The sequence below is a fragment of the Miniopterus natalensis genome, chromosome 15 (assembly GCF_054644295.1).
Source record: "Miniopterus natalensis isolate mMinNat1 chromosome 15, mMinNat1.hap1, whole genome shotgun sequence".
NCBI lineage: Eukaryota > Metazoa > Chordata > Mammalia > Chiroptera > Miniopteridae > Miniopterus > Miniopterus natalensis.
Genome location: NC_142095.1, coordinates 29,054,273 through 29,180,687, shown reverse-complemented (window position 1 = coordinate 29,180,687; position 126,415 = coordinate 29,054,273). Strand labels below are relative to the sequence as shown.

The window sequence follows — 126,415 nt, the reverse complement described above, 5'->3', positions numbered from 1 at the left end:
CTGGTGTCGACATGAAAGAGGTTAGGCTGGAGCACAGCCTCTGTGCCTGGGGAGGCTAAGGTGTGGTGACAGGTGCGTGGCTGGGAGTCTTCACTGAGTCAGCAACTGAGGGCCCCCGAAGGCAGGTGGGAGGCACATAAACCGAACGGATCTCATAGATGTGTGGCCATTGGGGTGTTAGTATGTGGCTTTTGAGCTTCAGTCCAAGTTGACTCACCATCATCTCTGGGAAAGGGAAGGTCCAGGCCCTATAGTCAGAACGGGCAAACTTTTTCTGTAAAAAGCCAGATAGTAAATATTTTAGGTTTGCTGGCCATGTGGTCTCTGTTGGAACTACTCACCTCTGCTGTTGTAGAGGGAAAGCAGCAGCCACAGGTAGTGTATAAATGAACAGACGTGGATGTGTTCCCAGGAAATTTACTCAGGGACACGGAAATACCAGTGTCATATAATTTTCATGTCATGAAATGTTATTTTTCTTTTGATTTAAAAAAATCATTTAAAAATGTATAGGAAAGCTACTATCAACAGAAACACAAAGTGTTGGCAAAGATGTGGAGAAAAGGGAATCCTCCTACACTAGTAGTAGGAATGTAAGTTAGTGCAGCCACTATGGAAAACAGTATGGAAGGTCCTCAAAAATTAAAAATAAAATTATTATGTGATCTAGCAATTCTACTTCTGGGTATTTATCTGAGAAAAAAACCCCCACAAACCCACAAAATACAAAAAACCCACAAAAATACTAACTTGAAAAAAATATATGCACTGCCATGTTCACTGCAGCATTATTTACTGTGGCCAAAATATGGAAACAACCTAAGTGTCCATCAATGGATGAATGGATAAAAAATATATTTAATACAATGGTATATTTTTCAGCCATAAAAAGGAATGAAATCTTGCCATTTGGAACAACATGGATGGACCTTGAGGGCATATGCTAAGTGAAGTAAGTTAGAGAAAGACACATACCGTAGGATCTCACTTATATGTGGAATTTAAAAAATCAAACCAAACATTTTTTAAAAACCCGAGCTTATAGATACAGAAAACAGATTGGTGGTTGCCAGAGGCCAAGGGTGAGGGGGTGGTGAGAGGTGAACAAAATGGGTGAGGGATGTCAAAAGATACAAACGTCCAGTTATAAAATAAGTAAGTCACAGGATTATAATGTACAACATGGTGACCATAGTTGATAATACTGTATTTCATATCTGGAAGTTGCTAAGAGAGAAAGTCTTGAAAATTTTCATCACAAGAAAAAATCATTTGTAACTATGTGAGGTTACCAGTGTAACTAGACTGATTGTGATGATCATTTCTCAGTGTATACAAACTCTGAGTTATGTTGTACACCTGAAACTAATATTCAAATAAAAATAAACAAATATAATAAAGTGGGGCAGCCACTATGGAAAACGGTATGGTGGTTCCCCAAAACTGAAAAAGAGAACTACTACATGATCCAGAAATTGTACTTTTGGGTATATAGTCAAGAGGATTGGAAACAGGATCTCGAAGAGGTATTTGTACACCCATGTTCACAACAGCACTATTCAGAATAGCCAGGAGGTGGAAACCACCCAAGTGTCCATCAACAGAGGAATGGATAAAGTAAATGTGGCCTGTGCAATGCAATATTATTCAGCTTTAAAAAGAGACCTATTTCTTCATTCCTTGCTCCTAAACTTACAATCTCATGCATTGTTTGCCCTGGAATATCCTTTATCTCTTTCTGGGTGTCAACAGTTTGCCACAAACATCTGTACACATCCAGCTCAGCCAGGAAAAGCAGAGGCTCTGGCAGAAATGTGAGCAGTTTCTGCAAAAAACAGAATTGCCAACCAATTTTAAAAATAGATTTAATCTTTATTGTTGGAAGTATTACAGATGTCCCCCGTTTTTCCCCCCATGGGCTTCCTCCACCCCGCTCCTGCCCCCCCCCCAAGCCTTGCCCACACTCGTTTGCTGTGGGTTATGCGTATATGCATATAAGTTCTGTGATTAATCTCTTCCTGCCCTCCCCCTTCCCTCTGAAATACGTCACTCTGTTGCATGTTTCAGTGTCTCTGGATCTATTTTGCTCATCAGTTTATTTTGTTCATCAGATTCCACATATAAGTGAGATCATGTGATGTGTGTCTCTCTCTGACTGGCTTATTTCACTCAGCATAAGACTCGCCAGTCCATCCATGCTGCCCCAAAGGGCAAGAGATAGTGTAAATGGACCACAGCATTTTTATCCGCTCATCTGCTGGTGGGCATTTGGGCTGTTTCCAGATCTTAGCTATTGTCAGTTGCGCTGCTATGACCATAGGGGTGAATATGTTCTTTCTGATGGGTGTTTCGGGTTTCTTAGGATATATTCCAAGAAGTGGAATCGCTGGGTCAAATGGCAGTTCCATTTTAAATTTTTTCCCAGCCCATATTTTTAAAAACATCACTGACATATTATTGATATCACAATAATAAATTGCACATCTTTAAGTGTATAATTTGATAAGTTTTGATCTATGTAGCCACTCATGAAACCATCGCCACAATTAAGAGAGTGAGTGTAGCCAGAACCCCCAACATTTCCTTGTGCCCTGTAGCCCCTCCCCACAGGCAGCCTCTGGCCTGCTTTCTGTCGCTGTAGATTAGTTCACACTTTCTAGAATTATATCCAAATGATTCACACAGCGGGCACTCTTTCTTGGCCCACCCCTTCCCTCAGAATAGTGACTCTGAGCCCGGCTCCGGTGCTGGGCCTGCTCAGCCGTGAGCGGCCCATTGTTGGGTGATGATCCTTTCACCTGTCAGCAGACATTCAGGTTGTTTCCATTTTTTGACTATTACAAGTAAAGCTGCTATAACCTTTCAGTACAAGTCTTTGTGTGGAGATATGTTTTTGTTTCTCCCAGTCCAGTCTTAAAAACCAGCATCCTCTCCAAATACTGGTCATGTCCAGCCTTTTTTTCAAAAACGTAGACTCAGGGGATGCACCTTACCTTTGGGTCAGACTCTTGTCATTTTGGTTGTGAACAGGGCTGTTCTCTGTACTCTGTCATCATAGGACAGAAAGTGCCCTTTGCTCTCTCTCATTAAGTCACTTCAGTCAGTAGGATTTAAAAATATATATATATATATATATTTTATTGATTCCTGGAGAGAGAGAAAGGGAGAGGGAAAGGGAGTGAGAGAAACATCACTTGATTGGCTGCCTCCTGCAAGCCTCCTACTGGGGATCCAGCCTGCAATCCGGGCATGTGCTCTGACCAGGAATTGAACCGGCAACCAACTGAGCCGCACTGGCCAGGGTAGGTCAGTAGGATTTTGAGGCAGGAGGTTTCCAGCAGCCACTGAAGGCATCTGCAGGTAAAAATTCCTCCCAAGGGTGTGGCTTCAGAGGAGATCAGAGGCCTGAGTCTGCAGCTGCTCCCAGCTTCTCAGCTTCCCCACAAGGCAGAGAAATGAGGGGAAACTGAGGCACAGGAAAAGCTGTATCATTTAAGATTGTTGAACCAGACACCCTCTGCCAGGACTGCCATTCCTTTCCCACTGGCCTGACCTTGCCTTTTATTGAGAAGTGCGATGCCTAGAGTGACATCACCTAAAACGAGGATTGACACATGGGGGTCTTCTCCACCGGAGGGGAAAGTCTACATCATTTACCAATTATCTCCTCGCTTCTCCTCAGGGGCAGTGCTTTCGCCCCAGGGTTCTATAATCACGTACGAAATATTTCCACTATCATGATGCTCACCCCAAAATAAATAAACATCAGCACCCCCACAGATGTTTCCTTATTTGCCAAAGGAAAAAGAAAGTAAACACAGTTATTGTGACTCACAATATTTGTGTAAAAGGCACCACGCTAGAGCCTTCCTAAGTACTCCCAACAATAATATTTTGGGAACTTTAATTTTTTTTTCAATCTTGGATAGCTCCATGCCACTTTGATTCAGCTTTAGGCTTTTCCCCCCAATATTAACATCGAGGGTAAGTCAGAGAGTTTTGGGGGATGACCTGGGGTTTCCAGAAATTACCTTCTTGCCCCAGAACCTGGTGGCTGGTTTCTGCTCTTCAGCAGTGTTGGGGGGACACCCAGAATCTGCAGCACCCAGAGACCTTTGCAGACCTGCTCACCATGAGCTAAAACAGGGGCTCTCCAACCTGAGTGACTAACTGGCAGAAGCCCCGGGGCACATGGATCAGCAGGCTGGGCGCTGACTCAGGAGGTGGGCTGGGCCTGAGCATCTGCATTTCCATCAAGTCCCAGGTGATGCCAAGGCTGCTGGTCCTGGAACGGCACTTTGAGGACCACTAACTCAGTGCTTCTCTTTCTTTCCAAAGCTGCCTAAATGTTAGCTCGCAGCTAGGGGACTGCCTTGCAGAGGCCCGAGGAGACTCTCCTACCTGGGGGGGTTGCACTGAAATCTGGGGTTAATTAAGGGGTAAGAAAGACCACTTTGCTGGTTCCCAGGCTTGGATTAAGTCTCAACGGTTCAGGAGTATGCCTGGTGCCTGGCAATTTTCTGGAAGGTACCTAGGTTTGTTCTCTCCCTGAGGACAACTCTGCTGAGAGAGATATGTCCTGATTCTCGGAGGCTGTCTGAAGTTCAGGGTGCCTGAGCCCAGTACTTGGGACAGAGCCAGAGAGAGGGATGGCACCTGGAGGAATGGTGACAAGTGTGCTTGTCAGGGGTCACCCTGAGGGGCCCAGCAGACAGTGTGTGGTGAAATGAAGGTGGAGAGGGCTTGAGGGCAGGGGTTACCCAGGCCCTGTCCTCACAGTGCCCTGGGCCCAGCAAATGAGGCACTGTGCAGCTCTTGGGACACTTGTGGGCTTCACCTACGGGCTCCAGGCCCTGGTGCTGCCACCTTGGCCCTCCTGTCTCCCTGGCTTCTGGCCTGGGCTCCTGGCTGTGACATCTGATGCTCTTTTCGGTGGTTATTTTCCAAACACACCCATCTCCTCGGGGCCCATTCAGGCCCCATTTGAACACATTCCTGATTGTTCGGTGTCAGGCCTCCCAGGGGCCTGTCCACACTGCTTCCTATTATCCCGCCCGGCTTCCCCCTTCCTGGTCCTTGATGTCCCCTCTGCCCCTCCCATCTGGAGGCTGGTCAGTGAGCTGGCTGCATCCTGTGGCTCTGCCCACTGCTTCTCTGGTGAGAGCTGGAACTCACAGGCTCTAAGGCCCCCGCCAGCCTACTTTCAAGTCCTTTCAAGCTGCACTCCTTTGCTTTCACCCACGGGCCTGACAAGCGGGACAGGTCAGGGGCTACACTCTCTCCTCCTTGGGAAGGTCACTTAGCATCTGTGGGCAGCAGATTCTCCCCTTAGTGTCAGGACTGTTGTGAAGATCATGTTTAAGAGAATGCTCTTAAAATGCATATTGAATTGCCCCTTCAGCTCCCTCCCCCTCTTCCAGAACTGTGGTCCACTCTGACCCCAGTGTCTAGCACCAGAACCTTGTCCTCCAGCTGGAGATCTGTAGCTTAGGCTGAATGCAGGGAGGAAAGTGCATTGAGGCAGAGCCAGGTGAGGCCAGAAGGGTGGTCTGTGCTCCCCCCACCCCCTGGAGCCTCAGCAAATCTGGTACATTACGCCCTCCCATTCCTTACCCATTATATTTCAGATGGGGAAGAGCAGACAGCAAGAGTGGGTGGTTCCTTACACAAACTTAGATTTAGGGACCCAGGGGATAGTAACCACACCTAACACAGGTGCCATTTTTCTTGTTGACCACACACTGCTGACCCCACAACCAAGTCGGACTGGCTTAAAGAGGCAGGAAGGGCTTGCATGAGACAGTGTTTGGTTCAGCACATTAAGAAATTTCCTCCTGGCCTGGGGCCGCCGTCACAGCATGCCTCCCCCTCTGTGTAGTTCTGTCCACCAGCACTTCCCCCAGAGTCAGATCCCTCTTCCTCGGGGAGCCCTTTGGCATTCTGCTCCCTGGCCCAGGGCTGCCCGCAGTTCTTTCTGAGTGTGGTGTTGAGGTCTCAGCCCTCCTGCTGGGGGACCAGCACAGCTCCTGGTATTTCAGGTAAGGCGAGTTCACCCAGCAGAGTCCCAGAAAGTCACATTTGCTTTGCTGAGGAAGTGAGGCAGGATAGTAAGAAGCTAGGAAAATTCCTGGGCAAGAGGAATGGGGAAACTGAGACAGATAGCTGAACAAACTGGCCAAGCAGTTTATAGCCAGAATCAGAAGGTCACCAGGGCGGAAAGCCCCAGGTGTCTAGCAACAGGCAAAACTGGTTCGGGACCTCGCACCCACCAGATGGCCTTTCCTCCCCTGGCTTATCGCTGGTTTAGAGTCCCTCACCTTTTCGCCCTAAAGATAACACCTAGGCCTCAGTTGTATTTCAGCTCCAGGCCCAGAAAAGCAGCAAAACCAGACGGGACCAGGTGCAATGACTAATGACCTTGCACCCTGGCACTGACCAATCGGTGGAGACCACAATCCTGAAAGGGCACCCTGGAGGAGCTGATGAATATTTTATTGAGGTCTCCCCTAAGACCTCTCCTAAACTCCCAGCCTTTAAAAACCCTCAAAAGGAAGGGCCGAGGGCAAGCTCTCTCTCCCACTCTCCCTCCCAGGAGCACCCCTGCGCCTTTCCCTTGCCCCTCCTCTTCCCCCACAGGTGTGCATCTCCTAAACTCAGGGTCCCCAGGAGATTTGCAACCAGGGAGCAATGGGCAGTTAAAGCTAACCCCTGAACCTGTCCCCAAGGCCCCCTTTCTCTGACTTCTCAGTGAACCAAAGCAGCCCAGCCTAGTCTCTCTCCTGTTGCTGCTTCTGTCCTAAGCCCTTCCTTGTTTCACTCTCCCCAGCTTTAATAAACATACACTCAAATCACCTGGACTCGTATTGTGAAATCTTTCCTGCACGAGGTCAAGAACCCACACACTATGGGTTGGCCCGAGGCAGACCCGCTTCGGGCCTGGTTCCTTTCTGGTGACAGAAGCAGCTCTGAGGGAAGGAGGGTTTCTCTGTGGCTTTTGGACAATGCGGACGTGGTTCTGCTCCACACAGTGGAGATTTCTAGAAGCACGTACTTCTCACCCCTAATAGTCTCCTTCTCACGTCCTTGCATGACTATTCTTACCATTGACCAAAGGTACTAGAGAGGAGAGGTCACAGCCAGAGCCAAGGCGAGGCCCCGGGGTCCTGAGGTCCTGACCTTTTAAAAGGAGGTCTCTATAGCTCAGGCAGAGCAAAGCGGTGTTCCCTTTGGAGAGAATCCCCCAGGTGTAGTGTCGAGGGGCTGAAGGAGGTGCCACCAGTGTTTTGGGCTCCTCTCTTGAGACTGTGGCTTGGTCTCATAGTAACAGTGATAATGTAGAGACACAGAACAAGCCACCCCAAGATGCGCCTCAGCGGGTAGGCAGATTATTTTGAGCTTAAGGCAACTAAGACGCTGAGGGCTCAAGAGAAACTTCTGCTCCCTGCCCCCTCCCCAACTATCTAGAAGAATTTAAATTGAGAGCCCAGCCCATGATAAGAGTTATCTCCAGTAAAGACTTTGTAATTATCTATATGGTGGGGCAAACTAATAATTACTGAACACGTGCTCCCTCTGCTTGACCTTTTGGAGCCCCAAGGTGCCTAACCTCATCCCTAGAGCTCAGAATGTCCTATATACCTCAGTTTCCCTCCCCACCTCTGGACCTCTCCATGTGGGGTCTCTGACTCGCATGTATACAGGGTTCCCATCCATATGTATGTAATTAAATTTGGTCGTTCTTGCTAATCTGTCTCATGGCTATTTGATTAGACCAGCTAAAAGAACCTTGAGGATAGAGATGTTTCTGCCTCCCCCACAGTAACATTTATTTAGAATTTATTGGGGGCACTGGTTTAACAAGGGCACAATAGTGCAGACTGCACGACCCTACCTGTGTGGCCCTCTGAGGGGCTCAGCCCCAGAGGAGAGCAGGGTCTGAGGCTGGCATAGGCCGGCCCTTCATGGGCCTGTTGGCTGACGCCCCTCCTCCAAGTCCATTTTGTCATCTTGAGATGACAAATGAAGGGTTCCAGTGGAGAAGCTGCTAAAGGAAACGCTCTTCCTCCTACCCCCCACCAGTGGGGCTGGTTGAACTGGAATTGCAGGAAACTTCAGGGAAACTGGGTCTGGGTTTGAGAAAACACCCTTGAACTGTAACTGGACACTTGAACGCCGCGGCGCTCCCCACCCCCCTCCGCAGGGTGGCTGGAAAGGTTAACTGAGTCTTGGCACTTTTACAGACACTGCTGTATAGCATTTAAGCTATGCAGGTTCTATGACTCACTTCCCTGCTACCTTTTCGTGGTCTGTTTGTGAAGGTTTTCACATATTTCTCAAGATGTGGATAAAATAGTTTCAGAGAGATTAGGTTTAAGCATTTCAAGCTCTTAACTGAACAAGTCTCTATTTCCTTAAGCATTTAAGTAAAATGAAAGGTGTCAAAAATTCCAAGATACAAGTAAATAGGGCACTGGGCTGTGAAAGTTAGAGACAGGGAGTGATTTGCTTCACTTTCTTGCTACAAGTGTTTTTGAAATTTAGCATTTTTAGTTGTTTTAAACTACACACACACACACACACACACACACACCCCTGCCAACTGAGTCCCAAAATGATCTTATTGGTTACAGGTTTTAATTCCCCCCCATGTTCCCCATAAATATTGGGGGCTTTCCTATGAGAAATAAAGCCAGCCAGAGGAAGGGACAACGCCTGGATCTGTGCCTCGTCGTCTTTGATCACTGAAAGGGCCAATTATCACCCCAAATATCCTCTGTGACACTAGAATGTAGTCCCTTCAGCTCCTTTAGAGAGTCCAGATAAAAATCACCTTCACGAGTCGGTGCCAGCTTTGCTGTTTTAAGGCAGCTTGTCGTCTATGAACTGTTAAAAGATAAACTGAGGCATATTAAAAAATTTCAGAGTTGATGTGAGCAAAAATCAGCTGGGATCGGGCAATGTCAAACCAAAAGTGAACAGGAGGTCTTCACCCTAACAAGCCAGGGGAAAGACATGCAGAGGTGCAGGAGCGAAGAAAGGAAATTGGCTGGTATAGCTTAAAGCCTAGTTGGCTGTTTGTGATCCGTGGCCCTTAACGTTTGATTTCATAACCTTGAGACGTTTACGGGCTTAGCCTTTTTTTTTTTTTTTTGCAGACCATCACGGCACGAGTCACCTCAGTCTGATGGTCTCCTTGCCCAATTAATTTACCACCACCTTGGCAGAATGGGTGCTGGGCTCCTTTCCTAGACCAAGCTGTTGCATTGTCAGTTATTTCTTTAATGACTAGGACTCTATTCTTTCTCTAAGGATTATAGGAGGAAGAGAATACAATTCACGGGGTCTAACAAGGTCAATGCTTCTAATTGGTCCCAGCTGTGGAGCTTTGGAGGAGAGCTGGGCGCATTCTGTCAGGAAGGGTCCACTGAAGGAAATGAATTATCTACACAGAGCTGGGGTGGAGGGTGTGGGAGGGACCCTGGGGTTGACTGGGTACTGAAGTTGTAGAAGAATCCTCAGGCCACTCTGGTCCAGTCTCTAGCTGGACCGTGAGCAACTTGAGGGTAGCGTTGTAGGGCTCCTGGCTTTAGCAGAGTCAAGGGTCCGATATCTTGTTCTTGAGGATAGAAACTTTACATTTTTACATGTGTAGGGAAACCAAAACCCAAAGGGGTTATCTGACCAAGATCATAAAGGTAATTTCTAGTGAAGTCATGACTTTTTTTAAAAAAAAATTCTTTATTGATTTCAGAGGGAGAAAGGGAGAGGGAGAGAGAAACATCAGTGATGAGAGTCATTGATCGGCTGCCTCCTGCACGCCCCCTGCTGGGGATCGAGCCCCAACCTGGGCACGTGCCCTGACCGGGAATCGAACCGTGATCTCCTGGACCCTAGGTCGATGCTCAGCCGGCCCGGCTGGGCGTGAAGTCATGACTTTCACCCAAGGCCCTGGCTGCTCTGCTAGTAGTCGTAGAATGTGATTAATTTGTGGAATAGTATTGTCCTCCTCACCCAAGGCCAGGGGCTCTGGGCGTAATGAAGTCCTGCTCTGACCTTGGAATCATTTACAATCCAGTAGGGAAGATGGGATAAAGGCATGAAACTAGAGGAAGTCTGTGCTGGGACTTCCTAAGGGATTGAGATGGACCTGGTTCCAGGAGTCACTAACATGGACACACGTCTTCTATAGCCTCTCCCCCCAGTGCACGTGCCCTTTCTTCCAGTGGCTTAGGCCACTGCATCTTCCTAGATGCCTTTTCTTCTCTCACATCCCATCTGTCAACAAGTCCTGCTGGCTCAACCATCAGTCTAACCAGCCTCATGCCCCGCCGTGCCATCACCTGGGACCCAGCCACCACTCTCACAGGGCTAGGACGCCAGCCCACCGGGTCCCACGCTCCCTCCTGCGCCCCGAGACTTTCCTGACAGGGCAGGCAGAGCAACCCAGAAGGACGCTGATCACGTCACCCCACTGCTCAAACCTTCCCCCAGCCCGTCTCGCCCCTTCACTCATTTTGCTCTGACCACACAGACCTTGCTGTTTTGAGCATACCATGCATTTTATTTCGTCCTCCTGAAAGGATTTTCCCTACACACCCTTATGACCCCCTCCCCTCACTTCTTCAGATCTTCGTTCAAATCTCTCCTTCCTGGGGAGGCCTTCGCCGCCCCCCAGTCCCGTACGTGGCACTTCGGCGTCCTTTCCTGCTTACCTGGCGCCACTGTACCGATTACCACCTGACACAATTTAGCGGCTCATTCAGTTTTCCTTCTCCCGCAGAATGTAAGCTCCAAGGAGGCAGTGATTTGGGCTGTATCCTTACTATTGACACAACATTGTGTGCAGAGTTTAGGACTGAGACTTGAGGCCAAGATTTGGAATTTACTTTAGCCCATATTCCAGTATTTCCCAAACTTTAAAAACAAATGTCTGACAGAAACACAGATACGTCAGGCTCCTTATTGGGAAAGGCCTCCAGGTAAGAATCATGGTCTCACCTATGCATTTGCATCAGTCAAGATTGTGTTGAGCTTTTTTTATTGTTTAAATTACAAAATTAGGTGTTGGTTTGAGTTTTTAAGTGTACAATTGTAATATTGACTAAAACTTAAAACCGTACACCTTTCCACCCCTGAGCACGCTATCTCCTCTGGGAGATTCTGATATGCCTCTCCAGGGTCACCTACCCATCCTGCACGGAGAATCTGTCTAAAGCGATGGGTGTTTCTCTCTTTCCTTCTCTCCCCCCCCCCCCCCCTTTTTTTAAACAGTGCAGGCAGTATGGCCTTCTCAGCTCTGGGAGGAGTTGAGAACTACGTTAAATTTGGAGAAGGTTCGATGTTGTTCACTCTAGACGAAAGAATTCTTCCTTGATGAGAAAAACTTTGTGTCTAAGACTGAACTCCAGGCCAAAAGCAGATCAATACAAAGAAAATACAAAGGTTTTAATAGAATGAAACAGAGGATGTGAAATACAAGGCAGAAAACTAAAAAAATCTTAATAGAAATTTAGTGTAATTAAACAGATTACAGCCTCTCTGTTAATATAAAACACAGACATAAGCTTAAACTATGGTAGCAAATGGTGTCACCAAACTAAGTCAAGTGGCAAAATGACAAGCCAAAGAATGAACCTTCTGGCAAGAAAAGACTCATCCTCAGGTGAGGATGTGTATGAAAAATCAAGACTCTCTGAACACGTCAGTTTATTTGGAAGAATGTCATGTCTACCCAAGCCAGGCTATTCCCCGAAGGGTCAGCACTGGCCATTTACCTGGAGTAGAAGAGAAACTGCAGAGACCAGGACCCAGCAGTGCCAAGCTCCACCTTAGTTTTTATTCTTGTGGACACATAAGTGGACTCTGCTTAGCCTCAAGCATCTCTCATTTTGGAATCGTGCGATTTGGAAAGGGAAACCCAACTAACTAAAGTATGGCCCCCTTTCTCTTCAAAGAACTAGCTTGTTTACACCATGGAAGAGGATCCTAATTCTTTACTGTTTCCAGAAAGTTCTATTCTAATACACGGGCCAGTGTGAGGAGATCTGGTATTTCAATAAAAATAAGATCCTTAGAGATTCAGAACAGTAGTCCTTCCTCCTCATTAACCTCAACCTCTTGTGGAGTCGCAGGGCCCGTTCATAAGGTTTGTTTAGAGACGCGAAGAGGGCTGTTGAGGTTACTGGAAGGATCCCTGCTTCTCTCATTGAGGGCACAAGTTACTAACCAGCTTTTGGTGCTGTCTCTTCATATTCTCTATAAACAACTCAGCAAAATGGCGCGACATGATAAAATTCTAGCATCCAGGAGGCACTGAAAGTTGACCTAGGGGTAGGCTCCCCTGCGGGAGCTAGTGCAGGACCTGAGTGACCAGAGGCTATCGTGTTGGCCTTTTTGAGAAGACTAGAACGTGGGATTCTTCAAACTCTGAGGCTGAAAACTCAGCTCCAAACTATTTACCCAGACGGGAGTAATACCTACTCTGAACGCCGGCCGTGCGTGGCTCTAGGAACGACAGGGCCCTGCATGGCACACTGTAGGTCCTCAAAACAAGTCTGCTGAACGAGTAAACAAACGACCACAGTCCATCGGAGACCAGCCGAGTGAATGCAAAAATTCGAGCCCTTGGCAGACCGCTTCACTCTTCTCTGTAATCGAGGACTTCTCACTTCTGCCGGTCCCTTACTAACAGGCAAGGGACAATAATTTTAAATAAGAATTCCCAAGTCAGTAAGAAAGGAGGGTCTCATGGAGAATGGACAAGCTTCTTGTAATTTATTTGAGTTACTTCCAAGCGACAGTTACAAAAGTTTTTAATTTTTATAATACTCTTGATAAGAAAATAAAATTTAAATAAAAATACATTCTCAATAATACAACATGGTTACACAAATTCACTACATTAAGTTTTGATAACTTACACTTTAAAACTGGACACTGTAAAAACCAATATTTACTAGCAACATATTAATCTCCAAGTTATAAAAAGGAAGCAAATCATATCAATCAAGGCTGGTAACTTAACTCTAGAATGAGTCCTGTATTTCTCATATAGCATAATGACACCTAAAAAGCTCTGCTGCATTCTGTCTTTATAGGATGTACCGTTAGAACAAATTAAAGGTGCTTTTCACTTTAAGAAAAATCTGTTTTCTAAAACTTGGCATGAATGAGACTTTCTGATAAATGAATGAAATTAGGCTTCAAAATCAGAAACAAAAGCCACAGCATTCATCACTTTTTTGTATTATAAGAAAAGCCTAGTTTGACACTTAATCATTACCCATGATATTATAAACATATCTCTTTGGCAAATAAAATTATTCAATTTGATAAATTATATTCCTGGGAGTAAAAAACTTTGCTACTGCCCATCATCTTATTAAATGAATATTAAAACAATAAAGCTAAACAAAAACCAAAACAAACAACAACAATAAAACAAGTAACAGATCACCCCAATTTCAACTGATGGAAATGGCTAAGCTAAGAAGCAGAACTGGCATTTATGGCAAGAGTTTCTCTGTGTCGTGGTTTTCTTTTCTTCTTGGGGCTTCCAGGTTTTTAGGATGAAGTGAGCTGCCATGTATTTTTTCAAATGTGGAAAAGGCAGAGAAAGCAGATCAGGTAGTAAAAATCAAAGTACTCATAAGTAATAGCAGGGGAACGAGGCCCTTGGAAGCAAGTACCTTGGCTATCTAGGGTCCTACTGACATGGTCTCTTATTTCAAAAGACTTGCAAAGGAAATTAATTTAATTTCACATTACTTCTTTTTAGGCTTTGCCACGCTGGTTAATTCCAGTCAACTGGCTGTTTAAAAGTGTCGTGTGAAGAAAATAACTAGATGACTGAACTCTTTCCTTTGAATTCATAGTTACGAACTCGCACAGCCTCAGTCCCTTTGGCAATGTCATGATCTTTAAAAACACTCATATTCAGGGATTTGACATTATAAATATAAGAATATTTCTTTTGCCTTGAAAAAAATAGCAGAGGACTAAACCCCCCACTAAGAGTATGAGTGGTACCTGGCAATGCTCACATGTCCTTTTCAGGTAGACGTTTCAGAGACTCTTAAAAGGAAATTTCAATCTGAATGAAATTCAACAATAAGAAACTTATTACATGGTTAAATTCCTTCAGATTTATAAATCAGTGTACTTTCTGGAATCTACAAGCTCATAAATTTAAAGGACTCTTTCAAACTTGTCTTTAAAATAAGCCAGGAATAACCTATGTTAATGCAGACTAGAACTGTTTCTTAATAAAACCAATTGATTTTTACAAGTCATTTAGAGAAATGCATTGCTCAGTTATAATCATTTATAGAACAACTTTGATTGTGTGCCAATGGTCTTTAAAAATAGCTACCTAGTAACAATATAATTTAAAAACAATTACTCACCAATAACATAATTGGCAAAGTATATCTTAAAATATAGCTTATGCTCAGGGAAACAACAAAAAAAAGCACTACTAGCTAGACTTACATTAATAAGTCACAGTTTTAAACAGGAACGTGTAAATACTTCGAGGTTCAAAGTACCACATTTAGAAAATGTCTGAATTTAAAAAGACAAAATAAGAGTACCGTGGTTTTTAATACTGATGAAGCCAAGTGTGTCCCTCTTAACTTCAAGATGGCAACTTGCTTCGATTGCTTATTTACAGTTACGGTTTTTAGGATAAAAGTAAATTATTAGGGCAAAACAGGATTCAAACAGTTGCTTGCCCAAATTCCATTTGGCTAGCAGGCAATAAGGAAATAGCAATGAAATATAAACATTTTCAGGAAAGCACTATTTCTAGACTTAAACACCGATCATTGAACTGATCATAAAGATTAGATACCACAGAGTATCTAAAGTATAATCTGGGGCTGAGAGCCCAGATTATTAAAGTGCGCCGAGTGACTGTTCTAGAGTTAGCTCTCAACTCAGGAACAGTCACGCTAGGAGGAGGGTGTCCTGATGGTGGCCCTATCATAACATAACATGGAGTAACAGGTGAAGTCAAGTGATTTCCCCACCACCTTCTTTCACTGTTCATTTTCTCTTCTTTTTCAGAAGAAATGTCCTTAGAAGTCATGTTAACCTGAACTCCCAAATCAAGACAATGAGTACCTGATATTTAAAACATTGAAAAAAACTTTAGTGGTCTCATTTATTCACTTGCCACCACTCATCCCAAATGTAAACAAGATGTACACAATAGTACATGTTCCCTGGTTCCTCCTATCTGAGTTCTGTTTACATCTTTAAATAGGCAGTTTAGTTCTAAAGTTTCTTTCACTGCCCTGACTGTAATCTGTAATGACTAATGGACCAAAGGAAAATCCTGTATTTTTTTTCATTTTCTAGAGGCAGAGGGTCTAGGTGAACTAAAGCTGAGTCATGGGTTGGGATTTTCTAGAAAAACACTACAATGTCGGCAGCATAGAGCAGGCACGAATGGTAGTGGAAAGTCCACAGAACACGCAGTGCTACAAAAGGAGATGCTACGGAGTTCTCCTTTTGTTACACGGCTTCTTTAGGAAAATTCTATTTTTAAAAAATTGCAGAAACATGGCTTTTGACATAGATATGAAGGGAATCTTGAGTTTCAAATTCTCTAGCAATATATCAATACAAGGATTCCCAACCAGTTAATTCCAATTATTAAATATTAAATACAAAGTGAATGCAGGTGACACTGAAGCCAACATTCATTCTTAAATACTATGAACACAGGATGAATGGAAAAATTCCAACAAAAATAATATTTCCAGTTCTTCTGAATCAATTGGTCAAGCTCTAAGATGTTTTCCCAACAATTGGATTTTCCCTAGGAAAAAATAAGAGAAAATCATTTTTTAAAAGTTAAAAAATGTAACATTTAAAAAGTGACAAATATCTCATAGTATCCATTAAGTATTTATCATTTTCCCTTGGTAACCTCTCATGCCAAGTCTTATTTCATTAGCTCAACAGGTATTTACTGACCACCTATTAAACGTCAGGCACTATTTCAGAAGCTACAGGTACAACAGTGAGCAAGCTCGACAAAGCCCTTTGCCTCCGTGGAGCTCACACTCTGATATAGGGGAAACAAAATGAACAAGTGAAATATTTAGTACAAGAGACACTGTTATTTCTTAATAAAGAAAAATAAAGCCGGGAAGGGGTATAGTGTGTGTATCTGAGGGGGATCTTCTATCTAAGGATGGTCAAGCACTGGCGAGGGCCTCATGTGAAAACTTCCTGGGGCTCCGAAACTGCATGACTGCTGTTAGAAGAGAACTGATTACACTAATGTAGAAAAGACAGGATTAGGATGTCCACAATAACCCTTCCAATGTTCTAAGCCTTTGATCCAGGGAGAATATAAACATCTATACCTGTCAAACTGACTGTTATTGTTCATAAATCACAAATATAATTATTAATCCACACAATTAAAAAATAACACTAAAATGGTGGGGCCAGGATTCAAAGTCCTCTCACTAATCAGCTCTGTGACCTTGGGCAAGACACTTACCTCGCCCGACCCTCAGTTTCTCTAGCTATAAACGGGAACATAACGATGTTGGGCTGATGTGAGGATCACTGAGAGAGTGTATATTATGGCAAATACTTATCTGCTGGTCTAAGAGCCATCTCCTCCCTATTTACTTCTGTGTAAACAGAAATCAGATTCTAGAGCTAGTCCAGGGCAGCCCAGCAGTCTAGGGGAAGCTGGGGGTTAGATAAGGTTCTTTCTCTTAGTGAGGAGAAAACAGCTTTTTCTGCCTCTGGACACTATTATATAAAAATGCGAGGCTCTGAACTATTGTAGCCCATTTGTTAACATGAGGGGACAGCCTGAGGAAGACAGAAATCATCCTGCTGAGGAGGGCTGAGTGGCTGGACGGACTTTGGTGACAGTGTTGAACTGGTGAACTAACCAACTGTAGAAGCTAGGACTCAGTTTGTGAGATTAAAAGATTTCTTATTCGTTAGGCCTTCAATTGGGATTTTCTGTTACTTGCCGCTAAAACAATCTAAGCGACATGATGTGAAGAACTAGGCACAGTACCTGGTGCTAAAATAAGCTCCTAATAAATGTTAGCTGTGTTGTTATCCACTGTAGCACCTACCTACATCTGAGATGGATCCAAAAACCCACTATAAAATACCACGGCACTCTGACACCAGATTTTTTTTGTACTTAGTATGTATAAGGCACTGTGGGAGATGCTGAGGAGAAAGAGGATCAGTAAAAACGTAACAAACAATAGGCCACTGATGATTCACTTTGATGAATGACACTGGGATGTAAAATTAAAAGTAGAGATGAAGTACAGCACCAACATAAGGAAATGATATAGGACTAAAAAGACAAAAGTCACCATGTGAGTGGCCAGGGAAATTTTTGCACAAGAGGGAGGTTCTGAGCTGGGTCTTGAAAGATGAAGGTAAGCAGGAGGCCTGCATTTCAGTGTGAGGACAGAGCAGTAGAGGCAACCTCAAACTATGTCTAAAGTATCTTAAAAATACTTACTTGCTTCCGTATTTTGCACTACTTGATCTTTTCTTCCTATAGTTTTCATGAGGTTCATCTAGCTTCTCTATGATGCTTTTTATTTGCTGAATTGTCTTAAAGGTTGTTACAGAATCCTCGATGACAAAGTTAGAATAATCGTCAGGCTCTTTCTGTGGTCCCTGATACACTGCTATGGTTCCACAAGCCTCTATAAGGAGCAGCAAAATCTCTGATCAGACAACTACCTTCCATAAATGGAATCAGTAATAGAAATAGAACTTTTCGAGTGTCTCAAGCTGGGGAGATTTCCCCTGGAAATGCACAGATAACCAAAACACATCCATTTTATTAATTATGACCATTACATTTATGCAAAAATAGTATTTTTACTTCATGAATATCTATGAAAAAATGCCCTTTAGGAGTCTGCCAAGTTTCATAAAGTAACATTTTGGTAAATCTATGAGTATTTTCAACTTTAAGATAATGACAAAACAATACTTCAGGAACTGATAATTAAGGAACATGGTTAAGTAAAAATATTTTAATCATACATTACCTTCCATTTTCTGTAGCTTAGGTAAACTGAGGGTAAAAAGGGAATAAATTCTTTCTGTTTCTCGGTCTTCATCAATATCTATTTGTATGTCTGCAGGGACACCTCTATGGTAAAAATGAAATTAAAGACATTGGAAAAATTTTACTTTGTTAACATGCCAAAGACTTCTGACAGTTTGAGACTAAAAAACAAAACCGCAGAATTTTGCAGAAGGAACCTCAGAAATCTAGTCTCATTCGGTAATTAAATTAAACAGGGCCAACAGAGGTTTGGCTATTATATAACTCTCATCAAAAGGAGGGGAATTTAAAAGTGAAGTCATTTTCCTAGCCTATGCTTCATCACAATAGTAGTACGTTACTTCTGCTGTATATTGGGTGACAAAAGCTGTTCCATACAATTAAAAAAGAGAATGCTAAGCCCTTCTTCCTTGATCTCTTGGCTCAAGTTTGTACATCTATCTCAACATTGCCCTTTTTTCTGACTTGTGCAGCCACTATTCATTTGAGAAACTGTATCCATTAGTACTCTCCACCCCTCCCATCCTCCTGCCCCTCACAAATGCTAACCTACCTTCTGTCTCTATGAATTTACTGATTCTGGACACTATATAAATGTTATTGTACAATATATAGTCTTTGTGTCTGGCTCCTTTCATTTAGTATGCTTCCAAGGTTCATGTGTGTTGTAGCATATATCAGTACTTTTCATTTTATAGCTGAATAATATTCCATTGTACAGATAAATCACATTTGAAACATTGCTTTTTTAATCAGAAGAAACTTACGCAGTACATGGCTTGCAGCCGAGAGCGTTTTCACTGGTTTCCTGACAGCAGAGCCAGCTGCCATTAAGATATGCAGAGGGATGATAAGAGCTGAGCCTGTTCTGATTGCATCGGCTCACCCTGCAGAGTATGTCTATCCATTCATTAGCTTCTACACAATTATTTGCCTGGACATAGAGTGGTTTCTCCGTATGTATTACTTGGAACATCTTTATAGGCAATTAAGATAAAAAACAAGTGACAGTTTAAAAATCAACACATAGTACAAAGCAGAAAAAGGTATATAACAGATATAGTTTGCGTGGCTAGATAACTGCTGCTCAAGTAGCTTATGAACTGTTACTTTTCAAGCAAGTTAGACCTAAGGACAATCTGAGTCACATGATACTAAACAGTACATCTTTGTATAATTTTTAGAAGCCACACATGCCCAAAGGAGTAGACTATCGCATAAACAGGAATAAAGGGAGAGAATTTCAGATGGAGGAAAAAAGTATAAGTAAAGGCAAAGCAGTGGGAAAATATAGCAAAACAGGAAATCATCTTGGTTGGCTGGAGTATAAGGTATGTGCTGAGCGGCAGTAGAAGATAAGATTGTACAGATTGGTTGAGGCTATGTTGCTAACGACTTGAATGTCAAGGGGAGAAGTTTAATAGGGTAATATTAAGAAAAGTGCCTTTAACTTAATAGGTGAGGCAGACTATACAAGGCATCAATAATAATGGACAATTTTAAGAGAGTTCTAAACAACAATTATATTAATGATTAATGGCAAATACTAAAATGACCAACCTCCTGAAAAATTTCAACAAATTATATGCAATTTAAAAAGCTTTAATTATTTCTGTAACTTACATTTTTCTTGTTGAAAGAGCTATCTTCCAGTTTTTCTACAGCAAGAATGTTTTTCACTGGAATTGTGTAAATTGCATCTTTGCCTAAAAATAAAATAAGTACAACAAAATTAAAATAATCTCAGATTTATAAAGATAAGAGGCTAATTCTATAAGGTTTAAGTCCACCCTCTTGTTGGCAGGAGTACGACTAACCAAAGATTTCCAAATTGCACATATGTAAATATTCTTTGTTTTATGGAGCAGATGTTGATTGCTTTCTATAAATTATTTCCTCTTTACTTTTTCAGTATAAAATGAAAACATTTTTCAAGGAAAAATGTGGAAATAAATTTGATCTCTACGTAGAAAACAAAAATGTTATAATATTTTTTATATATCTACCATTATTTTTATTTTGCTGTGAGGCCATATTTAAAAAGCATTCTTTAGTTGATTAGAACAAAATTCACATAACTCTTTTCTTAACATTCAATACAACTTAGTGAATGTTATAATACTTTGTAACAGTATATGGAGACTGAAAAAAACATATACTTAGCAACAGAGGCCTACTTAAAACTTGCTGAGACATTTTCATTCATGGAGTTATTGCATTAGGTCTATGTTGATTTTTATGGTTTTCCAATCTAATATTTAATTAAGGAGTAACCCTCAAAATGCTTTTTTTAAAAAATATATCTTTATTGACTTCAGAGAGAGGAAAAGAGAGGAAGAGATAGATAGAAACATCAATGATGAGAGAGTCATTGATCGGCTGCCTCCTGCACACCCCTGACTGGGGATCAGGCCCGCAACCTGGGCATGTGCCCTGACTGGGAATCGAACCCCGATGGCTTGGATCCTAGGTCGATGCTCAACCGCTAAGCCACGTCTGGCCGGGCTCAAAATGCCTTTTCATTAAAAAATTGTTCATTACTATCACATGTTGGCTGCTCAGCTGGCTAGAGCTACCAAATTTACTCTAAGAGATACAGAGAACAAAAGTAAAACTTTTATTTAGTAGAGTGAATCTTTAACCTAATTTAAGAATTTGGAAATTTGAGTTCGCTAAAGAAGCTCCATAATAATATGGCATGAAGGATATGCACTTCAACTTACAATTTACCTGAGAACAGACCTGGGTCTCATATAGTCATAGGAAATATAAACAAATAGAATTATGACTTTTTCTGGTCATTTTGTAATGTTCTTAGAAAATTAAAGCTTTGCTTTCTTTCCCAAGCTTTGTTTTAATGATACGTGGATTAAAGTGCTAAAGGCTAAAACCTTTGCATTTTACATTAGTCCATGGATTAATGTACAACTTTTTGGTCAAAGGCAATTATTTGGTTAATAAAGGTTTTCTGTCTTGAAGAGAGAGGTTAACACAGACTGTTTGCTAAGTCTGGTTCTTCTTATAAAATCTAAAATTTGTGTAATTCAAGCAGATGTGATATACAATTAAAAAAAACCAAAGTCACTTAATTCAACTATTATACTGAATGTCTACTATATATCAGACACTGCATCTCACTTGGGATTCAGCAGTAAACAGAACATGTAAGGCCCCTAATGAAGTTTACATTTAGGTCTGGAAAGACTGACACAAGACAAATAAATATTAGGTGGAGACAAATGCTATAATGAAAATAACCTGGGGTGATATTATAGAAAATGCTTGGGAAGTTATTTTAAATTGGGTGGTTAGTGAAAACTTTTCTGAGGAAATGACATTTAACTTTAACAAATACAAATTGTAAATGCATGGGATAATAAGGAAAGACTATCAGTAGTCTCCTGCAAGCAGACAAGGTCAAATTTATGGCAGGGGAAAATGGGGAGGGAATAAACTGAAGAAAGCCACAGGCAGAGGACATGCAGCATACAAGACATCTGCAAAAGTAGGACTTGTTACAAGACAGCTTTAAGCCAGAGTCAATGGACACACTCAGACCTACATCAGGATGATCAGTTGGTGAGCTGCATCTGGAACAGCTGGGCCAACTGGTTGCTCATCCCCCCACCCCACACCATCCCAGCTTGTGCTAAGCATCAGTTAACAGAGGCATCGGTCCCAGGCTAAAGCAGCAAGGATGTGCACTGGGCTGTAGAGCAGTGCTGTGTCACACGTAGTTGCTAGCCCTCAGAGGGAAGGAGAACACCTACACCAGCAGACAAGCACCAGCACCTGTGCCCCTCCCTCAGAGTCAATGTTGGTAAGCTAAGGACAGTCAGCAGGTGATCAAATTGTAAAACACATACATGAGCAAATCACCAAAAAATAAAATTAAAAAATCACCAAACAGATGAGGAAATCACCAAACTCTGAAGGAGAGACACACATAGTACAACAAAGAGAGGAACACCCAAGGAAATTGGGTGTAACAAATTAGGGGGCAGAGAAGACATGTCTTGGGGGCCGATCCACACTACCGGGGGCACTACAGAGGTTACACAGTTATTTCTGCAGGAAATTTCTATTTTTAGATTTGTTGAATATACACAAAGCATGCACATACCCTAGAATTGCTATGTTTGTTCATTTTTGGACAAATTATAATATGGCATACACAGAGAAAGCACATTGCTCCCAGGCACATATATTGTCATGTCATTAAGAGTTAATTTCATAGTAAATAGCTAACTGAAATGAGTTGCAAAGTAAATAAATAAAATGGGAGATTTTATTGAGGACTCTCCAAAAATACATACAAAAAGACAAAGAAACTGTAAGTAAAAAAGTTAAGAGATTTGGTGGATGGATTTAGAAGTTTCAATATCTGTCTAATAAGAATTCTAGAAATAGTGTTCAGGAGAAAATTATCAATGAAAATGTCCAAGAGATAAAGGCAGAAATCTTCAGATTAAAAGGATCCATCAAGTGCTGAGAAAATGGAAGGAAAAAGATAATACCTGTACAATTGGCTATAAAATATCAGAACTTGAAAGCTAAAGGAAGTCTTAAGAGTTTCTAGGAAGAATCGAGACCGAGAACCAGAAGACTGACATAAAAATTCTCACCAGCAACAATGGAAACTAGCAAACCATGGAGTAATATCTTCAAGTTTCTGAGGAAATATAATTTTAAGTTCAGTCTATCATTTAAGAGTAAGGGTAAAATAAAGACTTTTAAAAAAATATGCAAGATCTCAGACAAATGATCAGGCATAAAGCCAATCTGAAATAATTCTCTGAGGAAGTATTCCTGCAAAATAAATAATGAATCTAGGAGAGACAAGTATGTTATATAAGAAATAGTGTGCTGGGCAGGATGGGGGGAGGGATCCCGCCTCTTTCTCTCACTCTCGACATCTGATCCTCTAGCAAATCCTGTGAGTACTATCTTCAAAACAGATCCAGAATGTGGTCCATGTTAACCACCTCCATTGTTACTAACTGGTTTCCTCTCCCTGCTGGGTTACTGCAACAGCCCCTTAACTGGTCTCCTTGCCCCCTGCATTCTATTCTTCTCCCAGCTCTCCACCTGGAGCGAGGGATTAATCCTGTTAAAATAGTGTTACTCCTCTGCTTAAAACTCTCCAATGCCTTTCCATCTTAGAGTAAAAGGCTTCCAGTGGTCCACAAAGCCCTACAATGTCCAACTTCTCCATGACCTTTTAACCTCAGTTCCTAGGATTACCCTCTTACTCATTTTTTCCTTTTTAGCCACATGAGCTTTCTCATGTTTCTTGATTCTAGCCATTCTTCTGTTTTGGGGCCTTTGTACTGACTTAGCTATGTCTGCACTATCACTACTCCAAATATCCACATGGCACATCCCCTCATCATCTTTAGGTCTTTGCTCAAATGTCACTTCGCTCAAATGTCCCTGGCTAGAAATTTTAATATCGAAAATCTCCTCAATGAACCCATCATTCTCAATTCCCCTTCTTTTTTTGGTCCATCTCATTTATAATCACCCAATATATTACATACTTTTTTAAAAAAATCCTCACCCAAGGACATGCTTAGAGAAAGAAAGGGAGAAACATCGATCGGTTGCCTTCCATATGTGCCATGACCAGGAATTCAACTGGCAACCTTGCGGTGCAAAGGATGACGCTCAACCAACTGAGCCACTCTGGCCAGACTACCAATACATTTTTTTGCGTATTGTCTATTCTATTATTATTAAACTGTAAGATCCACAGGGGCAAGGATTTTGGTATGTTTTGTTCACTACTGTTTTCCCCAGAGTCTAGAACACTGTCTGGCACACAATAAAATATTTGGTAAATGAATACATGATTGAATCAATGATATTCTTTAGTTACCAAAGAAAAAAAATACTACAGAGACCTGTGTGTGAAAATATGAGCAGGTGAACACTGGCTGGGTGGCTCAGCTGGTTGGAGCACCATCCCGTACACCAAAGAGTTGTAGGTTCGATTCCCTATCAGGGCACATACCTACACTGAGGGTTTGATCCCTATTTAGGGTGCATGTAAGAGGTAACCTATAGATGTGTCTCTCTCACATCAATGTTTCTCTTTTTCTCCCTTCCTCTCTCTCTAAAATCAATAAACATATCCTCAGGTGAGAATTAAAAAAAAGAGCAAGTGAAAACCAAGTCAACCCAAATGTACTGAGATTTCTGTTTAAAACACCATGGAAGTTTCTTTTATATTGTCCACAAGCTATATGAGTTAGAACATTTGCTATCACATGGAAGTTGTACAGGCTATATGTATGTATCTGTATATGTCAGGTCTCCCACAAGTAGACAATATATAATCAAGTTTAGAGAACACACAATGAAATTTCAGAGATTAATCTGTTAATAATCTATTATTAGTATATGTGGTGAACAGTTTAGAAGCCTAGAGTGGTGGTTCTTAAAATAATTCAGATGACAATATAAGATATGGCTTTTTTTGAAGAACACCATTTATTAAAAACATTTACTAAATGCATTAATGAAGGTAGTAAAAACATGGTCCCTAAGCACTGAGGATTTTAAAGACTAGGGAAAAGAGAAAGTAAGAACCATACTATGTGACAGAGGTTATCCCTAAGGAGATAAAGAAACATAGTAAGGAAACAGCTCAACTGAGGTGGCTAGAGGCTTATAAATGAATTCTGTAAAGAGCTAATGCTGGATTTGAGGCTTAAAGGACAACAGATTACAGAGGTGAAGAGGGAAAGGAGGCGATTTCTAGGTAGAGCATATTCAAAAGCACGAATGTAAAAGAGCACAAGTTAAAGAACTGCAAGAGTAGTCTGATGAAGCTACATGGAAAATGCAAAACAAGAGGCTGGATGAGACAGGAAGAGGCTAGAACATCAGTAACTCACTTGGTTCCAGCACACAACCAGGAGACCTCCCACTTGTAGAAGATGACTGCATCACAATACAGCAATATAAAACTACAATCACAAGCACACAGGTCCATAAAAAACTGACATGTCATTATGACCGATAACTGATTGAGTGCCCTATAATATTCATTTGGCACACATTAATTTAGTTGTATTGAAGATCTGTTGCTTACTATTGCTTGTTAGTAATTACCTAAGCAGGCACCAAAATTTTAATAACTTATTTGAGAAACACCCTTAAAAAATTAACACCCTGAGAAAATTATATTAATTCCTTTTCTAGTAATTTGGGAAAATTACGTATTGTTTGATTCTAAGCAGTAGAAAAATTCAGAATACTAGTGTCCAGTAAGACGGCAGAGTGAGACTCAATGATTCAGAGCTGTTACAGAACATTTGGGAGGCACTCTTTCAGACACCAAAGTCACACAGTAAGTGCAGCAAGAGACTTAACTAGCAGCCATGGCTATCCAGAAAGTAGCTATGAAACAGGAAGTAAACAAAACATTTGCTTAACAACCAAACAGAGAATCCAAAGCCCATGTATTTTATTCATAGAGGAAACTCCTGAACTCTCTCATCAAAGACTTAAACACACACACACACACACACACACACACACACACACACACACCCCCCTTTACTGATTTCAGAGAGAGGAAGGGAGAGGGAGAGAGATAGAAACATCCATGATGAGAGAATCAGGATCGGCTGCCTCCTGCACGCACCCCACTGGGGATCTAGCCTGCAACCCAGGCATGTGCCCTGACCGGGAATTGAACTGTCACCTCCTAGTTCATAGGTTGATGCTCAACCGCTGAGCCACACTGGCCAGGCTCATTAAAGACTTAATCTTATGCATAATTTTAACACACATAGAACCTGTATCTTCACTCTTAGTATATCAGCAGTAAGAAATGGAGGTGGGTGATGGAGGTGGAAGTGAGATGTTATATTATGGTTCACTGACAGCATAAGAAATTAAGTGACAGCCTAAACATAAAGAGGATAGAGAAAAATTGTATAAAGCAAACACAGGAACACAAAAAGCACAGCAGTACAAGGCATTTAGCTGGGCAGTAAACAGCTGCACACATCCATAAGCAGCCCTGAAAACATCACTAAATAAAAGTATTATCTAATAATTAATATTATCAATGACAGACCCAAGTCATCCAGAAAATGTTAACTTACGTTCAATGAACTCTTTTTAAGAAGGCAGGAAAGCATGTAATACATTTTGGAAAAAATCCATCAAAATAGTTAAAGCAACAAGCATGGATGCTTAAAACTGTAGGCTTTGGTAAACAATCTCGCAACTTCATATAATAGAGCTCACACCTCCAATGTCATTCAAACATGTTAAATTTCTTAAGGCTAGAAAACAACGTAACTTCTAATGTGGGTTTTTTTTTTATACCTAGAGCAGCCTAACCATTCTACAAAATTTTATCCTCATAAGATCACTGGATGGAACAGAGGTTCTTGAGAATTGTGAATAGACTTTGGGTCTATGAACTCCCTGAAATTATGTGCAAAATTGTGTCTAGTTTGTATGTGCATTTTTTTGGAGGAAAGGGTCCAAAGCTATCATCTGATTCTCGAAGTCTAAAACCAAAAAAGACTTTAGAATATTGGTTTAGATTTAAAAATGCTATAAATGAGAAAAAAAAATAGCTAATTTATTCATGGAGATTGACTAACATTAAATTTTATTTCAATGTACTGTTAATGTAAACATAATTAGCACATTGTGACAGCTATCTTAAAAATGCTGCTATATAGTACTGAACATAAGCTATATATATAGTATTCAACATAAGCTATAAATTCTAAATCCCTTAAAATATGCTTAGCATAAAAAATGCTGTCTTGAAGGGCAAGTATGTACCTTACTGATCTTCATTCATATTTATATGCCATAACAAATTATCTGCGTGCCTAAAAATAAAATGCATTTGGTTTCTTATGTCTTACTAATATATTTGGACATATACAGTCATTCTGGCTAGGCCATTCAAAGACATTATGAAATAAAACATTTTTCTTATCACTACTCTTCAAGAAGCACTCTACATTCTCTTAACAGTAGCCTATGTCTGCTGTTTATCATTTCAGAATTTATAGCAGAAGCTCTCTTACTTCACCTGACAGATTTGATGGATTGACTAAGACTTCCCATTTCCTCTGTAAAACATACTGAATGATGTTCATGGGATGCTGAATGCTTGTGGTTGCTAGGCAACTATCTATTAAGCCTGTATCGGTTGGGTTTGTTCCCAAACCTATTTATGCCATCTTTCATGTTGTAATTATAATTTACTGAAATACACATCAAGTGACTGTCCCCTACTAACAGGTTTACTATTTATTTGAAAATTAGGCAAGTGCTTTGAAAAGCTTCAAAAAAGGAGATCCACACCCACACAAATAAGGTTGATTTATATGGGGGTGAGATAGCTGTAAAAGATTAGGGTGACTATACTGAAAATCTAGAAGGATTTTGTACTTGGGTTACTTTTCAAGTATTTAAGTTCTAGCTTCGCTTTGGAGAAATCAACCTGAAAACTGATGTATTAGGGGCATACTTGCACAAGAAGGACAAAGGGGAAATTCAACCTATAGGTCCATACTCAAAGAAAAGATCTTGGCTCTTTATCAAAAGATTGGTAAACTATAAATATTTAAGATATGTATGCATCTTTTTGTTTTTATTTTTAAAACATGTATCTGATTATTTTATTGGCAAATTTGTATACATGAAATCAAATGGACAAAGTCTTTAGTTTTAAATCCTTTAAATAAATACATTCAAACCTTTGCTAACACTAGCAAAGGTTGTTTCTAAATGATTCTTGCTTTAACTGACTTTGGTTAAGTAAACACCTTTGGATCCTGATCACTTTGAATAAACTTAGTAGGGATTCTACTGTGTGTGATCTATGATCTAGATACTAAGTTTTCCTTGCTTGATATCAGAAGAAGCTAATGACCTTCTGTGGATAACGCTTTACCCCAAAGGAATAAACTTAAAAGGTGGAGATTTTAAGCACTGTGTCAATCTACTGATGGACAAACTTTGCTTCTTTGAAGCCTTCAAACCACACTGTAGAAAAATGGCTTTCTTTACCCAAACAGCCTATTTGTACTTTCTCACAAGGCAAATAATTGAAATTTCCATCTTGGAGTTGGCTTGGCCAATGGTCTATAATGAATCTGTTAACTTTACAGGAATCATTACCTATGATATGACTGAGAATTTTTGGTTGATATTATCCAGCAAACTACCGAAATACTCTCATTGATTAGATACTGATTCTTACCAATTTGGCTCTGAGTGTTAAGAAACTTCTGAGTTCTAAGTGGTCTTAACTTTGTTTCTTATTGATTATAACAGCAGGGATTCTTAAAAAACAGAGCATGTGGGAGAAAAATGTAATTTATATGGTGTCACTTGTCAAATATTTATTGCATTTTTAATGTGTGTGCATTGCTGTGAGACACTACAAACGGTAGTAATATTAGTGAAAGGGTTCACTAGAGTTACATTAAGCAGCAAAAAGAAACCTTCACTGAGAACCAGGAAAAGACCCCACAATAAAGCATAAACACAACTACCTGGCTGTTTGTGGTAGGTAAGCTCTCTGCTTGTTAAGCAGAACCACCGTTTCTTGAAATTCTTTTTTCCAATCCGAGTTCTTCCCTGAGCTCTTTTATACATCTCACTGCCAAAACAACAGATGCAAACATTTAGTTATAAATATTAAAACAGTTAATCCAAAACAAAAATCTGTTTTTGCATTTTAAATGACATGAAAGATGGTGTAAGATTATATTAAGTATATAAAAATGTTTTCGCCATCCATAATTTTTGCATTTATTTTGGCCATACCAAGGGAATAAAACCTTTAGTTAATTTAATATTTATAACTATGCTATCTAAAACTAAAAGGGCCAAATGAGTGATTTTCCCCCTTAACTTCCAATGATACTACTACTTTAAGACTGAACAGTACTGTTAATTTTTCAAAACAGTAACTTTAACTAGTCTAATAGCCACAATCTCATTATATTTTCAAAACAACTCTAGGACTATATGGACAAGAAGTCATGCCCACATGACATAAAGTTTATAGGAGAGAGTGACTTACCCGATTGATGTTACTTAGGCAGTTGTAGCACAGAACAAAAACCCAGATTTCCTCACTCCCAGATCCATGCTCTTTGTACTTACTTAACATTTATACTAAAACGTGACTTTAATGTTTAATTTCATTGAATTACCCTTCTTTTAGGTGCACAGGCTCACTTGTACCACTGGACTCTTTAGTTTCAGTAGATGAAATTTCATCCAAGAACTAAATGGGGAAATAGGCAAACATTATATTTTGTGATAAGATACATCATAAATTCAGCTTATTTTAAATGTCACTGATAATATTATGAAGTTCTTGATTATTAAGAAATACACATCATAATTTATAAAGCGAAACACATATTTAATTGTAGAGGAAGTCCCTAATTTACAAATGACAGGTATTCTAAAAGTTTATTCTTAAATTACTTAAAACCCAGAGTATATTTCCCTGTAGAAAAAATTAAATCTATAATCCCTTAACTGTAATTCTGAAATCTCTAAAGCTCTGAATACGAAGAGATTTTTGTTTCATTTCTGATTTATAGTAAACTCATTTGGGGGTATAACTTAACCTGAACTAGTGTAAGGCTATTTACAGTCTATATTTATCTACTTAGTGTCACTATTCATACTTTGCACTACATAAACATTAATGTGTTTGATTATGGGGTGCAAGCCCAGGCCCCACTGGGGGTATTATATAAAATATAACATATACCTTTCAAAACTCTGAAAACTGAATTATGAAATACTTCTAATCCCAACGATTTTAGACACAGGATTGTAAACTTATAGGTAAGAGTTTATTCACCAAACTATGGCTCGGCAGGGCATATTTAACCTGCAGCCTGTTTTTGTAAGGCCCATGAGTTAAGAAAATTTTTTACATTTTAAAGAGTTGTAAAAACAAAATAAAAAATGAAGAATATGTGGCAGAGCCCTTATGTGGCCAGCAAGGCCTAAAATATTTACTCTCTAGCCCTTAACAGAGAAGAGTTTGCTGACTTCTACTCTAACTGACTTGAGCGTTGAGAGACAGTATTTCACAGGAATGACTGAAGTATAACTGAGTTCTCTAGAATAACCTGGAACCTAATCACAATTTACAAACTTCCTATAAAAACGTGGGAATGTGGTGGCTCAAGAAAATTGAAAATACCCACCTCTAGCAATGGCAAGCCACCCAGTGAAGAGCACTTAGCTTCGTAAATATGCTACCTCAACTTGTCAAGAGCTTCTTGGCATGTGGCTTTCACGGTAAAGGGAAATTAGTAGTTCAAGGAACAAATCTTGTTCTTAGAGAAGAATCCTATTTTGTCCCATAAAAAAACTATATGTTTAGTCCTTGCTTTTTCCTTTATACTTTTCTATGTTGTCCCATTTAGGACTAAAACAAAAACAAAAACAAAGTACATTCCAATGAGACTGACACTGAGGCATCAGTGCCTAATGTAAAGTAGAATTTGTGGGCACAGCCACTTTCTCCTAAGACTGGCTGTGATTTACCCACCACAACCCACACCTGGGGGTTTTCAATGGAACGTTTACTTCTATTTGCTGGAAGGAAATCTTGGCAAGTGAAAGAATGAAGGCAAAGTTTCTCTCGCATTACACGCATGTGGTTGATACAGAACAAGTATCCAAGGGAACTAAAGAAGTGTCTTATCATATCTTTACTTCTCCCTGTGGACCACCTGCTAATGGAGTGTGAGACTTATTAGCATGCTTCATTTCTTAGTTTTGCCTGGAGGCACTGATTTGTTTATTTGATAAATATTTATTTATGATAATTATCACATTTATTATTTATCTCTTATATTTATAAGGAACTACGGGGTAAATACAGTTAGACAAAGTGAAGGAAAACACAATAATTAAGATGGACTATGGGCAAGGTGAATACAGGTCCCAGTGTGCTCAGGGCTATCCTTGTCTACAACTGTGGCCCTAACATAATCAAGAGAACTCCTTTTTACTCTTGAAAGTATCCAGGTTTGGACACTAAGTTAATGGTCACTCTGTTTATAGACCTATCCAGGCTCACTTTCTAAACTCTGTGGATGAGTACAGGATTCAGAGTTATAATCTGTTTTCTTCTGGAGCAGTGAGAACAATACGAAGTGAGAAGTTGGGCTTATAAGCCTTTGCACTTTATAGCACTGCACGTATCCAGACTTAGCTAGTGAACAATAAAGAAAACTCTTATATTAGAGCAAAATGTTCTATGCTAGTTTAGGAGTTAGAACCAAATCTGCAACAGGAGGCATGCTATGGTGATAGTGCATGAGAATGCGAGTGGGTGACAGGGTAGATCAGGAACAGACTAGGCTCCTGGCACCCTTACATACTTTCTCCACTGACCTTATCAACTCCACACATTCTGATTACACCAGGAAAAAAATATCAGATGCTACTATGGCCTAGGTCATAAAAAATGGAAAAACAACCTTATAACAAAAGACAGTACATCACAATCTTGCCAACAAAAGTCTGCCTACACTGTCCCACAAATGTTTCAACTATGTCCTATAAATAAAAGGGCAGCTTTTTCTCTGCCTAATCTTTTGAAAGACTTTCTCCACAAAAGCCTTCAATGGTTGATTAAAAAAATTTTGGTTGAGATTGCACTATTCTAGATGAAAAAATTCCAACTGGCTTTAATTTTTTATATTATCATTTTCATTTACTGGGTCCTTGTAAGAATTTTAAAAGTACAAAAAAAGTATAAAAATACTTCCACAAAATATACTCCTGGCAATCAATTGCAAATCATGTTGCAGAAGTTGAATGAAATCTTTAAAATTTGGCTTTGCTAACTTGAATTCATTAAGTAAAATACATTACTTTCTTCAAGCCAAGTTTAGATATACTTCAAAACAACTTTTTTTTAACACATTTTAAGGGTATGACAATAATGCTACTGATTCAGAACTAAAGACTCAAGAAATTACAGATCCTTTCAAAACATTTTCTATTTCTAAGTATAACAATGTTCGTACATTGTAAGCCTTGTGTTAGGATATTATTTATTATAGGTTTTTGTACATATAATTTTAGTAACTTTTGAGTTACTACCATAAGCCTATACTGTTTATAGAATGTTCAATAATTCATATATTTTTTACTGTGGCAATTAAGTATCTACTATTCATCAGGCACATACTAAATCCTTACCCCGAGAACAGAGGTTCTCAATTAGAGGCAATTTTTGTCATTCAGGGGTCATTTGGCTGTTTAGAGACATTTTTGATTGTCAAACTAGGGGTATGCTCCTGGTGTCTAACTGGCAGAGGCTAAACATCCTATACAAGACAGTCTTTCACAATCTAGAATTAACTGACTAAATTGACAATAGTGCCATGTTGAGAAGCCCTAACTATAGATACTTATAACTTGTTATTAAGATACAGGCAATAGTAGCTGTTGCTTAAACTCATTTAGGTGTTTTCATAGCTAAAACCCCCATGGTTTCGAATGGGAGGAGAAAGGGGGAAAAAAAGACAGCCTTGTTATAGCTGATGGATAGTTTTACATTATTTTTTTAAACTGGGGATTAACTCCTAGGAATATTATGAAATGTTATTTCCCAATGCTATATGATAAGAAATTTTAATATTTCCAGAATAAAACAATCATACCTTTTTAACTGCTAGAATATATCCTTCTTCTTGAAACATTTTGAAAAATTCACACATGAATGTCTCTTTGAAACTTGACTAAGGAAAAAAACACAAAGGATTTATATATATTAAGTAGAGAACTAAGAATACAGTGGACTATATTTTTGATAAAGCTGAGGATTAAGACCTAAAAGGATTCAATCATATATTTTAAGAGAATTATAGGGCTTGGAGCTGAAGATTTCCTCAATAGCTGTTAGATGGTTCCAGTGCAGACAAATAAACAGGAGGGAGGCACTGGCATCTGTTTACCAGACCCTCTCCCCTATGTAGATATATTAGTTGAAATGAATTTGTCTTTAACAGCTAAGACACAACATCTATCTAAAAGACAGCTGCTGTATCTGTGCCTACTATGTATTTTTGGTTTTGCTTTGTTTTTAATTTGGAAGGGAATAGGGATTGCAGGGTAAAACAACATTTAGAAGCAAGACATGTAAAGACTTACCTTGCTTTTGGACAAACTCCCCCAGCTTCCCAAAGTCTGAATGGTTTTTGAGATGAGAGTTAATGTTCTAATTGTCGGTGCATCCTAGAGAATGTAAAGAAGACATAAAACTCCTGTTAAGTTTCCAAAAAACAGAATATGTATAAAAAGTAGAACAGAGTAAATGGGCTACATTGCTCTTAAAACAATGACTCAAAAATGTTCATTCAAAGCAACATAGTTAAAATCTAGCTGAGGATGGGCACAACTCACTGGACTAAGGAATAAAGACTAAAGAAGCCACACATAATTGACAATTCCTCCCAAAGTAATTATATTTATGATGTGAATGTTAATATAACCCATGTTTTAAAATCAGTTTTTTTTAGAAATTAATCATCCATGTATGTACACACATGTACATATCTGAGTGCCCATGTGTTTTAGCAGCAATGCAAGCTCACTTTTGATATATTTCCTAGTAAAACTACACTTACCTATTTATTCTTTAATCTTCTGTGATCTGATTTTCTTCTTCTCTTTTACTCTACTAAAATTGGCTTCTCAAAATTCAAAGAACTTCTAAATGTAAAATCCAATGAACTTTAATTGGTTTTCCTCCCCAACCACCCTGTAAATTTCAATACTGGTATTGACAATGTCATCACCCCTAGGTTCCTGGGATCATGACTTGCTCTCAATTTGTAGAGTAGAATTGTTTATACAGGTTTTTTTGTTTGTTTTTTAATAAATATGTCTTTATTGATTTCAGAGAGGAAGGGAGAGGGGGAGAGAGAGAGAAACATCAATGATGAGAGAGCCATTGATCAGCTGCCTCCTGCATGACCCCTACTGAGGATTGAGCCTGCAGCCCAGGCATGTGCCCTGACTGGGAATCAAACCGTGATCTACTGGATTCTAGGTCGATGCTCAACCACTGAGCCATGCTGGCTGGGCTATACTTCTTCTTACTTGGTACTAATCAGGTGCTACTTTTAGATTTATATATGTAGTTTTAGATTACGTATCTTATGTATTTGCCTTATTTACCTAATTAGAATGAAAGGTTCTTAAAAAGAAGGAAAAAGGTTACACTTAAAAGTAAACAACAAGGTTATATGACACTATGAAACAGACTTTCTGGCATATGAAAAGTAACCTAAGATAACAAGAGTTTTTGCTTAGAAGGACTTTATTGCAACATTTGTTTACAGGAATATGCAAAATCCAAGTCTGAATACAAGGCAGGGTCACAAGCTCGGAGGTAGGAGTTTTATTTATGTCCAAACTTTTGCTTCCCCTGAGTTCAGTACAGCTTCAGTGACATAGCCATAGAAAGAACAGCGTGTGAACAAAAGGACAATGGCCCACTCTCTGCTGCAGCTACTAACAGATCATTTGTCCTTTGACAAGAAAGGGTATGTTGCTGCCACAGTAGCATGGTCCTAGTCAGTTCTCAAAGTTAAATGAGTGGCCAATGTCAAGAGGAGGAGTGGCCCTCAGAGCCTGGTTTAACTCCCAAACCCATAGGTCCTCTATACACTGTATCAGTGAGTTTCCTAAGGGCAGGGAGGTCTTTTTCATCCCTGCCTCACTAGTGCTGTGCAGTGTCTGATACATTATAGGTACTCCAACATCTGACTGCCTAAGAGGGGTAGGCTCACACACTGGGATGACTGACTGAGTCAGAATTTGGTTTAATTCTGTTCAAACTGAGATCACATCATAACTTATTAGTTGTTCGACTTTGGAAAATTTACTGAACTGTGGCTTTTCTATCTGTAAACAGGGATGATAACAGAATTTACTTCACTGGGTTCCTGGATGGACTAAGTTAAAACATACAAAGTACCTGGAACAAAGCCTAGTAAGCACTAAATAAATTTTGGCTATAATTATTTGTTACACAAATCAGCAACAAAAGCAAACAGATAAGATTATAAAATAATTGGACATAAAAGATTAAAGAACCAGCAGAAATATACTGTATGGGAATGAAACACAAACAGGAACAACAAGGAGTTTTAAAGTGTTAAGAAATGTAAATCTATGTGGTGCAGATTCCTGTTGAAGTAATTAAATAGACTTCACAACAAAAGATTATATGCTTTAAAGAAGTTTATCATTTCAAATCTCAGGTGAATAAAAAGCAGAACTACAGAGATACGAAACAAGTTATGCTCCAATACAAGTTTCTATACCTTTCAGAAATGGTCCTCTTCAAATCTGTGTAAGACTAAAAAATATCTGCAAGGTTAAACTAAACCTATAACTAATTTTAAAAACACCCTTTGTATTATGGAAATTTACAAACATACACAACAGCAGATGGAAACTATAATGAATCCTCTTTGTATCCATCACCAAGCTTCAACAAGTATCAATATTTTATTACCCTGTGTAATATGCTTTAACAGCAACAAAAAAAAATAGAATTTTCAGCCTTCTCTAAAAAACTGAAATGGCCAAGAAAAATGCCCAGTGAACTTAAGTATAAGAAAACATAGCCAAGTGAAATGGGCTTATTTTACCTTTTCTCCATTTAAATAAAAACAAATAAAAATGGAATAAAGCTTTGAGAAGAACAACACTTACTGGATGATGAGGTCGCAAATGAAAAGTATGAGGTGATACTACGGCTACAGCAAAGAAACGAAGAAATACAAAGCTGCTCACTGCAGAATACTGAACATGAGGGTCATCTGCAGGAAAAAACGGTGAAATGTCATGCACAAAAACACTGAATCACAAAACAAAGATGACAAAGTAAAAAATACTGAAAAAACATGTAAACTAATTCGGAGCTCAATATAAGTTGTCTAGTAAGTACTGAATTGATGAAATGATAGTGATGATTATGACTAAATTAAAGGGAAAAATTCTATGACTAAAAAACCCCTGAAAGAACCAATAAAGAAAATGAAAGGCAAAGCTGCTAGGTTTTCAGAAATATTTTAATTTGGAAAAGTATTTCTTTCCTCAACCTGCAAGAATAGACTTGTAAAATTACAACAAAAATAAAAGTAGTATCTAGCACTACCTAGTGGTAATACTGAATCTCTGAAGACTTGGATAGGAGATTGTTTTCAGTTTTAGGATATTGTTTTAATTTTCCCCTCAAAAATCTTGATAATGTCAAAGACTATGCCATAAAAACAACTAGGCTAAAATCTTTACTTTTAAAAAAATGATCCATATTCCATATAAAAACACAAATGAAATGGAGACAATGTGTGGCTTTAGTCATTTACCTACAGCTTTCGTTTCAGACCAGAGTCAACACTTAACCCAACAATCAGATGGCAGAGAAGCAGGTGGTGAGGGCAAGAATGTCTGGATTTGGGTTGAGTTTTAACTCTTATAAGTCACTCAACAAACAGGCAGTCACTGACAAGTCATTAAATTTGTAATTCCTTAATAATACTTGCTTCCCACTCACTGCCTCCTTCCCCCTTCCCAACCCGTCTTCTTCCCAGAGTGATAACAAATGAGAAACTAAAAATATTTTATGATAATAAAACTATCACTACTATAGTCTACTGAGGATAGGAAGACATATTAATATTTAAGCCAACAAAAAGTCAGTCAAGGAGGTCCTTTTGCATTTATACAAAAATAAAAAATGTGTTTTAGATTTTTTACATAAACAAGAATTAAATAGATAAAGCATATTTTACGCCAAGATGACTGGGTAGAGTACTGTGATTAGTGCATGCTTTGGAATAGGCCAGGCCCAGATTTGAGACCCTGCTTGCCCATTGGCGATGTCATGGATCTTGTGCAAGTTACTTAACTTCTCTAAACCTGTTCCATTATCTACCTAAGGGGAGCATGGATCTTATGCAAGTTACTTAAACTTCTCTAAACCTGTTTCATTATCTACCTAAGGGGAGTAGTACCTGCCTCGTGTGGTATTGTGTAGATGAGAGTAGGAGATAATGCAGGCTGGCATGTGTCTGTTCAGTCACTAAGAATTCAATGTGGTTACCATGATCTAACTCACCAAAATGAATTTCAGTCAGCATTTCATCTTTCCATATGTTAATGTCTCTGCTCCCCTTATTTTTGTTACAAAGACTAGATTGTTATAAAGGCGAGAGTATACTTATTTGAGGTTAACTCTTTATGTCTTTACTCAATTAGCAAAGACATCTAGATCTGAATTTATGTACATGCTCGTTGGGCAACTCAGCCGCACCACTTTCGCACTGGGTAAATTTAGTGGAGGGTCAGATAACTGCACACACATATGTACACATTCACACACTTAGAAGAACATGATACGCCCTGGCCGGTGTAGCTCAGTTGGTTAGAGCATCGTCCCACACACCGAAAAGGTCATGGGTTCGATTTCCGGTCAGGGCACATACCCAGGTTGGGGGTTCGATTCCCAGTTGGGGTGTGTGCAGGAGGCAACTGATCGATGTTTCACTCTCACATCGATGTTTCTCTCTCTGCCTCCCTCTCACCTTCCTCTCTTTCTAAAATGAACAATAACAACAAGAAAAAGAGCATGATAAAATAATAAAATCTCTTCAGGTGGTTATAGAAATAAACTTAAGATTTCACAAAGCTGGGTAAGACTGATAATTTAAGTAGCTGCCTCATCTCCTCCCTCTTCCCCCTATCACAGGCAGATCTGGAAAGACAGCTATAGCAAGTTTATCTACTTATCAGATATGTATATAATTAGAATAATTCCAAGTATTGACAATCAGAGATCGCAACTCGTAACTTTATATAAAGTTTCTAAGCAAAGCTCTGACACTGCTGCTGAGCAAAATTAAAACATGCCAGCTACTGACAAATGTACCTCAAAATTCTGTGTATATTATGACAGAGATGTTTTTAATGTCTAAAAACCTATCACCACCAAAACCTATCAGTCTCAAACTGTCAAATCTAGTCCATTGTATGAAACTAAAAATTCTCACTATTTGAATGTATGCAAGTAGAAAAGGGCGTTAGTACAAATAAGAAAGGTGTTTTTGATTAGCATATTTAACAATCTCATAAGCACCTGGTATAAATGTTTATTTATATAATGTTATAGTTCTAAACTTTTCCTTTCTTAAAAATAATGCTGATTTTGATTTGCTCTTTGGATAAAGTTGTTATTATAATAAAATAAAACATATGTTTTGAGATTATAAGAAAATTAAATCAGATGTTTCATTAAAAAGCAAGAACTATTTTGAAAAACTAAGTAAGACTGTACCTATAAACTGTAAACATTTCACAGAAACCAAATACACAATAAATTTACCAAAAAAAAAATCAAATATTGCAAAAGAAATGGCATGTTTTAGTAACACAAGGCACTTACTAGGAAATCTTTGGGTAGCCATTTGCCTTAGAGAGTAAAAGATATCACACATTACAGTGGGGCAGCTCATACTTGACTTTACAATTGTACTGAATAACTTGTCTACATAGTAGCGCAGATTTTCCTGTAGGATTTAAAAAGGTAAACATTAAGATTTTAACTTTTACACATCTTCAATAGTATTCATGGAAGAAAATGAGCTCCATTAGGCAGTCATTATCTAGTATTCTAGAGCTCTGTTTCCCTTCTCTAAGCTCACGTTAGATTTGGATTAGCTGATATAAAAGTGAATGTACGGAATACACTGCACAAGAAGCAGCAGAGAGTAAAATGATCCCAAGGGAAATTCTGAAAATAACTCAGATAGGCAGGCACGTAGACACTGTGGCACTGTTATCCACTGCAATGAAAACTTGTGACTCTAACACAACTGTTGTGTCCCAGAGACAACTTTAAGTACTGGCTGATAACGCCATTGTGTTACTTAGCCTGACCAGTTTGAACTTAAAGGACTGACCAGAATGGGGCTGCAACTAGAGACAGCCTTATTCTACTACTATTACCAGAGCCAAAAAGAGACAAGAACAAAAATATAGTGAAACCCTATGAGATAACATTCTAAAAACTAGACACAGGAAATGCTGCTAATAGTATGGGCATTATGTAGAGAATCAAAAGCACTGCCTCCCTCCATATAGCATTACTGCCACATAAGTGGGAGACAGATATATCTTCAAGGCTGATTATAATGAAGTTATAAAGATAACAAGGACTTACTTTATTATTTTCTACATTATCTCCCTCTTTCAATTTAATAGGATCAATTTCACAGGATTTTGAGGATTCACATATCTGGAAAACAGATTAATTTTTTCATTTAATGCTTTTTAAAATATTTGGCAAAATGAAAACATTATTTTTCTGACAATACAAATTAATTATAAAAATTAAACTACAACAAAGTTTAAAACCCCTATCCAGAGATAATATATACAGTATTTCCAAAGAACTAAATAAAAATAACTATGTGGATTATACCATGATGTATCCTTTGAGTAAAAATCCATTGATGAAACAGTAAATAATTTATTTTACTTCTAAAGTGTTCAGACTTATTCTTTCAGTAATACATGAATGGATATATCATTCTCATCAATAGATCACTAAATAAAACAGATGCTATATAAGGCCATGCAAACTACTGTTATCAGAGAGCGTTTTTCATTCCGTACCTCGTCCAGAATAGGTTTTAACGTTACTTTCAGGTAGTGCCCTCCCACTATTTTCATCATCTCATCTAGACATCGGGTAGCCAAGGAATTCCCTCTAAAAATTGTGTTTGCATCTCTGAAACACAAGTAGAAATAAGGTGAAAACAAGTGTAGTAAATAAACAATAGCTGTCAAATCAGTAGTATGAGATTCTTTGACTTGGTCATATTACAATTTTAGTAATTTTTATCATCCGTTTAAAAGCTCCCTGCCATGAGGATTTTCAAACTTATAAAAACACTTACTGAAAGCATAAGAAAACAAAAACAAACAAACACCGGCTGGTTGAGGGTTGTTGTTGTTGTTGTTGTGTGTGTGTGTGTGTGTGTGTGTGTGAGAGAAACAACAGTGTAAGGCTATGACGGGAACAGGAAGCCACCAGGTTGTTTTTTACAATGTCACACCTGTGCCCATCAGAGTGCTACACAATGGACAAGAAAAAAGGAACTTCTGACCTGGTGTTTTATTTGTAACATGTGAATCATAACAAGGAGCAAAGAAATTCTGACACTAAGTTAAAAAAACCCCACCTTCATTAATTGTTCATTTTACTGTTGGTGGATACTGTTTGCTAACTTAAAGAATTGCCTTTTATTACATGCTAAGCAATTCTTTTTAGACTACGATACAATAAAGCTGGTCAATACAAAAGAACTAAGATTACAGAAACAGTCTGACAAACTAAGGTTTAGATTCAATACCACATAATTAACATTTAATATAATACTTACTGTGTATCCTTCAAGTCTAATTCAGCCACTGCAGTGGCAAAAGGAACAAGTTTATCATGGTGCAGCAGCAGTCGTACAAGGGGCAAAACAGCATCATTTTTATCTCGACATATTTCACCCAAAATGTAAGCAGCTGAGGCAGATATAGGCTGGAATATAGACAGGTAGAAAACAAGCACAAAATCAAGGAAATGTAACTAAATGTTTAATCACTAACCTGTAAAAGTAATTCAAATATGTCCAATAACTATAAGAGATGAAATTTAGAACACATATTGGAATCACAGTATTATAGTTCAGATGAATTAAATATTCATATGTGCGTGCATAAAGGGGAGTAATTAATAAGTAGGTTTACAATAATTAATAATACAAGAATAAACTCTGTGTTTCTTTTACTCAAAATTATAAACCACTTTTGCCCGGCTGGGCGTGGCTCAGCGGTTGAGCATCGACCTAGGATCCAGGTGATTGGGGTTCGATTCCCGGTCAGGGCACATGCCCGGGTTGCGGGCTCGATCCCCAGTTGGGGGCGTGCAGGAGGCGGCCAATCAATGACCCTCTCATCACTGATGATAGTTTCTATCTCTCTCTCTCCCCCTCTCCTTTCCTCTCGTTGAAATCAATAAAGATATATTAAAAAAAAAAAAAAAGATTCTCTTAAAAAAAAAAATTATAAACCACTTTTGCCCACCCCTGTATATATATTTTTATTGTATTAATAAAACTTGACACACTGAAATCTTTTCTTCATCATTTACAGAACTATTTTAGCTTTTTCATATTAAATTATACATTTAAGATTTTTAAAGTACCTGAACATCTGGTGATTTTAGCAGCAAGGTTTTCAAAGGACCATAATACTCTGAAGGAAGCACATAATCTTCTGTATAACATATATTTAATCGAAGAGACCCCAGATCATCAGTTTTAGATGACTTGTTTCCATTGTCTCTTGGTTGTAGCAAGTACCTAAAGTAAAAATACAGTCAATCCCATGTGATGGTAATAAGCATTCAAATGATGAGGTAAACAGCTAAGCTATAAAAAATGAAACCAAAAAGTGAACTTAATATTTAAGGTTAGGACAATTCATAAGTAGCAGACTATTAATTTTCAGAGGTTTAATATTGGTTGTATATGGAACTAGAAAGCTGTAAGTAGATTTTTATTCAGAAACAGAAAGTAGAGATAATACAAAAATTAAGACCTCAAAGGGGTTGAATTAGAGTTTGATAAGCTTGTGGGTTTAGAAAAAATAAAAAGTAAAACATTTAAAATTAAATATTATCAAAAAATTTTTTTACCAACTAAATTTAAGAAAGATGCATTAAGTGAAAATAGATAAGACACACTACACAAAAAGGCATAAATGATCTTGTAAATCCTATGTGCAAAAATTTGAACTTTGAAAAAAAAAGTTAGTGATTGAAGGTTTATAAACAGATTTTTATATTAGAGTAACCGTGTAACTACTGAAAATGCTTACTTTCAGTATCCATGGAAAGAGAAATATTTAGAAATCAAGAGACATGCCCGGCCAGGTGTGGCTCAGCAGCTGAGCATTGACCTAGGATTCAGGAGATTGCGGTTCGATTCCTGGTCAAGGCACATGCCCAGGTTTCGGGTTTGATCCCCAGTCAGGGGCGTGCAGGAGGCAGCCGACCAATGACTCTCTCATCATTGATGTTTCTCTCTCTCTCTCTCTCTCTCTCTCTCTCTCTCCCTTCCTCTCTCTGAAATCAATAAAGATATATTTAAAAAAGAAAAAAAGAAATCAAGAGACATTTGTAGGACCAAACTTTCAAAATATGTCAAAAAATCATTTTTTTTAATGAGTAGAGACCACTTTGATTTTCTTTTAAATACTATTTTATAAGGCCACTCAAATCTTTGCTGACAGCTTAAAACAGAATATTTTTGAGTTTTAAACATATTCAAAAATATGTATGACAAAGTACAAAGTTATTATAGTACATTGGTTAAGAGCACAAACTTTGGAGGCAGAGAATTTGGTTCAAATCCCAGCTGTGTGACCTTGAGCAAACTGTTCAGTCTTTCTGCGCTTGTTTTCTTATCTGATGTTAAATAACGGTTGATAATATTGTCTGGTTTAATTTTTACAACAACTCTAAAGAGGTTATATAAGTAAAGTACTTAGAATAGTGCCTGGTACACAGTAAACGCTATGTAAATGTTATTTACATACATATAACTGTCACCACTTAAATATATAAATAACTATAGATAAATGCAGTTATTTATATTATCTATATAAATGTGATTTATTATTTTAAAACATTGATATAAAAGGTTCAATTTATATCACCTGGAGGATCCCTTGTAAATTAAGGAATCCTGCATAGAGCTAAAGGGGAAAACGTCAAGATTTATTTAAATAGAGTATCTGGCATGCCTAAGGTCTAGGGATACAACAAAAAATAATCCTGAAATACATTTTTTCCAGTTTTTGAATAAAGTGCTTCAGTTTGAAAGAATAAGAAACAGGAAATAAAGATAAATTATTAACTGAAAGTCAGTTGCTCTACACATATTTTTTTTCATTCACAATTAGAAAGGCATAAAAGTAATTCTTATGCTTTCAGGAGTCAGTAGTTTTGACAGGCCCTTAATAGAACTGAATATCAGCATTTGGAAATTTTAACTACAAGGTCTGTAAAATTGAAATTGAGGTGGGTAGGCAAAACCTACAATTATTGGTTCATAATGCTGTATAAGCTGGAAAATAACTGTTCAAAGGCAGCTCTACTAACAGTTGAATATTATTTCTGATTCCATAAACATAAACATTATCAATGGATTTTTACTAAAATAGGAGATTAAGATTAGGTGCTAAAACTGGCAAAGTAGGAAATCAATTAATCTCAAATAAAATATTAATCTACTTTTAAATATGTGTAAGAACATTAACTTGAAAAAAGCCCCAGCCATTTGTTTCATTTACTAGTTGAATCTTACTTTCCAAATGAAAAGATATTTATATCTATTTTCTTTTCTTAATGTACATTTTTACAGTTTGAATCATTTGGGTGCAAATTGTGCCAATGTGTATAATTACACAATGGTTTTACACACATTAAGTTCTCTGACACTGAGGTAACTGGTGAAATGGAATTGAAATAGATTCTTTTTATTTATAACATTCCAAAAAATGGAATACTGGTGCAGGAAAAAAAAAAAAAGCAGAAATTCGATATGTACTGATGTGGACTAATGGATGACAGCAGCAATGCTATAATGATGAGAACACGAGCTATACCCATGGTCCCAGCACTTGCAGCTTACTTTGTTCTAGCTCATTTCACCCTCTAACAACTTTGGGAGGCAGGTACTAATTGTATTACCCCCATTTCATAGCCAAAGAAAGCACAGCGAACAGGTGGAGTAACTTGTCCAAGGTCACACAGGTAGTTAAGGGCAGCGATGGATGTGGATCAGGGCATCTGGTTCCAGAGCCTATATTCTTAACCACGATCAGAGAGACAACAAATAATTATGGAGGTTCCACTAAATTGCTAAGTGAAAAAAGCAAGGTTGCAGTGTATGTCCCTTTGCGTAAAGCAAAGGGAAAGAAGAATATATATGTATTTGATAAAATATTTTCAAAACTCAAAACTGAAAACAGTTGCTGCCTCAGAAGAAGGAAACTGATTAGCTCGGAGACAGAGGCAGGTGACATATTTTACCTTTTGAACTGTGAACCATATAAGCATTATTACTTATTCAAAAAGTCAAATAAAATTCTAGTACCTACATAGGTTTAAGTTAAAGTTAGCTAATATCAACAGTAACAAGCTAATCCTAACATTTCACAGAAGTTTCAAAATAAAGAACAAACATTATTATTATGGATTGAAGACCCAAGAAAGGAAAGGGAAAATGACTGAACCATGTTTAATTTGAGAATAAAATCAAATTGGAACCATCAAAAATCAGTTTTCAGAAAAGGACTTTAATAGACAAATACTAAGTAGAAATTCTGTGAAAAAGCAAGTTAAGGCTTTTAAAACAATACTGACATTATTCTGTATCTTTCTTAATAATATCAGGATTAAAAAGAATGTATCTGAAATCTTGTAGGGTAAATAAAGCTTTTGAGTGATAATGCAGTTGCCATCAATCCCACAAGGGGATGCTATAGCTCTACAACTGACAAAGGAGGCTAAGAGAGTTTAATAATTTCAACTTAAAAGGAAATGGTACTTTTTATTTTTCCTATTTCCTTACAGCTATGGGAGCATAAATAAATTAGCAGATACTCCTATTTCATGCTAGATAAATTTCAGCACTTACACTTTGGCAAGTTATTTTAAAATACTATTGGTAAAAAAAAAATCTATAGGAATAAAATTAATTTTTGCTTGTTAGTGTTCTTCCATTCTGCCAAGGTACCTGGACACAGTTTTGCAAAATTTGGAGGGCCTGTCTGAAGATAGTCTTACTTAAAATACAGGTTATGTGGCACATTTCCAGTTCACTTTGTGGGGCTCTGGGAGGCACAACTTACTTTTTACTTTGTAATGAGTAGTTTGGCACATAATTTTAAAGACTCAAAAAATGGAGTTCAAAAATTTTCATTCTACAATGTACGGTACTTTATGGAAGGTAAAAGAAGACATGTGGGGGATTGGGGATTGGAAGGTGACAAATGTTCAATTTTTCACAGTGACTAGGTTTAATTTTTCCCTCCTCTGTGGATGCATTTTAGAAATTATAACATACAAAATGCTACCATAAAGACTAATAAAATCTTAGATCTGTATTAATAAGGTATAAAAATAAAATAAAAAATTTGAGAGTCTAAAAATCAGTCTTCAAGGGAAAACTGCTTGAGGACAACAGAGTCCTAAGTGAAGAATGTCTGAAGGCCAATCCGGAGAGGCAGGCTCTTCTAAAGACAAATGAGATTGGTGCCCATGGTAAGAAACATTTAAACGCTTAGTTTCAAACTCCTCTTCTAGGCAACTAAAACTAAGTTCTAAAAAGTGGGTCCTAAAAGTTTAGCAAATGAGAAAAGCATGTTCTTTCAAACTCAGCTGAAACCCAAGTCTAGCATGAGGGCTGTGGGGCAAGATATTGGAAGGGACAGGATATATATAGCCTCTAAGTGCCGTAGGCAGAACAAACAATAGCTGCATATCAATTCTGCTAAGGAAACTCACCAATTTAATGTCTGAGCATTAAGCTTAGTTTAACATCAGTTTAATGTCACTATTAGAGTAATAAAAGGTAAAATAATGTGAACATTCTTGAGCCACCAGAACTCCTGAAAAGTATACTAACTGAGTCAGCTCAACAACACCTAGACCCTAGAAATTTAGAAAATAACATCAAGGCCATGTACAGTGCGTTTCAATGGGGTGTGAAGGAAAATCACTGGTTAGATCCCTTAAACAGCTGATTCCTTACAATAAGCCCTTTCCCTTCAAACATCCAAAGTTTTCATGTCCGTTAATGAAGCTTCTCAACTGCAGATGCTGATTTGTGACCAAGCATCTTCTTACATGGGCAACTCTTATGTGATGTTTAAAATGTTTTCCATTTTCTCCTTAGAGACAGGATTTAGTTTTTGAGCAGAAAAATATCCCTAGACAATTCACTACTTTTGTCTCAGTACCAGAGGTCAAGTCATCAAACTATCAACGTACTTATATATCTGCAACAATAAATTAATGACCAGATCAATTAATGTTAATGACTTTTGGCTTATTTCATTATGCTTACAGTAGCATTTATTTGCATGTACAACATATTAAAGCTAGTTCACTAGAATGTTTGTCTTCTTACCAGGCTTGATGAGAGGTATCATTTCTTAACACGTTCACAGGAACCTTAATCTCACCTAGGAAAATATCTTGGACCAGGTTTCCATTGTTCCACAAGTCAATCCTGAAAATGTAAAACTTGCTTTATTTTTTTTCCAAACAATGTTTAAGAGAATACACACCACCAAATAGTTCCAAATTACTTTGATTTGTATTGTAGCATTAATTTTACATGCTTAAGAGAGATGTTAGCGTTGTCATATACCTTACTATCTAAACTAAGAAAGCAAAATACTTTTATTTTATGAGGTAACTTTTATTTATAAACACAGAAAGTAACCATTTTAAATAGTCTAAAAGAAAGCACTTCAGTTTCTTAGTTTCAAAGTCTAGGCTTTATTTTAACCTGTAACAATAAGGACTACAGAGTTACTCTGTTGAATTGGAGAAAAGAAACCAAGACAAGACTACAGTTTCTTTCTCAATTAGAATCAGTTAATGTGTAAAGATAGGTAATTTAGGAATTTTACATTACCTGATCATTCCAAACATGTGATTAACATATCCTTTAGATGAACACACTGTTAACACCACACCTATACATGCATTTACAAAAACTTTCCCCTCCCAAACAGCATAGATGTTTAAGATGTAGGAAATAGCACAAACTTCAAACACATGCACCTGTTGAATTATCTTATAAGACTTCTTACCTCACTGAAATTTCTGTTAGACAGCAGATATGTTAAGAAGAATAAAAAAATTATTTCTAAATAGGCTAATATGTAATTACTTTTCTATATATTTTTTGCATCCATTATGCTATGATTCAGAAATTTAAGGAGCAATTAAATTTGGGAAAAATTTAAAAATATAAAATAGGTGAAAATTAGTTCATCTTTGCTTATAAAGACTATTTTTATTATAAAGACTTTCTGTCAAGAATCAGATTTTGAAAAGGTAATCTGGATTTAAATTAGATGCATGTTCCTCTAAGTTTCATCAACCAACTTGCTAAAGAGAATTTTATTAAGCTTGATTCACCTTTTCCAGTTAAATTTAGAATTTTCTTTTGGCACAGAAAAAAGAAATTCTGTAAAATCCCAACACACATACCTAATTTCTAGCTTTTCAATGTCCTCTTCTTCTACCTGGAACTGGGACTTTCTGGTGTAACTACTGGATCTGGTTACCTGTAAACAAAATATTCTAGTCAAAAACAATTTTAGATATCTTTTTCCTACAGGAACTTAAAAAAACAATCATCTCTAAAATGTTCAATTTTGTTTATTACAAACAGAGGAAAATGCCTCGGTAATATTTTACCCAAAAGCTAAATTCAAAACCAGCCATGAAAGCAGCAGGGAGGTTAAGAATAAGGTGGTGTAAAAATATCAAAAGCAACTTTGGCAGGATGGCTCAACTGGCTGGAGCGCCATCCCATACACCTGAAGGGCGAAGGTTTGATGCACGGCGAAGGCATGTACAGTAGGCAACTGATCCATGTTTCTCTCCTTCCCTCTCTCCCCCTCCCCCTCCTCCTCCCTCTTTTCCTCCCTCCCTCAAATCAATAAACATTTGAGGATTAAAAAAAATATGAAAAGCAACCTTGCCTCCATACCCTTCCTTATCAACTCAATATAAAGCAACATCAGGGTCTCTGCTCATCTGTAATCTGTTGGTGGCTCAGTGAGTAAACTGTTCTGTTTCAGTGAAGCTGCACCGTCTCACATTTCTCAAGATACCAATGCCACCCTTATACTTCCTTCTCATTTTTACTGAAAGTATCAAGGCCATTGGCAGGAACTTCCTCAACTACAGTCCACCTGAATATGTCCATTCCCATAAAGTCCTTTCTACTGGAGTTTTCTCACCCTCTTCTGAACAAGATAATATGATCCACCTCTTTTCTTAAACTACTCTACCCACACGGAGTGCGCCGTAAGCGTTCTCGCTCTTTTAATTACAGCTTTACCAGCCTGTTAACCTCACTCAAGACTAAGAAAAGTTCTCCCCTTAAATTACTGTCCTTCGATCTCCTTCCTTTCACAGACAAGCATGTGAAAACTGTAACCATCCTCACAGCCTCCACTTCCTCACCACCCACGCACTACAGCAATGCTTCCTAATCTGGCTTCCTCACAGGTCACCCGCCTAAAACCCTGCTCTTAATCACCGAGTCTGATGATGAATTCTTCCTTCTCACCTTCACTGACCCCTCTATCTGGACGAGTCATCATGCAACCAGACCTCCTTTCCCAGAAACACCCTTTTCTTTGAGTTTGCCCAGGCTCTGTCCTGGCAACCTTGTGCTCCCTCTGCCTCTTTCTCTTGTACCTCTCCTTCCACAGACCCCTAAGTATGGGTTTTCTCTCAGGTTTCTATCTTTTATTTTGTTCTGAGGGCTGCAAGTGCTGCACAGTTTACACAGTGCTTTCAGGTCCATTATCTCCCTTCTTCATCAGATTGCTGCTCTGAAGCAGGCAGCTAGATTTATTATCCTCATCAGAAATGAGGAAGCGACAGTACAGAAATGAAGAGACATGCTCAGCTGAATGCCGAACGAGTGCCAGGCCCGCGGCCTTCACTTTTCTCCTTCACTGTGTACCCCCGCCCTCTTGGCTTTCTCGACTCTCTGTAAGCAAATCTTGAGTCTTTATCTGCAGCCATCACCCATCTTAAATTTCAGTCATAACCTGCTTATTGGGGGATTTTACATGTCAGACCTCAAGCTCACTGTGCCCCCAAATGAACCACTTCTGTTTTCCTTCTCTTAATTTTTCTATTTCTCCACATAAGAAATCATGAAGACAACATTTAACTCCCTCCTTGTCTTTTCTGTAAGTAATTCACTCCCTTGCCCTTTGCCATTTCTTTCTCACCTGTCCCTTCTTCTCTATTTCCATGTTACTCTCTTGGATCCGATCCACTTCCTCCCCTCCCACCCACCTTTTTTTAAACAGCTAGACTACCACAGTCTCTTATCTCCCTTCCTCCTCCCCCTTCTATTTGGCCCATAGATCACAGTTAATTCTCCCCCAAACACTGCATTACTCTTACAGTTCCAGGTCCAAAACCTTCCGTGGCTGATAGTTAGGCACCTCAGGCAGGCAATCAGGCTTTCACTAGGTGGGCCTACTCTGCCTTTTTAAGCTCAGTTCCCATTATCCCCTTACACAAACCTTCCAGTCAAATTACTACTTGCTATTCTTTGGACACAACTTTCTGCTCTCCTATCTCCAAATGCTCCCTCTCTCCAATACTCTCTTTTCTCTGACTTTGCTAACTCAGCCGGAGCAGAGTGTACACATGTTATGTGCATTTTGTGTCTCTTGCTCCACTAGAGGACAGACATTGAACCTTATAATTAGCTCAACAAAGTAACCTTTGAATGACTGTTTCAAGGCCTAACAGGTATATGCTTGGACAGAGCAAGCAGGTTAGGTCTTGACTTTCAAAGGGCCATCTGCTTGCTCCGAGTTGCCCCTGCCGTGTTTTCTCCAGGCCAGTGTAACAACCATTAATACACACAGAACTGAACTGGTCCTGGGCCAGGGAACGAAGTCTCACGCCGGCATGTTTTCTTTCGTTTTCCTTCTCCCTTGCCTCCATCTCCACAGTTCTTCCTACTTCAATTCTGGCATTTTCTTCAACCTAGGCTCCTTTTATTAAAGTGCAGCCATCAGGCATGGCTAGATGGGATCTCACTCTCCCCTTGGAAATGTCAACCACACACACAAAATGAAAAGCACAAAATACAACTGTTTCTTTCAAATCTACCCTACATGTTAATCTCAACTGCAACATATTCTACAGCTAGGACACAATCTTTTAGAATGGAGAGTTTGACTATTTTCCCCCCCTGTAGTTTTCAAATAATAGGAAAAAGGATTTCTTTAACAAATTTAAGAAATGCTCCACAGTAAAGAACTCCAAAGTAATGTCATTGGGGCAACTTCAAGGCAGGTGAAGATCTCTATGAAAATAAGCATCTGTCCACAGAGTAGACTTTACAGTCTCTCAAAACAGTATCACACTTGGGCCTCATAAAAACTCCATCAGTTAGGTAGGGCTGCTACTATTTTCTTTTAAAAAATTATCTTTTCACAAGATAAGAAACTTGAGCCTCACATTTAGTGATTTGTTCATAGTCAACTGGGACTAGAATCACTTGGTAGCAAGTGATGTATGCTGACTTCACTAGTGGTATTCAAACAGTGCTCTGTAGAAGAGTCCTGTGGCCACTGTGTCAGGCAGTGGGGGGCGGGGGCTGGATGAGGTGGGGAGGGGTGTATGGAGAAGGGTGTGATATTGAGGATGACTTGGAAGTGGGTATGCTCCCAGACCTCCCCATTCCCAAATCAATCAGAGCTCTGCCTTCAATGGTTTTATATACTGAGCCTCCACTGCACTGCACCATGGCTCTACTGCTTTCAGGAGGGAAATGCTTAGTTGCATTAGTTGGTAAAATGATTCCTATGGCTGTAATTTGAAAAAAATAAATAAATAAGCATTCAGTATTAAATATTCAATGTTAATATTTATATAAAACAAAAAGTTACCTCAAAATAAAAGATTTCATTGAACTGCGGATTGCTTGTTTTCTTCTTTACTTTAGTCTTCTTTTGGTCATTCCTGTTCCAATGTGGTAGAGTTTTACCTTGTAGAACTTAACAGTACACAATTATAAAACATGCTATTTCCAACCAGGGAGCCTGACCTCCATTTAATTGTTAAGATGACTTAGGGAAGACCGTAGTTTTAAGTATTACTTGGGGGTGGGGGTGGGGTGGGGGTGAGGCTTAGGTGTCTAAAAATTCAAATCAGAATACACAAGTTTTGTGTACCTGATATATAGCAAAACTGTATTATTCTCTCAATGGCTATACTAGATTGACTGCCAAGCTTATGTCAGTCAGGGGTTTTTAATAACATTCTAATATATAAGCAACTTAGAATAAATGGCAGAAGGAAGACAATGAGATTCAGAGTACTTTTATGTATGTTGAAAAAATACCTGAGACACATGAAAAGCATTCTCAACACAGTTTACTTCTCAGGATTTAGCTATAATGTGGCTTTATGAAAAACACTTTTTATTTTGAAATAATTATAGATTCAGAGGAGGTTACAAAAATGTGTATAGGGAAGTCCCACGAAGTCTTTCTCCAGCCTCCCCCAAAGTTAACATTGTATATAATTATATTACAATCAAAACCAACAGTGACTTTATAAAAGATTAACATGCCAAATAGTTTCTATCTGTATGTTACTAAACAATTACACTTAAGAATTTGCCTGTCAGTTATAGATTATAAACAAAGACAAAAAACAAAAACAGCTCCACGAGGTTAAATATTTTTAACATGCAAAATTAAATTCCTCTGATAGCATGAATGTTATAGGATTGGGTATCTGTTGGGTACCCAATAAGTACCAGGCATGGTGCTAGGTATTTCACATACACACACACGTGCATACACAAATACATTTTTCAAAGCAACTCACTGGTGATTTTCTAAAAAATAAGAATACCTAGAGAGCTTGGGGATCGGGAGAAGGGGTGTGCGTCTGTGTGTGAATGTTGTGTTTGTGTAGAGGGCACATTGTGCTCTTTGTTTCCTGATTCTAAACCTTCCAGTTGTACACAAATGTCAGACTAGTCAGGCTCTGAAAAAAACCATAATGAAGTTATGAAATACAAAATAGTACAAAGTGCTACAGGTTTTCCCCTAAATTATCCTGAGTGATTTGAATATATGATCTGGCAGGTGCACTTCACCATGTTCTGGCACTTCGGCAGTTTGTCTGCAGCTTGGAATTCTCTCTGCAAAGCACAGATGCCATGAGCAGAAAAGGCGTTTTTAGTCCCAAGCTGCTTTCCAGATAACAATATGGAAACTGCCTTATTCTGAGCTAGCATTTATCAAAACAGGATTTTACCTACATAAAATCTAAGACATCTGCCAGGAGGAAGATTGATGCATCAATAAGGAAGGTCAAGTTTGTGTTTTAAAGTACATTTTAACTACTATAAAGCTGATGTTGTTCCTTCCCCACAGCCTAAGAGTCTGACAGATTTGAAATGACACCCATTTTCTTTCTACAAAAACTGGACTTGGTTGTTTACAAGTGTGTAACAGAACTTACTGAAGATTTTTCTTTCAAAGCGTTACTTTGTGTCCTAAGTAGCTATTTAGCATTTGCTCTTAGAACCTTAATTTTGTAATTCTTACACCAAACTTTAAAACTTAAAAAATCTTATAATTCAATAAACATTACCTAGAAGGGCCCACCAGAGAAACTGTTGCATACGGGTCACAGCTTTGTCCATTTATGAGAGGCAACCCATGGCATGCCTTGATGCTAAGGAAGAATAAAAGAAAATGATATATGATATTCAGGTTAAACAACATAAAACATTATCTTTAAATACAAATTAACATATTCAAAGGGTTAAAATTGTTTTCCACGTGCCTGCAGCTGTATGCCTATATACCACCTGCCCCAAATACATGGATGTATGCATTTACTTATGCTATATTTCCAGAACAGGATTACACAAGAATGCCACAATCAGTACTCAGACTACCAAATAATAGTTAGCACGCATATCACCCCTAAATAACTAACAAGGTGCATTTTGTGGCTTGACAACACATTAGAACTGCTGTGCTTCTAAAGGAAAAGGCAGCGGTGTGAACCTTAAGGAGAAGCTGCAAAACCAAGCTGGGTCTAAGGCAGCACAGCCTCTGCTAAAGCATGAATGAGAAACAAGGAAGCAACTGTGGTTTCCACCTAACATCTGATTCATATACAGAGGGCAAGCCTCGCACAGCTCTGTAGCCTTTTATTCTGATTCTCAGTAACAGCTCCTGCAGCATTCTGTTGAAAAGGCTTTAGACCATAAAAATCAAGGTATCTAATCCACTCCCTGGGTAACAGTAGTTGGATTTACAGAGATCACAGAGTCTGACGCAATGACCTGCTCCTTAAATTTTCTCACTAAATATGACTGAGTTCATGATTTCAGTTTAACATCTAAGGGTCTGCATTTCCTGATGCCCAAGAGAAACTCAATGCTGCTGAGACATATTCTTCACTGAAAGATGTGGGTTACTGAGCAACATCCTTATTTCTCTCCACAACCCACAGATCATATATGTGGTGAAGTACAAATGGTGTGCTGCCAAGTGAAGAAAGAAATGATAATATGACTCATTTCTATTAAATTGGGTATCAAAAACCAAATTTTAAGTATTTCTGAAACTAGCCAAAGAAAGAGCAGACGAAGATAATTATTCTGGTTATTATTGTTAGGCGTAGGTACAGTCAAACTTTCCCACTGTACATACTATGTGAAACTTATACTTCTCAGGTTAAACTTCAGAACGATACCTGGTTTTTATATAACATTTGCAGTTCACTAGGTATTTTCACAAAATGCAACCAATTTTCACAACTGCCTTTGAGTAGAGTATCAAAGTACCATCATGCCATTTTAAAGAAGGCGGCTCAAAAAGGTTAGTGAGAAAGTAACAAAATAAGGCTAATAAGGTGATACAAAGTTTGTAAGAAGTGGGCCAAGACTCAACTTCTTCTTTCTTAACTTTCTAAAATCTAGTGTCCGTCCTTCTACATTCCCATGGAGCCTGAATATATTGTATTACTCTCCTTGTAATACAAAATTTCTCTCATGTAAACACTAATTATGAGAAATCTTAATTATAAAAATTTACTATAATTTTATGAAGTATTAAAAAACTGAGAAAAATGCAGTTCGGTATACAAAGACTTCAACAGTAATACCCACAAACCAAAACAATAATACTTATTTATAAGCCAAAAGTATCGGTCTATAAAAATCATCAGGAGTATAAAAGTTTTGTGAAAAACAGTAATATAAATACAGATTATTTTATTTGCTGCATATATTATGAAATACTATGTTTCAAATACATAGGATACAACTATTCTTCTAATTGGTAAATCAAACAATTTCATATCATAAACCATAAATGAGTAGAAAATGTTGAAAATAACCACAGTATACTACATTATCGTATATCTTGTTTACATATCACATATAAAGCATTTGATATCAATACATTTATTTTTAGAAATTACACAGGAAAATAAATTTAGTCCAAACTAGTTTATAATACAGAATAATCTGAATCTTTTCCTTGAAATTTTTTTTTTTTTTTTTTTTTTTAATGAAAAGACAAATGTTAACTTCTACATACAGCCAAGATGGGAGTAACAGGGAATAGATTTACCCTCCCACCAGAAAAAAACTTTATTTAAAAAAAGGACACAATCATCAGCAGAGTATAGTCATTTCTGAGGGGGGAACAAACAAGGTGAGTCCTCCAAGGGTCCCTATCTGAGGCCTGGGAAAGAACCATTTGGAAAGAGCAAAGGCAACAATTCCTGAAGCCCACAATCCACAATAAAAAAGAAAAACAAATCAATATTAACAGGACCAGAAATGACACAGATGATAAGTAGATAAGGATATTAAAATCCAGTTGTTATAACTACATTTCATATGTTTGGTAGAGACATAGAAGACATTAAAATTTTAAAGTCTAGAAATGAAAAATACAGGTCTGAAAAGAAAAACAATGAGTGGGAACAACAGAAGATTCGATATGGCAGAAGAAAAGATTAGTAGACACAAAGACAGAGCAATAAACACATATTAAATAGATGTGTAAATGGTTTAAACAAGCCAATTAAAAAGACATTTTTAGATTGAACAAAAAAGGAAATTATATGCTATCTATAAGAAACTCACTTTAAATATAAAGATAAAATTAGGCTGAAAGTGAAAGAATGGAAAAATATATACTATGCTAATACTTAATCAAAAGAAAGCTCATTAGCCCTGGCTGGAGTTGCTCAATGGTTAGAGCATCGGCCTGTGCACTGGAGGATCTTGGGTTTGCGTCTAGTCAAGGGCATGTCCCTGGGTTGCAGGTTCAATCCCCAGCCCTGGTCAGGGTGTGTGGGAGGCAACCAATCGATATGTCTCTCTCACATCGATGTTTTCCTCTCTCCCCCTTGCTCCCTACCTTCCACTCTCTCTAAAAAACAAAATAAATGGAAAAAATATCCTCAGGTTAGGATTAACAAAAACAAACGAGAAAAAAAAAAGGAAGCAAGCTCATTAAGTGCATGGGTAATAACAATCCAAACGTCCATCAGTAGGGCTCTGAGTGAATAAACTATAGTAAATCTTTATATTGGAAATCTATGTAGTTGTCAAAAAAAGCAAGATAAATCTCTATTCTCTAATTACTCTGATACGGAGTAATTTTCAGGATGCATTATTAACTTAAAAAAGAGAGTTACAGAACGCTACAGAATCGAGTGGGAAATGCAAATATATTTTAATTTTTACTTATATATGTATGTGTGTGTATTTGCTTATATTTCAAAAAATAATGGAAAGAAAATCCACAACTTTTAAACAAAGGAGTAAGGAGGCTACAGGGTTGGGAGTGGATGTGATACTTCTCCAAATATACCTTATGTAAGTTCTGACTTTGGAAACATAAAAACTTTTATATTTCAAAAGTAAAATTAAACTTAAGAAGCAATCCTTAAAAATAAAAAACCTGAGGAACCACTAAAAAAGAAAGAGAATTAATTTCAAGGGACTAGAACACAGTATTTGACTCTACATCCTAAGTGATATATATTCTTAGAACAAACAACAGAAAGATCTCTTAAACTTTATTCAGTAACCTACCTGTCAGTGGTAGTAATAGTAGTATTACTTTAAATCTATTTTCTATATCTTACAAGATAAGACAGGCGATAAAAGAAATAATTAGGTTAATGTTGTTAGGGATTAAAGATTTTCAATCAAGAGGAAAGATATAAATATAAAATTAAAGTTATATTTAGAATTTTATAATATTAAATTTGAATTAGAAACATAAAAAAAGGAAGAAGAAAGACAGCTAGCCAAAGTGGCTACATTAATATCAGACAATGAAGTAACTTACGTCTAAATAATCCATAGGTAAAAAAATAAAACAAAAAATTATAAACTATTTTAAAATGAAGAAAATGGATAACCCTAAATACCTACATTAGGAAAGTAGAAAGATTTCCAATCACTGACTTCAGACTTCATTATAAGAAAATTGAAAAAGAAGAGCAAATTAAACCCAAAGTAAACAAAAATAAGAGTGGAAATCAATAAAATAGAAAGCAAACAAAAAATATACAAAAGTAAGTGGAATCAAAAGCTCCCTTCCCCACCTTTTAAAAAAGATGATAATTAAAACTGATAAACCTCTAGCTAGACTGATTAGGAAAAAAGAGTGAAGACACAAATTACCAACATTAGGAATGAGCAACATGACATCACTATAAAGTCTACAGGTATTAAAAGGAAAAAAGAAATAACTTGAACAACTTTATGACAAAGAACTGGGCAATTGAGATTAAAAGGCCAAATTCCTTGAAAGATACAAATGACCAAACATTACTTTTTTAAAGATCTGAATAGCTACGTATCTATTAAAGAAATTGAATTCCTGGTTAAAAACTTTCCCACCAACAAACAAACAAAATAAAAACACTTCAGGTTCAGATGGCTTCACTGGTGAATTCTTACACTAATCATATAAAAAATAAATTATATAAATATATATATTTATTAGGAACAGAGGGGAACTTTCTCAATCTAATAAAGGACTGCTAACATCACCCTTAATAATAAAAACTGAATGTTTTCCCCCTAAGACAAAGTATAAGACAAGGATATTTGCTCTCATACTTCTACTCAACATTATATTGGAGGTCCTAGCCAGTGTAATAAGACAAGAAACAGACATAAAAGATATCCAGACTGAAAAGGAAGAAGTAAAAATGTCTGTTCACAGATGACATGATTGTCTATGTACAAAATCCTATGGCGGCTATAAAAAAGCTAGTAGGCCCAACTGGGCATGGGTCAGTGGATGAGCATTGACCTAGGATCCAGGAGATCGTGGTTCGATTCCTGGTCAGGGCACATGCCCGGATTGTGGGCTCAATTCCTAGTCAGGGGTGTGCAGGAGGCAGCCTATCAATGACTCTCGCATCATTGATGTTACTCTCTCTCTCTCCCTCTCCCTTCCCCTCTCTGAAATCAATAAAGATATATTTAAAAAAACAAAAAAATTAGTAGAACTAACAAGTGAATGTAAAAACGTTGCAGGATACAAAAACATTTTTTTATTTCTATACACTAGCAACAACCAACCATATATTTAACCTCTACTTCTCTCCCTGCACTCCCCCCCTCCCCCGGTCTGTTTCTCTAATATAAAAATCGCTGCCTGGACCTCATGTCACCCTGTACCTATCTAATTTTTCTGTTTCTCTCCAAATTTCTTGACCTACCATTCACTCTGCAGCCTACTAAACCTAGTTTTTTCTACATTTGTCATTTTATGGCAACTCTGCTCATTAAGGTCCCCTGAGTGTCAAATACTACCCATATTTTTCAGGGCTCTTGTTATTGGACTTCTCAGCTGCATTAATACTTCTGATTACTCTCTCCTTGAAACCTGCTTTTCTTGGATTCCTTGGCGCCCCCTCTCCTAATTTTCCTCATATCACCTGTCTGTCACCTTCATGTTTTCTCACATACTATCCTACCTCTTCTGCTGGATCTCTTCTCAGTCAACTGCTCTCTTTACACTGTATAACCTCCCTTTAAGTCTATTTCTCTCTATCTTTTGGCCACAACTACCATTAACTTTACATTTCTATTTGAGCTCTCTCCACAGAGTTTTAAATTTTTATATCCAAATGCCAGACAGAAATCCAGCTAAAACTCATTACCATCTTACTAAAGCAACTCCTTCTCCACCATTTTCCCTTTGCTGCAAACACCACCATCCACCCAGTAACGCAATCTAGAAATCGAGGAACCATACTTCAATTCCTTTTTCTTCCTCATTTTCTGTATCTAATCAATCAGTAAGTTTTGGTAATTCTACTCTTTAAATATTTCTTCCTCTGTTTGCCTTTCTCGTATCTGCAACTACTGTTCTGGTGCAGAATCCACCATTTCTCACTTGGATTGCCCTAATTCACCTTTCTGATTCACCTCCCAGTTTCTATACTTAACTGTTGTCACAAATCTGATTTTTTTTTTTTAAATATATCTTTATTGATTACAGAGAGAGGAAAGGAGTGGGAGGGAGAGAGACAGAAACATCAATGATGAGAGTCATTGATCGAGCCCGCAACCGGGCATCGAACCCCGATCGCCTGGATCCTAGGTTGACGCTCAACCGCTGAGCCAAGCCCAGCCGGGCACAAATCTGATCTTTTTAAAATGCAAGTTTGTCCATATTACTCTATTGTCTTCCAATAATTCCATAAGCTCATATAAGTTTTGTAAGTTCATATGGTACTAAGAGCCTCAAGATCTAGCTCTAGCCTATTTCACCAACTTCTGACCTATCTTTGACTCAAGCTTCATACACTAAGTAACATAAAACTGCTTTTAATTATACCCTCAAACACTCACACTCACCATGCTGGTTCTTGCCTCCTTACTTTTGCCTATATTGTTCTCTCCTTCTGGGGAGAAAAAAATCTCACTTTTTCTAGGCTAGCTTCTTTCTATTCATCCTTGAAGACAAATGTTACTATCTTTCTTCATTTAGTTGTTTCAAAGATTTATTTAATGCCTATTAAGCGTCAGGGAGTGGGACAATGGGATGATGGGGTAAGACAAACATGGTGCCTGACCTCACGGAGCTTACAGTCCACTTGAAGAAACAGATGATAAGCGATAAAGAAAAAAAATAGTAACGACAAACAGTGATGAGTGTTATGAAAGAAAAAGAACAGAATGTCCTATTTTAGCATAAGTGGTATTTAAGCTGAAATTTGAAGGATGAGAAGGAACCAGCTAGAAAAAGAATGGTCACAAGGTCATTCCAGGCAAAAAGAACAGCCGATGTAGAGTCTAAACTGGAAGAGTTTGTCCCATCCAAGGAACTGAGAAAAGGCCAGCAAGCATATGGACAAGCAGCAGCATGCCAGGAGATGAAATCAAAGAGGCAGGCAGGGTCAGAACATGCCGGATCTTGTGGGCCAAGATAAGGGACTTGCACTTTATTCTAAATGTGATGGGAAATCACTAAGTGTTTGCGCAGGGGAACGACATATCTAATTAATGTTTTAAGAGATTACTCTGGGTTGCTATGAAGAGAATGGATTGCAGAGTGGAAGACCAGCTAAAAGACTACTGAAATAGTCAAGGTAAGAAATGGTTGGTAGTTTGAAATGACATGTCAGTAAATATTATTAACAATTAGAAAATACATGAAATATTTTATAGAATCAGTAAGAAATGGATCCAATGTAAGGGGAAAGTGAGGAGAAAAGATTTTAAATGACTCTCAGAATTCTGGCTTGAGCAATTAGGTGGATGGTGGTATCATTTGCTAAGGCTGTGGGGAGGAGCTGGATATATATGAGAATCAGTACTTCAGTTTTAAATGTGTTAAAATGCAACGTTCTGAGACATCAAAGTGAAGCTGCCCAAAAGGCAGGTGGACATATGAGTCTAGAGCTTAGAAAAAAAGACCTGGGCTGAATGCACAAGGTGTAAACAAATTTTTTAACTTTTAACTTGAAATAATTTCTAACTTTCAAAAAGTTGTAAAAATAATATAGAGCCTGGCCGGGTGTGGCTCAGCGGTTGAGCATCGACCTAGGATCCAGGTGATCAGGGTTCGTCAGGGCACATGCCCAGTTGCAGGCTGCAGCCGATCAATGACTCTCTCATCATTGATGTTTCTATCTCTCTCTCTCCCCCTCCTTTCCTCTCTCTGAAATCAATAAAGATATATTTAAAAATAATAATAATAATAATATAGAGAGTTCCTATATACTCATCACCCAATGTTAACGTTTTGTGGAACCAAAGTAGATTTATAGAAACAAGAAACTAATATTGATACAATGTTAGTTAATAATAATATTAACTACTCTATAGACCTTACTCAAATTTCACCAATGTCCTTTCTCTGGTCAAGGAAGCAAAACAGGATCTCACATTGCATTTAGTTGTCACATCTCTCAGTCTCCTCCATCCTAAAACAGTTCCTCAATTTTCCTTCTTTGCCCCACAATCTTGCCAGTACTGGCCAGTTCTTTTGTAGAATATTCCTTAATTTGAATTTGTCTGATGCTTGCTCATGATTAGATTGAGATTTTGCATTCTGGTGTCTTTAACAGTTCATCATACAAGGAGGTCCTGGATGTCTCATTTCAGGTGATACTAGCTTTGGTCACTCGGTTACAAAGTTGTAAAAATAATATAGAGCCTGGCCGAGTGTGGCTCAGCGGTTGAGCATCGACCTAGGATCCAGGTGATCAGGGTTCGATTCCCGGTCAGGGCACATGCCCAGTTGCAGGCTGCAGCCGATCAATGACTCTCTCATCATTGATGTTTCTATCTCTCTCTCTCCCCCTCCTTTCCTCTCTCTGAAATCAATAAAGATATATTTAAAAATAATAATAATAATAATAATATAGAGAGTATATTATTAATTAGTATAATAATAATAATAATAATAATATAGAGTAGTATCTATCAGACATCTTGTGTGAATATTCTTTGAGACTATGCAAATATGCTGTTTGTCATCATACTTATTTTTTTTGGTGTTTTTTTTTAACAACTATAGGTGATTTGTCCCTGCACTAATTATTATTGTGGTGTTTGCCAATGATGATTTCTATCACTTGCTCTACATTCATTAATTAGAATTCTATTACAAGGAAAAGCCGTCCTTTCTCCCCCATGTATTTATTTGTTTATAGCAGCACTGACTCATAGATATTTATTTTATTCTATAGGTTTTAATCCATCATTATCATTTTTCATTTTGATGCTCAAATCGTCTCAGATTTGGTTATCTGGAGTTCCTTCAAGTTGGCTTCAATGTCCTTTCTACATACCCTCATTTCTTGAGCACTTCCTTACTTTCTGACTCTACAGATGCTCTGGGATCATCTTATATTTTCTCTGCCCAAGCCTTGAAATCAGCCACGGCTAAAAAGAAGTCCAAGTTCTTTTTATTGGTGCAGCTCTAATACTGTAGTCACTAGCCACTTGTGGTTATTTAAACTTAAATTTAGACAAAATTAAAAATTCAGCTTTTTAGTACCACTAGCCATATTTCAAGTTTTCAATAGCCATACATATAGTTTGTGGTTACTGTATTGGACAGTTAAAATACAAACATTTTCATCAAAACAGAAAGATCTACCAGACGGTACTGATTGGAGAATGATATTTAGGAACCAAAATATGGGGGCTAAGTATACTCATTGCTACTGGGGTGACACTGTTTCTAGGCCTTCTCAGTGAACAGAGCTAGTGTGTACACACACTTATATTTATTACGCAGTTTTACTTGGAGAAGTCTTATTTTCAAAGGGGAACAGAGAAATGGCGATGAGAGGGGTGGAGGTGAGACCTTGAGAGGCATGTCTTTTAGGATGGGAGATGCTAGAACATGTTTACATGGTGACAAGAACAATCTAAAAGAGAGGGTAAAGTGGGTGACACAAAAGAAGGGAAACCTGAAGGAGTGAAGTCTTTGAGTAGGGGAAATAAAGGAATCCAGGGATCACATGGGAAAATGCACCCCCAGTAGGAGAAGGGACACCTCCTCTGCTATCACATAAGGACAAAAAGATGGATGCCAAGACAGATTTGCAGATTTATACGCAGGAAGATGTGACCAATTTACAGTCTGCAGTGATAGAAAATCTCATTGGTGCATTAGAGAAACACAGTAAAACTCCAGGGCAGTTGTAAGTACCCATGTAAGGTCTGTGGTCAGGAATTTAAAGTAAAATCAGTCTATGTAACTTTTCTCCAGCAATAATCAGGTGCAGACTGAACACAGAGGAAGAGTTTCATTCATATTAAGATTTTTCCAGATAAATAAGAGTGATGAGAGAAGAGCAGAGGATTTAGGGAAACCCTGTAAGAAAATGATTATAGTGACAGATCATTAAAAAAAAAACAAACAAAGGGAAGTGAAATAGGAGCAGGTAAGAATATAGTGAAGACCAGTGGATAATGGTCTTACTGACGTGTAAGAAATGCTCCAGTGGGGAGCTTCTAGGCCTGGAGGAGAATAGCTACTGCATATGAATCTTTCCACACATAACCCCCAAAACCATAGTTCAACAAGGAGCACAAAGAAAACAATACTTGAAACCATGCCTTCGGCATTACTAAAAAACAGAATACCACAAACTTCAAAATACCTCTGAAGTTGAGAAAGCGACAATAAATTCCATAAGGCTACTACCGATACTCTGCTGCTGCCAGTCAGTAAGTATGGACAGCGGAGGCTTCAGGGAAAAAGACGAGGGAACGGTCAGACAGACAAGCGAACGTCCACATGGAAACCTGTTTGTGAGCAGCTGTCTGCGTTAACAGCCTCAAACTGAAAACAACTCAAATATCCATAAACTGGTGAATGAGTAAACAAATTCCACATAAAGGACTACTACTCACAAATGAAAAGGGATAAACGGAGCCCTGGCGGGTGCGGCTCAGCACCAAGAGCACTGGCCTGCGCACCGAAGGGTCGAGGGCTCCATTTGGGTCGAGGGCACGTACCTGCGCTGTGGGTTCATTCCCCAGCCCTGCTAGGGCACATGCAGGAGGCAATCAATCTATGTGTCTCTCTCATATAAATGTTTTTCTTTCTCTTCTCTCCCCCCACCCCCACTCTCTTTAAAAATCAACGGAAAAAATATCCTCAGGTGAGGATTAACAACAACAAAAAGATAAATGGCTAAACACCCATCGTCATTCACTAGGAAGCCTTTCCACCTCCTGCCCGCCAGGTAGTTAGACACACTCATCTGTGATGCTATAACACCCTATATCTATCATTTAACCCACATTCAATAATAAATGTTGATTAAATTAATTAATGACTTATCATAACCTGAGTAGACTAGATATAAGAAAATAAATTGGAAATCAACTTAATAAAGAAATGGCATAGCAGTTTCATTTCTGAAAAAAGTTTCTGAAGTATTTAAAATAGAGAGTAGGCCTAAGATTCAAATAATAGAAAATGGAGAATTACTTCTAGCTGATTTTGGTAAAAGAAATGTGCTTACTGTACAACAAGCTGCTGGCACACAGTTCCATTCTCTGTTATCAGTTCATTCAGTTTTAATTCAAGGTGAACTTTACCCTATAATGACAAAAAAATATATTAAAGGTATATATTTTGTCAAATGGTACTCAAAATATTCAGTTATGCACATGGTTTTGCCCACATTAAGTATCTGTTAAATGACTAATAACCAACAATGTAGATCAAAATCTGAAAGAGGCAGTCAGATGCTTATATCAAACATGGTACTCAAATTTAAGAACTTCATGCCCAGTTCAACAAATATTTATGTATCTCAGAAATCATGGATTACAAAGAAAGGTAACACTTATGTTTTAGGAAATTTTGAAATAAAAGCTAATTATAAAATTTAGAATGCTTTTCCCAGAAAAGACAAATCATCAATAAAGGCAGAGATGGTATCATTTAAAGACAGGGAAATCATACAATTATAAAACAATAAAAATAAGTTAAAACTAGTAATGCAATTTATCAACACTTACTTTTCATAAATAATAGATTTATGGAATATCTACTATATTTTAGGAGGCACTGTGGGAGTGGGTAGGAATCCATAGATGTATTACACACAGTTATTAATTATAAGAAGCTCACAATCTAGTTGAAGAGACAATAAACAAAAGATAGCACTATATGGCCAAAAGTAATGATGAAAAAAATGGGATACTGAAAACAAAGGAGTACTTTCTTAAACAGCCATTAATAAATGGATTTTAAAAAATTCAGCAGTATAAATTTAAAGCAAACTATCAACTTCTTAAGAAATGAAGGCTTAGGAACAATATAATCTAGAGCTTGATATTTCTACTCTGCCACTGGTGATGAGCGATTCTAAACTGGTTATGAGCAATCTGGCATGGTTAAGAACCCGGTGCTGGATTACCTCCTCCCAGCTGACAAGCAGAAAGACAGATTCCCATGGTGCCAAGTGGAGATTTCAGAGGTGTGATGTCTAAGGGCTGGTGATGTAAGTAATTTCATTAGAGGTAAGAAGGTCCATTATTTACTCACTGTTCCTTTTTGAAACAACCCCTTTCAGATACTCTTTCATAAAAATCTAACCTGAATCAGCTTCACTATTTTATGGGGACTTGTTATACAACAGTGAATCTGAAGACCACTAACTACAAAGCTCAGAGTTAAATCGACAGTAAGTGATAAGCAATAGATATTGATGGGTCTCAACACAAAAGCTGCATGAGAAAGCTAAGCTCTAAAGACAGGCACCAGTGGTAGTAAAATTAGCAGTTGGATGGATTTAGAATTAAATTAAGCAAATCTTCCACTAAAAATCTAGGCACAAATATTTATAGTCACATATAATTTGTAAGATACATTTTTTGTTAGTCCTGTGTTTAATATTCAGAAACCCTGCTGTTCAAAAGTGACCCTGAAGAGGTCCATGATCTGTAGTAATCTGTAATATTACTCAAGTAGAATTTTGAGTCATGTTTGCCATCACGTCAGCACGTGTGTGTCACTTAGTGAGCCTAGCCAACTGTACCAACATTTGCATCTCAAAGCAGTTTTACTATTTTAACATGTATGCATTTTATGGCAGAAAGTGTATGCTAACAAGGCACTCCTTACTGTCTCTCAGGAACGTATAGAATCTCTATTTCTAAAATAATAAAAACTGCTAAAGTGGAGTGGAGAAAAAGTATAATAATTTCATTCACAACTAAAAATCATAGCACTGCATCAAGTGGAGCCTAGAAATAAAAAGATATTTAATGGGATTCTACCAGGAATCATTATCATTGAGTCAGAGCCTACCTAACACGTTCATTACTCCCACTGGCTGTTAAACATAACATTCCTTTGGTATTAGCCAACAATAACATAATTGTGTATCAACCTGGTCAAGAAAAGAGTGGGTACAGAACAGGAGACACAAGACACATACTATTAGTGTGCAACACTAAAATTAAAAAGCATTATGAGTTAAATTAAGGAAATTATAATTTCTAAACTATAAAACACTTCCTCATTGTTTAACATGGAAATATGTACATAATGCTTAGTAAAAGAAACAACTTACAAAATAGGGTGTATAATATAACATTAATTTGTAAAAATAAAATAATACTGTACATATATCACTATATAAAATTACTACAACTCCATCTACTAAAACATTGATAGAAGTTACCTTTTGTTGGTAGGATTTCAGAGTTTTTCTTTCTGCTCATCTAGATTTTTTTTAAGTTTCTACTACCAATGTGTGTTGCTTTTTAATAAAGAAAAATGAACAAAAAGTTTAAAAAATTACTTGAAGCTACTTTTCAGTGTCAGAAACCTAAATCTTTGAACATTTTACAAAAATTTGGTATTCCTTAATACATTGACACAAAGTTCAGTTTTACTTACACCTATCACCATTTTGTATATTTGGATTGTAGCAAAAACAAGTTTGTTTGTTTTTTGAGAGGGCAGTTATGAGTTCAATAAAATATTTCCTAGTCTCCTTTGAAGCCAGGGGTAGTGGCTAATAGCCATATAATACAGTTCTGGCCGATAAGACGCAAAACAGAAGCTGCTGCCCTGGCAAGTGTGGCTAAATGGTTAGAGCATTGGCCCATGAACTAAAGGGTTGAGGGCTCAATTACCAGTCCAGGGCACATACCTGGGTTGCAGGTTCCATCCCTGGCCATGGTTGGGGTATGTGCAGGAGGCAACCAACTGATGTGTCTCTCTCACATCAATGTTTCTCTCTCTCCCTCACTCTCCTCCCCCCGCCCCTCCCTTCCACTCTCTCTAAAAATCAATGGAAAAAAATATCCTGTGGTGAAGATTCACCAAAAAAAGCCAACAAAAAACAGAAGCTGCTGGTGGGGCATCTGAAGCAGCTTTTTGAATGGGAATTCCTAACTTCAGCAGTGGCTGGAGATGCTAAGCTTAATTGAAGCTTTCCACAGTTTCATGGTGTTGGGCAGATAAAAACTTGAGTCCCAGACCCACCAAGATAGTAAATACCCAGACTTTCTGTTGGAACCTCTGAAGGACTATGCCTGAGGAGTAAGAATGAACAACAGAGACCAGCCCTTACAAAGACTGAAACCTAGTCTGGAATCAGCCGAATTCATAACTGGATTAAGTTGCCTCTAATCTACCCACATGCAAAAAACAAAGTAAATCTCTGGAGGAAGAAAAAAAATATATCCAGAGCTTCAAATTATCTCTAAAATATTTCATATTTCAATGTCTAGCATCCCATCAAAAATTACTAAGCACGACAGAAGAAAAGACAAACACCAAAAACAAAAACCTGACAAAAGGAAGCAGATTTACAAGAGATGCCGATGTTGGAGTTAACTGACAGAGGAAAATAAATGTTTAAAAATTTTTTTAATGAACCAATGTTACCCCAATAAATTCAGTTTAAAAAAAAAGAGAGGAAAAGCATTTTTAAGATAGAAAATGAAATGCAAAATCTAGCAAATAAATGGAAACTATAAAATATATCAAATAAGAAATTTAGAATTAAGCAATAAAATAACCAAAATGAGGATGTATTTAACAGCAAATTACCCACAGCTAAAAAAAGGGTTGGTAAAATGGGAGATAGATTAGTCAGTAGAAAATATCCACAAATGAAGCAGAGAGAGAATAAGAGACAGCAAATGGTCTATTATTCATGTAATTGTAGTCCCAGAAGAGAGGAGAAGGAATAGGGAAGGGAAAAAACAGATGAAGAGAAAATTGCCTGGAATTTTCCAAAACTGAAGAATGACATCAAGGCAAAGGTTCAAGAGCCCCCAGGAACACCCAAGTAGGATAAATATAAAGAAAACCACAAGTAGGCAGTGCACAGCAAAAACTGATGAAAGCATAAGATAAAGAGAAAATCCTAAAAGCAACCAGAAAAACAGAGCCATTGCCTACAAAAAAGAAACTGTAAGACTGACAAGGAATTATGTTTGCTCAGAAGCATGTAATGTGATTTGGTCCACAACTACTTTCTCATCCAATATCTAATAGTATACATTTTATGTATGTCAGAAAACACTGGGATGATCAGATATCTGGCACTATATTCTCTAATTTTAATTAAAAATAAGCCAAATTCTTGGAAGGTATTATTCTTTATGTATTCCATAGCACTGATTATGTTAGGGTGATGTATGCAACTGTATCACATTAATTTGTATCAGCATATTTAGGAACTTATTCTGGTACTGTCTGAAAAATTAGTTTAATATTTTTATATGCTAACTTTATTTCAATTACTTTTACAGAAATTTCACACAGAAAAATCTGTGATTATTTTAATTTTATACCATGTTATTCTTGGTACCCTAGAGAAGATAGTGAATTTCTGCATACTGTTTGGGAAACTCAGCTGAAAATAGGTATTTGAGAAAAACATAACACATACTCTTAAAACCTCCTGAGTCTAAACACTTTTTTAGCTTTTATCACAAAACACTAAATTTTAACAATATTCCATATAAAAGACCTCAGTATATATGAACTGGTGAATTTTTTTTATATATGAGGGAAAATATCTCAACTTCCAGATTTCTGACAGATGTTTTTATGTACAGTAATTAAATCTGTAAACCATTTGGACACAACTGTCAGATGAAAAACAAAATAAAGGTTTTACTTACTATGTTTTATGTATGTATGGACTGATTTGTTTTTCTCCTTAAAGAAGTATTTATTATGATCTAGAAGGCTCATTCTTTTGTTATTTCACATTTATAAACTTAAATTTTTATTTTTTATTTATTTATATTTATTTAATTTATTTATTCCTCACCCACGGATATGCTTTTATTGATTTTAGAGATAGGAACGGGGGGAGAGAGAGAAACACATTGATGTGAGAAAGAAACATCAAATGGATGCCTATCGAATGGCGGCCTCCCGTATGCGCCGACTGGGGACAGACCCCACAACCTAGGTTTGTGCTCTGACCAGAATCAAATCCACAACCTTTTGGTGCATAGGACGAAGCTCCAACCACTGAGCAATCCAGCCAGGGCTAAATTTTTAAAAAATCAAACTGCAACATTCAATGTCTTAATGGGGATGTAAAAAAAACCCCAAACACCTGATTTATATTATTAGCTATAATCAGTGCATTTATTTTGTTAATGCTTGTATAAAGAGGGCGGGCAGATGCCATATTACAAAAGAAAAACTACAAAAACAATCAATAACTTATGGCATGATCCAGAAATTCAAGATGAGCTTGTTGGTAGACTTATTAACTAATTAAGTCAAGAGAATGTGATTGATAGTATATCTGGATTTACTGCTTGTACAAGTTGTGTGAGATAAACATCCTTAATTAATGAGAGCACCAACTTCTCCATATGAGAGATCTGGTTTAATCAGTCTTATGTAAAGGCAAGCTCTTTATCATAGCACCTAAGAAATAAATAAAGAAAAAATATTTAGTTTGTTATGAGTTCCAGGACCAAACAGTTAACAGCATGGCTGCAGATCACGAAAGCTGAGAGGATATAGAGGAAGAGGAACCAACTCAATCCACACTAACTGCACTTATGTGGCAAAGAACATGGAGAGAGAATACTATGTTATGTAGGACTATGACCAGAAACTAAAGAGAATGCTTCAAAAAGGAGAGAGTGGCCAATAGTATCAAAAGGTTGCTGGAAAGTCATGTAAGAGAGGACTGAGCCCACTAGACTTAGTGACCCAATGTCATGGGTAACGCTGTGACAGCTGCTTGTGCTCTCCCTCTGACCCACTGTGGGGTCTAAAGGCAGATTAGAGGGGTTGAGAAAAGAATAGTCCAATACAGAAAGTGTAGGAAAATGTACTCATAAAAGAATACCTTGAATGTATGAAAAAAAAACTAAAAATAATTAATATTATTAAAAGCAATAATAAAGCATCTGGGAAATAGGTCCAGGTAAGAGGTTAGAGTTGTTAGCAATTTTTCAACTGTTTTGGTATAAAAGCCATCTTACTACTATTGGGATCTTTTCATTTCAGGGCTAAATTACATTTTCTCATGTTACTGAAACAGAAGGGAATCCTACATACTGAAGCTCTCATTTCACAGACGGAGAGCCTCACACAACTATAGGTTGGCAAATATTTTAGGTACAAATGATTAGTGGTAGAGCTAGGAAATCAAGCATCTTAATCTCTGAAGTAGAGATACCAATCACTTCTACCCAAACCCCTTTCTGGGAGAACATGCCTACCCAAAGCCCCAAAACAGACTTCTCTATAGTGACTTTACCTCCAATCATATCAAATCAGACTGCAATGGACATCTGACCCAAGTTTGGCCAGATTCTCTTTCTAAATTGTGGCAGAGAAATGAATCAGATCTTAAGAGAGTGAGGGGGCTTTATGGTTATGTAGACTTGAAGGATGATGTGGCCTTTTTTGGTTAGCTGTTAACAAGAAATTATATTTACTTAGAGAAGCAGAGGGAGAGACTTGTAGTCCCATCAGACATACAAAAAGAGTACAGCCCTGACCAGGCAGCTCAGTTGGTTAGAGTGTTGTCCTGATATGCCAAAGGTTGCAGGTTCAATCAGGGCACATATAAGATTCAACCAATGAATGCATAAATAAGTGGAACAAATCAATGTGTGTTTGGTTTTTTTCCTCTCTCTCCCCCTTCCTCTCTCTCTAAAGTCAATCAATAAATAAAAATTTAAAAAGGATACAATGGAATCTCATCATAGTATTTTTCCTTTCCCTTTCATTTTGCAAACTGAGTAGTTAATAAAATGAGATAGAGAGAAAACATTAACTATTCACTTTACATAATAAAAGGGAAAAAATAAATACTATTTAAACAGTGAGCATTTACACTCATTGAGCACAGTGAGCATAGGAGTAGAGAGAAATGAATCAGTGGGTCTCAGTTATCATGTGCGTCTTGCAGTATCACTAAGTGGAAGTTTACAGATATAGTACATATTTTAACTTCACCATGGCCCCAAATGCAAGCCAGCTGTTTTATGTACTAGTCAACCAAAACCAAACCAACTATCCAATATTTTAGTGTACTTTATGAGAAATTAAAGTCTTTCAAAAATGATTTTGATTATGTGAACTGTATCTAGTCTATTATTGAAAGAACCTGACCTCCACTTAAGATGTAGCTCATCTGCAAATGCTTCACAACTTACTAGCTCTTATTGGCCAAACTGAAGTTCCTGTAATTATATTCCAATAAGTTCCCTAGGAAATGCCTAATGTCCCTTCCTTTTTCTTTGAGCTTATTTGAGTAGGCTTCTGTTCCTTATACTCCGATGTTCCCTAAGAGATCCTCCTAACAATCTCTGTTGAAGCTTTTTTATGGTTAATAGTACAGAACAATAAAAAGCAGTAAAGCATTGTGGGTTAAGAGTTTTAGAGTCACACAAGATCTTTATTGTAATCATGGCTCCATCACTTAATAGTGCTGTGACTTTGGAGGCATCATTTAACCTTTAAGAATCCATTTTCCTTATCTGTAAAATGGAGGTAATACTACCTATACCTCATTAACGCTATTCTGAAGATTAAATGAGATAATGTATATTAAGTACTTACTACTGTGCTTGGTATAGGCTGTAGAAGATGGAATTCCTGCTGAACTCAATCTGTCTTGTAGCTTTTTCCTATGGCTGTATCAATAGGTCTCATTTCCATGATATTTTTATAAAATTTTATAAAAGTTATACAAATGAACAAATTTATTTAAAAGTAGGATTTGAATGAATCATAGACTGCCTTTCTATGTTTTCTAGACTTACAAAGTTAATTTAGCTTTCCTAGATCAGTTTTGGGGCCACACAACAATATTCCTAATGGTACCATATTAACCTGAAAAGTGTTATACATTCTTCCAACCCCCTAAAGTATTCTTCCTTCCAAATTTTATTTTAAGTAGTGATTAGATCTTATTAAGTGTCATTTAAGAAAAAAGAGCTCTAAAGATTATAACTCATGTTCATGAAAATAACTTGTAGCAAATAAAAAATGTTGACATAATATCTAACAGCTAAATGTGTTTCCAGAATTTTCATGTTTCAGAAATGAGTTTTACATATACACCATCAAATAAAAGCCAGTTACCCAGTACTAATTTCTTATACCATCTCCAAGAATTATACAAAGAACATTATAAAAACATTTCTACTTTTTGAGAGCTAGGGTCCTTAAATCCTTTAGCAAATTTACATTGGTCATAAGAATGGATTTTACTAAACTGCATATGAAAATAACTTTTATATTTCATATCAGACGAATTCTCAAAGCCTACTCTTATCTTGCTTTTTGTTAAAACTATTAAAACAAAACTGGTACTTTAATTTAAAACTTTCGTATCTGCCTTTTCATAAAGGCATATTAGGGAAATGGCGCCACCTAATCAACTGGTGGTAAACATATTTTACATCTGGATAGCATTTAACAGCTTTCAAAATACACTTAATTCTCACATCATACGAATCAACATGAAAAGTAACCACATATAAAAATTAGGACCTAAATTTTCTGACTTCTAGTTTAAAACTCTTTCCACATCATTACATTGCCTCTCACCTGGGTCATTTATCATACTGTATATCGGGATCTGAATATAACAGTTAACGTCGAATGGAAAGAAAAGCACATTAAAATGGGGTACAGGGGATAAAACATGAACAGTTTTAATTATATTTTGTACTTAAGAAGAGGTTTTAGTATACTGATACTTAATTTTTTGAGAATTTAATCAAAGAGAATGCTTGAGAGGTTATGAGGAAATAGAGACACAGACACTTTATTTGCAAATATCCGTGGGTGTGTGCACAGCACTTTTTTCTGGTCTTAAACTTCTGTTTGAGTCAGTAGCAAATTATAGCTTCTTTTAGAGAGGAAGAATTCTGCTTGCAATTATGCCTTCGGGAAATGGTTTCACAATCCTTACCATATTTTATAAATAAATAGGGTTATAAAAAAAAAAAAAAAAGGATTCCTTTTAGCTAGAAATAACAATTTCTAAGAGAAACTCAGATTTTTCAGAAACAAACAGAAAGATACATGGCTAGCCTTGGCCAGTGTGACTCAGTAAGTTGGAATGCTGTCCCATGCACTGAAAGGTCGTGGGTTTGATTCCTGGTCAGGGCACATACCCAGGTTGTGGCTTCAATCCCAGGTAGGGGTGCATACAGGAAGCAACTGATCTATGTTTCTCTCATATTGATGTTTCTCTCTCTCTCCCCCCCTTCTTCTCTCTCTAAAATCAATAGACACATGCCCTTGGGTGAGGATTAAAAAAACAACAAAAAACCCCTGGCCTGTGTGCACAGTGGTTAGAGCACCGGTCCTTGCACCGAAGGGTTGGAGCCAATTGATGTCTCTCTCTCACACTGATGTTTCCTTCCCTTCCACCCCCTCTCTTTAAAATCAACGAGAGAGAAAAAAACCCTCGGGTGAAGGATTAACAACAAAAAAAGATAAACGGCTAAACACCCATCTTCACTCACACACAGAATCTGTAAGACCTCTTACATTGGCAAGAGGAAAGAAGAGCTTTAAAAAGAGTAATGATCCCTGTTCAAATTTTCAAAAAAATGGTGAACAGGAAGGGTGAGTGTGAGAATAAAGGTACTGTATGGTGAGCTCAAGCATGGTTTGAATGAATAGCATTTTCCTAAGTCTAGTTTACTAGAGACTTCGGCATCCTGGTCAGACAGATGAAATCAAAGACGTCTAGAAATTCTCCTAAAAGTCAGAGTGAATAAAACATCTTTTCCCTTTAAAACTTTTTCCCCATCTGAAAAAATGTTAATAATTTGCTACTGTGACTGAAACAAAAGAACTAAGGAAGGGGAAAAATGTTCCCCTTAATATAACCTCCCCAAACTCATATACGCATGAACACGTGTTATTCTTGAATTCATGTAGCAAGGAATTTCCTTCTAGCTCTATATTACCCAAAGGTCTATAATATTTGGCACCAGAATTTAAAATAAGATAAAATAAGCTGTATGTATATGAACTAGTGTAATTTATTTTTCATTCATTTTCTCTGTGTGACAATCTCTTACATCACTTCAGTCTTAATATTTACCTGAACCTCTGAATTGGAGTCAACAGGCTGTAGTGAAAACCAAGTTTCTTTACCACTGTGGTTACACAAGTCTTCTTTTTTGATGGCTACTTTTCCTATAGGAAATAAGTAAAACAGTATGAGGAAACATTCTGTATAATCTTTAGCACTGTTATATATAATACTTTGTAGAAAACATTTAAAAAATAATTCATATCTACTGGTATTAAAAATAGATTTTTATAAAGTATTTTTCTATACTCTAAAGAATGAAAAGTGCTCATTTTTCCTTGCCCCTTGGCAGGCCCTTCTCTGGTCATTCTGAATTAGGGGATTAGACAAAAACTCAGTTGTAATTACATGCAACTGTATTTTTTAGTACTTATTCAGATTCATGTTTTCTCCCAGAGTACAATCAGTGTAAAAAGCAATGTACACTGATAGTGTAAACTAATCCTTCCAGTTCTTTAATGCTATGAATAAACCATATATTTTATATCTGCCTTTGATAAGAATTTATAAGTCCCAATTAAGAGACAAACAAAAACTTCATACATCACTGATAACACTGAAAATTAACTTGAAAATTATGGGAGATTAAACCAATAATTTTACTTAAAATTTGCTTTAATCAAAATATTGCAAACACTGCTTATGCTGCTTCAATGCATTATTTAAAAAAAAAAAAAAAAAATCAAGGCAGATCCTTAAAGGGTTTCTACTTCTCAGAGAAAGATATAGGAAAATGAATAAAGTAGTAGGGAGAGGAAGAAACAGAAATGTTCTTATTATAATGAAGTATTTGCCATGTTGGTACAAAGCATTTCCTTCCTCAATTCAAGTTTTAAGAAGTAGACATAGTTTTGCATATGACTTACAATTTATTTGAAGCTCTACACAAAACTTCAACAAAGTATATACACTAAAAGTCAAAAACAGTTCACTTTCTTTTACTGTATCAAATAAGAATTTTCATTTTAATTGCCCTAATTATACTTCAAGGATATTTTTCACTTATGACCCATTTTGGTCCTTTAGTTCAACATTTGAAAACTTTTAGAAAACAGTATGTCAGTTCTTGTGTATCAAGAGAAAAGGAAAAGCATGACAGGAAAACAAACAGAAAACTATCTTTAAAATTTTATTCTGGAATTAGACCGTGGTGATAGTTGCACAATTGTGTGAATATACTAAAAACCACTGTATCATAGACTTTAAAAGGGTGTTTTATGGTATGTGAATTATACCTCAATAAAGTTGCTATTAAAAAATTTTAACCATATTAAAATTTTTGATAAGCTTATCTTCCTAGTCATGACTAAAACTCAAACTACAAAGACTACCTTTATATATACATGTATGATTTAAAGGAAAATTCTAAAACACACAGCTACATATATTTTCATTAGAGTGGCAACTGTATTAGTATATAACTCAAAAGAGAACTACTGAAAATTCATTAGCTATATTTATTAATACTTGTAACATTTTAAAATTAATAAATTAGCCCTCACAACAAGCATGAATCTTTCAAAATTTCTTTTATTATTATTATTATTTGTTGTTGTTAATCCTCACTGGAGGATATTTTTTTCCATTGATTTTCAGAAAGAGAGTGGGAGGAAGGGAGGGTGGGGAGGGAGAGAGATAGACAGAGGAAGGGGGAAAGGCAGAGAAACAACTGATGTGGGAGAGATACATCGATTGGTTGCCTCCCACACACGCCCCGACCAGCAGCAGGGAGTGAACCTGCGATACAGGTACATGCCCTTGATGGGAAATCGAACATGTGACCCTTCAGTGTGCAGGCCAATGCTCTAACCACCGGCCAGGGCTCCAACTTTCTTTTAAATATATTGGAGGAAATCTAATGTGAAGGCCAAAATCTTCATGTAAATATGTAGCATTTATGATTCATCCAAGTCTTATAGGAAATGACACTAGAAAAATAACATATTTCAGTCTTTGGGGGGTTAAATTTAAGATACAAAATAATGAAAAAAGATAAATTCGTCCACTACTGAACATACAGATTACAAGCCAAGTACAGAATTCTAGCACTAACTGGAACACCTAAATATTCTTTATGCTACTGAAGGAGTTTAAGAACCAAATCATACAAATCTCTTTATATGTTTTACCTACTGATTGTATCATATTCCTCATAAATCAATATAATATCAAGAATGGCTTAGGATACAGAATTATGACAAAGTATTCACTACTGTTCTGTCACAAATGCTAAGATTATCACAATTCTATCAAGTGGTTCCATTTACCATTGATTTCATACCAGATATAAAGGTTAAGGCAATGTATAACAGCTTAATCTATATATATGTAAATATATATATGTATATTTAGATCTATACCTACCATAGCTGAAGTTCTTATATTTTGAGAACCACTCACCTCTTCCTTTAAGGATCTTAGTATCTATGAATCTTTTGTGTCCTCTCCCCAGAAAAAATGCACAGATATTATCTGGCATATAATTTTAAGAGGGTTTACCCACTATGCAGAAACTTGCTGGTACACTCCTGGTTAAGATCCCTACTCTTGCCCTGGCTGGTGTGGTACAGCTGATTGTCATCCCATCCTCCGTGGGTTCGATTCCCGGTCAGGGTGCTCACAGGAGGCAAACAATCAGTGTTTCTCTTTCACATCGATGTTTCTCTCTCTCTCCCTCTCTCTCTCCCTTTTTCTCTCTCTAAATTCAATAAAAGCATTTTTTTAAAAAAGATCCCTATTCTACAATTTCCAGGATTTTTAGCTTCATAGATATTTTATGAATATGTATGTAGAGGTACTATATGTGTATGTATAATATATACAAATATCACTAAAGGTGGGAGGGTAAAGGGCAAGAGAATGTGGAAGAGGGAAAGGAGAGGGACAGAAATGGGAAGGACAAGTTTCTAAAATACAAAAAGGCCAAAAAAAACCCCTCATAATTCTTACTCGTTTTGAGCTACCCTTAGTTAAGCTGGTTAGATGGAAAGTATTGATTGTAAAAGGTAGGCAGCCTGATACAGTAGAAAGAGCACTGAGCTGAAAGAAAAGCCAGCATTTACTGAACATTCACCAGACATTCTTAAGTATTTTCTGTTTCATCATCATAACAATCTTGCATAGAGAGAATAATCACCATCTAACAGATGAAGAAAGCTTAGCGATATTTAAAAATCTGCCTACTAACAGGTGCTGAGTGATTTCAAAACCAAGGTACCCCTGTCCATGTTCTTTCTAATACAGACATTCATTTAGTGGCATAGTGACAATTCTGTTACTTGTTAGCTACATGATCTTGGGCTATTTATTTAAACACTACCTCTCATTTACCTCTTCTGTATTAGGAACAACTTTTAGCTCTAACGATCTTAAAAACCTGTTCTGTGCCTCTAATGGTCCCAGAGATTGTTTTAGTTTACTGTTCACTCATTATTTCACTAGCCATGAAATCACCAACCTCAAAAAAAAAAAATCACAAAAAAAAAAATCACCCAGGAACAAACTACCTAACATTTCATTTCCTCATTTCCTATGACAAACTCATAGACAGAAAGAGCTTAGACCAAAAACACCCCCCCCCCATGCTTTATTAGTTCCTTAAGATAAGACAAGGAGAGGAAACACAAAAAGTGAGGAACAATGGGTAAAGAAACCATCTTTGTTGGTCTCTAAGTAGAAAAAAAGTATTCCTAGCTTTCCAGCACTTCTATGCAGCATTTTCTTGCCATCTGTAAATACTGTGTTATATTTGGGCTCCATATTTAGAAACAGCATATTCTTAGAAATTTCATCCTGATACAGATCACCAACTGGCAAAATCTCGACAGTCTCGATACTAGTTGGACACTAGGAGAAATGGCTGAAAGAGTAGATAAAAGTAGTGACAAGTGTGACTGCCTATACAAAATGAAATAGGACCAGAAGACTGAACAAATAATTCTGGAAGATAGTCAACAACAGAAATTCCATCGATGGCAGTGTTTTGATGCCTCAGTGTATGGGGTTTAGGTGGACACACTTTGGTCTCCATGGTAGGCTGGTATGTTAATGGTCTCCTCGGTGTATGCTATCATTAGTACCCTCAAGCACAGACTCTGGGTTTGGCCATGTTACTTGCTTTTGCCAAAGGGACATCAGTAAATGTGATACAAATATAGGCTTAATATGCACCTGTGCAGTAGGGCTTACCCTTGGAACCCTGACACCATGTGAAGAGGAAGGCCTCGATATTAGCCAGCACTAGCTATCAGACATATGAGTCAGACAGTTCAGTTCAGCCCAGTCAATCTCCCAGATAACTGCACATTAGTGACCCCAAGTGAGACCAGCAGGAGAACCGCCCAGTTCGGCTCCATCCAATTTTGACAAAGTATAGGATCATAAGCAAATATATGGTTGCTGTATTAAGCCACTAAGTATTGGAGTGTTTTGTTATGCAGCAATAGGTAACTGATCCAATACCTATGCAAACACACCAAAGTGTAGTCTTAGGCAAATTTTAAACAGTAGGTTAGACTTAAGAGCTAAATGCCAACAGAAATTACAATTCAAAGAGCTAGAAAAGAACTATGTTAAACTCAGCCTTATTTTAGAGATGAACTAGGCCTAAGAAGGTAAAGTGACTTGTTTAAGGTCATACAGCTACTTAATGATAGTCATGACTGGAATTCACATCTCTGATATCCTAGTAAAATTCTCTTATCAAATATCATTCTAAACCCAGGAGAAGAAAGTGAGTTGCCAGAGTCTACTAAGATAACCACAGTTCACTTGTTTGAGCCTAGATTCCTCTGAAAAGAAAAATAACTTGCAAATTCACAGTAGGAGGTAAAATATGTTTTCATTTTAATGTTACTAGGATCTTCACTGAAAATGGAAACATACTACATGAAGTTTTTCTTTTGTCTTTTTCTCCATTTTTAAGAGAAGACACTATGTCTTAAGATAAGATATCACACTTTTAAAGCCTCAATTTTACAATTTACTTTCTTTTTGTAAAATGGTTCCTAAGTCTCAAGTTTTTAATCCCTAATCGATCTTTTGCCCTAACTATTCCTTGCATATAAGATGCCTAATATGAAAATTTATGCCCCACATTGAAAACAGTTATTACTTTTGGGAAAGGGATTAGAAAGGGGAGGGTTGGTGTTCAAAATTAATTAGAATTATCTATAATACTATAATTAAAATTTTTTTTACAAAAAGAGAAATATCCATATGTTACTTATACAGTTAAAAACAAAAACCAAACAAACTCTTCAACCAGTACATATTCTCAGATCTCTAGCTCAAATCTCACTTCCAGAAAATTCTGTAACTGCTTAATCTACAATTAGGCAACTCAAGAGTTATAAAATAATTGAAGGAACTCAATTTCTAGTACTTCAAAATTAAAAAACATACACACCCAACTTTATGAGCTAATAGCAAAAGAAAGTATGTTGAACTACAAAATTGTAAAATGTATAAATGAAAACAGCAAGACCATTTTCCAACTTTAAATTAAAGTGTACATATGGCCCTGACCGGGGGCTCAGCTGGTTGGAGCATGGTCCCGTACACCAACAGGTTGCAGTTTCAATCCTGTCAGGGCGTGTACAGGAGGCAACTGATGGTGTCTCTCTCTCACACAGATATTCCTCTCTCTCCCCCTTCCTCTTGCTCTAAAAACAATAAACAGCCCGGCTGGGAGTGGCTCAGCGGTTGAGCGTCGACCTAGGATCCAGGCAATCAGGGTTCGATTCCCAGTCAGGGCACATGCCCGGGTTGCGGGCTTGATCAATGACTCTCTCATCATTGATGTTTCTATCTCTCTCTCTCTCTCCCTCTCCTTTCCTCTCTCTGAAATCAATGAAGATATATGAAAAAACAACAACAAAAAAAAACAATAAACATATCCTCGGGTGAGGCTAAAAAAAAGTGTACCTATGTATTGTGTTTACTTTAATAATCATTCCTCTGTGGATACGGAAAAAAATTCCCCCTAAATATATAAACTTTACCTATTCATGAGGTAAAAAAGTTTGAAAAAAGTTCTTACACCAAGGTATGGTTTCCTGATACAAATTCACAAAGAATTGATTTTTACTTAAAATAAAATTAATTTTTACTTTGAAAACACAAAAAAGGAGCCCTGGTCAGTCTGGGCGGTGGTTCAAGTGGTGGCCACACACTGAAGAGTTGCAGGCTCGAGTCCCAGCTCTGGTCAGGGTGCGTGCAGGAGGCAGCCAATCGATGTCGCTCTCACATCGATGTTTCTTTCTCTCTGTCTCTTCCCATCCTTCCCTCCCTTCCACTCTTCCACTCTCTCTAAAAATCAATGGAAAAACATCCTCAGGTGAGGATTAAAAAAAAACAACAAAAAAACACACACAAAAAGACACACACAAAGGCAACTTTTGGAAATCATACTTATAAAACCTCAACTAAAGGCCTTTTCAAGAAACACTATATGATAACTATAATGTTATGTGTAAACAATGAAAATGACAAAATGTTTTCTTAAAAAGACACAGTCAAAGATACATACTCGCTCAAGAGTCTCTAATAATCACCAGCAGCCTCTACATGATCCTCACCCTATTCTCTCTCTCTCGTTGCTGACATTAAAAGATCTCCTTGCTTTCACTGATGCTAATCTCTCTTATCTCTCTTTCTACCTTCCTGGTATACCTTATCAATCTTCACTGAAGCCTCATTTTCCCGGCAACATATTCCTTATCTTCTCCCAGGGAAATTTCATTCATTCCAGCAGAGGCTTCAAGTATCACTTAATGCTAATGACTCTCAAGTCCACATCTCCAGCTCTTTTCTCTAAGCTTCGCATCTGCGTTACAGAACGGTCAACCAAAGATGTTCCACCAAGATTTCCCCCAGGTAATACAAATTTAACCTGTTTGAAACCAAAGTCATCCTCTCTCCTCCCATCCCCCACTCAAAACTGAATGCTCCCTCTGCTTTCCTTGCACCGGTTAATGAAAGCCATACTAACAAGACATGTTTAGCTCTTTCCCTTCTCACATCCTCTTTGCCCCCTAGTGCCTAAATCCTATTTGAAGCTACTTGGGTGAGGTGCAGCCCCTCATTTGCATTTCTACCTCCATCACCCTATTCATATTTGGTAATAGCCTCTAGGTGGTCTTTCTGTCCCTAATTTCTCTCTCGACTATAAACTATATAGATTACATATTTAAAGTGTATGTGTATATATATTTTTTAAATGTGTGTATATACAGTTACATATAATTACATATAATACTTTAAGTATGTAATCAATAGACACTGAGTGTATAATCTGAAAGGTACTGCCATAGGGAGTTGTTAAACTATAGAAGTATATATGTAGATACAGTTATATGGAATTTTTAAAAGGTTCCTCATTCTTAAGAGGTTCAACACCCGCTGTCTATAGAGTAAGGTCCAAATTCCCTAGCACAGCTTTTAGGATCCATCACAACTTGACTCCAATTATTATTCCCAATTTCACCTTCTATCGCCCTCCTCGTAAGTAACTTATATGCTCCATAGATATACTGCAAACATGATTCAACTTCCTTCCTTTCCTTCTGCCAATCCCTATTACCTTGAAAGGTCTTCCTACCAAAGTAGTCTGCCAATCCTCCACCAAACAACATGAACTGTTCCCCTCCACGCTCCCAAGTACTCTGTTCATACCCCCAGCACAGAACCTATTATTATATATTAGTCTTAGAGTACAGGTCTGCCTCTCTGGTAGCCTGGAAAGAAAATGAGTGTTATTCATCTTAACGTCCCATCCACTGTATGCCACACAGAAGTGTTTATAAATGTTTGTTTAACTGAATAGAGGACGGAGCCTCAGGATGATCTATAATTAAGGGTTTGCTAGAGAGAGAAGAGTATGCATAGAGATAAAGGAGAAGTCGGAAGAAAGAAAACTAGGAAAATACAATGTCGTTAAACTGTCTTTTCCTTGGCAGTCAAAAGTGAATTAATTAGTTCTGTTAGAAAACCTTCAAATACAGATGTTCTTTGGGGGTATCAAATACTGTGATCTTCGTATAAACACTCTTTGAACCATTCAACAGAATGCATACTAAACATTTACTAAATATAAGATGCTCTGTGAGTGACAGCCGCTGCTTCACAAATATTGTATTCAACTAGAGAATCTAGATATTAAACAACAAACTGATGACAAGCACAATGAGTACTATGGGAAGGGATCCATCAGGTACTAAGGAAACATGACACCATGACAAGGAGGGATCAAATGAAAAATCAGATTAACAAATGAACATGAAGACTAGAGAAAAGGTTAGAAATGTGGAACATCTATTATTCTATTGTTTTCAACCCTTTACACTTAGAGAAAAAATGAACATAAAAATCAATGTTGTGATTAAAGATAATTATGAATAGTACATACCTATACGAAGGTCTCTTTGTAAAACATTCTTATCATAAACATAAAAAGACAAATACTGGAAAGTTCTTGGAATCTCAAAGTAAAAGTCTTCACTGAAAAATGGGCTAGAGAGAAAAGGGGGAAAAAAAACCTCATTATTATAAATTTAAGTGTCCTCAAATAGTATTTTCAATAAAATAAAATACACAATAAAGTACTATAAGAAAAGCTTCAAAGCTCCAAAATAATTCTCTATGCTAAAGTTCAACCAAATCCTGTACAAACCAAGCTGAACTCTGAAAGGACCTCAATTGTAAGGTTGAGCTCTGAACAAGCAGCTTTTCAGGAGTCATGTGAACAGAAGACCCAGTAATTGCCTAGGGTCATGCTCACTTAAAGCGGACACAAATGAGAGTGGAGAACAGTGTCATCATCATCTCAGAAATATGTAAAGCTATATTAATCACAATAATACATAACATCTAAAATGGGTAATACTATACAAAACGCTACTTTGAAAAATTTAAAAAATTAAAACAGCTTATTTTTTTAATCAACTTACTAAGGAATAAATTGCATACAATAAAATTCAATTTGAACTATAAAGGTTAATGATTTTGATAAGTTTATAAACTGTGCAGCCTCCAACTCAATTAAGACATGGTAACATTTCTATATCCCCATAAAGTTCCCCTATGCTCCTCTAATTACCCTACTATACCCAGAAGTCAGGCAACCAGTGATCTGACTTCTATCACTACAGACAGATCTGCTGTAGAATTTCACACAAATGGAATCAAATAGTATGTACTCTTGTGTCCAGCTTCTTTTGCTCAGCTAACGTCTGTGAGATTTTTTTACATTTTCTGTATACATCAGCAGTTCATTTGTTTTAACTGCTACATAATATTTCATTTACAAATATTCCACAATCCATTCTCCTAGTGATACCATTTGAGTTATTTCCAGTTTGGGGCTATTGAAAATTAACCTGCTATGGACATTTTTATACAAGGCTTTTCCTGGACATATGCTTTCAATTCTTTTGGGTAGGTAACTAAAAATGGAATTGCTGGGTTAAAGGGTAGGTGAAATTTTAATTTAGAAGAAACTGTCAAACTATTTTCCAATATGATTTCCAACTTTTATATCCCTACCAGCAATGTATGAGAGCTCCAGTTGCTACATATCATTAACTTTTGCTAGTGACAGTCTTTTTAAAATTAGCTATTCTAGTGAATGTGACATGATAAATTTATACACCTGTGTAATCTCTACCCCAATTGAGATATAGAACATTTCTATCTCTCCAGCAAGTTCCCCCTTCCTACTGTCAGGGAACCAGTGATCTGAGATTTTTACCTTGACATATTATGTTCAAGAATCTATAGTGACAGAAATGGTTTAAAAACAGCATTTCCCTGACAACTAATGATGCTGAATATCTTTTCAAGTGCTTGCTGGCCATTTGTCTGTCTTCTTTTGGGAAACATCTGTTTGGGTTTTCTCTACATATTTTAAATGGGTTGCCTTTCTTCTTCTTAAAAAATAAATTCTAAATTCTGTCCTTTGTCAGGATATTTTTTTCCAGTTGTTGCTTACAATTTCATTTTCTTAACAGTGTCTTTTGAAGAGCAGAGGCTGTTTTTTATGAAATCCGGTTTATCAATTTTTCTCTTTTATGACTAGTACTTTTGCATCCTAAGAAAAAAATCTTTGCCTCCCTCCAAGTTCCTAAGAGTTTCTCCTATGAAACAGCTTATTTTTATAAGTGCATGTTAAGAATGCTATTTTGATATTTAAATTCTTCTATGAAGACAGGAATCTCCGAAATGCTAGTGAACATCTTATCAAGAGTTCCTCTTTCCTGAGAATGTTTAGTTTAAAAAACAAAAAGATACTTTTAAACTGTCACCGTAAAATACAATTGCTTTAGGATGTCACAACTTAAACAGAAGCGGAAATGCAAAGTAAAATGCTCTCTGAGAAGTCATTTCTGACTTTGTCCAGAAAACAGCTGACTCGGCTTTTCAGTTGTTATAATGCCTGGTGAACTTTGGTCAATATTTTTCCCACATCAAATGTAACCAAACTAAACTCTTAACAGTTGGCCTGTCAAAATAACTAGAGTCTTCTCATTAGTCTCAACATATAAATCAATATAAAAACAACTATTAGGCAAAGACATGACATGTCTAGGTATTTTCTCCTTTGTATCATTTTATAAACAATTATAAAATGGAGAATTTCTTTCATATATCATATATCCACAATTGAATATTATTTTTAAAACACATTCTAAAGCCAAATAAGAATATCATGAGAATTATCCATCAAGTAATCTATATCACTGTATCATCCCTTCTCAACAACATCCACATCTGGGTACCCACATCTTTATTTTATAAATAAATAAATTAACCCATTTGAAGAAAACTTTTCAACAGGGTTGGTAAGAAGCAATGACTAGGCTTACATAGTTTTTAAAATAATACCCTACTGTTTATTATCACTAACTATGATCATGCATATGACTCCTAAGGAAATTCCTGGTGTGGAGAAGAGGAGCACCAGGCACAAGCAGTACTGCTGTTACTGTTTGTTTATAAACCATCTACTTCTTAAAAGGATCTGAGTGAGGCAGAAATTTAGGAGCTATAGGTTCCATATGTGACTCCCACTTACCCATTATGAAAACTATCTCCAGATTACCTATAAAAACTATAATATCCAGAATCCACAAAAGACCTAAATGGTATCTACCGACTTTTGACTTAACAGCTTATCAAAGGTGAGCAAGGGTTTTTTTAAACAGATTCTTTCACACTATTCCACCAGGAAAAATGCTAGGGGGCATTCGGAATTCAAGAAGCACCTAGTCTAACTAGTACCCAGTCTGTATTGAATGACCTAAGGTAACCACTGCTAGCTTTAAAATATCTTCCAAGTTGCTATGCATCTAGAAAAATAATTTAAGATGGGTAAAAATAATTGTTTTATCACCTCATTTTCCTCAACGCAAATATCTGGAAAGGCAAGGGCTAATAAAAAGTAAGCTAATTTTAGTTACTCATTTACAAGGCTACATATTAGAAATTACTACAAGTATTCAATTTATGGACAATTACTAGTTTTGTATATTACTCATTTTTGTGTGACATGGAATCAGTGTACATTAAGTAACAAATTGAGATTTAAACAGTTTAGTTTTGCTTCTAATTTCCTTTATTATATGCACAAATTATTCAGCCTTTTGGTGACTCAGTTTCATCATTTATAACATAAAGAACAACAATTCTAATACAACAGGGACAGGTGATGTATAACTAAAGATGTGAAGTGTATTACTTCGCATCTTTATGAGTTACTAAAGTATTTTCAGCTTTATACAATCTCTTTCCTATGAAGAATTTAATAGACATTCAAAATTATAAATATTGACAATAAAGACATAAAGGGGAAAACTTTAGAGGAAAAAAAGGCAAGTATAAAGGAAAAAGGTACAAAAAAAGAGCATAAAAATATATACATGACATACAATTTACGTAAGTCATGATACTCAATATTTCATCCACCACGTTCTTTCCAACAACTCCTAGTGACCACTTTGACTCTGATGTCTGAATGAGACACGTGCATCCTTCCAGCACTGCTCTGCACTAGACTATCCACAAACACTATTCCAGGGCAGAGGTGGCACACTTCAATTTTATGACTTAGAATTCACTGATACTCTCAAAGTGCTATTACACTTTCAAAGATGAAAAATCTACCTAAGAGTTCATTCCTTTACAATGCCCTACTTAGTTGATTTGTATAAACTATAAGATGTTATTTATTTTCAAGAAAAATAAAATAATGTAGTTTGAGAGAAGTTCAAACGAATGGGAAAGCTCAGCCTACAGAACAAGTGGAGGTATATGCCAGTTATTTTAAAAAAACTTGTGAGTGTCACATGAAGGATGGATTAAACTTGTTCTCCAGAAATCCAAGAGAAAGAATGAAGAACAATTAAGAGGCAATATACTTTGAGGCAATGAAAAGCCAAATGAAAGCAAGCACTGTGTCTATCTTGTTTTTGTGAACATACTAATAAATAGCACCCAGCAAATTCTTGGCATATAGTAAGCTCTCCTTTTATTAGACACTAACTGACTAAAAATAATAGCTTTCTAAGAGTCAGAATAGTTTCAAGGCCAGACAGGCTGCTTAGGAGGCAGTGAACTCCTTGGTCACTGGTACACTATCAAGCAAATGCCAGGTGACCACCTATCAAAGATAACTGCCAGAAGAAAACAAACATAAGGCTTGTTTTCCAGCTTAACAACCATTAGTTAGTCCAGCTTAATTACCATTAAGGCTCCTTCAACCTCTCAGATTCTGTAATTCTAAAATTAAATTCAGAATGTAAAAAAAGTAAGTTTCATATGAAGAAAGTCTTTTTGATAAAGCCTGGAAAGTGTATAAAATGTATTAATACATACATATATGAATGATAATTTATCAATTTTATACAAACCTTAAAGATTTTTCAACAACTTGGGTCCGATAAACTTCTTCCTGATCCAAATTTATGGTGCAGAAACAATCTCTCATTTTGTTGGGTCCAAGATATGGCAATAAATTTTTTGCTTCACCTGTTGGTACAAAAATTGAAATTGGTGTTAAATATCACCAGCTGCTTCATGTTAAGCCTTAGATAAATTCACCCAAAAGAATGTAAGATGTAGGTAGCACAGGAAAAAAATTAGTGATTAGAGAACGATGATGATCACCTTGCTCTAAAGGGGTCTGGTGATACTGCGGGAGGGGCTGCGTACAGGGGGCATGTGAGGCCATATCCATCACGGCATCCCTGCTCCTGGAAAGGGGCAATCCCCTGACCTGTGCTGGCCATCCCACCCACCAGCACCAACTCAAGAACTTGACTCTATAATTAATCCTTCTTTAGTATATCATCATTAATTTCCCTTTCCAGTAGATGGTTCTCATCAGCACAGAAACAAGCTTTAGTATTTCCCAATTTTAAAAAAGCACAAAAATAAAATAACATCTCCTTTGATTCCACATTCTCCCTGTGATAGCATTCCATCATTAGACTCCCTCTCACAGCAAAACTTCTAGAAAGCAATTATCTCTAGTCATTCTCTAATTTTTCATCTCCCATTCACTCTTCAGCTCTCTCCAATCAGCTTCTAACTCCATGACGACACTGAAACTGCCTTCCATATGCCAAGCCCAATGGTCATTTCTCCGTCCTCATCATACCTGACCTGACAGCACTATTCAAAGTAAGTGAATACTAACATCCATCCTTAAAGTGTCCTCTTTTCTTGGCTTCCACAACTCTGGCTTTCCTCCTACATCACCGGCCCCCTCTCCTGACTGCTCTACTCACCTCTAAATGTTACGATGCTTCAGGGCTCTACTGTGGACCACCTTCTCTTCGTTCCCTATGCAAGCTTCTCCAGCATGTGGTATTAATGCTGGTGCTTCCCAAATCTGCATTTCCAGGTCTGATATCTCCTCCTCAACACTAGATATGAATATTCAAGCACCTCCTTGGATTCCAGTAGGAATCTCAAATTTAACAAGTCCCAGACAAACCATCTGATTTCCTCCCCACAAACAGGCTCTTCCCCAGTCTACTACCATTTTCCTCTTTTTCTCACCATCCTCCCCAAGCCTCCCACCCCCACATCCAGTCCATCAATAAACCCGGCAGACCTCCAAAACAAATCCCAATCCAACCACTCCTCAATCACCTTCACTGGTAGCATCCTACAATCTACTCTCCATCAAAGTGTGATCTTTTAAACATATCATTCAGGTCAGCCATGCTCCAGCTCCAATACCATTCCATTTCGCTTAGAATACAATCCCATTTCTAAATTCCCACTTTCATAGTCTACACAGCCCTACTGAACTGTCCTCTCCTTTCCTCCCACTCTCCCCAGTGTTCATGTTCTTTCCATTCATCAACCACATCAAGCTTGCTCAAGCTTAGGGCCTCTGCCTGGAGTGCTCTAACCCATAGCCGGCTCTTATCATTCAGTTTTCTGCTCAAATGTCACTTCCTCAGAGAAACCTTCTCCGACTCTTGTTACCACATTTTATTTCTCTGTTTCTTTTCATGATAGCATTTATAACTATCTGAAACTCTGTTAATGTTACTTAAGTGTCTATTTTCTGGTTTCCTCATTCTTGAGGCCTGAGAACTTGATCCCCAAGGACTGCCATACAGTAAGGAAGACACAAGAGTATTTGTTGAATGAATATTAAAGAAGCCAGTAAGTCTAGTTTTGAAGTTCTTGTGAGATGCTCATGGGTCATAAGGACACACAAAAGTGTGAGTGCTGAAACCAGACACCAGTGTACTAATTAGGAAAACAAGGCAGTTGGCATAAGGAAAAGAGCTTTGCCCTAACAATCATGAAACCAATGTTCCCGTCTTACCTCTGCTACTAAGTGGCTAAATGACTTACTGTAAGTCATTTAGCTGCTTAGACAAATCACTGAAGACAAATCACTGAAGCAGCTTTCATGGTAAAGGTTTGGAATATATAACAAGTCTCTTCTTGCTATCAACTTTAAAATTAAAGGCCATCTAAACTAACATATTTTAAAGAAGTTTATCAGTCAAGAAGCACCTATGAAAAACTCAATAAAGAAATACTTTTTAAAAATTAAAATGAGAAAATCAACGGAAAGGCACCAGTAAGATACTCATTGTTATTAAACTTGTCATTGGGAAATTAGAAAAAAATCAATTTACCATTTAAGCATAATATATAAAAATACTTATGTTCATCTCAAAAAAGAATCAAGGAATCTAATCTTTTAAATGACCCCAAAACTGCCTCATATGGGCTGGGCTTTACAAATAAACCTGTTTCTTAACGGGAAAAATAATACATATTTGATTTTTGTATCCATCCATTCTCTTCCTTAAAAGACTAGATGCCCCTCCTTTCATCCAAAACTCGTCTGTAGCTCATCCATCTACCTGTGCTCTCTCTACCCCATTCCCTCCCTCTCGCTCCAGGGCACTGCTCAGCAATTCTTTTTTCATTATTTTCAACCTTCTGTTCTTTTACGTCTCTCTTTCTTCTTTGATGTCTCCTCTCTCTCTAATCTGTTTTGTTTTTTTAAACCAAAAATCCAATTAGGTCGCTCTATAGGGCCTGGCATGTAAACAAATTTGGAATTAAATCATAATAGACATGCTTTATATCTAATGAGAAAATCTGGAACACTAAATCATTACCCTTGAATATGTTCCTGTTTCATTCACATAAATGATGTTCAAGAAAACTACACTATTAAATGTACACATTTCCACCACCCACTTTTTTTTTTTTTTTTTTAAATATATCTTTATTGATTTCAGAGGGAGGAAAGGAGAGGGAGAGAGAGAGATAGAAACATCAATGATGAGAGTCACTGATCAGCTAGCCCGCAACCCGGGCATGTGCCCTGACCGGGAATCGAACCCCGATCGCCTGGATCCTAGGTCAATGCTCAACCGCTGAGCCAAGCCCGGCCGGGCGCACCACCCACCTTTTTAAGAGAGAGATCATGGGGATTATCCAGTGAACTTGACACATTATCATATATTTACTTAGAATAAATAAAAACTTAAGTTCTGTGTAATATATAAAATGCACTCACATCACTTCCTATAAAAGCAGTTATCATAATCTGTACTCTGTATCTGTCACTAATGTTCAAATAAATTATACTGAAAGTGAATTCACCTAATCAGTGCCCAGTTTACCAATTAATCATACAAATACATTGGTTAAGTCAGTTATCAAGACTTTAAACTACAACTCCAAATACAGTAATTAATTGGCATTTTATAAAAAACATAAATCAAAATAATTAACTGCCACTTTGTAAAAAAAGTAATCAAAAGTGAAGTAACTAGTGGTTAGAGAATAAAAATAATGTTGTACCCACTATATCTCTAAGCAGAAAGAGATTATCTTAATAGGACACAGCTTATATCAAACTACACGAAAAGAGAAGAGTGAGGAATTAAGACCCATTTGTCTTCCTTTCCCAAGTTGAAGCATCTACCTTTTGGGTGTGCTGTGCTGTTTACCTCGCTATCTCATGGAACGATAAAAGTGGTTTTTAGTGAGATACTGCTCTGTCACTTCTGAGTCCATGTTTGATCCAGACAGCCACATCTAGCTGAAAGATTTCCCCAACTCTGAAGACTAGTAATGTAGGATGGAATCTTCTAATTTGTTAGAAATAAAGGGTAAGAAAAGAAACCAGTCCAGGATTAGGTTTAGAGAATCAACTCTAGCTAGTTTAAGTAGAAAGAGATTTAGTAAAAGATTTTAAGTGGCTTATAGAATTGTTGGAAAGACTGTGGAAATAGACTCTATGTTGCACTTTCAGGAATGACACTCAAAAGCCACACTGCAGCTGGACCACCAGGAGGGTTACTATCTCCTTTAGGATTAGAAGGTGCCTGCAGAACTGGGAAGCTGTAACTTTCAGCTTGCTTGTCTCACAACCTGGTCACCTCTGCCATGATCAGGAATCTGCCACAACTAGGAAACAGCCATCAGCAAACAGCCATCTTCATCAGGAAGCTGCTGTCACTGCAGTTGGCTCTGGAGTCAAGCCACACCTGCCACAGCCCGTATGAGAGAATGAATGCCTTGTGCCCTTCTTCTTGATACCTAGGAAACCTGTGACTAGACATGAAGACCTCTACAAATGCTGCTGCAGAAAACTTGGACATCTTCATGACAGTGCTTGTTAGTAGCAGCAGCCCAAACGCAACCTCCCTTCTCTTCTGCCCTCCAGATTTCTAATGAGTGCATCTAATTGGTGGATTTAAGTCACATCCACAACCCTAACTGCAAGAGAGGCTGGGAAATACAGTTTTTAGCTTTGGGTACCTCCATCTTCTTTTTTTTAACTTTAAATTTTTTATTTGATTGATTTGAGAGAGAGAGGAAAAAAGAGAGGGAGAGAGGAAGAGGGAGGGAGAGAGATACTGATTGATTTGTTGTTCCATTTATTTACGCATTCATTGGTTGATTCTTGTACGTGCCCTGACTGGGGATCAAACCTGCAACCTTGGCATATCAATGACGCTCTAACTAACTGATCTACCTGGCCAGGGCCTGGGTTCCACCATCTTATCCTTAAATTTATACATCATGTTTCAAAGTAATAAGATTAAAGTATGCCAGATATTCAACATATTGCTGAGATATGACACTTGAGCAATACAAATGAAATAATGGAAGTGGTTTCTACTTGCATTTGAATGAAAGAAATGTTTTTGGCTTATCCCTCATTTAAAAAATTCTGTACATGTCAGGATATGGCAATATGTAAAGGCAGATATTTGTCCTACAAAAGCAGATGTGTTGGCCTATAGCAAATAATATAGACCTGATTATATTTTCAAATGTCACAATTTCCTTCACAGTGAATCAAGGTCAGGGGGCATATCATTGACAAAACAACTGTTCCTCTATGAATTCATAAATGGTACTCCTTAAGAACTTTTCTAGTTTCCATTATGACTTACGATATAACCGTTAACTAAATTTTAAAAAAATTTCTCCTAAAGCATGGATTTTTAGAGATGAGCAAACTAATCTCCACAGGGCATTTATTCTCCCTCACAGATGTACTACAAGTATGCCAAGAACATCTTCACACTACACATCAGTGGTTTTTGTCCAACCATAAAATGAAATAGCCTCTTGCCCACTCATGTGATAGTAATTGTTTCTCTGCATCATGCATAGCTTGCAACATCATATATAGCTTAAATAAAATGCCGTTTAGCTTGGGTCCCCATCCGTCGCACTGTTGCCAGTTACCTTTTTAATATGTGAACAGATGTATTACCCCTTGCTCAAAAATCTTCAGTGGTGCCACACTATCCACTCTGTAGGATAAAATCTAAAATTCCTTAGTCTGGCAGTAAGAACCCTTCATGATCTGGCACCATCATGTTTGGCCCCATCTACTTACTCAATCTTTACCCCCACGATTATGCTCTAGCAGTTCTCTACTTTTGTTCCTTGAACACACTGAGGTCTTTCATGTTTCTGTACATCTGCAATGCTATTTTCACTGTATGGAATGCTCTTACCTGTTTTTTTCCAGAAAAGATCTGTTTAAAGGCATCTTCGTAAAGTCTTCCCTCATTCCTAGGTAGTCATGTCACTTTTTCCTTATTTCCTCATATATACTATAATGATCATATTATATTGCACTTGTTGCATTTCATTCAACAAATATTTGTTAAGTACCTACAACATGCCAGGCACTTTTCTAAATGCTGGGGATATAACAATGAATAAAAATAGGTCTCTGCCCACATGGAACTGCTGTACAATCTATACAGGGAAAACAAACATCATAAACTCTTAAATAAGTAAATAAATAATATTTATTGCCATGGAAGAAACAGAGTAGGGTAAAAGAGTTAGAGAGTAGAGAAAGGGAGGAGGGCACTGTTATTTTATATAGGGAATTGGGGAAGGGCTTTCTATTAAGATATTTGAGCATATACCTGAAGGAAGTCAATGAAAGATTGAGCCATGTGGGTATCTGCGGAAAGGGATAACAGGCAGAAAGAATAAAATATGCAAAGGCCCTGAGACAGGATAATTTGGCACACTGAAGGAAGAGCAAGGAGGCCAGTATGACTGTAAAACAATAACCCAAGTGGAGAGAGGGGGGAAACGGTAAGAGATGATGTAGGGGTGGGAAAGGAAGTAGGTTAAATAGGTCTTGTAGGCCAATGTAAAGTCTTAGGCTTTTTTGAGTGAGATAGAAAGCTATTGAAGGATTCTGAATAGAAGAATGGCATCACCTAACTTTTGTTTTAGAAGACATACTGCAGAAGGGAAAAGGTGGAAGCAGAAGATTAGATAGGAGGCCATTGTAATAATCATGATTAGAGATAAGCTGGGGATGGGGAACAGTCCTGGCATGGAGGGCGGTGGTCAATTGGGCATACATATTGAAGATAGAGACAACAGGATTTTTGATATTTTGGATGTGGGTGTGAGAGAAAGAGGGGTCAAGGATGATTTCTTAGAGTTTCAGCCTGAGCAGCTAGATGAACAGAGATGCCCTTTCCAGAGGGAGGAGCCTCTTGCTGGGGGAGGGGATCGAGAGTTTGCACTGGGCCTGTTAAGAATGAGCTACCCAACTGCAGATGTCAAGAGGGCCAAGGTTGCTGGTTCGATCCCCGGTCAGGGAACATACAAGAATCAACCAATGAATACATAAAAAAGTGGAACAACAAACCGATGTTTCTCTTTCACTCACTCTTTCTCCCTTCCTCTCTCTAAAATCAATCAATTAAAAAACAAAACAAAACAGGGCAAAGAAGTCCTGGATGGAAATAAAATTTGAAAATCATCAGGAAGTACATAATATTTATAAGACTGTAAGACCATACAAGATCACAAGGAAAGTAAATATGGATAGAAAAGTAAATAGATTTGAAGATAGAGTCTCAGAGCTCCATCATTTTGAGTTAGTAAAGATGAGAAGGAACAGCAAAGAAGACTGCTCTATGTCTGTTCACTGAACTATAATCTTCTGGGGGAAAGGATCAATTCTTAGAACCATGCTTAGCTGATAATAGATAGTAAAACAGCTACTGAGTAAGTATGAGAGAGTATGTGTTTATAAGTTTAGCATGGGCAAAAAAGAGTTCTACTATCACATCACAAATTACAAAATTGCATATAAGTTTCTTTTTTCCAGCTTATGTAAGCTGATCTATGTCAACTGCTCCAAAGGTTAAAAAAAATGTTTCCTGTAAACATTTACCTAAAGCACCAACTATAAGGATCTTTATAATGTTAACACAGAGTTATTATATTGAAAATAAACAAACAAATCCTGAAATCCACACATTCAAATATTTACTGAGTGCCTAGTAAGATGCTAGGGATACAATAGTGAGAAAAATGGACAAAATTGTATCTTTATTGAGATAACAAGGTGGACAGACAACAAATAAGATAAATAAATAAAAATGGTATGTTACTAATAAGCATTATGCAGGAATGGACAACACATGAAAGGGAGAGGAAGGGGAACCAAGGAAGGCTCCCCTGAAAAGGTAACTTCTGCATAATTACCTGAAGGAAGAGGGGAGACAAGTAAATAGTTTCTAGAAAATAGTAGCATTTAGTCATTGTCAAAAAGTAAACAATTTAAACTAAGAAGATAAACACCACTGGGAATCAAAACTGATAACTTAAATCAACAGAAGGATGGCCAATTCTGTGTACAAGATCAATGATTCTATGTAAAGGCTGCCAGATAGTAAATACAGATCCTACCACATAAATTTTACCTAGGAGTAGAATTTCAAGTATCAGGCTACTGGATACAGATTCTGGTATACATGCTTCTGGACATGTAAGTATGCACATATGTGCTTACGTGTATGTTTGGAGGGAATTACATGCATGCATTTATAACTGTAGATTTGTATGTATGTTTCTGTGTGTCCTAGAGAAAGACACTACTGTGATAAGAAAGAAGATAAATATTTATCAAGTAGTTGGATACTCCAAGACTAATGCTAAACATTTTCTCAAATATCTCATTTGATCTATACAACTTTGTGAGGTAAGTATTACTGTTCCTTTTTATAAATTAAAAAAAATAATTCAGTTACATATCTGGTAAGGTGATTTGACAAAAATCAAACTCCAAAGCTTGCTTAGTATTTCCATTACACTATTAACGTCTTTCTGAATACAGCAGTGCTGAGAGGAATAGACAGCTATTCCTTTCTGAAATTACCCTAAGAGAACCTGTAAGACCAAGCCTATGTAAAAAATAAGTATAGGGATAAGAGCCAAACAGATCTCAGGAGGATTAAATTAAACCCTGAGAGAAACTGCAAAGGGCCAGGGCCCTGGATAAGATAACCCTAAGGACAAAGATTCTCTGACATGGGAGGAAAGCTAAATCATAATAATAGTTACCACTTACTAAGTTAATACATATACTACACATAGCAGATGTTTTTTTGGGGACTTCATATATGTTACTTCACTTAAGCTTCACAATGATTTCTCCCAATTGATTTTTTTCCAGAGTACAGAAACAGGGTAGAGGGATAATATTCCAGGAGTAAGTGAACACAGTCTGGAGGTGGAACAGCAGAAGCACCTTCAAGGAGGCAGTAAACATACAAACTGGTGAAGGCACACAGGGAGCTGAAAGGGGAATAAAAGGAGTAAGACTGTAAAGAAAGGGTGGAATCAAACAGAACCTGAAATGCCGAGCTAAAGAGTTTTAACTGTATTCAGTGAGCAACAAAGGTCACTAAAGGTCTGTGTGGTCAGAACTATGCTTCAGGAAAATTACTCTGACAGTTAAATGGCCTAAAGTAACAAAAGGGCAATGGGAGGAAAAGCAAAATGGAAGAGATACTACAGAGATAGAATAATTTGGCCTCAGTGACTCAGGAGATGATGTTCTAATAACAGGAGTATCAACCCAAACAGAGGACTGGAACTTTAAATGGGGAAAAGACATAAAAACATGCAAACTTTATCATTTAAATTCACACACACACAGAAAGACAAAGTGCAGAAGAATGAAGTGAATGTACACTTAAAATATGATACAATCTTGGTGTTGACAAGTTTAGAGTAAAATTAAAATGCTGTTACGCTATTTAATTATCCATGAACAAGACAATCCTATATGTTAACACATCATAAGGTCTTTCAAATTTTCTTACAAAGTTTAATTGAAATTTTTGCAATAAAAGGGGCACACAATTCTGAAAACATATACAGTATTGGTAAAGTATAACAAGTTACATGAATTCACTTTGGAGACAGAGATCTGAGTTTCAACATAAGCTTTGTTCTTGATCTTATGTCTTTAAACTCAACCTTCTGTATAAAAAAAGATAACTATAATGCTTCATGGTTGCTGTGATCATTAAATGAGGTAAAGCACTTACCACAATGCCTAGAACAGAGTGAGCACTCAGTAAACAGTAACTAGTAGTGTCCATCCTTGGTTAGAGATTCCTAAAAATTAGCATCTGCACACAATTCCCTTTACCCAAGCCATTAAGTCCTGACCAAATATAATGTTATTTTACTGAATACATCAGAGGAGTTCATTTATTTAAAAAAAAAAAAAAAAAAAAATTCTTATTTCAGAAGTAATACATTTCTATTTTAAGAAATACATGGAAAAACACCTGGCCTTTCTATAGCTCAGGCTCCACATCTCATTTGAATCCCTCGTTTTAGAGGACACAAATTGGGGGTTAGGTAGCCAGACATTTGTTTGGCCTGCATAGTATTTTTTAAAAATGCAGCCAACATCTAGAAACTGGGAGAGTTAATAATAAATATATATATTATTTCTGGTTTCTCTTTAATAATCAAAGACCTGGAACATGGTTCTGAGTAGAAGCCGCAGACATGCACCCCTTACTAAATCATAACAATCTGCACTCCATCATGGAAATAAGGTACTGTGCAGTCATCAAAGTGCCTAAAAGCAAGGTAATACCACTAAGCAAGCACCAGAGTGGGCAAAGGACTCCAGGAATGCAGCATAGTTTAGGTGGTTAGCCTACACTCAGTGAGCAAAGAACTATTTTATGGCTATAAGAGCTGAACAATAAGTACAGTTCTTGACAAGACATAAAGGTTAAAACATAAGTTCCATTGCAACTCAACAAAAATGTCCTACTAGGTAAGATGCAACTCTTCAGTGGGAAAGTCTACAGAACATAATTAGGGGCCAGTTGTTTCATACAAATCATGTGCACAATAATTATAGTTATCTATATTGCTATCGTATTAATCACCTTTGACTGAAGCTCGGTACAGAACAAGAAGTTAGGAAACCACTGTACATGAAAAGGCAAGTTTCACAAGGTATTGCCAGGAAGCGTCCATGGGTTATATAGAGATACGTCACCAAGATGCAGGCAGGATCTTCCTGTGGTTTGCCTTGCCCACTTCCGGTTTCAGTTTTGAACGTGTGCTGATCCCTAAGCTTCCTATAGCCCCCTTCTCAAGTAGCAAACCAAACTCTGAAATGCATATGGTAGGAATCTCTCCTAGGATAGGCCAGTGGTTCCTAGAGCTACATGAAGCTTAGCAAGGATCCTAAGCTGACCAAGAGAGCCTCGTAGAGCAAGCAAACGAAAAGGCCAAAAGCCAGGTGGTAGCAGAACTAAGGGCTCCGTGGACAGGCTATATATGGAATATGGCTGCTATTTCTGGTAACAACATCCAGGGAGTCAAAATGAGACTCATTATGGCCTAGTGCTTTAAAGAAAAAAAAAAGTGGCACCTAGATATTAAATAGGTGCACCCACACACATGCATGTAAAGGTATATGCGCGTGTGTGTTCCAGCAAGACAAACTCACATGAAAATATGCAGAACGAAGAGTAATATTTTTTTGTATGTGTGAATCCCCAAAACATACTAAAGATACAGCATTGCAACATTCTAATTTTATTGACTATCATTACATTAGATCATAACCAATTTAGGGACAATTATTAACTTCTTGGCAACAGAAATGTACTCATCAGTTCTTTCCAATTACCATCTGATAGGCAACTTGGTAGAGAAAAGGACATGGACTTTGATAACTTAAAAATCTTCTGAAAACCTGGCGCTGCCACTGTAAACCCTGAACAAACAACCTTTCTGTCAGCGGCCTCTTCACTACAAGAGGAAATTGGATTAAATAAAACAACTTGCAAAGTAGCCCAACATAGTACCTAGAAAAGAGTAAATACTCAATAAATATTAGTTTATTTCCTCATCCTAAGAAAATGTTATATAAAATAAAACTGTTCAAGTTCAAAACTAAGAGGTTCTGTACCATTCACACAAATGTTATAATATTTTAAAGGATCAAAATTATTCTTTTTACTACATTCCTCTGAGACAAAACATGGGCTTTTTAGTCAACTTTTTAAAACATAAACAAATGGTAAAAACAGGCAAAATACAGGAAATAAAGTTACCCCAAAACCTGACAGAAAAGTTGACTCTATTTCTATGTGCACTCAAAATGTTACCAAGCTTAACACTCGGTTACCCTTATTTTTGCAGACAGGATATTCTTCAAGAGTAGAGCAAGAGAGGCTCTCACAGCTTAACCTTATATCAAACTCATTTATACAAATGGTCTTTTTTTTATAACATAGCTAATACACAAATACACACTGTAGAAAATTAAACCATTATAAGTACGGTTAATTTCCCTTTGTCTACCACTGAGGTAACCAATGTTGTACATCATCTATATTTATTTATTTATTTTTTAATCCTCACCTGAGGATTTTTTTCCATTGCTTTTCAGAGAGAGTGGGGGTGGAGGGGAATATTGATGTGAGAGAGACGACACATCAATTGGTTGCCTGGAGTACTCACCCTGACCTCCGGGGCCAGGGATCAAGCCTGTGTAACCAAGGTACGCACCCTTGGCAGAAATTGAACCTAGGACCCACCCTTCAGTCCGCAGGCTGACTTTCCAACCACTGATGTCAAACTGTACATCTTTTAAAATCTCTTTCTGTACATTTCTCTTATATATGTAGAAAAAACAAAACACATGATACTATACGTATCACTCTAACAACTTGTTTTTTTTTAACTCAACAATACGTCTTGAAATTGTTTCCTTTCATACTATAGATACACTTCATTCTTTTTAGCTGCTACAGAAGATAATTGTGAATATATTATTTACCCATTTTACTACTGATGGACACTTAAGTTGTCTCTAATTGCTTTGTTTTACCAACAAGGCAACATTCAACACCTTTGTATATGCCTCTTCTGCAAATGTACAAGTGTTTCTGTAAGACAGATATGTAGATGTAGAAATGCATAGGGTATCTACATTTAAATTTTTAACAGGGACTGTCAAAATGCTCTCCAACATTGCTTTACAATTTAAATTCACAGCAACAATGAGGAAAAGTACCTTTTCCTTAAATCCTCACCAAAAACTGAAATTAGCAAGCTTTTCTGTTTCACAAATGGTGACTTTTTAAAATTTGTATTTCCCTGATTAATTTTTGTTAAATCTTCCCAGTATTTTCCTTTGTTTCCTTTTTATCTCCTTTTCTCTGAAATGTGCATTCATATCCTTAATTTTTCCAATGGCGTTTTCCTTTTTAAAGTTTGTATGAACTTTTATATACTGTGGACACTAACACATAGCGATGCAATATAGCATAGTAGGTTCAGAGTAACAGGGTGGACGGTAGTGCCAGTCTGCCCAGTTTGAATGACAGCTCCAACACTCACTAGCTGTGTGATGTTGGTCAACTTACTTAGTTTAGTTATTCTGTGCCTCAATTTGCACATCTGCAAAATGTGGACAATAACTGTATGTATAATTACCATGAGGATTAAATTAGTTAATATGTTTAAAGTGTTTTAAAACAGTGGCTGGCACAGAATAAGTATTATATAAGTGTTTTCTTTTTGTCTGTAGGATTTGCTACAAATATCTTCTCCCCAAACTATTGTTTGTCTTTTAACTCCTGTATAAAAGTCTTCACTTACCTTTCCTTAAACAGTTCTTTCTCCATCTCTATTCTAGTATCAGAAATTATATAAGTAGGTGAAATCAACAACTGATTGCTCTCACTGGATCTCACAATCAAGTTCTCGTCATGAATAAATGCAGGCATCAGCCAAAGCTCTACATTAAAACAAATCTTTCCACTAAAAAATAACTTTCTTATTGAATAAAGCATTCCCACAAACCAATAAAAAGAATAAGCCAGTAGAAAAAAGACAAAAGAAAAAGAATAAGCCAGTAGAAAAAAGACAAAAGAAATAGACAAGTTCACACAAAAATGGAAATAAAAATGGTTATTAAAAATATGAAACGATCGTTGATCTCATTCAGAAGAAGTGCAAATTCAAACTACAAATTAGAAGTTTCTTTTCATCTTACAGACCAGTAAAGATCAAGTTTTGAAGTACATACTATGTGGGTGTAAAGAAACAGGCATTTACACATTACTGGTAGAAGCATAAATTGCTATAGTTTCTATGAAAAAGTTTGGCATTGTCTTTCCAAATAAAAATGTACATACCACTCAATTCATCAATTGAATTCTTAAAATCTAGGAATTTACCCTACTGATAGGCACATACACTCATATTAAAAATGACATACCTATAAGGTTATTTATTGCAGTAATGTTTGTAATAGCAAAGAATGGAAACAACCTAAATGAACATCAGCAGGGGACTGGTTAAATAAACTGTGATGTATCCAGATGATGGAATATTATGTAGCTGTTAAAAAATGAGGCAGCTCCATATATATATATATATATATATATATATATATATATATATATATATGAAAAATCTTTACACTACTATTGTTAAGTATAAAAAAGCAAGACGCAAACAATGTGTGTATTTTGCTATTATTTGTATGCTGATGAGATAATAATATTCATAAATTTATGCTTGTAAATACTTAATCTAAGGATACACACACAAAAAATAGTAATACTTGCTTCTAGAGAGGGAATGGCTAGGGAGACAACAGAAGTAAGAAAACTTACTTTTCAGTGTACACCCTTTTGTATCTTTTGAATTTATAACAAGTATTTATATTACCTAATCAAATAAATAAATTTTTTTAAAAAATACATGAATTAAAAGCCCCCCCGTGATCACACCAAACTTTCTATTGGTCCCCTCTAAATGGTCATGCACACAGCAAGTGCCTACCACTCAGATAGTTTGCGGCTAGTCTGTTCAACCGGAAAAAGCAGAGGTTCACCATCCTAGCTGCCCATTATTACCTTCTGTGGAACGTTTTAAACCTACAGATATCAAGGTACCACTGCAGAAATTCTGATTCAGTAGGTCAAGAGTAGAGCCTGGGCATCAGAATTTATGTTCACAGGTGATGCTGATGGGCAGTCAGGACTGAAAACAGCTGAGTTAGAGCATGACACAAATAGGGAAGCACCCAGGCTCAATCTCCACTTAAGTCACAATTATGGTCTCATAACTAATTCTAGCCACTTCACAAAGTTCTTAAAAAGGAACTGATGAAAGTGTATTGATAAAACAAAAACCTATTCCTACTGGATATATCACTAGATAGGCAGTGTAATCTTTCTATATTAAAAGCAGCACATCTGCAACATCGGTATAGTAATGAATTCACTATGTGGCATTTTAGAAAGAACTTTGATAGTACTAGTGGACTAGTGTCCAACAGGTCATTAACTGTGTGACACATGGACTCTCTGATCGTCAACTTCTTTATTTGTAAAATGGGGGGACAGAACAAGATATGTTCTCTACCTTCCAGCCCTAAACTTCTATAATTCTCTAAGAATACAGGGGTCTAAAAAGCAACTATTGCTTAGTATACACTTTAGGATAAATTAGTAAGGAACTTTTTCATCCCATTCTAAGCCTAGGCCCAGTTCACAGTCCAATGGGCTAGTGCCCTATCGCTCAGATATGTATTATGTACTGCTGAATAAATTAACATTCACAGGAAAAAATTTTTAGGATTCAAACAATAATAAGCCGTAGACAAATATTTTTTAAATAGTGCATCTTATGCAAAGAAGGCATACTAAATATATTTAAGCGTTAAAGTAAAAGCATCTGATGCACTGTCTTAAAGACCATCAAGTTTAAAAGCAATAATCAAAGACTCAGTGCTAAAAGGGACGTTAAAGACCATATCTAAACCTCTCATTTTACAAAATAGGAGCTCAGTGAAGAAAAAGAATCTTTCCAAAGTCATTCTGTCATTAATGATATTCTTAGAACCACGCTTTTAATAAAAATTTGTCAGTTATTATTCACTGATGTGTACTGGTATAACCTTATAATGTATATTACTTTAGCTAGGGATTTTTGATAACTAAAATGGTATATATAAAACTAAAGATATATGCTAGAAATTTTTTAATATACATAAAAAGTTTCTTAATTTACATTAACCAATGGCTATGCAACAAAACTGTTAGCAGCTCTCAACAGAGCATAGAACTTCATTTATTGATAAAACATGTAATTTGATATTATTGTCACATAATTTCATAAAGCATATTAACAAGGAAATAGGATTAGCATCTATGATTAAAGGATAAAACAATAGTTTTATTTCAGCTACATTAGTTCGACAGTCAGTCTATTCAGAGTTCTAAGCTAAAAAAAAAAATACACAGAAACTCTATGAACTCATTGAGGTTTACCTCCTCAGAGCAAATGATTAGCAGACTGCTCTGTGAACTTTTACAAAGGGCCCTTTTCTCTCATTTCTATCCCTCTGAAAGATGGATTCTTCCTCCATTCTAAACAACTCATCATCTCATTTCAGATTTCTGACAATAATGAGTTCTTAGCATGAACAAACCCTTTTTAAATCTTTTCCTCTTTTAACTTATTAAATAACATCTCATTTCAAATGTCTGATAATAATGAAATTCTTAGCATGAATAAACTTTTTAATCTCTCTCCCTCTCAATTCTATTGTATGGTCAATAAAATGTTTTGATTTATATTTTACTACCAAAAAAACCTCGAACCTGCCATGACAAATAAAAACATTTATGTGTAAGGTGTGTTTATGAGATTTTTCCTTACCAGGCTCAGGACCAATTAGTAACAGTATTCATGGAGTACAGTCAGGTAACAATATTCAAATCCCCTAATAATGAGCAATCAAAGAAGTTAGAAAAAGTTAATCCATTTCCTAATGCGGCAACTTTGGCAACAGTTCAAACCTAAGCTCAGCTGGTACTGTGATTTTGAAAGGGATGAACTTCCTGCCACAGATCCATGTAGTTTTCTCTTAATCACACCAGACCTTCTACTTTGTTTAGTTGTAAAATTTACAAAACACTTTCATATCCTGTATCTCAAATCCTCAAGAAAACATAGTGTGAGGTAAGGCATTTTCAAAAATCCTATTCTGTTCTAAGCATTGGGCTGACACTGGGATAATTTTTTTTTTAAATAAGTAAGAATAAATCTTTACCTTGGAAGAGCTCACGGTCTAACAAGGGAAATAACTTTTTAAAAATGTGCTAGATAACAAGGAAATGGAAAAGGAACAGTACAGACTCTTAACACCTTCTCTCCAGGGATGGGGGTGTGGCAATACCCCAAAGAAGACACATGACATGGAGATGACATGGAGCAGGCTTTTGAAGGATGAGCAGGAGTTCTCTGACATAAATATGGGGTGGAAGACAGGAGAAAGACACTCCCAGGCAGAGGGAACAACATGTACATGATGAAGCATTATTCCCATTTTAAAGATGAGGAAGATAAGCTCAAAGGTAAGTGAGCTGCCTAAAGTCGTCACATGAATAATTAACAGTGTAGAAACAGAATACAGGTCTTCTGATTTTAATCAGCTTCGCACACCAGGAAATGCCAGTACATGTTGGATAAGAACATGAAATAAAGATTAGTTTTTATCTCCCACTACACTCCTTCTTAAGAGATGGTCCACATCTGTCCCAGATTCTTGGGTGAGAAAAAGAAATAATCTTTTATTTAATCCTTAAATCAATCCTGTGAGACAGACGTTTTTACTATCCCCATTTTACACAAGAATACAGAGGCACCCAGAGGTTAACAAAAGTTGGAAATTAAATGAAGATTAAAACCTAGGTGACTAACCTGACCAAGCATCTACACTCAAGCATATCCTAGGACATTCTTCATCTGGAGTTATCAGGGAAACCAAGTAAGTTCTAGGATACCTCATGCTTCCAGATTTTGTACTATACCATGTCTCAACGTTCACACAAATCCTCAAATTTGGCTCCCTTACAAATCTGGTCTCCCTTGAGCAGATAAACCCATACATGAGGTGACATGGGCTCTTTCAGCAACGTTTTACAATCTGATTTAATCAGACTAAATTTAACAAAAATCAGTAAAATGAAGGACATCGTAAAAAAAAACAGCATGAAGCCTGAAAGTACAAAGGAGAAAGCCCTAATATCCTTCGCGCGCGCGTGCGTGCGTGTGTGTGTGTGTGTGTGTTTTGGGGGGGAAGGGGGAGCGGCAATGAAAACTTGCTTCAGCTGCACTAGCATACCTGCCACTCACTGTGCAGTTCCGGCCAAAGGATGGAGTTTCAAGTAACCCTTAATTTCTTTCATCAAGGGTTCACATGACAACTGTAGGAAATCCAACAACCAAACCTGCCTCATGAATATTAACCGAGCAGACCATTTGGAATGGCCATGGTTTCCCAGGGCACTAAATGGACCTTAGGGAATTTGGGATCGGCATGTAAGACAAAATACCGTCAGCAACACTGGATTTGCTAATGTCAGTCAATTATTTGAAACTGACCACCACAAAATGGTTTTTCAATCTGTGAACCTGGTATTTTACCTTGTAAAGTATATGGGAAAATTAATAAATACTGGAATGAAACCACTAAACAAGGTTGTGGCTATTATCTCTAGAACTTTAAATATATATAAATCAATCCATCCTCACTTTTTTGCTGATATGGAGTTGATATGATTTGCTGATATGATTTAGGACATTTCCTTTCAGGCTCCCTTTCAGCCCTCTGGATCTCTAATTCTCCAGATCAGAGACTCTCAATCAGTAGCACATCTCCAGGCTAGTGGGCATTATCAGGCTTTCCTCCAAGCTCCCAGTATGATGAAAAGGAAAGCTGACACGGTTACCTCCACCCCCAAGCTGCTTAATACCTTCAGTGTCACAACCATTTCTGTGACTTCAGCACCTGCTAGTGATTCTTCCAGCCCCCACAACCCCCAACATGCAAAACCCACACGTCAGTTTCAGGGAAACAGAAAAAAGCATCTTTTCACAGTGTTCTGAAGGTCAACCAACTCTGGATTACACTATCTAAAAGGAGCACACAAAAATGGTGAGGAAGGTGGGAAGAAGCGTCATATAAGTATCCTGATACATTTTTTTCTTATGAAGCAGACACTATGATCTGAGCTATAAGCTGAACAATTAAAAAGCAAGAAACTGACTGAGATAACAGATGTAATACTTTGACTATGGTTAAAGAGGTAATATCATTCTCAGCAACAGGATGATCAATCTCCACGTCGGTGTAGTGGGGTTGCTCTAAGCCATAGAAACAGAGTTGTGGTTTTTTATTTGTTGGCCCAAGTTCACTTACAGTGGTATCTCTTACAGTGATATCTTTGCCGTGGAGCAGGTGAAAGTACAGGGCAGCTAAGTCTGTAAAGAGCCCAACCCCAACCCTCAATTCCAAGACATGTATATACGTAGCTCACGGTACAACCTGCAGCTCTGTAAATCAGTGAGGCTCCAACAGCCAGTGCCGCTAAAACGCAAAAGTGATAAAAAACAAACAAACAAACACTTGGAAAATTAGATCAAGGGGGAAACTCTGGCCCATTTGTACTTTTCCCAAATATTAAATTAGAAGATTTTATACCCTAGAAGGTAACTTCAACTTTACTTTTGTGGTGTCATTTTCCAGGTTTTAAAAACTACTCTCGCCTGAGGATTACTTGTGAGAATAAAAAGGTGGAATATTTTAACGTATCTGCTTCTGAGGCTTAATAAAATCACAAACACTTGAAAGGGAGGGCAGTTTGAAAAGAGGAAAGTGGGGGAATCCAAGCTCAATAATACTACTATTCAGAAAGAGGAAAATTTTACATCCTGTGTAGGAAAGAGCATTGTTAGCCATGTTAATGCAATCCGATCTCCTCCATACAAAGTAAAAAGTACTCCTCATAACTCGGGGTTATTTCCATGAAGTTTCCAGTCTGAGGATACTGAATAAAGAAAGTAAGAGTGATATCTGACAAAAGCAAAAGTAAGTTTTATTGCTATATCTTACAAATGGAAAAAGAGAGGTGTTTCTTTTGCATAAATTACGGTGAAGAAAAAAAAAAAAGGCAATCTGACGCCAAAGGGTCGTTTAATTTCCAAAATAAATGTCCAAATGACTGGACTCAAATGGTCTGTCTACGGCAACGCTCGGAGCCTCTAAGCGAAAAACTTGTATTAAGTCAACCAGCGTGGCTCGTTCACAAAAGTAACAATTAAGTGCATGAGAAGGAAATGAATTAAGTGGGTTAAGTGCTGGCCGCATGACTGTGTTTTGAGACCTGCTCACAGGAAGCCACTGCATCCGCCTGAATTCACTGTCAGTCACGCCGTCTCTCGGTTCCAGCCGCGCCGCAGCGAGTCGGGGCGCGCACAGGTGTCCGGCCGGGCCCCTCCCGCACGGCCGGGGCGGCGGCCGCTCGGGCCCCACGGCGGCCTGTTTCCTCCCGATCAGGGCGCCTCTTTCAACCTCGCCCAGGCTCCCGAGCCCAGGACACAGGCAGCCCCCTGCCCCCGGGCCGGCCCCACTTCCCCGCCCCCCTCCTCCGGCCGCGCCTCCCGGTAATTACCGCCCGGCTCCCACCTCCGGGCTGCTCCCGGGCGCCCGCAGCCGCCAGCAGGCCTGCGTCTGAGGGCGGCCGGAAGCGCCTCACGCCCCCGGCCCGCGCCCCCGGCCGCGCCCCAAGCTGGGGCGGCCCCGCGTCCAGGCCGCGCCCCCAAGCCGAGCCCCTCACGCCGGCGCTGCCCGGCACCCCTCCCGGACCGATTCCCGGCTCTCCGCTCCCGCCGGACGGGGCAGCCCAGCCCAGCCCAGCCCACGCCGCCCCGTCCGGGCGACGCCTCCCCCAACACACCCCCCTTCCAGCCTCGCCCGCGCCCGCCCTCCCGGCGCGTCCCTCCCGGCCCGGCTCCGGGCCCCGCCCAGGCCCCCTCTCGGTCCCGCGACCCCGGCGCGGCGCCGCCACCCCTGCGCTCTCGCCGCCCCTTCAGCCCCGCGGCCGCCGCCGCCGCTGGGTGGGTCCCGTCAGCCCGGCCCCCGCTTACAGATCTTGCCCCGCAGACTCTGCAGCACTCGGACCTCGCGACTGTCCTCGTCCCCAGCCTCGGGCTCCGTCGTCGCAGTCGCCGCCGGCGCCTCGGAAGAAGCCGCCGCAGCATCAGGCGCCGCTGCCGCCATGGTGCCGCCCGGCCCGTGCCGCAGCCCCGCCGCCGCCGCCTGCGTAGCCCCGCGAGGCGGAGCCGGGCGGCCTAGGCTGGGGCGAGACGCGCGCCTGGCCCCGCCCCCGCCCGGCCGCCTGGCCCCGCCCCTGGCCCCGCCCCGCGTGGCCCCGCCCCCGCCCCACCCGGGTCGGCACGGTCGCCGCTCCCCCGCCCCGAGCCCGCGCCGCCCCCGCGGGAACCTGGCTCCTGGCTTTCCTCCTCTTTGCCCCTTAAAAGCCCGGGCTCTGGCCAAATGAGGCTCCCAGTCGTGGCTCGGAGCAGCCTTGAAACCCCCTGGGAGAAAACGCCGGCCCCCCAGAAAACCCCAAATCCTCTGGGAATTAGGGCCTCGGCCCCAGCGGACTTCGTCTCTCCTGCCGCTCGAGGAACCGCCTGCCCGTGGAGAAGGGCCTTCGACAGTGCGGGGACCTCAACACTCCCGTAGTGAAAAGGAGCCGAGGGGTGCATTAGAGATCCCCTCGATAGCATCCGTGTGCCCCCTGCCCCAGGACAACACATACGACCCACAAATCCTTGTTTTTAAGCCAGAACACTGCTTTGCAAAAGCTGGTGCAAGGAAAGGACCACAGTCCCCGGTTACACCGCGAGCGCAGTGCCCGACACCCACCCGCAGGGACATCCTGAAGCCTTCATCACCCCTCGTGTATTTCGGAAACAGGGCCAAGAAGGGCTGGGTGACCCCATCAGAGGGCTTGTTAAAAAGCTGATTGACGCTAGGAGATCTGTCAGCCTTTGACTAGCTGTTAGCTTCATTTCAAGGGAACTCTTGACAGTGAGTAAACTGCATGAATAATGCCCTGGTATGCGATGAGGAAGATGATTTCCTGGTCTCGAGGTGGTTCGGTGCGTTGCCTTAAGAAGGAAGAAACTGTGACTTAACAGGGCAGGGTATTTGTTTTCTAGGGCAGCAAGAGGCATCAGTCAGTCTGTCAACAAGTCTTTGTTGAGGGCCAGGCTTAGTGATAGACTCAGGGACTGCACGGCCATCGAGGCGAAGAGAGCCCCAGCCCTGCGGCGCTCAGGCTACCGGGCGGCACAGAAGGACAGGCACTGGGAGAAAGGAGCTGAGATTAGGGAGGACACTGGGGAACCTTCCTGGGAAGTGCAGGAGGGGTGAACTGAAGGCAAGCCAGGAGAGGCAGAAGGATGACAACAGGCAGGGGCCACTGCGCACAGGCTGGACAGCTGGCCGGAGAGAACCGCCTCAGTGTGGGCCTGTGGCTGAGGAGTGGCCCTTCCAGTTTTGGGTGTGTTACTGGTCATCGCTACATGATTTTTACACATGTTGGAGAAAGTGGACTTACCTCCTCTTATGTGGGTGTGTTGCTGTCATTTCAAACACTAAGTCCAAAACTTGATTTTCTATTTTTCTTCCCAAAGCTGAGTTTGCAGCCACATTCTGTTACCTTGGCTAAAAACTTGGACTCTTTTTTTTTTTTAATCCCTTGTCTCCATAGGTTTTCAGTTGCCACATCCTTCTGACTCTGCCAAAATCTCTTCTCTCCCTTCCCTTCCTTTCCGTTCCCTGGCGTTGTTGCCCTTGTTAGGATGATCGCCACTGGGATAATATCAGCGTGTTACAGTGTTTGTTTGTTTCTTGTTTTTAAAAGGTCATGAGTTTATGAGGCAGGCCGACTCGGGTTGGAGTCTAATTCTACCCCTTTTATATGTGGGACATTTGGGCAAGCTTCTCGACCTTCCTGAACCTGATTTTTAACAGTAAACTGGGAATGCTATACTTAGCCTTCCTTCTCCGAAGGGTTATTATCAGGATTAAATAATAATTGAGAGTATGTGTGTGGAGCTCCAGGTGGCACGCTGGGCACGCAGTGGGATTAACTCAGTAAACATCACCTCGTGCTCTTCTCTAGGAGGTCTCCCATCCCTCTCATTCCTCCTACACACCACTTAAATTAATCTTCCTAAAACAAAAATTGGAGTTTGTCACTTGTCAGCTAAAAAAAAAAAAAAAAAAAATCAATGGCTTGATTCATCCCTTCAGCCAGCGAGCGAGCTACACTGCAGGTCATGAAGAGTGTTAGCAATGACAGCAGAATAAAATTAAAATTCCTCGGGCCACTGTCTGCCGTTGCAACTGGACCCAGCCTACCTGACCCCTCCTCCCACCGGCCAGCCCGAGTCACTTTTCTCACCTGCCTGACTGCTAGCGTTGGCCTTCCTGCCTGGCCAAATGCGGCCGTGTCCATCTGTCTATCACTTTCTCTCCTGGACAGGGGCACTTATTCCTACCTTTCTGTGGCATTGATCGCTTTCTACGTGGTATTATGTGCCTGTGTACTTGTTTATCTCTGCTCCTAGGTTCATGTTTTTAACTCCCTTAACAAATACCTGTTGAGTAAATGGATCAAATCATGTTTGCTCACTTACTTCCTCCACTCTGCAGACTTGAAGTTCTCCTGTTTTGAAAATTCTGATTTGCATTTATTATTTATTATCAGACCTGTCCAAATGGTTAAAATAGGAATGGGAAACTTTAATAGCATTCTGTAATTTGAAGTGAAAGGCTAGTATTATAAAACTTTGTTCCCTTCGTTAAGATACCAGTATCGGTACCATATTCTCCTGATTTCTCTTCTTTTTCACTAACTTAACCCTAAGTCCATAACTCTGTTACTAAGTCGTGACTAAAGTTATGAAAACAATTTTACATGAAGTGACTCTCCCCTTTTTCTCTCTTTCAAGCAGCTTTCTGTTGCCGATTTCAGAATTATCATGGTGTTTCATTAAAACCCAGAAATTCTATTTTTTCCTTCATCCAAAATGACTCCTAATTGCTCTGACTCTGAGTGAACATTTAGGGACATGATGATTCTTTTACTGATACTGCGTCTGATTTGCAGAGACCTTTCACAGAGTCAGTGTTTCCTCGTTGCAAAATATTTGGGAAATAAAAAATGTGTAAAGACTAATAAGAGTTCCTCATAGGACAGTGATAAGAAGGCTGTTCCACCTTGCTCCCTTTATTGCCCTTGCATTGTGCTTAAAATGCTTCTAGAGTCCCTCGCATTTCTTCATGATGTTTAGTAACTGGAATAATGTTGCATCATGTACAAACTTGCACTTCACTTCCTTCCTCAAATTATTAATGAATGTGTTTAAAGGCCACCTCGCCTATTGCTACCCCCTCTGCTCTGATGAGCAACCATTCACTACTCTGTCCTTTCCTCTTTTTTCATGCATTTTTAACCCATTCAGTCATTGTCACCCGTGAGCTGGCTTCCTTCACGGTGCCTGAGGTAGGAACACTGCACTGCCTCTTAATAGCAGTGTGTCCCGTGGCCAGGAACTAATTCAGAACCTGTCAGTTACCCGGCGTTGCTCTGAGTCAGCGCCCATCAACCTCTCACACGGCAATGAAAGGGGTATCTCCTGGTCCCGAGTTATTTATTACCTTCTTTCTGTTGAGTCAGGAGAAGAAAAATGTGCTTTCTTTTTAGTGTTTGAACAGAGATCAGTGTCATAGGGCTGTACACTGATGAGACCGAACTATTTCTAGTGCACCGGTGGGAAGACAAGTTCTTTTGGTCACTGATGACTTGATTTCCCCAGTCACCTCATCAGAGTGCTGTTTGTGTATTAAGTATTCTTCAGCCAGTTACAATGTACAAACCTCTAAACCAAGCAGCACTTTTTGTTTTGATAAAGTTGGAGTGGTGGAAGGTGAGGTGAGAACTTAAAAACGCAGAGTATTTTTGCAGAATATTCTGAATGTACATTTAACATTTTACCTTAAGATCAAACCAGGCCATAACAAGGCTGTGCCCAAAAATACGGATAAGATTTTATCCTAAAGCTTCCCGTTCCTCCACTAGAAATAAGGAGAGAGATTCAACAATGCAAGTCCAAGGGGAACTTCTCTGAAAAGTATCACTACCTGCTGGCAAAGCACAGAAACTAATAGCGCTGTGTACTGAGTGCTTACTCTGTGCCAGATTCTTTGGATACATGGTGGATATTATTATTGTTGGTTGCTTTTGTTGTTGTAATTCCCATTTTATAGAGAGATGACGTCTCTGAGCACAGAAGGGTGAAAAGACTTCCATAGGTCAGGCAGCTGGTAAGCAGGACACTGGGATTGGACCTGGTGCGGCCTGACTGCAGTGCACATACCCAGTCACAGTACTCTAACGCCATCCTGGGGTCAGCCATGTCCCACTGGGTAGTTTTCCCCAGTGCTGAGGGTCTAAGTGAGCCCAGTTCTTAGAGGAAGTCACTCCTGATGGTAAGAGCAACTTCTGAGCAGCTTCCATGGTATTTTGGAGGTGAAAAAGCTGGTTGGGGGTTGAGTCCCAAAGGGGAGAAGCTGGTTCCAGAAGAGGCAACTCTTATTTGAGCCAAGAAGGGCACAGGTTGCTCCTGGAGACAAAAAGGAGTCTAGAAGGCAGGGACTGGAAGAGCAGGGCAGTTTGGAGCAGGAGGAAGAGAAGCCACCAATTCCTGTACTAGCCATTTTATTGCATAAGCAGACTTCTGTGGGTACAAAACAATTTTATTTACCCCTCCATATCCTTTCCTCCCTGCCCTGGGACTAAACTTCTCTCCTGCCTTGGGTGAGGTCTCACAGAGGACACTCATGTCAGTAATGTAAGTGTCCACTGCAGAATAATAATTGAAACTTCTTATTTCAAAATAAAAGCATCTCCTCTTCCTTGATTCAGATCTGCCCTAGGCAGGGGGGTTTACAGGGAAGTGAGGGTGGGAGGAGGGGTTGGAGGGTGGGGGGAAGATAAGATTGAATTCTTGCCTTTTTTCCTGGGCTCCTTCTGCTCTTACCAACGTTGCTGGCTCCAAGATCAAGGTCTGGGCCAATTCAGTTTCTGGTGATAGCCCTTTTCTTAGCTTTCAGATGGCACCTTCTGTCTATGTCCTCACATGACCTTTCTTTGATGCATTCACATGGAGAGAGAGAACAAAATCTCGAGCATCTCTTCTTATAAGGACACTAATTCTGTTGGAGCAGGGCCTCTCTCTTATGACCTCATTTAACCTTAATTCCTTAAAGGACCCCTCTACAAATACAGCCACAGTGGGGATTAGGGCTTCAACATATGAAGGGGGGGGGGCAGACATTCAGTCCATAACAAGCTCCCACAATACCCATGGCACACACTGCCAATCCATCACAACACTTTTCCAACTGAAGTTTAATAAGCCTCAGAACATTGTGTTCAGCCTCTCAAGGTCAAAGTCTCTCTTGAAGCTGAGATGCATACATGTGTCTCAGTTTTCCCCAGGGAGCTACAGCCATGAGAGACTTTAATTCAGAGGAGAGAAATATGAGGAAAGAAGAAGACACTGATGGTAAAGGTGGCAAGGCACAGCACAAAGACCTCAGGCCAGAGAGGTTGAGGCCCCAGCCACTGTATCTTGTGCAAACCGCAGTGCTGAGTGTGTTGACCAGATGTGTGAATTGAGAGTTGTTCTTGGGTGAAAAGCTTTCCAACTTGAGTTTTTGACCCTCTAAGAGATTCTTAGTTACCCAATACATTCAATGCATTGGTTTACTGCTTAAACTAGCTAGGGAGGGTTCTGTTGTTTCAAGGACAGATACCACTGATATGTTCTTGCACTTTATGTGCTGATATGCCCAGCTCTTTGCAGTTCTCTGGATGTACAAAGTAGTTCTATGCAGATCTGCTGTACTCCAACTGCTCCCATCAGACCACTTAGGAGGCTCTTGGCTGCAAGTAACAGAAAAACTGACAGAAAATGGCTTAAACAATTACAGTTTATTCTGTCCATAAAAAAGAAGTTCTTACAGGTCCTGAAAAAGTTAAAAATAGAATTACAGTATCATCTAGCAATTCTACTTCTGGGTATATACCCTAAATAATTGAAAGCACAGCAATGTTTATACCCATGTTCATAGCAGCATTATTCACAGTAGTCAAAAGGTGGAAGCCATCCAAGTGTCTATTGACAGATGAATGATGTAAGCAAGACATGATATATACATATGACAGAATATTATTCAGCTTTAAAAAGGAAGGTAATCCTCACACATTATATAGCAAGACTGAATCTTGAGGACATTATGCTAAGTGAAATAATCCAGTCACAAAAGACAAATATGTATGATTCTACTTTTATGAGGTTTCTAGAGTAGTCAAAATCCTAGAGACAGAAAGTAGAATGGTGGTTGCCAGGGACTGAGTGAGGAGAGGATTGAAGGGTTATTGTTTGATGGGTACAGAGTTTCAGTTTTGCAAGATGAAAGGTGTTCTGGAAATGGATGGTGGTGATGGTTGGGGAACAATATGAATGTTAGTTAATGCCTCTGAATTGTACACTTAAAAATGGTTCAGAAGATCACTTTTATGTAATGTACATTTTTCCACAATAAAAACTTGGGGTGGGGGGTGTCCTTTGGTACACAGCCCCAGGGATGATTAATTCATCAATTCAATCATGGCAAGGTTCTTGGTTAGCTTCTATGCAATTCTTTTGGCTTTGGCCTCATGGTCACAAGGAGACTGTTGAAGCTCTAAATATCTTAATATCCAATGGCAGGAGTAAGCATTTTTTCTATTTTTTTTTTTTTTTTAAACCAGGGAAGAAAACCCTTTCCAGATAGTTTTCTGGCCCCCTCCCCCATGCTCCTTCCCACTCTGACCAAGTATATTTTTCTTAAATCTCACTCGTAATCATGATGAATGTATAATTGTCTTGGCCTGATCAATAGTCCCTGGATCTGGAGATGAACTCGCCTTCCAAAAGTGCATTGCTGCCTGAGACCTGAGAGCTAAACCAAACCAATGTTCTCTTGTGAAAGAAAGGAAACCAATAGCTATACAGTAGGCAGCCAATTCCGACCACCATACCAACATACCTACTTATATTTCAATAATAAGTTCAACTGAAAATATTTCAATATATGTAATATCCAAGATTTACCTCCTGGTTGACATCATAGAATTGGCTTCTTCTTCCTTTGTGCCACTCTAGTACCCCGTGTATACATTCATTGGAATGCTCATAACACACTTACCGTTCTCATTTGTTTGACTGTATGTAAGATTCTCAAAGGCTGGACAATATTTTTTTTATCTTTGCCTCTCTAGTGCATAGAAAACATAAAAAAAAAAACACAGAAGGCACTTACTAAATGTTTGATGAATGATGAATAAATGGGCAAATGAATGAGATGGCCTGTTCAGAGAAGCTGCTAATAAATGAACTCAGCATTCTGAATTTAAAACCCACAAGGGAAACAGAGCAGAGCCCATAACCACGTTGGGCTGAGCCTGGGCTTTGCAGAAAGCTTAGGTGCAGAGAAAAGGCAACGCCTCAGAAATCAGATGAGGAAGGAGAGAGGGAAGGAGGCAGGGTCTGGGGTTTGCAATCCTCCCCTTGGGCTGGGGCTGTGTATGTCATAAGAGGCTCATTTTTGGCAGAGACACCAAGGGGAGCAGAAGCTCGTGGGTCATGAACTGTCGTCTAGTGGTGTGCTAGATCTAAACATCTCCCATTTATTGTGGTTTGTTGTGGAAGTTGGAAAAACTGATTTCAGAGTAGCAAGTTGTTTTCGTATTTGTTATTATGGCCAAATTTCCAGGCAACCAAATCAGCCTGTGGCTACACGTGAAACCTTGTTAACATCATTAACTCAAAGTTCTTGATCTTGCTTCCGCCTTCCACTTGCCCGAGGGAGTCCACCTCTCTCCGGCGATTTATTTCCAGGAGTGCCCGAGTGGTCAGTTCGACTCGCCATCGGCAGAGTGGAGGCTGCTGTGGGTTTGTTTTGTTCTTCCTTTCCTGCTCTGGCTTCCCGTTGTCACTGTGTCTACTCAGGAAGTAGCTTGGGGACTTGCACCACTTTATGGTGTCTGCTGTGAGAATGTCAAGGCCCAAACCGAGAACATTGTCCTTTGCTTCCAGGTGTCAGCAAAGCTGGTAACAAAGGCCATCTCCCCGATTCTAGGCCCCCAAACAGCACTGCTTGGGCTCAGAATCTCTCATAAAATCACCTCTCTGTTCTGGTTCTCATTTCTTTTCCCATCAGGCCTCCAACCAGTCAAAAATGCCAGGCTGGAAGCAGGAGACTTTTACATTGTGGTTAACTCAACAGATACTTCCCATCTCTAGAAAAAGCTAGATAAAAAAAAAAAAACACAACAAAAATGCTATGCTTATACATGTTATAAAGGGCCAGGGCTTCATTCTCTTATTACATTCCTGATCTCATCCTCTTAGGAGAAGGCTGGGGAAGTCACTTTGCACATCTCCACTTCCATTGGGTTTACAACCATGAGGGTTCTTCTGCTTTGCTGCCCTTTGCTGTAGAGGCCAGGAAAGCCAAATGTTGCTTTTCCAGCCTCCCTGACAGCTAGAGCTGGTTATGTGACCCAATGAGACATGAGAGGGCTTTTAACATTTCCTGGTAGGAGGACAGATGAAGCTGCCACCATACCTTCTCTCTGTGGCCCTTACCTTTTTCCTTCATTGAACATGATACAATGCCTGGAAATGCAACCTCACTGTTTTATGACCATGACAAAAAGGCCAAGAGAAGCCACTCAGAGAAAGACAAATGCCATATGATTTTACTCATATGTGGAATCTAATGAACAAAATAAACTGACGAACAATATTGAACCAGAGGCATGGACACATGGAACAGACTGACAGATCTCAGAGAGAAAGGGAGTGGGGGGGACTGGACAAAAGAAGGGGAAGAGAATAGCCAAAGAACACATTAGCGTAGCCCAGGGACACAGACAGTAGTGTGGTGACGGCCAGGGGAAGGGGCGATGGAGACTGGGTGGAGGGGGCAAGGAGGGTGGGGGATGGGGAACATCTGTAATAGTGTCAACAATTAAAAAAAAAGGGCTAAGAGAATTCCTGTCCGGAAATTTTAGAGCCCCTGAATCAGCTTTGCCCTGCTTTCCTTCAGGCTTCTTGTTACAAGAAAGGAAAATAGATGCCTACTAATTTAAGCTACTGTTTGTCAGTTATCAAAGCCCAAAGCATGATCCTCGTTGTTGCAAGCTTGACTTTTGCACATTTTATGTGCTGATACTATTAAACCATCTCTTAGAGCTTAAGTTGTTCATTCATGAATCTCCTGATGGACAATGCTCTTGATTCATCACTTGGTGGCCCTGACTGCCATTTGCTGCTACCGGAGGAAGGAAACAGGTCTCCGACAAAGTGATGGAGGCAACTGAAGGCAGTTACTTTTGGTGGCATTGGTGCTAGGACCAAGCCTGCTGGCCATCTGCCTCTGGCCCTGTGTCCTGTCTCCATTCTTAGTATGTCCCTACAGAGAAACGCAGAGATTAGAGACAGCCCAGCCCTGTATCAGGCCCTCATGGTTATAGGCCCAATGGAAGGGAAGATGCCTGCATTGACCTCCCGGGGACAGGGTGTTAGTCTTTTCCTAGGTGGCTTCTTTCTGCCTTTAATCATAAGAGGACGAGGTCAGGAACGTAATGAGAGAATGAAGCCCTGACTCCTTATAATGTTTGTAAGCATAGCGTTTTTGTTGTTGTAAATTGTATTTTATCTAGTTCTGAAGACTTTGGCATTGATTTCGTAAAATTGTTCTTCCTATAGGACTGAATTTCAGAGAAAAGACGTGGAAATACAGCCACAAAAGAAATCAGATAATTTGATAAGTTGGTAGCCTATTTGAAATAATTGAAACAAAAAAAAGCCATCAAAATGTAAGCCCTCTAGTTTGTTGTGTTATTGTTTTGAGTTATGTGAGCTGGTCCTTAGTAGTGACCTTCTGGGGCTGTCTCTACAGAGAGATGGATGTCAGGAGTAAGGGTGACAGAGAGGGCCAAGGAATCAAAATCCAAAGGCATTTAATATAGCATTTGGATGGAGGGTCAAATATGCCACCATCCCTCAACATTCTTACCCCAAATAATCCCCAAATGTTGTAGATGTCTTATCTGAAACAACACAAAACATATCTGTTAGTGCCTCAGGGAAATTGTTGGGAAGGGTGGGATGAAAGGGGAACTGGATTCTGAGGATTCTCTAGTACTGAGCAAAAGATGGAGAGTAACCGTGGTTGCTTATATTGATCGTGTCTTAAATGTGATAGACATTTTATCCGGTGTGCTAGTTTTACATATTTTATACTGAGAGTAAAAATATTTAAGGGGCTTTCCATGAATTTTCTAGAAACCTCTGTATTCAACTCTACTTTTCCACAGGGCCTGGAATTCTTAAATAGGAATTCTTCTAACTTAGGGGTTTTTAGGAATCCAAATTCTATGATTTGGCTGATATTACTATATACACTTAGTGCTGTGTAACAATATCACACACTGGAAAAAATGTTTAAAATTTTTAAAAAAGCTGTTCTTCATTTAGCCTTTGGGAAGAGAAGATGTAAGGGGACAGGTACCCTTCCTCCATTTTTGGATATCGGGGTTTGTCAGCTGCGGCCCTGTTGACATTTTGTCCGGTGTAATGGTTTGCTGTTGGGGGCTGTCCTGTGCATTGTAGGATGTTTTACAACATGTCTGGCCTCTACCAACTAGATGCCGCTAATATCTCTCAGTTGTGACAATCAAAAAACCGTCTTCGGACATTACCAAATGTCCTCTGGGAGGCAAAAGCCCCAGCTGAGGTCCCCTGCTCTCTCTTAGAGCATGGCCTGTGTGACAGCAGGGTCATTGTGTCGCAAACCTGTCAAAGCTGAGATCCATGCCGTTCAGACCTCGAGTGGGTGGGGTTCAAAGAAGCAAAGTCCTGATAGAAATTCTACCCTTCATATCAAGGAATATAAATGAGATCCAAGTATGTAATCTTTCCTCGAATGTCCGACCGTTCCATGCCCGCTGGCTCCCCGGAGCATCCTCCCTGCCTCCCTGCATCCCTCTCTGACCCTCTCCCACGCCCACCCAGTGTGCCTGGACACCTTCATGCCCCTGCTCTCCATGGCTTCTTGCAAGAGGAGCTTGTTTTTTTATCTCTTTCTCCTTAGAATCTACCCGTGTGGCTTATAGCCCTTCTCTCCCTCTCCGATTTCCCCAATTCTGCATCGAAAATCCCAGAAATCCGGTCTGGACCCTCCACGCTCTTCTCCACAGCTGGGTGTGTGTGGGTGGATGGGAGGAACTGAGCAGCCCAAGCGGCACCAAATTTAGCAGCAGGAGGAAGACAGGAAAAGCTGGCTACGCCAATATGTGTGAAGGGTGGCAGATTTTTTTCACCCTACTCACAAATGTGCAGAGAAGATGTAGCATCTTTATCTCTCTAAAAATTATTCTTATCTTCCTTAGGAGCCTCCAACCACTGAATCAATGGGAAAACTCTCTAGTATAACAATTTAAATAGACATTTTATGTAAATAGTCTGTCTCTCTCTCTCCCTTTTAAAAATATATCTTATTGATTTCAGAGAGAGGAAGGGAGAGGGAGAGAGAGAGATAGAAACATCAGTGATGAGAGTCATTGATCGGCTGCCTCCTGCTGGGGATCGAGCCTGCAACCTGGGCATGTGCCCTGACTGGGAATCGAACCGAGATCTCGTGGCTCATAGGTCGATGCTTAGCTGCTAAACCATGCCAGCCGAGCGGTCCATCTTTTTATGTAAAACACACTTAGTTTCTTAGATATCTGCGTTCTCTCTTTCTGTCTTGTCGAGTTGGTGTCTGGGTTTTGGGTGGAGTTGTGGCACTCCCTAGGCCAGAGAGAAGAGGGATCCTCAGGTCAGGCCGCATCTTCTGCATCTTTGCTGCTTGCTGCGGTGAGTGGGTGGTCTGGACACTCCCTGGGTTGCATCCAGCCCATCCCTGGGAGTTCTGTGAGCACCTGCTGTTGAGGCTCCATCTACAGCACCTGTGGTCCTGGGCTGGCCGGGCCTGCTAGTGCTCGGCTGTGACTCAGCCTCTGCTCCGGCTGCTGGCACAGACCCCACAGCCTCCATCTGACTCTTGTCCAGAATGTCCACACTGAGTCTTCCTGCTGACTCACCTCTACCTCATGATCCCTGACGCCTGGAGGCCTGTTGGTTCTCAAATCAGCTACTTTCCAGGCCTCTTCTCTGGAGCAGGCGGGAACTCCTTGGTCCAATTTATTCTGTACTGGTCCTTGGGGCAGCTTAGATTATATTCCCTCTCTCTCCCTGCAGAATCATGCTGTGCTGTTGAGTTAAACCTAGATAGAGCCACTCCCAGGGTGGTGCCAGCCAACCTGCATGGCGAGCCCCTCCCACAGTCCCAGAGAAGTCTGCAGAAACCCTTGGCCTTTCCTCCACCTACTCAGCACCCCCCCCCCCCCATGGGCGGGCCCTGAGGAGGGCGATTAGAATCACCTCTGCCGCCCCCACCACCTCGCTCCCTTTTTTCCTGTGTAGCCCACTAGGGCTGACAGGGTGGACGGTCCTTCTTTCTTTTCCTGTCTACTCCAGGGCTTCCCTGTGTCATACTGTGACCAAGTTCGTTTTTGATATGCCAACGAGAGAAACAAAGACATCTAGAACATCTTTTCTCTCTCTGACAAAGCCTAGCCTTTAAGGTCATTTGGCTGAAAAATCTTAAAATCCTATTTGGAAGCTGACACTTAACGGTTTCTTTCTCTGTCTCCTGTTCGTATTCCTTCTGTAACAACCCTAAACCTCCCCAAGGCAAATGGAAACCTCTGGAAATATTAGGGGTGGGGTGGGGTGCAGGGGAGAGGTCAGTAGAAGGAAATACAAGAGTGGGCAAAAGTAGGGTTACAGTTGCGAGTATGGGAAACACAGTTTGTTCTTGTATTGTTATTTATTAATGATTGTATTTGTTATTATTATTGGCTTACTTTTGCCTACCCCATATAAAATAAAGCAGCATATTTCAGTATTTCAAGCTATTATCTCCATTATGTGTGTTGGTAATTTTCCCTTCCACATGTCCTGTTTTAACATGGTTGCTCCATGGAGGCCTGCAGTGCAGGGACCGCAGCCCTGTGGGTAGACCGCGGCTGGCCAGCGAACGGCCAGAAGATGAAAGTCCTCAGACAGGGAACCAGAGCTCTGAGGGAAAATCTTAACAAACGGAAGAAATGGCTGTTTTCCACCCTCCAGGTCCCTTGGCCTGGACTCACAGGGCCTCTGGACTGGGATGGTCCTCCCAGGCGCAGGCTCCCTTTCTCCCCGATGGAACAGGCCCTGGGCCTGCGAACGGAGGTTTCTTTGCAGGATTGTTCTTCCCGACTCTTCAGTTTGAAAGGTCAGTGTAATCAAATGTTTTTAACGGGAGGACTAACATTGGGTTATCAACTTTTTATTTTGCCAAGCAAGTATCTTTAAAACAAACCACTATTTTTACCATCAAGGTTTATTTTTTTATATATATAAAGACGGGATTTTTAACCCCTGAAAAGTGGTTGATTTTATTTTAAGGAAGACATCATTTACTGGTAAGAGAGAAAGTCATTTCAGATGCCTGGAATGGCCTGGATCAAAGGCATAGAAAAGAGGCAGGGAAGGGAGGCAGGCATATCTCTTCCATGGGTGGTAGCTCTACTTCTTTACCTCCAGGGTTTGTGCAGGGGCCAATGGGAGGCGGGACTAAAAGGAAGTTGGAGCATGTCACGGAGATCCTTGAGTAATAGGGTGAGAAACTAGAATGTCAGCTCTGAGAGAGTCAGAGCATCTGACTTCCATGAGAAAGAAACTGACACGAAGGAAACCACATTTGGGATAGTTAAGTTGCAGGTAGGTAATTGCAGCCTCTGGTGGAGTTACTGCATTTTGAGGGCAAGAGACTAGAGGAAGGGAAGCCATTTAGGGGGGAAGTTTGGACCCCAACCTGGATTTTAGCTGAAGTGTAATATTTGGTGGGAAATAAATGGGGCACTTTTTCTCTGTGTGTAGGTTATTGTGTCTGTTGGTTACCATGGTGGGCCTGGGAGGTGATTTTATTTTATTACTTTTATTTTTTATTGTTGACACTGTTACAGATGTCCCCCATTTCCTCCCCTTTGTCTCCCTCCACCCAGCGCCCCCCACCCCAGGCCTTCACCACTTTATTGTTTGTGTCCATGGCTATGCATATATGCATATATGTTCTTTGTTTAATCTCTTCCATTCCTCCCCCACCCTTCTCCCCTCTGAGATCTCTCAGTCTGTTCCATGTGTCAGTGTCTCTGGTCCTATTTTGTTTGTCAGTTTATTTTTTTCAGTAGATTCCACATATAAGTGAGATCATGTGATATTTGTCCTTCTCCGCCTGGATTATTTGGCTTGCATAATAATCTCCAGGTCCATCGATACTGTCCCAAAGGGTAAGAGCTCTTTCTTTTTTACAGCTGCATAGTATTCCATGGTGTAAATGTCCCACAGCTTTTGTATCCACTCATCTACTGATGGGCACTTGGGCTGTTTCCAGATCTTGGCTATTGTAAATAACGCTGCTATAAACATAGGGGTGCATATATTCTTTCTAATTGGTGTTTCAGGATTCTTAGGACATATTTCCACAAGTGGGATAGCTGGGTCAAAGGGCAGTTCCATGTTTAAGTTTTTGAAGAAATGCCACACTGTTTTCCACAGTGACTGCACCAGTGTGCATTCCCACCAGTAGTGTACTAGGATTGGGAGGTGATTTTAAATCATGCCACAGATACTCCTAATAACATAACAGGTATGCACAGGGTAGATTTTAGCATTTAGACAATTCCTATTTCATTCTGTACAGAATTTAGTTCCTATTTACACAGGCATTCTACTTTAATTCACCTTGTCCTGATGCCTGTGTTGGTCTATGGCTTGTACTTTTCCTTTGAATCATTTGATTGAATCCCATGATTATTTCATTAATGTGAGCATTTCAGTAATCTCTGTTCCCTCCACTAAATCATAAGGACCATAAAAACAGAGTCCATGGGATTTTTTTTTTAATCTATTATATCTCTAGCACCAATCATGGGGCCCAACATATGCAGAGGCCCCAAAAATATTTGCTGATGACGTAAATGAGTGAATGAATAAATGAATTTACCTCTAGGAAGATTATCTGAATCAGCCTCAACGAATACACTTTATGAAGTGCCTCCCTGTGTGGGGTCCTCTGCTGTTATGTTTTGTGACATAGCGAGAGGCTCTTGAAGGCCACAGTCAAGCACAGACAAGAAAATGGATCCCGTGATCGCAGCGACAGGAAGTGGTCTCGGTGGCTCCTGGCGCTCTTCCCCCAGCTCGTGTTCATGGGCAGGGTGCTGGTGTGGTGCCACCTGTTGGATAAAACGGAAAATCCAGCTTTTTTGCACAATCTGCAAATAAACACAATGTGGTCCCTTCTAACTTTTGCTTATTGAGGATCTTTTCTGGCATTGAGAGAAGATTTTTACATTTCTACATCTGGCTTCCTCAGCTAAACTGTTTTCTTACTCTTTTGGTATTAAACAGGAGCTTTGTGTAAGCCCATTCTCTACATTTCAGATAAAGGCATCTTCTGCATTGAATTGTAGTAAAATGTCTTACACAAAAGCAGTCAGGGAAGGGGACAATTGATAGAATTACCTTGCGGGCCTTGCAGGCGTCACTTGAAGACGCAGATATTTGGGATAGAAATACATCCTATAGTGATAAGGTGATAAGACCTTTGTTGATAAAAGATTATTGAAAAGAAACGTCAAAAACATGCAGTTCTTCAGTCATTATTGTAAACACCTATTTTTATGCTGAAAAAGTGTAAAAATAATGGTCAATAAAATCTCAGCCAAAGATGTTACTAATTGCACTTTACAAGGACACATATATTTTTAAACATTTTATGTCACATACTTATGCACTCCTTTGCTTATTTGGCCATTTTAGCACAAACGCTTATTGATGTTGAGTTCCCATTGTCTCCTGTCAATGGTTTTATCCTGCCAATGCTATAAAATGGGATTATCCCCTTGCTTGTCTCCACTTCTGGACAGATTTCCAAACTCTTTTCAAAATCTTATGTTTTTGGCATTTAGTATTTTATCTTTCTTTTCCTGTTTCCTGCTCCATATCGGCAGTAAAAGTTTTTTAAGGCCTTTTAGTTGGGGAGGTAAGAGGAGAGAGAATGTTTTCTTCTTATTGATTTCTGGGAAATATTTACCTACAACAGATATGAGCCATTTGTATGTATATGTGATATACTGACATTTTCTCCTCATCTCTGTGTGTGTGTGCAGCCTTGTTTGTCGTATTTCTATCATAGAAATTGTGAATTTTTCATAAATCCATACTCAGTCTTTTTCTCTGTGATAATTTCTATCACCATGTTTGTGCTCAGAAGATCTCTTCTGTCCAGAGATCAGTTGTATGTGCGCTTAGTTTTATTTTTTTGCATTTCTGATTTTATTTTTTGCATTGCACTCTTTAATTCATTTGAAATTTACTTTAGTGTATTGTGTGAACCAATCTTCAAATATTTCCTCAAAATAGGCAGTAATCTCAATATCCTTCGCTTGACAGACCATTGCTTTTCACTGGTTTGTTTTCTTTCCTTTGTTATAAACGACACAGTCCAATACGTCGATATCAGCGTCATGACTTTCACTTCTGTTCACTTCAGCAGCCTGTCCGTTGCCGTGCCTACACCATACATTCTTCATCACAGCAACTATTTACTAACTTTCAATATGTAAGTCTTCCGCATTACTGTTTTTGGGGGCATTTTTCTTACCATTCACGTTTGCTTTCTCTTTCAGATGAACTATTAAAATCATTTTGCTATTTCCCAAAATCCAGCTATTAAAATTTTGATTCACTCTTTCATGTCCTATTCAATAAGTGTTGATTGAGAATTGGTATGAAGGAGCTAATAAATGTTGACCAAATAATAATGGCAGCAACATTTATAAGTGTATATTTCCTTATACTGGCAACTCGCTTTAAATGTTTAAAAGGGTATTACCAAGGAGTTTCAGAATACTTGAACACAACATTTAGGGGAGGTGTAAAGGAGGGGAAGTCCCTTCATTGTAAACCAGGAGGGGGATAGGACAGTAGAGCACACATAGGAGTCAGAATCTCTTTAATTCAAATCAGAAAATTAAAACTTATAGAAGAGGTTAAGGCAGAAATTTGGAATGGGGACCCATGGGCTTAGAGAGCCCCGTACTCTAAAAGGAGACACAGCATGTTAACAGGCACCAGGTTGCCATCTCAGCGATGTGCCTCCTGGGTCCTGGGCTCATGGCCCACGGATCTGAGATCACACTTCTGCACCTGGCTTGGATGACAGCCTTTGCAGCAGTGGGAAGACAGAGAAAAAAGTTTGAGTCCAATAAAAAAATTAACCGATACATTAAAAAATAGAGTTCATGCCCTGGCCAGTTTGGCTGAGTGGCTAGAGCGTCGGCCTGTGCACTGAAGGGTCCAGGGTTTGATTCCGGCCAAGGGCACCTACCTCTGTTGCAGGCCCTCGGGGCCCGTGCGCAGGGCAACCAATCGATGTGTCTTTCTCATGTTGGCATTTCTCTCTCTCTCTCTCTCTCTCTCTCTCTCTCTCCTTTCCACTCTCTTTGAAAAATCAATGGAAAAAATATTCTCAGGTGAGGATTAAAAAAAAAAAAAAAAAAAAAGAGTCCACTATAAGTTATAAGTTTTATAATCATCATTATAACCTGTCTTTGTTATTTGTGCTACTGGGAAAATTAAGAGACTTTAATTAGAAAGTATTAAGATAGTATTATTAAGTCTGTAAAGAGTTTGAATGTTTAAGTGAATTTAATACATCTATACTTTTTATTTAATATAGTTATTATTTTTTGATGAATTTAGTATGATTTTGTTTGTTAAATGTATCATTTTATTCTGTGAGGCAACAGAAATGCCCAAGGGAACCTAACATTAAATCTGTAAACATTGTTTAAAAGATTTAAGGAATTTAGTTAAGCTAACTTATATAGAGAGTTTAGGGGAATATAATCTTTGAAATTTACAAGTTAATGGGACATTAGTTCAAGAGTGAGAGAAAATGATGATTCTTATATGTATTTATAATATACTTTTACACATACTTTTGAACATGTATACTTAAGAATAAAATAACCACATTTGTAGGTAGACTTCGAGTTTACATTTTTTAAAACTTAAACATAAATGAACTGGATATCGATTCAGACACATGTCAATGTGTGTATGTCTTTCCATGCTCCGAAGTCTACCTTGGACCTTAGCAACTCTACTGGCAGTAAGACAACTAACTCATTTTACTTTTCTCTGGACTATTTCAGTTTTAAAATGGAAAGTCCCACATTCCAGGAAACTTGGGACAATAGGTCACTCACCATTGTTGGCAGAGGATCCTTGATCTTCACAACAGCGTTTTTGCAACCTGGTGTGAAATCTGTGTGCAGAGTTATTGTTGTCATTAACAGAGGCAGCAACTGGGCTCTGAGAAGTGAACATGGCTTGGCCAAGGCCACAGATTGGTTTATATTTCTTCTTCTTCTCCATGTCTTCTTCCTCTTAATTTGATTGGTTGGTTTATTTCTGAGGTACCTAACCACCCATGGAACAGAGAACTTGGATTCTTCTTTTTAAAATGAACGAGATCTATTTTGACTTGGAAGGGCCTGGTTTAGGATAACTTCAGCAGTAATCTATACCAGTTCCTTTGTAGAGACATCCAGGGAGGTTGCCTTAGCTCTTGCGAGATGACTAGAAATGGAGGTTATTAAAGACGTTCAAGCCATGGGTTGCAGTGAATTTTAAATATCATTTTGCTGATTCCTTAGATATGTTATTACTTATAATTCACTTTTTAAGAACAGCTTTATTGAGATACAATTCATACACTATACCATTTTTAATATATTCGCAGTTTTACAACCATCACCGCAATCAATTTTATAATGTTTTCCTCACCCCCAAAAGAAACTCAGTACCCATTTGGAATCACTATCAATTTTCTTCCAACCAGTCCTACGCATCACTGATCTATTTTCTATCTTTAGAGATCTGCCTACTCTGGGCAAATTTTATGTAAATGGAATCACACAATATGTGACCTTTCGTATCTGGCTTCTTTCACTTAGCCTCATGTTTTTGAGGTTCATTCATGTCGTAGCATGTATTCGTCCTTCATTCCTCCTTACTGCCAAATAGTATTCCACAGTGTGGCTACATCACATATTATTTATCCTTTCATCAGTTGATGGGCATGTGGGTTGTGTGTACTTTTTGACTATTATGAAGAATGCTGTTATGAACACTTGTGTACCAGTCCATGGCTAGACATATACTTTCATTTCTCTTGATAGGTAGCTAGGAAATGCTGGGTCATGAGGGAACTCAATGTTTCATCTTTTGAGGAGCTGCCAGACTGTTTCCAGAGAGGTTGTGCCATTTTCGATTGCCACCAGCAGTGCTCAGGG

General features: G+C 38.5%; 1 protein-coding gene across 2 annotated transcripts; it reads right to left on the bottom strand.

The window, feature by feature from the left end:
- Positions 1-12,759: 12,759 nt before the first annotated feature.
- On the bottom strand, positions 12,760-107,064 carry RASA2 (RAS p21 protein activator 2). Of its 2 annotated transcripts, none has more exons than XM_087824968.1 (24): positions 106,917-107,064; positions 86,498-86,615; positions 82,000-82,103; positions 73,602-73,696; positions 63,543-63,619; positions 52,644-52,727; positions 50,924-50,996; positions 47,478-47,554; positions 46,384-46,485; positions 41,391-41,547; positions 40,576-40,724; positions 39,806-39,920; positions 39,351-39,425; positions 38,574-38,697; positions 35,843-35,949; positions 33,269-33,352; positions 32,779-32,856; positions 29,287-29,360; positions 28,621-28,727; positions 19,703-19,785; positions 18,847-19,055; positions 18,060-18,163; positions 17,519-17,708; positions 12,760-15,823 (listed from the first exon to the last, which is right to left on the bottom strand). In XM_087824968.1, the coding sequence occupies exons 1-24, from the start codon at positions 107,047-107,049 to the stop codon at positions 15,793-15,795; spliced, it is 2,550 nt and encodes an 849-aa protein (XP_087681094.1). In that variant the 5' UTR covers positions 107,050-107,064; the 3' UTR covers positions 12,760-15,792. The 2 variants fall into 2 exon arrangements, with proteins under 2 accessions (XP_087681094.1, XP_087681093.1); XM_087824967.1 differs by having other exon boundaries at positions 28,618-28,727; positions 106,917-107,049.
- Between the last annotated feature and the right edge of the window lie 19,351 nt (positions 107,065-126,415).

Bases quoted from the DNA above. Each gene is read 5' to 3' on its own strand.
- RASA2 (XM_087824967.1), bottom strand. From the start codon at position 107,049: ATGGCGGCAGCGGCGCCTGATGCTGCGGCGGCTTCTTCCGAGGCGCCG. The intron at 46,486-47,477 runs GTATGTGTGTTG...TTACATTTTCAG, and splicing joins ATTGAAAAGCTAGAAATTAG to GATTGACTTGTGGAACAATG. The intron at 28,728-29,286 runs GTAATTCAATGA...TTGTTTTGGCAG, and splicing joins CCTGTGCACCTAAAAGAAGG to TGAGATGTATAAAAGAGCTC.